Source organism: Oryctolagus cuniculus, chromosome X (genome assembly GCF_964237555.1).
Source record: "Oryctolagus cuniculus chromosome X, mOryCun1.1, whole genome shotgun sequence".
Classification (NCBI taxonomy): Eukaryota; Metazoa; Chordata; class Mammalia; order Lagomorpha; family Leporidae; genus Oryctolagus; species Oryctolagus cuniculus.
In genome coordinates this window covers 67,424,243-67,568,421 of record NC_091453.1, presented here as the reverse complement: position 1 = coordinate 67,568,421, position 144,179 = coordinate 67,424,243, and the positions used below count along the sequence as shown (strand labels likewise).

Below are 144,179 nucleotides of genomic sequence, written 5' to 3'. Positions count from 1 at the left end.
GATAAGAAAGCTAATTATGAGTAAATTTGGTTTCAATAAAGAAATGCATTCTAGAATTCAGATAATGGTTCAATAACCAAAGTTTTATAGAAAAACCTATTGGTACAATGGAGATAGTTTATATGAATTTAAAAAGCCTATTTCCTTAAGTTATACATTATCAACATTATTGTTATTCATATTTTATTTAATTATCAAATAATATAAATAGTTACTTAATAATTGACAAGTTTCTTTTCAATTATTACTAGGCAAATGTTCCACTAACCCCTCAAATGACACATTTTTCCAGGAAAATTTTGTTGCTATCCTACTTAGATGCCTTTTGCTTTTATTTTTGAACATGTACAAAAATAGGATAAGCAAGTAAGAACCACCGTACATTAAAAGTTTACTATGTGCACAGTGGGCCTTTGATGCAGCAGTAAAGTCATTATTTAAGACAACCATAGTCTATATCAGAGTCCCTGGGATGGAATCCTAACCCTTGTTTCCAATTCCAGTTTTCTGATAACGCACACCCTGAGAGACAAGGGCTTCAACTACATCTCATATCAGAGTCCCTGGGATGGAGTCCTGACTCTATTTCCCATTCCAGCTTCCTGATAATTCCTTAAGAGGCAGGAGGTTATGTCTAAAAGAGTTGGGTTCCTGCCACCTACATGGGAGACGTGGATTGAGTTACTGGCTCCTGCCTCCTGGCTCCTGGCCCCTGCCTCTTGGCTCCTGGCTTTGGCCTGCCTCAGCCTAGGCTATTGTGAACATTTGTGTAGTAAACCAGTGCATAAGATATTTCTCTCTCTCTCTCTCTCTCTCTCTCTCTCTCCCCCTCTCCCTCTCCCTCTCTCTCTCTTTCAAATAAATTAAAAGAATAATTACAATGCTCAAGGAATTTTATAAATTCTGTTACTTAATCTGGGTTTGAGGCTGTTTATTTTCAAAACTCCCTAGTTGTTTCAGCTGCATACTTATGACCTAGTACCAGTGACCTAAATTTCTTTAAGATGTACCTTCTCCATTAATTGTTCTTCAATTTTTCTGACTCATACAGCTCCATATCTCAGAATTCATATTTTTTGTTATAGACATTCCCCACAAAACAGTAAACTGCATGTTAGCTGTCAGAGATATAGTGATGTGTTCATCATAGCTAGAATATAAGTTGTCAATGAGAATACTTACTTGTTGTTTTTTCTTTCTATCATACCACTTTGCTCTCTACCTACTGCTTGGCAGTTTTTGTTACAGGTGTTTTTATTTACACTATCTAATTTCATTCAATTCATGAGAAATCTTGTGAGATAAAAATTACCTCCAATTTAGTATTGAAGATTCTGTGATTCACAGAGTTTAAATGTACTCACCCAAGGATTTAAAGATACAAGCCACAAAGAGTTCAACTAAAATTTGAACTAATATTTATCCAACATCCCTCCCTGATTTTTTTCATAATGCCAGTGACGTTCAACAATTTCTTCAGTGGTGGATCTTCCTCAAAAATGTATCTAACATAGAAGAGCAATGCATATGGCAGGTAAAACAGGTCTGCCCTAATTCAGTAGCTTAAGATTTCATCCACTTAACTCTATTTTCCCTTTCACTCAACACCTACTTCCAAGTTCATTCTGAAATGATACCTTGAAGTCTCTTTGACTCTGAGAAGCAGAATTCATATATTATGTCATGGTGCTCCATGTTACAGGCATACACAGAGGTATTTCAAAAGTCTATGCAAAAATGGAATTAAAAGTAAGCTTACTTGAGTGTAAACTAACCTGAAATTCATGCATAGTTTTTTTTTTTCAGAATGTTCATTTCCATTAACTTTTTGAAGACACCTCACATGCATGGATTTCCAAATTTTTGTACTAAGAGAAGCATGTCTTTTAATTTCATTTTCCTTGAACTTTTTGAAAAATCCTCGGAGTAGGAGTTCAAAAAAAATACTGACAATATTTAGAGCATCACTACCTTATGGAGTAGTTTCGATAAAATGCCCCAAGAAAAGCTAAAGCTTTTACTTAAAAAGGTTAAGTAAGATAAAGAGACAGTAAATGAAAAGAAGTAAAAGGTATCAGGTTAAAAAGTAGGAGACGGTGGAAAGGGAGGGAAGTAGAAAGAGGAAGAGAACTGAAGCCTTGCCAGCCTCATAGAGTCAGTAATAAATGAAAAATAAGTAGCTTAGCTCTTAGAGACCTCTGGGATTGAAATTAGTCCTTGGGAGGCTCCAAGCCATTCCAAGTACAAATTCTTGGCATAGTCAATTATGTCAACAAGGCTTAGTCATCACGTGTTCTAGAATAATGTAGGGAAGCTCACTCCAGGAGGTTCTTGGAATACAAAAGAAGGAGATGGTTAGAACTAGTAACCATAAGAACCATATGTTTCCTTTCTGACAACTGCTAGGAGGTCCTGTCTGGATAGATGTACATAGTTTTCCATTTGGCATTTTAAATAACCCTTTTTGCCTTCTGAAACAAATGCCAAGTCTATGTCGCCATTTGGCAATATGTGTAATGAATGAATTGTTCCAACATAAACTTTTACCTGTGCCAATGAACTTAGGGTGAGGAAAATCATGCAGAGCTCTAGGCAGGAGACAGCACATCAAACTAGTATTAATAGCAAAGAACATTTTAGAGGGGTCTTCTATGAAAATCTTTTGGTTTAACATGATTAGACTTAGGGATATCAAACTACTTATTGAATACTCAAAAATTATTGAGTAATTCTTAAATCCCATTTTAAATATTATATTTGACACTATACTCACTTAGAAAGAAAATTTCCAAAATATAGAAGTAGCCATATGGCATAATGGTTAAATCATTGCTTGGGGATGTCGAAATTTCATATCAGAGTACCTGATTTAAATCCCAGCTATTCCACTTCTGATCCCGTTTCTTTCAAACATATATCCAGGGAGGCAACAGGTATTTGAGTCTCTGCCTTTAGAATAAAAATGAAATAAATAAGTACATTTTCAAATGGAAACATAAGACATCAAATACATTTTGATAATCTAAAAGTTAAGTAGACTGAGAAAATTTTAGTTTAAGAGGTTATTTTTTAATTGGTCTTTGCCATAAAGGCTTAAGGATACACAAGGCTTCCCTGAAGTCATTGTCAGTATTATAGATTCTACACATTATCATAGCCATAGATCTACTTATAATTTAGAAATTAAATTATATACATTCTACCCTACATGATATAAGGAAATAGTTTCGTTTTCTTGCATCATTCAAAATCCAGTGGCTTATCTATAACCACTCACTGAACACTATGAGTGTCTATTTTGTGTTTAGTACTATTCTCATACTATGAGTACAACTTATAATGAGAGAGATAAGGTATCTTCTCACATGGAATTTTCATTTTAATAGGGCAAACAGATATTGCAGAAATACGTGCGTTTATATAAATTATAGATGATTACAAATAACAAGAAGAACGTTTTTAAAAGGTAACAGAATAGAATATTGAGAGATACTATAGATGGTTGGGGAGGCCACTCCAAGGAAGTGACATTTGAACAAAGAAAAGCCACTGAAGCAAGGATCTTGGTGAAGAGCAGTCCAGACAGAGGGAACAGAACGGTCACAGGCAAGAATGAGTTTTATGCATTAGTATAAAAAAGTCATGTGTGGCAGAAACATTGTGAGAGAAATGGTTGGGTGAGATGAGGATGGAGAGAACAGGTAGAAGGTCAAATTATGAAGGGCCGTAATATGCTGTTTACCTTTTATTATAAATGTAGTATGTATAAAGTACAGAGATTTAACCAGCAAAGTGAAAGATCAATTTCCAAAGATTGTACTGAATCTTTTGCGGAGAAGAGAATGTAGGGGGAAAGAATGAAAGTGAGAATACCAGTTAGAAGGCTATTACAGGCTGGTGCCATGGCTCACTTGGCTAATCCTCCACCTGGGGCGCCGGCACCCTGGGTTCTAGTCCTGGTTGGGGCGCCGGATTCTGTCCCGATTGCTCCTCTTCCAGACCAGCTCTCTGCTGTGGCCCGGGAAGGCAGTGGAGGATGGCCCAAGTGCTTGGGCCCTGCACCCTCATGGGAGACCAGGAGGAAGCACCTGGCTCCTGGCTTCAGATTGGCGCAGCGCACCAGCCGAGGCGGTCATTTGGGGGGTGAACCAAAGGAAGGAAGACCTTTCTCTCTGTCTCTCTCTCTCTCACTAACTCTGCCTGTCAAAAAAAAGGCTATTACAGTCATTGTGGTTTAGTGATAGATGGTTTTAGTCATAGAGATAATGAAAACGTTTGAAGTTAGAGCAGACTATCTTCATCTTAGTTTATGTATTAGGGATGCTTTAGAAAATACTTTAGACTGAGTCCCCTTGAAAAACAGAAATTTATCTCTCATGGTCTGGAGGCTGAGAAGTCATAGATCAAGGCACTGGCAGATCAGTTCTTTGGTGAGGGCCCTGTTTCTGGTTGAGAAATGATATTTTCTAGATGTGTACTCACAGAGATAAGGGGTCTCTATTGTGTTTCTTTTATTAAACTTAATTTTAATTGAAAAATATCAACTGTATAAGTTATGGGGTAAAATGTGACATTATGACTCATCTATACTTTGGAAAGATTAAATCAGATTGGTTAACATACTCGTCACCTCACATACTTTGCATTTATTTGTGGTGAAAACATTTTAAGTCTGCACTTTTAGCATTTTTGAAATAGACACACCCCATTAACTATAGACTTTGTGCTATACATTATATCACTGGAATTTACTCCTGCTGTGTAAGTTAAACTTTGTACACTTTCACTAGTATCTCTCCTCTATCCATCCATTATCCCCATAGCCTCTGTTCAACACCATTCTACTCTCTGTTTGTATTAAATAAACTCCTTCATATTCTACATATAAGTGAGAACATGAGATATTCATCTTTCTTTTCCTGGCTTACTTCACTTAACATAGCATCCTCTAGTTCATCCATGTTGCTGCAAATGACAAAATTTCTCTCCTTTTAAAGGTTGAGTAGTATTTCATTGTGTATATATACCATATTTTCTTATCCATTCATCCATTTATGAGCACTTAGGTCCTTTCTATATCTCAGATATTGTGAATAATTCTACAAAGAATATGGAATATACACACAATGCAAACAATGTAATACTATTCAGCACCTTTTGCAACAACATGGATAAACCCAGAAGACAAATTGTATCAAGTGGAATAAGACAAACCCATGGTTATCCAAGGCAGGTAGTACTATGCTCTTCTCAGCACTGTGCTTCATCTATTTTCAAGGATTACCTTACATTTCAGTCTGCCTGGGACAGTCCCAATTTTATTCCTGTAGTCCTATGTAACTAGTAATAGTTTCTCCTTTTGATATCAAAAGTTTTTAATCTTGAACAATAAATTTCCTCATCAGCTGATATTGACCTACAGCAATACAAAATAACATCATTCATCATTTGGGTTTTTCTCCAATTAATCAGAATGGTATTGTCAGCATATTCTGCCATAAATTTTCCTCCTGTATACTTTAACGAGTGTCTCTTAAGGATTTCAAAAGAAAGGCATTGAACACAGAAAGTATAAATAAGTAGAGTAAAAAAGCAGAGGTCAATGAAGATAGACCTTGTTGACATAATTTTGTGGCAGGCAAGAACCCTAGTTGGATCTCTTGTCATTTACTCACTTCATAATTTTCCATTTTTCTATATGTTTTGCCTGCATTTTCAAGTAACAGTAATGTTTTATCCTACTATAAACCCTATTAGAAATTCAAATATCAAATTGGCATTCTGCTCCTTGAGTCCTCATAAATCTTATCAGCTTCATATAGAATCTCATTGATTCACATCTAGATAGTAAACAAAGGGCATGTTTAAACAATATAACTCTAATGAAAACACTCATCACTTGTCAGTATACATTTTAATAAATGGCATTCATTAGGAGGCACTATAGTCCAAACAGTAGGAGGCAGGCTACTTTGGAATGTCCTAAATCTGAGATCTAGTCCTGGGTCTAGTCCAATTCTGTATTCCCTATGTAATACCCTTTCTATGAGTCTCAGTTTCCCTATCTGTAAAATGAGGGTATTGTACTTAAGTCTCTCATCTCTCTTCCAATTCAGATTTTCTTTGATTTTACTCAGAAAAAAAATCATGGATTGTTCATTCCCCAAGTGGAAAGTGTGACTTTAAGAGCTTTGCAAATGAACTTGAAAGAATTCTATCAGAAAGACAAGTTGGACTGTTTGCATGACGGAGGAATGTAGGACATTGTGAGTAAAATCATGCAAACATGATTACCAGGGGCATATTTATCCCCCTTAAAAGAACAAACTGTTTTCAAGCACTTTTGAAGCATCCATTTACATACAAATCCATTTACATACAAATTCCTGATGACAAATAATTCTCAATTCATTACACTAGCTCCCAGAGGCCCTCTACTTGGCAACACTTTGTTAGACTGGTTCGGGTTGCTGTAGATCCTTGACTGTAATAAAATTGCCTTTCAAATATTCTATCATTTTTTTAATTAAAAAATTTTAATTAAAAAAATTATTCAGGCCCCCAATTAGACTGAATTAGCAAGGTTTTGCATTACCACATTTTTGTTCATTAAGCTCTGCCAAGGCTCTTGCCACTGAATACCCATCTCCAGCTGCGCCCTGGCCTCTTCTCCAACTCAGTGAGTGTGAGAAGCACTGTTGCTCCCTGAGTATCTGTTGTGCCAGGGGCAGCCACATGGACATAATTGGAAAGGGCCTGTTCCTGCCCTCCTCAAATCTTTTCCTCCCTTGGTATCTATTAATCCTTCCTCTCTATTCGGGCTGACTTTATGGGAATCTTTCCCAGCCTTTTCTTCCCATGGGCGTGACAGTTGGTTTGGGAGGAGCTTGGATAGACATAGAAAAACAATCCAGAAAACCACCATATTCCCAAAAGGCAACCAGGGAGTTTCTAGGCCAGACTATCTCAAAATACAGTCCAAAAGTTACCTACATCAGTACTGCCTGGGATACTTGCTTAAAATTCAGATTCTTGGAAGCCTTCTTCCATAATCTTTGAATCAGAATGTTTGAGACAGTGTCAGGAAATATATGTGTGTGTGTGTGTGTGTGTGTGTTACTAGTTCCTTAGGTGATTCCGACAGATAATAAAGTATAAGAACCACTGTTGATCTATGACACCAGAAGCAGAATGCACTACAATGGAATGAGAAAGAAAGAACATTAGGAAACTTTTGGGATTGCTAATGCTAGTATTCCTCATGGTGAGACAATATGTTGAGAACCTAAAATGGCTACAACCATCATGTATATCAGTAGTTATTATTTATAACATGTAATAATTATGAGTACAGTGTATACCAGGCACTTTACTGTTTATTCAGTCATTTATAGATCTGAATTCATCTTTTACCAATTTTATCCCACTGAATTTCTTTCAATAGCCTTGTGAAGTAGGTGCTATTATTCTTCTTTTACAGATGAGAAAACTGAAGTTCAGCAAGGTTGAGTGATTTGCCCAATGTTGAGTACCTAGTAAAGTAGAAAAGTCTGGAAATAAACGGTTTGCCTCACCAGACTGTGAACTTCAGAAAGACAAAGCTTGCTCTACCTCTGAGCCCTAGTGATCAGACTGGAACACTTAAAAAACAGGTACCAAGTCAGGATTGAGTGAAAATGAGGCCAAGACTCATTGGAATGCAAAGGAGTGGGGGATGGGGGTTCTAAAGTAGCTGCTTCTGGAGGAATGGAAGACTCAGGTCTAGGCCCTAACCTGAGTAACCGCCATCTTTCATGGTCAAGCACTTTGGTTCTCAAAAGCTCTTTCCTACCTTCTTACACAGTGGTTTTGTGATGTGAAATCAATACTTCCCATATGGCCTTAATACTTCTTGTTAGGAACAGTCTGTCTCTATCTTGTACCCAGAAGCTCAGATGAGGAGTTTTATTCCCTTACCAGCATTCTCTGTCTCCTTCCTATAGCCTCTTTTCCCTATTGGGCATGTGGAACTAGTATGATAAACTAATCCAACAGAAGATATTGTAGTGAAGATGTAATCTACTAGCTTCCTTCTATGTATGCAGGAGCCTTCCAAATCCTTAATCAAAAGGGTAACTAATACTGGGAGTTTCAGACATTGTAACAGGCCTTAACACAGATAATTTTAGTACCAAATGGAAGAGGAGGACATCATGTAGAGGCATAAACTATCCTATAAACTATACTGTAAAACTCCTGAAATTTTATTCATTTATGACACTCGAAATAGCATAGAATGATTTTTCTGTGCTTCAGAATATTCATCATCTGCTTAGCTTTTTCAGAATTAGATGACATGAGGAAGCTGTATGAAATATGTTATTCCTCTTTTCACATTTATGGATGGGGTGCCCATGGTGTCAGTAACTCAGAAGCAATGCCTCTTACTTTCTAGACTTAAATCATCTGATGATAAACTCTCATGAGAAATCAACAGCATGCTACAGAGAGTGTAGTTTGTGGCAGAAAACAAAGTCTTGAGACTGAACATCAATGAAGTAGACATTAATTACACTCATGAGGGTAAGATAATCAGAGATCGGAGCAAAGGAAGCAGGATCAAGTAAGCATTTCTACCCTGTGGATGGTCTGACAGGGCCATGCATTCCTTGCCTCCTGTCCATAGCATCTGAGAGAGGTATAAGTACTAAAGGCACAAGCCAAAATGTGAACAGAAGGTAAGCGCTTATGGATCATCTATAGCTATGCTATGGCTTTTTCTCTAGTCTGAAGGTATCTTGTAGTGGACCCTAAATTTTGAGACGTTGAAATGAACTGCAAATTGTTTCATCCTTATGGCTTAGTTACCACTAAAACACAAATTCTTGGGACAGGCATTTAGCAGGGTGGTTAAAATGTCTGGGTACCGCATCTGTATACAAGGGTTTGATTCATGTCTCCATATCCTAATACCAGCTTCCTGCTAATGCAGACCCTGGCATACAATGGTGATTTCTCAAATAATTGGGATCCTGTAACGCACATGGATGTCCTGAACTAAGTGCCCAACTTCCAGCTTAGGTCCTGGCTCAACTCCAGCTGTTGTGGGCATTTGGGGAGTAAACAAGAGGATGGGAGTGTTCTCCCTCTCTCTTTCTCAAGTAAATAAACTTTTAAAAATGTTTTTAAACCCAAATCCTTATGTGATACAAAATTAAGTGAATTTTATTTTCTTTTTTGGCACTATATGCCATTGACCTGTTTCAATCTTTCTTTCTTTTAAGATTGTATTGTTTTTATTTTATTTGAACTTCTTAAATAGCTGGAGTCCAAATAACAATAAGACATTATTAACCAGAATGCTTGCTGCTTTTTGGTCAGAAAATTTTTAATAGAATCCAGAAGAAAATTGATCATAATATATACCAAGTTATGAAAGTTTTATTGTATTCCATTTTTGTAAAAATCTTTACTGGGGATTCTATGATGGTGGAATAAGTAGGGAGCTTACTGCTCTAGGCTAGGGGAAGACAGTTTAAAAAAAAAAAAGTGGAGAGAGTGCAATCTTAGGGAAGAGTTAGAGAGAAAACTTCAGTGGAGGGGCCGGCGCTGTGGTGCAGCGGGTAAAGCTGCTGCCTGCAGTGCCGGCATCCCATATGGGTGCTGGTTCGAGACTCAGCTGCTCCACTTCCGATCCAGCTCTCTGCTGTGGCCTGGGAAAGCAGTGGAAGATGGCCCAGATCCTTGGTCCCCTGCATCCTCATGGGAGACCCAAAAGAAGCTCCTGGCTCCTGGCTTCAGCTCAGCCCAGCTCGAGCCGTTGTGGCCAACTGGGGAGTGAACCAGTGGATGAAAGACCTCTCTGTCTCTGCCTCTCCTTCTCTCTGTGTGTAACTCTGACTCCAAAATAAATAAATAAATCTCTTTAAAAAAAAAAAAAGAAAGAAACTGCAGTGTAAATTCCATGGTAGGAGGAGGGATGCTCTGGATCCACGTGGAAGGTGTGGACATGCAGCACCTCAACACAGGACCCAGCACCCAAGAGCCTGAGCACTAGCTTTAGAGAGTAAGACGTCTTGGACTGCAGCAGCCCGTGCCACAGATGACATAGTTGAGGGCAGAACCTCGCATAAGTCTGGCCTGGAGCCCTGTGGGGGACAGCTTACCTGCGAACCTAGAGGGGAATAAGGGGGCACATTTCTTTCTCCCCCCATCCTTCAGACAACAATGCTTGGCGACCAGGTGAGAAAGGGTGGGCGCCATTTTGAACATACGTAACAGCTACCTCATCTCATGTCCACACACTGAATGACTAGCTGAGAGGAGATACCTGAGGCTGGCTGGGAGGATTGACACTGGGCTGGGCACCCACATAGGATTTATGGTGCCCCCAACCTCCTAAAATATCACAGACTCTGGGGCTCAAACTGCCTAGAAGGAGCACCCACAGGCAGCTGGCTCTGGGGACATCTCAGTCTCTCTATGAATGGGAAAGACTAACAGGACAGAGCAGACCCTCAGCACCCCGGGACTGTGGGAGTCTTGTGTGATGAAACTATGGGAACTCTGTGACTGCATGAAAGGGCGCAAGGTGTAGCTGGGTCTCTCAACAATCACTCTGACTTCCAAGTAAATAAATAAATAAATCTAAAAAACCCATAAAGAACTTATATACGTATATATGCATGTGTGTGTGTGTGTACAGTTTTATATATAAAGTCCCCTTGGGGAGAATATATGGTGCAGCAGTTAAGACAATGCTTGAGATGCCTGAAATCCACATTGGAGTGACTTGGTTTTAGGCCTAGCTCCACTTCAGATTCCAGTTTCCCGCTACTGTACCCTGTGAGGCAGCAGTTGATGGCTCCATTTCTTATGTACCTGCCACATGTGTGACACATGAATTGAGTTCCTAGCTCCCAACTTCACCCTGACCCAGCCCTGGTCTTTATAGGCATTTGGGAACTGAACTTGTGACTCTCTCAAGTTCTCTCTCTCTCTCTCTCTCTCTCCCTTTCAAATAAATGCAAATAAATAAATTTTAAAATAAAGATCTACTATATATTAAAATAATATTTATGCTTTTTTTTTGAAATGATCCTCTTATCATTATAAAACGCCTTCTATTATTCCTCTAGAGTTCCCATTATACCTATTAGTATTTTCATGGTGTTTGACCTACAGGTATCTGAAGTTTTGTTCATTTTTATCTATTGTTATTTCTTTCTGTGTCTCAAAAGGGATAATTTCAGTTGACATATATTCAAAATTGCTGACTTTTTTTTACCAACTCAAATCTACTGTTGAGTATATCTAGTGAGTTTTTCATTTCAGTGGTTGTAATTTTCAACTATAGAAATTTTCCTTTGTTCTTTGTTTTGAACTTGTGTTTTTATTTATTTTTATTTGATTTTGAGATAATTCTCTTATTTTCCTTTAGTTCAAACATAGTTTCCTTTTCCTTTTTACACATATTGTAATAGGTAATTTAAACTTCTTGCTTAATAAGTGCAAAGTCCAGCCTCCCCAAGGGACAGCTTTGACAATTTTGCTTTGCCCTGCATGGGCTATACTCTCCAGTTCATTTGCATGTCTCATATTTTTTCTTGAAAACTAAATATTTAAAATATTATATGTAGAGCTCTCTCTCTCTGTCTCTCTCTCTCTCTGTCTAACTCTGCCTGCCCCAAAAAAAATATTATATGTAGAGTGGGTGTTCAGCCTAGCAGTTAAGGGCACCCACATCTTATATTGGAAGGTCAAAGTTCAACTTCTAGCTCCAATTCACAATTCCAGCTTCCACCTAGTGCAGCAAAGATGCCTCAGATAATGTGGGGGATCTGGATTTTGTTACCAGCTCACAGCTTTGGCACCAGTCCAGCCTCAGCAATTGCAGGCACTTGGAGAGTAAACCAGTAAAGAGAAGTTTGCTCTCTTTTTTTTTCTCTCTCTCCCTCCTGAAAAAAAATTGCAAAGCTAAAATTTTATGTACAACATGATACAGCAGCTCTGACTTCACCCAAATTAATTGTTTCTGCTGCTTCATGCTTTTGTTATCATTATTGTTTGCTTGCTCGGTGTCTTCCTTAGACTAATTCCATAATGTCTGTTTTCTTCATTTTGTGTGTCCATCGAAGTCTTTACTTGGTTAATTTAGTGGTCATATAGTGATTGAAGAGACAGTTCAATAACTGTCACATTTTACTGAGATGGTCTCTGTGTGTGTTGGGGTATGCCTTCAAAATTCAGGTAATTTACAACTCTTCTACTGCCTGCACTTCCTTTCTGTACAGATTTTCAGTGTCAGACTTAAATGAAAGACTGGAGCCTTCTCAGTTCATCCGCAGGCACGAACACAGCTCTGGATAGGTGTGTATAGCGCATTCAGAGGAAAATCAGAATTATCAAATCTGTCCCCAAGGGAGCTAGACTTTGGATTTATTAGCAAGAACTTTGAATTACCTATTATATATTTCCAAAAAAGTAAAGGAAACCATGTTATGTGAACTAAAGGAAAATATGGGAATGCTCTCAAAATCAAATAGAAATCAATAAAAACACAAGTTCAAAACAAAGAACAAAGGAAAATTTCTGTTTCTCCTTCTCCAGGAGTATACCAGAAGGTTCAGAAGCCCTCTGTGGACATCTTGTTTCTCACACTTTTAAGTTTTTTGTCTAGGTGATTCTTAGTCTCAACATGTATGGTAGCCTTAAACAATTGTTGCTAATTTTGGCAAACATCTAGTAAAACAACCTTCCCCACAGAATGAGCTCTCAATTAAGTAAACATACCACACACACACACACACACACACACACTATCCTACAAATGGGGCTTGTTTTTGAGGAGCCGGAAGATAGCTTAAATACTGAACAGAGGCTAAGGATAGGACTGTTTCATGAGCTCCACACCCTGTCTGTTTTTTACAGTAACTACAAGACAGATGCTTTTCATAATAACTATAGTTTCAAACTTCTTGAATTTCAATGCTACCATGGAATTGAGAAGAGGAGGATACAAGTAGGCCAATTTAAACCACCAACAGACCAACATGAGACAGATTTTTCTTGAGAAAATTCTCCTCAGCATTTTGCAGACCTTTTATAATTTTCAAAAGTTCAGTAAAAATCTGTTCTGTTTTTGTCAGGATTTTTGGGTTACTTTTGTGGAGAATATTTATAAATATTTTCATTCTACTATTCTGAAAATCTTGTCTTTGTAATTTCTTAAAAATATTTATTTTATTTAATTGAAAGAGCAACAATGAAAGAGGGTGAGCCAAGAGAAAAAGATCTTCCACCTCTGATTTAATCCTTCAATGGCTGCAACCTGAAACCAGGAAGCCAGAACACCATCCAGGTCTCCCACTTCTGTGGCAGGAGCCCAGACACTTGGGTCATCTTTCACTGTTTTCCCCTGCACATTAGCAGGGAGTTGAATGAGAATTAGAGCAGCCATGACTCGAATCAATGCTCTGAAATAGGATGTCAGTGCTCCAATATGGGATGCCGATGTTACAGTGACAGGTTAATACATTGTTTCACAACATTAGCTTCTTTGATTTTTAACACATATGAACTGCTTCTTGTCAGGGGTAAGTGTGTGAAATACCATTTCTACATACTAAAATAAACCTATATTCCATTATTCATCACTGTATATGAGAGTACTTCAAAAAGTTCTTGGAAAATGCATAGTTTGAGATAACTATGCATGGATTTCAAAATTTCTTGCAACAAAATAAACTAATCTTTTAATTCATTTTTCCATGAACTATTTGAAGTACCCTCATATTGGGCAAATAAAAATACACATAATACTCTGAGCCTCCCAAGAAAATTCATTCTGAATTCCCACCTTCACAATCATGTAGTCCCCCAACATTTCTCTCTACAGAATTATGTTGTGGCATTCCATGACAATATTGACCAGATTACTACAATTAGTTTACCTAATTTTCAATAAATGAAGATTTGTTTTCTTTTAAAAACTGAGAATTGCATGTATACCAAGGGGCAATTTCTGCATATACACTTAGATAGTGTTAATTTCTTTAGCCTCATTGGCATTAACACTGAATGCTTTGTACCCTTGCTTCAAAACATGCCTAACAAAATATGCATGTAGTTATTTGACATTTTTATTCCCTTTTAAATGTTCAGTGGTAGATACTCATGTCTTTCTGGAAGAAAATACTGCCAAGTGCGGATTGAACAATTCACAAGAAGAAAATATGTTGGAAGATGGAGTCATGACACACATGCTGGGCTGTTCTTCTGAGTGTATGATGGGCTTTGTGCAGTCACTTAAGGAATCATCCATTAGTTGTTGTTCTGATATTACATAATTGTCAGTCATGTTGTGCTGATGTTATGTAATTGTCAGTCATGAAAGAAGCTGAAGTACTCTTTTAAAATGTGCAAAACTGTGATGATGTGCTATTTCATTGAAGATGAAAATGACACAATTATGATCTTGCAGGGTTTGTTTGAATGAAGAAGTAAACTTTTTTCTTTTTGCCACTGGGCACCTCAGCAAACTTTGTTGGAAAAAAACATGGCATTTATTTGACAAGTTAAGGAACTGTGGGAATTACACTATTATATGATACACCTACCTAAAGTTTGCAAGGCCTGGCATGGGATTCATTGTTCAGGTTTATTCTTACAACCAATATTTTACCTGTGAGTCCCTAGCATTCACATCTTCTAGAGTTTGTAGTTTCATGTCTGTGTTCATCATTATTCATGAGTCTTCTAAAAAATGATGTGCCATAATTTTCTTTATCATGAACAGAGAAAATAATGTAGAGTACAGAGTAGATACCCACTTAATCATCATTAAATGTAAACAATATAGTCATTCATGTACAAAAGCTATACCCCAGAATGATGAATAAGGGAAAAGGATGTGCTGAGTGCTTACTAAGTATCAAGCACTAGGCTAAGCGTTTTTCAATTAATTCAATTAATCCTTTTAGAAAACAAACAAATAAACTAGGGAAAAGATAATTTACATTTGAAAGCACTGAAACACAGAGAGGGCAAATGTCTTTCTGAAATCCCCACAATAAGCGATGGAAAAAGAAGTAAATTCCAGCAGTAACACTAGTACAGGAGTGGTTCACACACTTACAAAAGTAAATGTTCATGGTTAACTTCTTTATTGATTGTGTCCCAGGACAGTCATTCATCAATAACTCTCCCTGTGGCTTTGAGCAACCTTCCAAAGTTATGTTGTGTGGCTGCAGAGGAGTAGAATCTAATAATTACTTGCATGGTTCAGGTCATAGTATCCTAGAAAATTATTAATACTAAAGAGAAAACCTGTGATTTTGAGAAAATAAATTAAGTGGATCCACTCTGTTTGAATAAAAAAAAAAACTGCATCATTTAGGAGAGGACTCGTGAAATCCAGTTACAGGTTTTATTTTGCTGAGTAAATGGGTTACTTTATCAGTTCTTTTGTCTTAGATAAATGGAACTACTAAGTGAAATAAAAATCATATAACCATGATCACGTAGGTAAAAGAGGAGAGAGTGGTAATTACTACAATTGCTCCTGAATATTGTCTCTGTTACCACCTTGCTCCCAGGTAACCCGTTCTCTGTTTCTCCCTCTTACCTTCCTTATTCACTATGCTCCACCTGTGCTGACATCCTTGCTCTTTTTTGAACACACTATGTTCCTTCAACATCCATGAGGAAAGAAATTGTTCAACTCTTTGTACTGTAAATACCAGGACTACTTACAGGGAGACCATATGGGAATAGCTATTGGTCAGTTTAACTACACCATTGGATAAGAGTGAGTGCCACAAAATAAGAAGAAAGGGAAAGACTGAGTGATAAGACTGAATGATACTGATTCCAAAAATAGTTCCATACTACATGGGTCTCTATTCTGGTTCTACAATTTACCAGCTTTGTTGATTCTCAGAATTTTACTTAATCTCATTGTGCCTCCGTGGCCTCATTAGTAAAATGGAAAAAATAATGGTTGTCCTATCACCTTCTGACGATAACAAGATATAATCAATGAAAAGAGCTTAATTCATATCTAGTTCATAAAAAAAAAAAATCAGGAGGGGCCAGCGTCATTTCGTAATGGGTTAAGTTTCTGCCTGTGGCGCAAGCATCCCATACGAGTGCTGGTGCTCTGCATCCAGTCCAGCTCCCTGCTAACGCACCTGGGAAAGCAGCAGAGGATGGAACAAGTGCTTGGGCCCCTGCACCCATGTAGAAGACTCAGATGGATTTCCAGGCTCCTGGCTTTGACTTGGCTCACCACCAGACACTGCAGCCATTTGGGGGTGAACCAGCAGATGGAAGACCTTTTTCTCTGTCTCTCCTTCTCTCTTGTAACTCTGTCCTTCAAATAAAATACATAAATCTTATTTAAAAAAAAAACACAGTTTTCCTAGTTAAAAAAACAAGCACTGCTATTATGATTGCAAACATTAGGTTAATAGATTGGATGCAATAATATACTTTATCTGGAGCACATCGTAATTTTCTGGTACATACCATAATACTTGACACAAATTACATTATCTCATTGATTCATTAAAACAATTAGGGCTGGGTTTTTGGCTCAGCGGTTATGACACTGCAGCATCCCTGTATCAGAGTACCTGAATTTGAGTCCCAGCTCCATTCCTCCAGCCTCCTACTAATGTGCACTTTGGGAGGCAGCAGGGGATGATGGCTCAAGTGTTTTAGTCTCTACCACCATGTGGGTGGGCACAGTTTAAGTTCCTAGCTCCTGGTTTCAACTGAGTTCATTCCAGCTGTTGCATGCACTTTGGGAGTGAATCAGAGGATGGGCTCTCTGTCTCTCTCTCTTTCTCTCTCTCTCTCAAAATAGATAAATGTTTAAAAAATAGAAATAAAAAAGTTCATGAGTTATTATTTTCCCCAGTTTTAAGTGAGGAAGCAATTACAGAAATATTGATCAGCCTAGGAAGTTGTATCTGAAAACCAGGAAAATTGGATAAAGCAAACATTTATTAAAGCCACATTATAGGCCGGCGCCGCAGCTCACTAGGCTAATCCTCTGCCTAGCGGCGCCGGCACACCGGGTTCTAGTCCCGGTCGGGGCACCGGATTCTGTCCCGGTTGGCCCCCTTCCAGGCCAGCCCTCTGCTGTGGCCAGGGAGTGCAGTGGAGGATGGCCCAGGTGCTTGGGCCCTGCACCCCATGGGAGACCAGGAAAAGCACCTGGCTCCTGGCTCCTGCCACCGGATCTCCCAAGTAGATGCAGGGGCCCAATGTGTTTTCCCAAGGCACATTAGTAGGGAGCCGGATCTGAAGTGGAGCAGCTGGAACGCAAACGGGAGCCATTATGGGATGCTGGCACTGCAGGTGGCAGCTTTACCTGCTATGCCACAAGCGCTGGACCCTCCAGGGATAATTTCTAGGTTAGAATCTTAATGGGGTGACATGCACACAAAGCTGACACACTTGTAAAACACGTACTTTGAATATTTCTCCTCCAATAGTAGCAACAAATTTACAGGAAATCATGCTCACTGCTTCATCTATTCTTCAAAATAAGATCTTTTTAGTCAGATGACCAGCAAGGATCCAAAGGCTCTACATTGCCCTTCAGAAAATAGACATCCTGAATAAAAATTTCTAGATTATGGTAGCAAACGCTATTCTGTTTCTAAAGTCATTCCTTGAAATTCAGCTTATTAAATTTTAATCTTCATTGATGATGAGAGAATCTACAATATAATGAGAATTCCACATATGAAAAAATTAGCTGTACATTAGGATTTTAAGTACCATGGTTAACTGGAGATATTAAAACAGCTCACTTTTTTACCTTTTGTTCATTTCCTGCACTATTGATGAAATTGTTTATAAAAACTATCACAAATGAATGAATGTGTTTTTTCTCAAAAACAACTAACCAAGACTCTTAACTGTCTAGTTAAACTGCAACTCTCTACTGGATTCCTTTCTCAGTTATTTATTAAAAATGGTCTCAAGTAAGTAAAGTAAACCATGTGGTCACTCTTAACACTAAATAAGCAACAGATTTCTAATTTATTTTCTTTTCTTTTTGATACACATCATGTATGCATGGAATAATTTTCATTAAAATTCAAGTAACATGCAGCTGAAATTGCTCATTTACATTTTCCCATTATTTCTATTTTTTTTCCAGGATCTGTATAATTTCTGGGTTTGTTAGTATCTTGAGTTCTTTCAAATTTCAAGCCTTTCTATAAGATAGCCTCGGATAATGCCATATCCTGTAACTTTTACTGCCTATATAAAATTACAGAAAGGAGAGGAGAGATGGGAGGAATGTTAAGATTCTGACAATATTTAATAAGACTTATAGGTAAAAAATAAGTGCCTTTGGCAATTGGCAAGAAAGAAGAATGTAAACTCAGTCTCTAAGTAATGAAAAACTATTCTCTGCTTTAAGCAACAAAAGAAAAAAGCATTCTAAGTCCAATTAATTAGTTTGAAAATCAATGAGTTCACTTTAAAATATACTTTATTGAAATAAAGTGAAAGTAATTAAAATCAGGTAAAATGAGGTTGTATTAACTTCTATTAAACAGTTCTATGTATTTCAAATATGTATATTATTATTATTATTATTTTCTTTGGTAAGGATGAAACAAATTTTCTCTGCATTTGGCCAGGGCCTGTCTGCCAGTTTATAAATGGATTACTTTCATGCTTGTGGGCCCTGACACAGAGACAGCTCACATCTATAATATATCATTTTCATTGTGACCTCGCTATCTCTCCAACTATTATATTTACTATATCAGTGTAATGAAATATAGACCCTGAAAAATAACCATCTTAACTGACTGTGAGCTAAAATTCTCAAGTTCAAAGAGAATGAACCAATAAAGAAATTTAATTAACAAGAAAACAAATGTGAAATCATCCTTGGGAACAGTTTTCATTTCCTGAAATTAGTGGGTTTTCAAATTTCAAGAAAAGGAGAGGAGCTATGTGATGTGTGGATGAACACATGTGAAGAAAAGATAGACATTTAAAACATTTTTCTACAACTGAGATACTCTGAAAATATTTGAATTAATTAAATTGGCAAAAAGCAATGATAGATACATTTATTTATACCATACAATGTGATGTTTTGATTTATGTATACACTGTACAAAGGTTAGATAAACTAATTGGCTTATCTATTTTCTCACCAACTTATCTATTTTGTGGTTAAAATGATAAAAATCTATTCTTGGTGTGGGTGTTTAGCAAAACAATTAAGAATCTACTTGAAGATTAATTCCAGATATATAATGGTAATTTTACAGTAGTGATTTTGAAATAATAAAATTAATATAAAACAAAATAAAGGAAAATAATCTACTTGGGGCACCCTCAGTCCATAATGGAGTGCTTCGATTTTAGTCCCCGATCCATGTCAGATCATACTTCCTAAAAAAAGCACACTCTGGGATTCAGCAGGTGATGGCTCAAATATCTGGGTCCCTGCCATCCACATGGCAGACCCAGATTGAGTTCTGAGCTCCTGACTTCACCCTGACCCACTCCAAGCTGTTGGGGTTATTTTAGGAGTGAAGTAGCAGATGCAATATCTTTCTCTATCTTTCTGTCTCTGTTTTTCAAATAAAACAAAAATAAATACATAAAATTTTAAAACATCTATTCTTTCAGCAATTTTGAAGTATTTGATATAATATTTGTGCTAAGTGACAGATTCCCTGTTAATCAGCCACAGCTCATAATAGTCAGACCAGGGCAGCCTATCAGGCGCACAACATTTTGCCTAGCAATCATTACCAAAGAAAAGACAATGAGTTGGTAAAGGCCTCCGAGTCTAAGTATTAAGCTTGAGTTTGAACTTCCAGTTTAATTGCTTTGCATTCTCCAACAAGAACACAAAACAGAGGTTTGAGATATTTAAGCTTAGTTAGAAGATTTTGATGTTTGTTTTTTAGTTGCAGTTTAGTAGCTTTCAAAAAAAAATACATAGATTTGGCTCTAATTCAAACTGTGTGGAACACATTTTTAAGTTTATAACTCACGAAGCAGTAAGTCAATTAACACTGTTTATTTTGGTTACGAGATCATACACTAGTTTAGTTCAAGTTTTGCCCTTGACAGAAGAGAGTAACAGTTAAAGCCTTCCTTAAACAGATTTCAATAAATTCTCAGATGTTAAATACAAATTTCAGTCTTGTATCCTCTGTCCCTAGAGATAGGATCTGGAAAAACAAACTAAAGCATTGTTTGCTGTAAAACAATCAATATTCTTCAGAATCAGCAAAATTTTATTTGAGCTGTTATGAGACTAAAGAAAGTATTTGGGCTAAGAAAGTACAAAGGCAGGGGGATACAAAGTAGCAAGACACTGACCAGTAAATATGGTTGCATAGAAATTTTGTTACCGGGGCTGGAGCTGTTGTGTAGTAGATTAAGCCTCTGCAATACTGGCATCCTGCCTGGGTGCTCGTTCAAGTCCCGCTGCTCCACTTCCAATCCAGCTCTTTGCTATGGCCTAGAAAGCAGCAGAAAATGGCCCATGTTCTTGCATCCACTTGGAAGATCTGAAAGAAGCTCCTGGCTTTGGCCAGGTCCAGCCCTGGCTGTTGCAGCCATTTTGGGAGTGAACCAGTGGATGGAGGATTCTCTCTCTCTCTCTCTCTGGACTAGGGATTTTGGAACAAAGTAATAGTATAATTTGTATCTTTGGAGCAACACTTTGGATACTGTGTTATAAATCACTGGGTGAGGGGGAGGAAAAGATAAATCTATTAGTTTATTGCAATCATCCAAAGAAGAAATTATGAGGTTCAGACCAGGATTGCATCAGTATAAGAAGTAAAAGTGGTCAGATTTTTGGTGTGTTTTAAATATGTAATCAAAATACTTAGCTAGCATACTGGGATTTGAAGATTAGAATATGCATCGAGAATAACACTAAAGTGTTTGTGCAAAAACTTACATGTGCTTACAGATTTAGAATTTTAAAACAAAGCTGGAAATTCTCATATGGCAGCTCTATGCCACATAAGTCCCCAGATAGTAAAATTGAGTATGAAGAAAGCAAAGAGGATAATCACAGTGGGAGTTAAATTAATATCACAAAGTATTATACAACCCTGCCTGTTTTTATACTTCATTGCCTTCAGGAGATTTTATTCAAAGGCAAAGAACCTAGGGTAACAATGAAAAAATATACAACTCTGCTCTTGAGAGCTATGAAGTACCCATGAAATGTCTTGCACACCAATTTGTTGTGGTACCAAAATTAGAGGATAGCTAGGCAAGAAGCTTTGACTGGTTTTCATAAACAACTGCAGTATACTAAGTATGTAGTCTACTTAGGTACTGAATCAGCTCACATTTAAGTTGAGAGCAGTAAGAAAACTAAGGGTATCCTCTAAAATAACATAGAGACAAATGTCCTTATCAGGAATAGAATTTCGACCAAGATGATCCATGGGACTGACAATTGCCGTATCTACAAATCTATCATTAACAAAAGATCAGAACTTTTATTTATACCAAAGACATTTCTAAGTCAAATGAAATTCAAAACAATTTCTAATGGTGAATTTGTTTTTTAATCAACTACTTTAAGAATATTATTAATCTTAATGAAGTATACAGTGATCAATACAGTCATTTGATTTCTAAGCTTTAATATACAAGATTTGACTTTTATGAGAAGCTTTGGAAGGATCCAGAATATATAATCAAATAATTATTTCATTCTGAAGAATAGTAAAGCAAACAATGATTCATTCTTCTGTTATTCTTACCATCATCCTTTCTGGGGCTCATTTTCATCAACAATATTACATTTTATGAAAGATAATCCCCGAATGGGGGAAATTGAGATAGAGCTGCCTGGGGATGTTTATTGTCAGATTTGGGATGCTTTCATCTGACGATGGTTCCCAGAGAGGGCAATCAAGACAGACTTGTGGGTGAGTGTTTGCTGAGACCTTGCTGCCTTGAGTATTATTTGCTTTTTAGCTCATTCTGAGTACTGCTTACAGGCCTCTTGAAACTTGCTAGTAGAAAATAACTGCAAATTTATGGGTGATCAGTGTCAAGAGTTCAGTCAAGGTAATTGGCTTTAAATCATCCAACTCAGTTATTACCACTCTTTCAATATTACAGACATCAACAGATGGCAAGGGCAAACTAAGTAAACTTCAGTGATAGGTAGATTCTTATTTCTTTTTTTTATTCTATCAGTAGGAGCCAACCACTTCTAAAACAGACTTGCTATAATCACCAGCACTACCAAGTCCAAATCCATGTAATCATGGAGAAGGCAATAGAACTTTCCTCTCCTGACACCCCCATAGCACTTAAACGCTGAATCAGCTACTCACATAACATTGTTATGGGCAGGTGTTTGCATGCCACTGATTTCACTGTTTATCTCATCTCCACCAAGAATCCTGTAAATAATTCCAACTACACATATGTCTGCAATGCAACTTGTTTCCTACCCAGCCCCTCTTCAAGAAAAAGCCTTCATCCCTTCCTTCAGTCCTCATTTTTCTAGTTTTGTAACCTTAAAACTGTAACACATAAATAACTATGCATACACTTTTTTCTCCATTGTCAGTATTTTTTTAAACTTTCATCATCTCTCACATGGACTGCAGCAGTAGTATCCTCATTCGCCTTCCTGCTTCCATCTAGCATCCTTCCCTGTCAATTTTACACCCATTAACCAAACTATTTGTTCAAAATGCAGGTTTGATTACATCACCTCATACATTCCCACTTGAAACCCCCTAATGCCCTCCCTTTGTGCCTCTGGGAACTCACCCATATCTACCTTTCATACTTCATCTTCCATATCTTCCTCCCATTCTCTTCACTCTTGCCACACCAGATTTTCTGTTCCTCAATTGTGTTGTTTCATCCTGCTACACACAGAGCATTATGCAATTTACAACGATCTTTGGGCTGGCTTTGCAGTGTAGCAGGTTAAGCTGTGGTTTGTAATACCAACATCCCATATTTGAAAGCCTGGACCATCCGCAGCCATTGCAGCCACTTGGGGAGGGAAACAGCAGATACAAGATTACTTTCTCTCTCCCTTTCTTCATCTGTCTCTGTCACTTTGCCTTTCAGAAACATAAAAACGAGTAAATCTTAAGAAAATACTCTTAACCTTTCCTTTTCAACCCTCTAAAACTTAATCAAAACTTGGATGTCAGCCCCAGGGAAAGCATCCCTCAGTTCTCAAACTAGGTGAAACTCCCTTTAATATTTTTCCATGGCACTATGGACCTATCTGCCAGTTTTAATTTGACAGTTATTTATATGAGTGATTGATTAATATATGTTTCCTTGCCATCAACAATGTTTAAGCTCTATGAAGGAAAAATAGGAATTGTTTTAGTTAATATAGTGTGTTGCATATAGTGAATGCTCAATAAACGTTTGTTGAACAAATTAATAAACTGTTTTTATTTTCCTAGTCATCATTATTACCCATAACTATGCTGAAAATATAAAAGCGTTATCAATTCTTGTTTCATGACCTGATATTGGGACTTAAGTTGAACAAAAACATTGTCCAGAGTTTTCACATTCACTGTTCAACCCTCAGTTGACTAGCTTAAACTTTTCAAAAATGAAATATTCAGGAAAATACGGTATCCAGTTACTTAAAAATGTAGAAGAGTAGATGAAAACGTAGAAAAATGGGAACATCAAATAAAATGCAATAGGTGCCCCTTTATTCAAAGAAGTTAAAAAGTGGAACATTCCAGTCTAATATATTCTTGGTTTTTGTTAATGCTGGGTTTACACCTTTAGCGTGCATGAATTTCCAATTTTTAAAGAAAGATAATAAGACTAATAAAAAAGTAACACTGAAACTATTCTGAGCCTACTTTCATTTTATTTTGAGGACTTAGAATGCACTTTAAAATTTAACAGTGCCCCGAGAATCATCACTGTTAACACCAGTGATCACTGTCTTCCAAACTGTCTGCAGAGAGCTGTTCAACAAAATATCCTAGTTAGGAGTACATATCTGAATGTTCCCACAGCAATAAGTCTAGTTATTACTGTAAGGAGGGATCTGAGGGAGATTTCATTAACATACATGCATGTTCCCTCAGTAGCGGGTGTCAAAACAGAATACAACGGGGTGTGAATTTGTACAAATTCATATTTGCTTTTGGCAGAAAGATGGGCACCCTCCAAAAGTTCTGGTCTGCAGATGGGTATTCTATTGCAAGTTGCCAAATGTCAGTGGCCAGGCATTGTGAGAAACCTTTTCATGTCTATCTTGCTTTTACTTTCTAAGGCTGAGGAGGAGTCCACGTCTTCCCTTTGCTACTGTTAACAGATCGCATTGAGTATTGTTTCAATTAGTTTAGTCATCATTTCCAGATATGCGAATGGAGAATGTGAAATGTGTCAACCGAATCACAGGTATGAGAAAAATATAAAGGGAAGACCAATGTTTAATACTAATTAGAATGACAGAAGAAGACCCAGAATAGTATTTTTCATATGGTTCTCATTTAAAATACATTTTGTAGAAGCATTGACAAAGGAAAGGTATTTTGAGGAATAAAATGTATTTCAGCAAACACGTGTGAAACCTTATTATATAAATGGCTCTCAATAAATGGGACCAATGTTTTAGCAACTGAATTGTGACTGTTCGATGAAATACATAGATCTAAATAAATTACAGAATTTTGTTTCCTTATACAATGGGTGCATGAAGAGATAACTAGTTCACAAAAAAGGAGCAATAATTTATTTCCCTGGATTTTTTTGTCCCTTTCTTCTATGTGATACTAACTTTTGGCTAGTCCACATTCTAAACTAAATCCATATCGTGTGTTACGGTCACAACTTCCAGTATCCAAACACTGTTGTCCTATTTGTCCAACATCTCCCAACACATACACTCATCAGACCAATTAGAGGTGCTCCAAGGATCAAGTGATGAGGGCGAGAATTGATCTGGGGCTACCAGAGTGTTAGGAAGCATACAATCTATTGGGTCCACAGAGATGTCTAGTAAAAGAGAGCAGGGCGGAGGCTGGTGTGGTGACATAGTAGACTAATCCTTCACCTGCAGTGTTGGCATCCCATATGCACACCATTTCATGTCCCAGCTGCTCCATTTTAAATCCAGCTCTCTGCTATGGCCTAGGGAAGCAGTGTAGGATGGCCCAAGTACTTGGGCCCCTGTACCCATATAGGAGACCTCGAGGAAGCTACAGGCTCCTAGCTTAGGACTGGCTCAGCTTCGGTCATTACAGCCATTTGAGGAGTGAACCAGCGGAGGAAAGACCTATTTCTCTGACTCTCTTTCTCTTTCTAGCTGTAGCCTCTCAAATAAATAAATAAGATTTTTTTAAATATTTATTTTATTTATTTGAAACACAGAGTTACAGAGAGTGGTAGAAACAGAGAGGTCTTCCATCCGCTGGTTCACTCCCCAGATGGCCACAAACAGCCAGAGCTGTGATATCCAAAGCCAGGAGCCAGGAGCCAGCAGCTTCTTTCAGGTCTCCCATGTGGGTGCAGGGGACCAAGGACTTGGGCCATCTTCTACTTCTTTCCCAGGCCATAGCAGAGAGCTGAATTGGAAGAGGGGCAGCCGGGACTAGAACCGGAGCCCATATGGGATGCCAGAGCTTCAGGCCAGGGCTTTAACCCGCTGTGCCACAGCGCCAGCCCCAATAAATAAAATCTTTAGATTTTTTTAAATTTTTTTTAGAAAACTTTTATTTAATAAATGTGAATTTTGAAAATACAACTTTTGGATTATAGCAGTTTTCCCCCCATAATCTCCCTCCCACCTGCAAACCATCCCATCTCTTATTCTTCTCCCATCCCATTTTTCATTAAGATTCATTTTCAATTATCTTTATATAGAGAATTCCAGTTTCTTTTTAATGCATACATTGGGAGGCATGATTCAAGTACTTGGATCCCTGCTGTCCATGTGGGAGACACAGATTGAATTCAGGTTCATGGCTTTGACCTGGCCTTGCCCTGATGTTTACAGGCATTTAAGGAGTAAATCAAGGTATGGAAACTCTATCTCTCCTGACTTCAAATAAATAAAAATAAAATTAAAAATAAAGTGAATAGAGCTGTATTGTCATCTGTACTGGGTTATAAGAGTAGGTAAGAATCATAGTGTATTCAAAATATCCTTGGTGATTTTTAAAAATGAATATTTTTAAACAAGTGAGCCACCACGGCGCCGGCCCCAAGGCAACTATTCTCTTAACTACTATGCTACTCTGGCCTCAGAATCAGCCCTTAAGGCATTCAGATCTGGCTAAAAAGCCCAAGAGAGTTTCACAGGCTTGGAAAGCCAAGACATTGTGGGGAAAAAAAGTGACCTAAATGAAAGATCTCTGTGAGTGAGATCCCAGTGGGAAGAACGAGCCATCAAAGAAGGAGGTACCTTTCTCTGAAGGGAGTAGAGAACTTCCACTTTGAATATGGCCTTGTCCAAATAAGATTGGAGTTGACGAACTCAAGAGGCTTCCATAGCCTTGGCAGCTCATGACAAGAGCCTCGGGTGATTACTGATGTCATAAATAAGAGTGTCAATTGTTAAATCAACAATGGGAGTCACTGTGCACCTGCTCCCCATGTAGGCCCTCTGTCCTTAGTGTGTTGTACTATGAGAATTAACGGTAAAACTACTACTCAAACAGTGCTCTATACTTTGTGTATTTTTGTGGGTTCAGTCTGTTGAAATCTTTACTTATTATATACTAAGTTGATATTCTGTATATAAAAATAATTGAAAATACATCTTGATGAAGAATGGGATGGGAGAGGGAGTAGGAGATAGGAAGGTAGCAGGTAGGAGGGAGGTTATGGGGGGTAAAGCCGCTATAATTCAAAAGTTGTACTTTGGAAATTTATATTTATTAATAAAAGTTTAAAAACTGCTATGCTAAACACCCACTTCTCCATTCACTTTAAACACAATTTTAAACAAGATCATTACTCTACTGTCTAAAATTCCTTGAAATTTAGACAAATAGACTTCCTTAAAACTTCATGATTTGTTACATATGTGTATATCTCTTCTATTAATCCTAGTGTCTTGTATTTCACTTGTCTTATTGAAAAAGAGACTGTAAAGTAGAAAAGCATTTGTTCTCAAACAAAATCACACAAGGACTAGACTTCAAGTGGGACCACCTAAAACCCTTTGAAGGATGTCTGTTATGTATCTCTGATCCCATTTCCCTGAAAGTAAAGTAGCTTCCCTGATAACCAATTGTGGCAGTGATGAATTTTGCCATTTACACTCAAGGACCTGGGATTTTTTTCCCCTAAACTAGTCCCTGGCAAGAGCCCTGATATCTACTGATTGCTGTCCCTGATGCCAGATTCCCGCCTGCTTATTTGACTCTCCAAATGTCACTTCTCCCTGAATTCCACACTGCTATATTCAGAGGACCCAGCAACGTAAACTGTAATTCCATGTTGGATTCTCTGGTTAGCAACTTGTGATAGTACTCTTCTTTAAGAAAGCTGGTGCCAAGAGACTGGACTTTGAAGAATTGCTCCTTCTAAATAGGAATTTCGGGTTTGAGAAGCTAATAATAATAATAATGATAATAAGAAAAACTTTTATTTATTTCCCTACTATGAATTTACATTGATTAGCCTATTTAACTCATAAACAACACTACCATGTACATATTTTAATCTAATATTATAGATGAGAGAATAAGACAGAGTTTAGTTCTTATAAGATAAGAGAACAAGGGAATGGCCTGATTTTAGCTTCTATTTCCTGTAGTCAGTCCTACTCCATTGTGGTAATTAAGGCACCCTTATCCTTATCACAAGGTAAGATAGATAACCGTTAAATCTAAAGCATAAAATTGAATATCAACTGGCGTCTCTAACCTTAAACACACACACACACACTACTAGCTGAGTTTATCAGTTAAATGGACCAATGCAGAACAACGAAGCAACCTTTGGTCAAGTATGGAAATAAGGACCTTGTTGTTTTCTAGCTGCACATTTTGTCTGGTGAATTTAACCAAACGTCTAATCCATTCCTACAAAACAGTTTTTAAAAAATCAGGCCAAAAATCACAACTGTCTCAAGAATTAATGCCCATCACCCTATTAGGGATTCAACCATATAGTTGCCATGAATTACAAAACACCCAAAAGTATGTAACTCATCTGCAGACTATAAATACATCTTCAAATTAAAAGTAGGTATATTTACCAACAATACATAAATGGATGTAACAATACAATGAATTTATGTGGGGTTAAAATAGAGAAGGATTTAAGTTGGTATATACTCCTATATGGGGAAGGAGGGCTCTAGAATTCCTTAAAAAAACGAAATTGAAAAGCCTCACTGAAATTGAAAAAGCTACACTTTAGAGTGGCTCTTCATATTTTGCATTCTTCTATGATTGTGCTTCTGGGTCACAGCTACATCCCACCACTACAATTTTGTTTGACCCAATTTTTTGTTTGACTTTTCCTTATAAAGCTAAAATACATTAATTAATGTCATTTTCAGCAATATCTATGAATAAACCAAGAAGTTGACAGTTATGTGATATCTGTAGACCAAGATTGTCCACGATGTCACTGTTGACATATGACATTGGATAATTCTTTGTTGTGGGGAGAAGGACTCTGTGTTGTGCATTTTTAGCAACATCCCTGCCTCTACCTATTTAGATGCCAACTAGCACCCTACCCTTTGACTTGTGACAACCAAAAATGTTTCCACATATTGCCAAATTATGGCCCAGAGGGAAAACTCACCTTCGTTTATAAAACACTGCTCTGGACAAAAAAATGAGTTACCTACATTTCTTAAATTATCCCCTCAACAATTTAACTCTCCAATAAAATAATTGCTTATCTGGGGCCTCATACTGTTTGCTGTTTGGAAATTTTGGAGTACAATTGAAATTGGAAGCATTGTCACTCTGTAGAACAGATCTGAACTATTAATTTAACTTTGGTTTTAAATGAAGTTATAGATATTGAGTGTTTATCTTATGTTCACATATGTGAAAAAACACACATATACATACATGCACAAAAATGTACATATGTATACATATATATAGCTTATATCTTCTATCAGCAAGATCACATATCCATTCATAACTAAGTATATGAGACACAAAACAATTGTTTAATATACTAATGTACACAGAATATTTTTCTTTGAATCATTTTACCCCTTATCCTTTCCTCTGACAAAACTTCCATAAGGTTCAACTGTGCAGGGATGGAGAAGGGAGTCCTTCATGGAGAACTCATTCAGCTGCTTAGCCCAACAGCATAAATTTGATCTTGTAATTAGTATTCAACTCAGCATCTTGGACAGAAACCAGCGTTACAGCCAAGAGGTGGTTTAAATCACATAAATCATAGATCAATGACAGAACTCGAAGCACTGGATAGATTACAAAAGTAAAGCTTTAGTTAAAAATAGATTAACTGTTTCCCTGCAGGAATTCTTTAATCCCACGAAATATATAAAACAAATAAAATTAGATCTGATCATTTTTGTAGCATATGCACATAATGTTGAAATGTAGGTTTGCCCCATAGTCACAGTGAGGTTTTGGAAATGTAAAAATGTATGTTCACTCTGTAGTCATGTAAATATTCCACATTTCTAAGACTTTATTTTTGGATGATGTTATAAGAACCACAAAATACATTTGTTATAAGGAGCAACTGTGTATTAGTGACATGAAAGCTGTTTTAAATTACTTTACGAGCATCAGATTTTTAACTCAAAACACAAACTGAAAAATATGCTTCATTTCTCAGGCAACAATGACTATCTTTCAGTTCAAATCTTGCAACTACCAAAGTACATATGAATTTTGAGGTTATAGTAAAATGAAACTACTAAATGGGAGCGCATATGAATTTAACACAAGAAATCACCCATCAAATAATCATTTCATTAGCCTTTTCATTATTCCATTAGATTCCAGAATTATTTAAAAATATGCAAACATGACTTGTAATCATTTAAATGTATACATTTTTAAGTGTGGCATATTAAAATGTTCTCAATAAAATTGACAATTCAACTTTAAGTCTCATTAAACATTTCTTCTATGGAAATCCCAAGACCTACTTTAAAACAGAGTAGTTTTTACTGCAACACTGAAGAACATAAGCACAGTAAAAAATAAAGTTTTTCTAATACAATTCTAAACAGCTGAAAAATACAAATCAATAAAATGCAGAGTTTAGACATGTAATCTTGTCACTTTAAATGCTCTTCTTTGGAGTATTTAAATGCATTTTCAGGTTAAATTTTCTGGAAAAATGATCAAATATTATTTAAGAAACAAAAACTATATCATGAGGTTTTACAAAAGGAAATTGTTTTATTTTCTGGTATGTACTATCTGAAGAATTAGTACCAATATATCAAAAATGAAGACAACATGTAAGTAAAATTGTTTATCGTTTTATATTTATTATTCTTGTGGCTCCTTTTCATGAAAAAATATTTATAGGTCATGATTATTTTTCTAAAGAAAAGGTAAGAAACACTTTCATAAGCAATATAGCTTTTGTATGAATTTTAATTGTAAAGTGTTGTTGCTAGCAGATACACAAAAATAAAATGTTTAAAAGCCAATATTAGTTAAAGTCATATAGAACTATCTATTACTTTTCTATGTATTGTTGGCTATATATTTAAGTTACATTTTGCTAGGTTTTATTTTATAAGTTTCTGAAAGAATCTTAAGAGATTTGGAATGGATCTCCGATATTGAGATTGAATTATATAAAGCTATAATTAATAAATAATAACCTAATAATTATTTAAAAGATGAAACTGTATGTTTAATTTTTGGATACAATGTCTCTGAGCTTTCCTGTCTGTAATTAAAATGCCTTAAAATATATCAACTTCCACTCTGTCTATTGTACCTAAAACTTTAACATATATCTAAAAATATATAATAAACTCATTAGAAAGCATCAGCCATATTGCTAGAGATCCACTTAAGGAATATTAAATATCCACAGGGTGATGGACCATGTTCCCCCAATTGGTTACAATTCATAAAACCTCCTTTAGATTTTATATGGTGATTTCTTAATGTCTTTACTGTTTAAATATACTTAATGGGCAATGTAAACAACTGACACAATCAAATTCAAAAGAGAATATAATTTTTCAAAACCGCAGCTAACATCTAAGGTTTAAAAAATCCACATTGGATAGAATAGAAACTGCTATTTCAGAATGTGATAGACATTCAAAACCGGCATTTGAAATACTTCTTTACAACTATTAGGAATGAATATTCTGGAATGAGACGAGTATATAGCAGTTAAGTATTCTGTGCATTTTATAAGAAGCGAAAGGATACCACACTGCCTTCAGTATTCACCTGATGAAACATGTGAGACATTAAATGAATGAAGCAGTAAATGCAGCCATAAAAGTTCATCATTTTATCCAGTGATGCCATTATGTCAGTCTCTAAGTTTAATTTTTCATCCAAAATGAATATAGCTAGTATGTCACTGAGAAAGTTTTTCAAAGGGATTGAGACTCACAAATATGTATGCATTTTAATGAGTCCTGATATCAAATGTTTTATAAGGAAAAAAAATAAGAGTGTAGAGTTTGGGAAACTCTACCAGATCTGTTGCAAACTAATGGAATTTTTAAATACCACCTAATGCAAAGCGCACACTATAGCTAGTCATAAGATTAAAAGCTTTTCAAGTTGCTATCTTGGGAAATTTCTTTCAAGGAAATTACTACAAAGCCTTGTTTTAGTACGTTCCCCTACTGTGCTTTCCACTGTGTTTTTTTAATAAGGAAAGCTATCCATCCATAGAGGTGTATCCTGTTCTCTACGCTGCAGTGTCTAGCAGCAGGCAGATACAGTAGACACTCGGGTGTTTGACTCTTTAATTTTCACTCCATAATGTTGATGCCTGCTTTTGCTGACTGATGCATGTAGCTTCATGGTTGTTTAATTATAAGTGGGCACAGATTTTCCCCACCCCATAACCTCCTCCATTTCTAGTCACCCTCAGCCAAAATAACACACAATCTGAGATGTCTTTATGTAAATAAGGTAATACATGTTTGGTGTAATCATAACAAAAAGTCGAACTATCTGTTTCACATTATTGAAAAATGGGCAAATTTAATTACATAGGATCAAACTATTTTATTACTAATATATCCAAAGTAAACATCAGAAGCTATTTTTGAAATTCTGGGATTTTTATTTTCATTTTGCCTTTCAAATTACAAGGGGAAAGCATCAAATAAAAGATCATTGAAAAATATTACAGAGGCCTTATAGAGTGGCTTATCAAAATTTGCTCTCACACTATAAAAATTCAGACTGTGAGATTTAAATTATGCAGAAGAAAAAATATTGTTTTAGCACATAGGGATCTCTTTATTTGTTATTTTAAAGTTGAAATACCAAATGTCTTTTTTTTGTGAAAAAAAGAGCTTCCAATGCAACAATATAACAAAGTGGTTTTTTATTCACAAGAAAAATAAATGTGTGGTCACAAGTAAGAAGAGGACCTTTTGGACATTGCACTTTCAAGGCAGTCAGCTATGGTTTTGGCAAATAGCAGGTCCATTTCCCTGATCATACACACACACACACACACACACATATAGTGTTATTGAATAATAAAAACTAAGCTTTTTGAAAATCCTAAAATTCTTCCCTTATATGGAGTTACATATTGCTTTTCAGGGCCTAGATATCACCATAAGGTCTAGGACAAACATTCTTGTGACCATTTATTTCAGCTGCCAAGATTAGTTACTTCAAGGGAATCTGTACTTGTTCTAATGAAATACATTCTTTAGAACTGATTGTACAACTTTTATAGAACAAATTTTAGGAAAATTAAGATTCTCTGCAAATTGAAAAAACTGCATCTTATTTCTATGAACTGCTATCTCTCCCCACACAACATACCCACAAAAGCGTATAAACAAATTTAATTGAATCAATCAAAATGTTCCATTTTAAGAATCGATGTATTCATGATTTTTGTTCCTGATTTTCATAACTAATAATCAAAGCAATATTTTTCTTAAAAAGAACATTTAAAAAAAACTTCTTACATGCAAAAGTAGCCAGTGTGTTCCAAAATTTAAGTGCTTCAAATATCAAATAAATAGCATGGATTTTAGTATAGTGATTAGATTTCACATATAATGAAATTAAAATTGGTAGATAAAAATGAGATTGTACAAAGCCTAGTGGAAAAGTGTCACCAGTATTGGGTTGTGCTGCATCCATGACAACAGAATGGAAGGTTGCCTTTAATACTATTATCTTACATACTCACAGCTGAATGCTAATGCAGCTATACTGAGAAAAATCAAGTTTCAGATCTGAAGCCACTGAACGTACTTGCACGATGCATACAGTTGCAAATGCAGAACATAAAAAGATTAACAGTAAAGTATGAGAATCTCTCAAGAAGTCGTTGCTTTAAAATGTACAGTGATGGACTAATTATTAAACATTTAAGAATCATATAGATGCAAAAAATCAGTAAAAAGGAACACTTTGCTGCCAGGTTCTTATATTCTGTTATAGAGCATAACAGTAAGCTAAAGATTACTCGATTTCCCTCCAATGAAACTCAAAATTGATCATCTATTTCAAATAAGTGTTGACTGTCTTATAAAGTATTGTCTAACTTTGAAAAGAACAAAAAAGGATGCAAAACACAACTATACAACTCTTACTGAGTTGATGAAATAAAGCCTAGATTCATTTTAATAAAACAAAAGGAATGCAATACACAAATTTCAGATTCCTCTTTCCTTTGTTTTAAAAATGAAAATCTATTCCTAAATATAGATGATTAGATAGATGATAGGTAGAAAGAAAGATCAATAGATAAAAACATACATATATAGATACATTCACAAATCCCAAAGTATCCAGGTGACAATAGTATATTAAAATCCATTATTAATTTTACTGCCTAATGATGGAGACTCTTAATTACATTATTGCTAGTTCTGATATCGTCTCAGAGACTATATGAATGCTTCTAGAGATCTGTCTCCAATATGGTGAATCCTTTTCTTGAAAATGGAATTATCCATGTGTCTATACACAGATAGTGTGAAATGGAGATTAGGACTAATTCTAACCATTATAAATATGGGAAACTTGAAAATTAGCCAACTCACCAGAATAGTTCCTCTTGTCAAATTATAAAACCAATATTGGTAGACAGAAACACACACATAAGTATGAGGTAAAGATTGAATCATGTAATATAGGGTAGTTATTCCAAATAACAATCTCAAACAGTCTAGAAAAATCAGTTGTTTGGCTCTTAGATTCCTATCTCTTCTGCCTTAACAGTGGTTGTATCAATGCTCTCTTATTCACTTTTCCATTCTCTTCTCCCTATCTTCTCACATTTTTTAGTAATAAAATCAGATTGTGTTTGTACGTGGAATAATAGGAAATGTGAAAATATTGGTCTTGAGTTTCATATAAAATTAATCTGAAATTAATATTTCTTCCTTTCACTTTTTTAGAAAGATTTATTTATGTATTTGAAAGTCAGAAGTACACAGAGGGAAAAGGAGGAGCGGGGGCGGGGGGGGCAGAGAGAGAAAGGCCTTCCAACCACTGGTTCACTCCCCAATTGGCTGCAACGACCAGAGCTGCACTGATCTGAAGCCAGAAGCCAGGAGCTTCCTCGGGGTCTTCCCACATGGGTACAAGGGCCAAAGCACTTGGGCCATCTTCTACTGCTTTCCCAGACCATAGCAGAGAGCTGGATTGGAAGTGGAGAAGCCAGGACTCGAACCGGCTCCCATATGGGATGCCAGAACTTTCTTTAGGAAATACTCAGTGCATGTTTTAGACAATTATAAAAACACCTCAGAAGAAAGATATTACTGGGTCAAAAGTGAGTTGTTTGACTTGCACTGGACATTGCCACTGATTAAGTGTAATGAATAATTACCCAATTTTCTTTCTCATAAAAATATTAACAGTTGGGTTGTCCTATATAATTAGCCCATATTCATATTAATTCATCCATTCACTCTCATCCATTCAATAAATGTTTATCAGCAATTTATTATGTGTGTAAGATAAAGGTTATCACTGATTAGCATTCCTAACAGGAAGTAGCACAATATAGTAAAATGAAATCTAGATTTTTGAACAACTGAGGTGAAAATCCAACTACTACCATTTTATAGTTGTATGTCCTTGGATAAATTACTGATCCTCTATGCGCTTCTGTTTTCTCATCTGTAAAATGAAGGTGTTAACAATATTAACTATCTATAAGGTGTGGTATAGATTGAGATGACTGATATAAAGTACTTGACCCAAGAACTGTTGAATATTGAATCCTAATAAGTATTTATCACAGTTTTTCTTCATCCAGATGAATCACCAATAAACCATGAAAGACTCAAACTACAGACGACGGATGCCAAATACAATGTTAGGTAAAATTTTGATACAGGACAGAAATTGGGTAAAAAAAAAAAAAAAAAAAAAAAAAAAAAAAAAAAAAAACTTTGAGAGGGCGACATGAGGCAACTATAGAAAACTGGATAGCAACAGTGGAATCAGTTGACCAATCATTTCAAACTTTAAATGCAAGTCATGTAAATATAAATAGCAGAAAAAGGCTACCTGAAAAAAAAAGCAACATCAAAAAACTAAAATTAGAACAATAGATTGACAATATGCAAATTACTATGTGAAACGCTTTGTTTATTAAATCTGATTTCAGTCTCCACATACCAGTCATGCTTTCCGTTTGTGTGTGTCTTCCCCTATACTCCTACTCATCCACTTAATGTGTTTTCATTTCTTTAAATCACTGTTCAAGACCTATTTCCTGGAGAGTCTCTTCTCATAAATACAACCTACTTTCTAAAAATAATCTCAACATATTGTATAATCTTTGTTTTGAATTGCATAAGTATTTTTCTGGTTATAATGATATTAGTAGTTAATATTCATGGAGTATTTACCACGTAACAAGATCATTGCTCGGGCCGGCACCGTGGCTCACTAGGCTAATCCTCCACCTAGCGGCGCTGGCACACCGGGTTCTTGTCCCGGTCAGGGTGCCGAATTCTGTCCCGGTTGCCCCTCTTCCAGCCAGCTCTCTGCTGTGGCCCGGGAAGGCAGTGGAGGATGGCCCAAGTCCTTGGGCCCTGCACCCCATGGGAGACCAGGAGAAGCACCTGGCTCCTGCCTTCGGATCAGAGCAGTGCGTCGGCCGCAGCGCACCAGCCATGGCAGCCATTGGAGGGTGAACCAACGGCAAAAGGAAGACCTTTCTCTCTGTCTCTCACTCTCACTATCCACTCTGCCTGTCCAAAAAAAAAAAAAAAAATCATTGCTTGGCACTTGGCACTTAACAATTATGTTATTTAGTTTTGATGACATTCTGTGAGATAGGTGGTTTTTTGGTCATCCTCATTTTATAGAAAAGGACACTGATAAGATGGTTCATGACTATCACTTGAATTTAGTCAGTAACTAATTATTTTTTAAAAATTAATTATTTGGGAGGGGCTGGCATTGTAACAGTAGATTAGCCACTAGCTACATGCCATGCTGGCGTCCCCTATGGGGGAGGCACTGGTTCATATTGCAGCTGCTCCACTTCTGATCCAGCTCTCTGCTATGGCCTAGGAAAAACAGTGGAAGATGGCCCAAGTTCTTGGGCCCCTGCCACCTACATGGGAGGCCTGGAAGAAGCTCCTGGCTCCTGGCTTTGACCTGGCCCAGCGCTGGCCATTTTGGCCATCTGGGGAGTGAACTAATGGTTGGAAGACCTCTCTCTTTCTCTTCCTCTTTCTCTCTGTAAATCTGACTTTCAAATAACTAAGTACATCTGATTTTGAAGTAAGTAAGTAACTAACTAAATAAAATTATTTAACATATTATATGTCCCAACATATTCATATTGCTCTGCCCTTTAGGAGCATTAGGAAACGAAGAGTGACTGTGTGCTGACAATTGTCTTTTTCAATAGTGATTTTATATATATATATATATAGAGAGAGAGAGAGAGAGAGAGTTGCTTATAATGAACCAAATGTTGCCAAAATTCATTTTTCTAAGCTTTTGATTTGCTCCTGAGTTCTCCTAGCATGTGTTAAGCAGAGGGGCATGAATAGAAAGAGAAACACATCAGATTGTAATGACATCTAGGATTCATCTATAGGACATCAAAACATCTGGCTCATTTAAGTAATTCAATCAATCCTCAAAGTCTTTTAGTTATAAAGTCAGCAGATACAATTCCCCACCCTTGAATTAGGTCACATGTGCCTTTAGATATAATTGTGGGGACAATGGGGCAAAATATTTGAAATTAGAACTCACTTGGAAAATCCGGGGCATATGGTCACTATATCTACGTAACAAAAATAAGTAGGAATGAATTGAGCAGATGTTTTAGCACCATGCAGACACAGGCTTAATTTGTAAAGATTTTATGCATGTTTGAGGAAAACACTGTGTAGCTGTGTTTTTAAATTGTTCTGTTCTGTCTGTTCAAAAGTGTTTAAAATATTCAGAACAACAAAAGGGCAGAGCCCCCTGTGAGAAGCAGTAGAGTTCTGAGAGAAAGCCAGATTGGAAAATGTAGAGTTTTGTTAAAGTGATCCCTTATGATGTAAATGACCCATGAAGAGAAGGAAATGCTCCCTGAGGTTACTGGAAAGGAAAAGCCTAAAAGTAGCTTGTTCTCCCCAGCTTAAGGAGAAAATATATTTCTGGACATAGCATACAATAATCATGTCTTAAATTCTAAGGCATTTTAAGCCTGTCAAATTGATTTACCTTAGCTTAAATTATCAAATATCCAACAAGTTCTTCTCTTAACAGAAAAATGCATCAAAGGATTTGTGCTAACTCAGGTTGAAGTGATAACCAAAATTTAGAATGGATTCACTAATAGGCAATCCTCAAATCAAGAAAATCTCCCTTTTTGAAGGATCCTTAGAGTAATAGTCATTCCATTTGTCTTCCTAAACTATAACCTTCCCTTGACCCATCAAAACATATTTTCTATACTTCTTTTTAAACCTTGTTTACTCCACATGATAGTTAATTATATTGTAGTCTTATTTTCTTTACCAAATTGTGGAGTCTTTAAGGCCAATAGGTATGGTTGCAACCCATAATTGACTAGTAGATGCTCAATAAATGGTTGCTAAACTAATGGAAGTCTATTGTGGCCACACTATAGCTTTATTTTGACAAGTACTTGACAATGTTCCATAACATCTTTGTGAATGAGAAAGAAAACACAAGCCATATGATAGCTCTATTAGGGAAGTTGCACTGGGTTGAGTAATCATACACTAAGACTGTAAGTTAATGAAACCACATCAAACTGGCAAGATTTCCTTGTCCTGTTCAAAACATAGATAATTTAAACAAACATGTTGATGGCTTGTTTAGCAACTCAGTAAATGAGACAAATCTAAGAAATAACGCATAATTCAAAATCTAGACTGTAGAATAAATCTAACTAGATTAAAAAGGACTAGAACAAATGTAACTTCTTTATTAATAATTGATTAAAACCAATGGTACAAATACATACTAAATTTCAATTTTATCTTGTAAAGTAGAAGTTTTCAAGATTATGCACAATATTAAAATAAACCAACCATAAGAAGGAGGACATAAGTGACTCAGGTGATATGAAAGAGAGCATTAAGTCAATATTGATACTGACATTTTTGGAGTTAAGCAAGTTTGGATTCAAACCTGCCATTTACTGGCTATGAATCCTTGAAATCCTTACTCACTATCTCTGATTCTCAGTGTAATCATCATTGAAATGGGAATAATAAAAGCACCTACTTCACAGGAGTATGATGAAGATTAAATTACATGATTCTGATAGAGTAGCAGTTTTTGATGCATAACAAGCACTCGAACTAATGATAGCCCATAGCAGAAAAGATGGCACCTCAGCATACAAATTATTTTTCTGCATTATACACTGCTCAGAATAAATTTGTGGTAGCATTCCCATTTGTGATCTAATCTTAAGGAGAATGTTGACTCACTGGAGACCATGCAGCAAGAGCCTCATGGGATTTTAAAGAATCTGGAAAAGGTCTCACATAAAGAATTTGGAGAGACTGGAAGGCAGGAAGGGCATGATTAAGTTTTCTTAAGTGTTGAAATGCTATCATGTGAAAAAGAATTTGAATTTTTTTCTGTGTGTTACAATGTGAGAGAAGAAAAAAAATAAGTATTGATGCAAATCACAAAGAGGCGAATATCAGCTTGATATTCAAAAACATTTTCTGACAACATGAAATAACTCATGAAATAAACTCTAGGTTTATAAAATGAGAGCCTCATCTGAAGTTGTCCGAATTGAAATTAAATGATTTCTGTACATGTACATTGAAAAATAACTTCCTCTACTGATAGGGCTTGGCCTTTTCAAATTCTAACATATTCTGAGTCTATAAACAGAGTCGTTATTCACATGAGGCAAATAAATTATAATTCCATCTTAGTTATAAACAAAACAAGCAAGCAAACTGACCAATATGAAGTCAGAGTGGTGAATGGCAGATATAAGACAAAAGTCAACATATATACATCTGAATAATGTAGTGGAAGTAACCACAAGTCTGGGAAAAAACACATTATTGACCTGTGTGTCTTTAATGAGATGTCCACTTTTGTTGAATCGCAATTTCCTTTCCATCAAGTCAACATCTGGACTAGATGGTCTGTAAGGACTCTTTCATTTCTTACAGCATCCTGCTGTTCACTTTTTGGAGCACCATTTAGTCTTACATCCTTGACAGCCAACCAAATCTATTAAAAATCATCAAAATTGTTCACTTTCCTTCCACAACCCTACGATAATACAAAATTACCTGTTTATTAAGCATTTTCACTAGGCTATATTTTTTTTACTAGGGCTGATCCCATTCATTTCAAACTAACATTATATCAACATTTATTTTCATAGTGAGTAGTGTTTCCAAAATCTCCCTGTCAGACATATTTTCCAAAATTTGGTTTGCATTATTGAGATAACATGCACCATTAGTGCAAGGGGATTAGCTTCTTCCAGACCACAGCACATCTCTTCAAGAGTTTGGAAAGCAAAAATGAAATACATAAATGCTTTCAGTGTTTGCAGTATCAAAGAACAACATCATAGTAAACATAATAAATTCCATCATTTAAATTAGCAAATAAAATCACAAAGACACAGTCCATTGAAAATTCTATACATGTTTGTTCTAGCTCTCAAATTCCTTCAAACTTATATTTAATTTCAATCTGTTCTGCATTCGAGGTGCTCCCACTGTTCCTTTTTTCCTTGGGGGGGGGGCAGCAGCCTTTCTTGTCCCTCATCTACCTCTAGTGGCAAACTCCCAGCTACTGGGAGTCAGGGGTGGGGGAGTTTCGTTTTCCATTTTAAAGGCCTTCATCCCATGGAATTAACAATTTGGACTGTTGCCAAGGGGAAACCAATATCCAAGAAAATAAAAGAAAGCCTAGAGGTTGGAGAGAAGGCTTTAGTTTTTGCTAAATGGGCCAAGGTGGCACAACATCTGACCTTCTGATGACCTCATTGAGGACAGACGGGTTGCAAGTGAAGGCATCCTCTATCTACACACTCTTGCTACACTCATATTTCTAAATGAGCACCGTGAAGAAATGCCATTATTGTTAATGTTCTTTTTCCAGATCTACATTTCAGATAATACCCATCCTTCCGCTTGATCAGTTCTACAAAGAGAAATTTTAAGCAGGAAGCTGGTGAGCTCATTTTCCAGTTCAGAAATTCTTAAAAGAAATTAGCCCCTAGTTAGGTAGGTATTTTACTGTAAATTAATTTTAGATACTGTAAGAAATGACCTCAGATACTGTCCCATCTGTTTCTCTTGACAACAATGTTTCTGTTTGAAGTTGTTCTTCAAATTTCACCAGCTCAAAGAGCAAGAGTTTTTTCATAGCGAGTTCCCAAAAGAATCCCCACACCAACAAATAATGTCATTAGCGCTCCAAGAGGTATACAAATTCATCAGGGATTCTTCCTTCCAGCTTGGTAAAATTTGGAAGGTGCACAGATAGTAAAACACACTGCCAAATTTCTCCAACTGTACATTTTTGTTAAGTTTCAGGTGCTTTTACAAACACCTTTCTGCATGATAAAGGTTCACCATCACTCTTCTAGGGATCTGAAAATTTATTAGACACATGAACGTATTCCTGTTTGCTAATGTATTTAAAATGTAAATGTGAGAAAGCAGAGAGTGTGGGAAAATCATGTAATGGGAAGTTAGTAGTTTGGTCTTTTAGTTCCTGGCTAGTTATGTCTGTTGGCTAAATCATGGCATTAATGAGAATAAGGCAACAAGTCTTATCTTCACTGAGCCAATTAACATGACTTCTTTTCAATAACACAAATTGCAACCATCACCCCAGTGAGGCAAATGGCAAACACATAACTGTGCCACAAGACAAAGCAGGTGACTGGTTGGCTCCGTGTAAATGGAAGTCTATGATCAGAAAATCCCTTTCAAAGGACAAGCTCTTCCCATAATGATTATATTCAAAAGTCATCATAAATAGGAGAAAAAAACAATTAACATTTGTATAGCATCCTCTTGTCTGTAAAGCATACTCACAATTATTGTAATACTTGATCCTCTCTAGGAAAGGGAGGGGTATTGCTTTCACTTCATAGAGAAGGAAATATTTGCCATATTTTTTTCAGGCTGTGATAAGCCTCATTAAATCCTACAAGGAATAACAGATTGAGGTACAAAAAGGAATAGAGAATCGTTTTGCGGATTTTGAAATTTTTTATATGGGAGGAAAGTTTATTTTGGGTAGGATGTATCTAAAAAATGAAGGTAAATGCAAAGCTGACTCAAGTCACAAAAAGCATTTCCTTTAAAAATCATCAAATAACTAAGACTGAATACAGTTTCCTAACCAGATTCTCCAGATAATTGTTTCAATTTGACACTTTGTTTTTATATATACATATATAATACAATGTAATATTATATACTATGATACACTAACATATATACATGAGGCTCCCAAACAGACAGGACTTAAAAATTATTAGTACCCATTTTAATACTCACAGTAGCCTTATGAAGTACATATTATTTATTTTTAGAAGTAAGGAAATAAACCCAAAGTTTGTGTGGTTTGCCCATTTTCTTTAGATACATATGTATTTATGAGTTATACAATTAAACATTCATAAATTACGAAAAAACTCCTCAGGTCACATTAAATCATTGATCATCAAATAATACCTGCCTGTCTGAAGTTTAGTTCCACTTTAAGAGTTTATCCACGGTTCCATAGTAGCAAGCCTAAATTCTAAGTATTTTTCATAAGATAAGCAGAACATACTTAGATTATTTCTTTAAACCCATTTTGACTAGCCACCCCTTCCACAAAAGCTACGGTTCTAACTATCCAGATATTCTAAGTAATGCTTTTTTTCTTTGTCTAAAAGTAAGCAAGTATTTCCTTTCTCACCACCAAAGGAAAAAAAAAAAATAGTTACAGAATCCTGTTGGAAGCAGTGCTAACAGCTAGACAGTTTTTTCCTAGGTTTCTGGATTGAATTTTTTCTGCCAAGTTGATAGAATGCTTAACTGAGTTAACAAACATTTCTTTTGTTGGTTTAAAATTTAAAACAAAAAAACAAATTCTTTCATAACACTTCATTTTATGCAGCATCTTCTAGGTGGCATACCAAAGACCTTTAGGTGATAAAAATGTAGATTCTAGAAATGCTAAACTAGCCATTTCCATTTTGTGTATCTCACCAGATTCACTTTGTTCCACAAGCAAGAAAAATTAAAGGAGAAAAACATTTGTGCAGAGAAAGAAACTCAGCAAATTTGTAGCCACAATCCAACTTTTTTTTTCTTTCCATAATCATGTCAATCTAACAAAGTACAAATTTCATAGGTTTTGTTTCAAATGAAATGCTCTCTGTTGGGTGCAAATTCTTTATAATCCACTCTGATTGAGTTTGGGAAGGGCCACCAGCATTCCAGATAAATTGCATTGCATTTATCCATGCTAATGTAAAACTAACATTCATTTTCTTTAAAAAATGAATAATAGCTGCTAGTGATCTATTACATTTAGAGAATGGAAAAATATGTTCATATTTTTCCATGTTGTTAATTATCAGTGAAATAAAGCCCTTACTCTCTTTTTCCTCTTTTTTGGGGGGGTGGCTAATGTGTTTGTGGAAATAGAAAAAGAAACAAATCCTTTCACCAGAAACACAAAATCTCTGTTGTACATAGCCAAATGAAAAGGAAAAAAAAATAATGTTTTCTAGTTTTGAGGCTGTTGTCTCAAGCATTAATAAGGTTATCAAATGTGGACTCCATCATACTAAGTCAAAGTACCAATGGAATTGTTATAAAAATTAAACATACTTAGAATTTTGTTTTTAAAGAGGAGATCACCAATCTTAAACAGCTTTTAGTTTATTTACTTATTTATTTTTATTGTTATCAAGAAAAGTACATTAAAAACAGCATAAAGTGTGAGTGAATTAATATTAACAGGGGATTTTTAACTACTACAATATGAGAGAATGCATAACAACCTACTTGAAGTATTTCTTCTTAAGAAATTGTCCTTTATTGAAAATAAATATTTTATTAATAGTATACTACATAATACAGGAAATTTCACCTTGTATTTTCACTTTTAATCTATGTGAGTATATAGAGTCACCATATCCAGAATGCTTTTCCGGAATGAAATATTTCATTATAAAAATTCTATATATTTTATTTTGCTAATATTTCCTTAAAATTCAAAATAAATGGAATCTCCTTTTCAATGTTCTACTAAACTCCTGTTCTAAGACAACATAATAGTTTGAATATCTCTATATCCCACAGTTAATTTAATCGTTCCTATTTTTAAAATTCCAAAGCATTGGTTTGATGCTAAAATAGAGACAGAAAGGCAAATCATAAGAATAAAATGAGTCATTTAATTTATTAAATTGTGTCTACAAAGCCTAAGTTTTAAAACCATGATGTTGTGCATGTGCCTGTTGTGTGTGTAATGATTAAAAATTTACCAAAAACCATGAATGCCATTTCACTGTCATTTCCTTTGATTAACCTTCACCTGACCCCACTCCCTAAGGCAATTTCAGATTCTTTTGTTTCTACATTCACATCTTCAGTCAAGCAGGTGAGTTTATTAAAAATCAGTCATTAAAAAGAATCCCATAGAAGCATTTTTTTGTGATTTTTTTACAGATACTTGCTATAAAAATTAAATTATTTCTCATTAAATGTAACAACCACTTATAACTATTCAATTGGTGGGGCAACTCAATTCAGTGAAGACAGACCTGAACTAGACAATCCTGCAGTTTTAGCAATTATTCCTAAGCCAGTGAAAACAGCACAAATAATACATAAATACTCAATATAGCAGGAGGAAGGACATTATAATCATGTGAATTGCTCTGCTGGACCTGGTTTGGAGAAAAATATGTGCGTATTCAAAGAACTCAACAGGACACCATGCCGTGAAAACGGTAAACTTGAAAACAAAGTGAGTACCTAAAAGGTAATCTATAGAAGTGAAATTGACACTTTGAGATGCGAAGATTTTGAACAGCCCTTGTCTGGAATGCTAAAGAAGAGTTGTTTTTTTTTTTTTTTTCTCATACATTTGTTGAGCTCTTTACTTAGTGTAGAGTTAATCTTATGTGTATTGCGTTAACTGAAAATAGACCCTAGTAAAAAATAAAAATCAGAACAGGAAAGGGAGGAGGAAGAAAAGTAGGAGTGTGGGAAGGAGGGATGGGAGAGTGGGAAGATTCAATGTGTTCCTAAATTTGTATATATGAAACGTATGAAGTTTGCATACCTTAAATAAAAGGTTTCTAGGTTAACAAAAAGAAAGTTTCTGAAATAATTTCCATCTTATCACATTGTCTTAAAAACCATTGCTTTCTATTAAAATGCTTACTGGAAAAATTAATGTTAATATTTCCTATTAGTTATTATCATCATTAAATCAAGTATTTGGATTTTCTTTTGAGTGCATTTCTAAAAATAACATATCACAAGTTACTTGCTGGTATTTCATAGAGAAAGTAGAAAGCACAGTATTAAATAGCAAAAATGAAAAAAAAAATCTTTGTAAAGTGTTGAAAAGGTAATATACCATATTTTGGTATTCATTTCCTATACTTTCTATCCTTGCCCTTTTATTCTTCAAAAATTGCATGCCCAAAAGTATCCATCTCATCTGGTTGCGAAGAGAAATTAAAACTTAGCAATTGAGGGGCCAGATTGTTGCCACTCTAACCAACAATCACATACCATCACTACTAGTGGACAGACAGTATGTGCCTTTTTATAAAATGCAGCCTTGAAGTATGGAGCAGCACCTATGTAATACACTTGCCAAAAAATCTTATCCAGCTTTTCGACTTAACTTTCAGTTTAGAGGAAATAGAGAGACAAGGATGTGAGGAATGAATTAAATACCACAAGAAAGGAAGTAATTAAATCCAGATCAAACATTCTGTAGAATCACAGTCCCCATCTCTTTAACAGTTCAAGTTTGAAAAAAAAAAAAGTTGAGGGTCTGTTAGATTATTTTAAAAAATGTGCATGATATTTGATCAGATCCTGATTTGAATAAACTACAAAAGATTTTGGGAACAACAGGGTAATCTGAATATGGACTAGAAATGAAATTACATCAAGGAATTATTGTTGATTATTAGGTGTAATTATGACAGTGTGGATATATAGAAAAAAAGGCTCGATTTTTAGAGATGCCTGTGGGGAAAATAGCAGATAAAGGTCATAATACCTAACATTATCTTTAAAATAATTCAGAAAGTAGTAGATGGGACAAATATGACAAAATAGTCAGGGTCATTTAATGAAAATATTGACTACATGCAATTATTTCAGCTTATACACACCCAGAAACCTTAAGGAAATCAGAGACCACTTCAGTCAACATTGAAATTCCAAACCAGCAGTTTCCTGTTTCTCCCATGTCTACTTGTACCTCAGGTGGCATTAAACCCTTCTCCTGCCCAAATTAAGCATCCTTATCTCAAGGTTCCCTACCTGTCTCCCTGCTCCTGCAACGGCTTTCTACTTTCTTACACGAAAGAAAAAAGAATTCTCCGGCTAGATCCCTGCTACAAAAAGCTAATTCCTTCCAGAAAGCTGGAGGGTAAGTCTTGGGCAAGAGCTGTATTGAGATTGTTTAGGCCTTAGGTACTCTTAGATGTAGAAGCCCTTACCACGTATCCTATCAAAAATGCCAAAATAATCTGATTTCACTAAACACATCTGATTTTATGTTAAATACAATTTTAGTATGAAAGTGACAAATTTTATACCTGTGAATTTTGTTAAGAAAATATGCTGCACCTTACACTTTGTTATATTTACATAGAATTATTTAAGAATTGAGTTTCAGTTTAGTAGTTCGTGTGTTGGATTACTTAGAAATTTAAACATGTAAATTCTGATATTGCCAATTTTCGGTTCCTATTTGAATTCTGTGTTTTTTCGGGATTTGAGCATGTTTATAGGTCTTTGAAAAGGAGTCCTTGACCTGAACATAAGAATGTTAAACCACCAAAAGAATAACTAAGCCTGGGGGATGGCCCAGCTCACCCCACATTTTACATATTTTGACCAAGCAGTCATCTTCATTAGTATGCAGTGTGCATAAAGAAATGTTATTTAATTCAATTAGAAAAACATAGACTCGAATTATGTTAGAACTGAGAGTATTTACTTCAGGACTCCCAAACTGGAGCGTGTATGTCAGCTTTAGTGGGGTCACAAATCTCAAATTTTTATGAAAATAGTGTAAATATGTGTGAAGAGGGGAGTTGCTCTATTTTCTATTTCCCACAGTACTGAGTTTTCATCAGAGTTTTATGGTTTTGCATTTTTTCTGAAAGTCTCTGCCCCACTTCCGCAAGGAGAGTCACTAATTCTAGTCTAACTTCTTCCCCTTAAAGATAGGAAAACTGAGGCCAGCAAAGGGGAGAGAATTGCCCAAAGCCTCATGGCAGATTAGGGGCTAGAATTTAAGTCTCCTAACTCCCAGTTCTCTATCTTATCACTGGTTCTGAACTTTGTCTTAGAGTGTTGTCCAATCACCATATTATTTTAGGCCTAGGCATGTAGAGAGAGAGCTACCGAACTCCACATGCTTAAGAATACTTTTAATGTCTTACAACAAAGCTGCAGTTTTGTTGCCTTCACTATGCTGGAACATATTCTAGTGGTCTTTGGCATCAAAGAGGTTTCTCTTTATTGTGCAAAAATTCTTAACCAAGGTGAGGTGAACTTTATTTTAGAATTCTTTTGAAAGGGCCATAATCACCAAGGGGAAGGAAGTCGAGTATGGTGGTTGAACACAGGAGTCTGAAGGTCTGGATTTTCTCTTCATTCAGCTACTAAAATATAGGACAGACTCAACGGGCTGGGTAATTATCTTAAGACAGTTTTTAACCTCTTTGTGACTCAGTTTCTTTTTCGGGAAAACAGTAATATCGATTCTGGAGTCACCTACATATGACCCTGTAGCCCATGAAAATGACTACCTTTCTAGAGATTTTTCAAGATTTTCAGACAAAAGGTAGCATATCAATGACAAAGCAAGAGGAAGGCAATACAATCTAACTTGATGTTTCCTACTGAGAAAGCAGCGCCTCTGCTACTTATTCTATCCTTTGACCTCACAATTCGAAATTATTCTTGGGAATTTTCTTCTCTGGATCCACTTTCAACATCCTCTCCCAATCGTGTCAAATAAAATTGCAGATTTTCTATTAAAATTAAAGTAAGTTCTATAAACAAATCTACAAACTAAGCAGTCCCTCTTTCTTTTCTTTTTCCTATGCTGAAAAGGGTCTCCTATTAAGAATGATACAATAATAAAATATGGCAGTAGATCTTAAAATGTGCCCTTCTTCAGGCTGCAGTTATGTAAAAGGTTATCTAGTACAACAGTTATTAATCCTTCTTCACTTTGACAATTGATTTGAATACAGCGTCTGTTGTAGACTCTTTATAATACAAGATCACAAAAGTTCAAAACTAATTTATTGCTCTTTGTTCCACCCGGCAAAAAGTGCACCTTATCAAAACTGTTACTGTCAGATCGATATTGTGCTGAAACAAAAATGCAGATTAGCTGTTAAAGGCTTCTCTTTTTAGCTGCATTCATGAATTACTTTGCAAATTCCAAGCACTGTGGTGGAGGAGAAAAAAAAAAAAACTTCAGAAAAGAATTTTAAAATGGAGTGAAGAGGTAAGTGGGGAAAAAAGGGACTCATAAAGACTTCATTTCTAAAATCCACTGGCGTAAATTTAAGAAATTTACATATTCAAATAAAACATCGATTGTAGTTGGTATGTGCAGATATTGAACTTGAAACTGGAAACTACTAGTGGAGAAGACATTCGTTCCCATTTGGGCTGGTTTCACATTTCCAGTTCAATAATACCTGCACGTAGGGAACACACATCCCAGCAAAGTTCTGCTCAGATGCCAAAAGCAAAAGTATTTGGGCAGACTAGAATTGTTTGGTTCACATTAGTGATGCAAACCTATTGAATTTAGAGGCTAATAAATTCCCAGTTAAAATACAAAGCGCTCATTGATTTAAAAAAGAAAAATCTCTAACTCAACTCTGTTCAACCGGTGTTCACAACAAAGGGCAAAAGGTAGCTGGCTTTGTTTTTCAATTAAGCCTATTTGGAAAATTTATCAATCTTTGTCTCCCCCACTCCTCGCCTAGGCCTTCTCCATTATCACCTCACCTCTGGGGGTCAAAAGGGTGAACAGCTCCACCCGGGGTTAGATGAAAGAGAAGGGAAGGAGGAAGCATTTGGCTGCAGATCTATTTGGATGAAGCTGCACAAATCCTGAAAAGAGATGCTGAAGTAGACCATGCGTTTATGTATTGCCCTCAGACATGGATGCCTTCAAGTTGTATGCATATTTACATTTGTGCATCTTGCTAATAGAACCCTGCAAATTACCTGGCACTTTTGCCATTTCAATAACGCCATGTGATTATTTCTCAAAATACATATATATATATATATATATATATATATATGTATATAACAAAAGCAGTATGTTGTACATAATGCCTTTATCCTTTCCCCTAATCTATTTGGTAAGTAGAACTAGAGAGTATATTCCAGTTCTTCCAAATATGAATCTCTTTCTTTTTCTTCCCACAGTATTCCCATTGGAGTTTATAATTTCCAGTGACTTAATATTAGTTAAAAACTGCCCGATTCTCGGTATATGCTCAAGTGGGAGGCTTATATGTATGGGTTGTATTTTTGACTCGGGCTTGTGCTTTTCACTTTTACTTTACCACTATAGAAATGCTTACTTTAAATACTACATAAGAGTCAGCAGTGCCGAATTTAACATTAACGTTTACACAAATTGGAAGAATGAAAAAATAGACTGTTAGAAAAATAATCTGACAGTTATTTTCAGTGGCGTTTACCTCATTTATTACTTTGGAGCTTTCGAGTCACCTTAAAAACTGAAAGCTTTCAAATATAAAGTATATTTAATAGCTGCCTTCTGTTAATTCCAAGTACATAATTTAAACCCACTGGTGTAAAAATGCAATTTCAATTACTAGTAAAAATTCCTCATTTCCTGGAATCTTGTTTCCTGTTTTTGTAAAAATGTTTCTAATTTTTTTCCGCTGAGAGCTCCTCTCCTTGTGCTTTTATTATACAAACTGCATCCTACTGCCGTCTTTGCATTTCCAGTGTAGAGCACACTATGATCTGCATATCATGTCGCTGACTTCCTTTTGATATTTAATTCACAATGTACACCAATTCGCTGGGAGATTCAAATAATAAGGGGGGATTCCAATTTCCAATAGTCTTTGGACAAAAGTATTTAATCCTTATTGTTAAATCTTTTTCTAATACATATTGATGTACACATGGATAAAAGAATATTTTAGGGAGCATATACTTCACAGTTCATCAGGAAAAAAGGGAGCAGTATGAAAATGGCGAAATATTGATAATTATTTCATCTGGGTGTTAAATACATAGGATTCTATTGCTACTGTTTTTCCTTCCTTTCCATATATTTAAAAATTTTAGTAGTAAAAAAGCAGTCCAAAAATGTAAGAACTTGAAAATTTTTGCCCTAGTAGAGTTTGGTAAATTTAGTTGAATCTTCTTTTACCTTAGTGAAGGAACAACCAGATAATCACATGGCAGACACTTTACATACAGTGTCTCATGTGATGTTTGTAACAATCAGTGTAGATAGATATTACTTCTATTTGAAAGAGAAGGAATTGGAGACAAGAGATGGAAAGTTGAGAAATAGCAGCAGATAGGTCTGTTTGACTACAAAACCCACTATGCAGAACCCACTTTATTAAATATCTGCTTCTCACAGAACACTAGTAAATATGGGAAAGCAGGTTAGATGTATGCTAAATTTGAGAACATATTTGGTTTTATTTATTTTGTGCATTACTAATTTCCTAATAAGTGTTTTAGCCTTTTTTGTTTTCTTTGCTTTTTGTGTGTGTGTGTGTGGTTTTTTTTTTTTTTTTTTTTTTTTTTTTTTTTTTTTTTTGGCAGTAGAGTTATAGACAGTGAGAGAGAGTCAGAGAGAAAGGTCTTCCTTCCATTGGTTCACCCCCCAAATGGCCGCCATGGTCAGAACTACGCTGATCTGAAACCAGGAGCCAGGTGCTTCTCCTGGTCTCCCATGGGGTGCAGAGCCCAAGCACTTGGACCATCCTCCACTGCCCTCCCAGGCCACAGCAGAGAGCCGGACTGGAAGAGGAGCAACCGGGACTAGAACCGGCGCCCATATGGGATGCCGGCACTGCAGGCGGAGGATTAACCAAGTGAGCCACGGCACTGGCCCCTTTTTTGTTATTTTTTTTAAGTCTTCATCAGTCAATCTCTGAAAGGCAGAGAATAATGTTAAATTTCCAGCTATAGATTGCAAATTAAAATACAGGACAATATTTGAGGCCTCCTTATAATAAAACTTAGCTAATTTAACTGGAAATCTTATATTTTTATTTGCCAAATCTGACAGCCTTAGATTAGTGAGGCATTCTAGTTAGTTTGGTCATAGTGAATTGAAGTTTTAGTAGACACTGACATGGATATGTAAACACTCTATTACAATGTGGAAACACTTTAACATCTACAGTGTTACAAAAAAACTAGACTTTGCAATAGTAAGTTTAAAATACCAAGTACATTATGTTTCAAAATTTCTGTAATGAATATGTACCACATTTGTAGTAAGAAAAAAGTCATTTTTAATGTTAAAATACATTGATTTTGTACTTTAAAATAATTACCTGAGCAGCTCTGGATAAATGCAATGATATTATTGCTTTGTTTTGGGGAGTAATATTTATTTCCCTCATCACAGACTTTTTCAGGGACTGAACTAAACTAAATACATTACTCTGATTCAGAAAAGTATTAATTCAGTTCACTTAAATTTGTTTCTGGAACTCATTCAATGATGTTTTATTAAAATAGACTACATCCGAAAAAAAAAAAAAAACAACTGAAGATACATATTACAACCACACACACATCGACAGGGACACTCACAAAGATCTTTTTTTTCTTTTTAATAAAAGTGGAAATCCCTCCAACATGCACACCTACTGAAAGTTTGCACCAAATCATTGAGGAAAACTCAAAATATTAATTAAAACCTTAAATTCTTTGGGGCTATTTTTATGCTGTAAAATATGTAGGTGGGTTTATTATGGAATGGGATGGGAACCAGTGAACCAAAATGAGTAACTGAGTCATTTCCATCAACCAGTCAATTTAGTTGGAGTAAGGATAAGAAATGAGTCTGATTTGACTTATTTATACAACTAACTAGTAAGATAAAGCAACTGTATTTTATCCTCAGTTTGCTTGCAAATACCGTGTGCTTCAAGCACTTTACAGGCAAAACAAAGCCAATTAAGAAAAACGCATGCAAGCTTCGTCATTCCAGGCAGAAAAATTATCAAAGCTCTTGGTTGCATCCAAACATGATGAATATATTCTAATGCTTTCTAGCATCTTGTTTTGTCCTGAATAAATATTCATTATGGAAAAAAAGCAGGTATGATTATCCTCATAGCATTCCATTTGTGAGCCATGCTGGCAAAAAGCACTGATCCTTTCATTGGACTATAAAAAGTATGAAAGCCATCAACTCGTAATCCCATCCCAAACGATGAATAAGTAGAAGTCAGTAATTGTCTTAGAAAATGTTCTTTACAAAGATAACTTTCAGAAGATTGAATAATGATTTAATTAAATTACATAAAGAGTAAACCCAACAATTAAAACTGCTTAAAGGGGCTGGCACTGTGATGTATTGGGTAAGGCCACCGTCTACAGTGCTGGCATCCCATATGGGAGCTGGTTTGAGTCCTGGCTGCTCCACTTTCAATCCAGCCCTCTGCTGTGGCCTGGGAAAGCAGTAGAAGATGGCCCAAGTCCTTGGGCCCCTGCATCCGTGTGGGAGACCCAGAAGAAGCTCCTGGCTCCTGGCTTTGGATCAGCCCAGCTCTGGCCATTGCAGCCACCAGGGAGTGAACCAGCGGATGGAAGACCTCTCTCTGTCTCTCTCTGCCTCTCCTCTCTCTGTGTAACTCTGACTTTCAAATAAATAGATAAATCTTTAAAAAACCTACTAAAGTGATGCTTGTGAAGATGTACCATTGGTTTTCTACCTATCTGTAACTATGCTTCCCATTTAGCAGAATCACATTTGCATATGCACTTAATTTATAATAAGATCTTTGAAAATGCTAATTAATAGTTTTGATAGGTAAACAGCTCCCAGGGGTGTGGCCCAGGCTCATTAGGACTACCTGGGATGCTATCCTGGCTTTGTGACCGCCAAGCTGATTGGGGAAGCATAGTGGTGCCAGTATCGGTTCTACCCTATAGAATTAGTGTACCCTATAGAATTAGCCCTGAATTAGTTACGCCCCTTCTGCCTGTCTTTTGAAAAGTGTGCATGGTCATTAATAAAGCAGACATGTCCATCCAAAAAAATAGTTTTGATAAATAATAAAGGGCCTACTTTTCACTGATTTTATTTTCCCCAATGGCTAATATTGCTCTTCACATTTAAAGGTTCTGATCTGTTCATTTTCATATCACTCATGGTCAGTGTTCCTGACCCATACTCATCCCATCCTATCTCCATCTTTCTTAATGTCCGCGATTACGTGCCAGATCCCTTGTTGTTTCTCCTCTGCGCCACACTGTTTTGACTGACACAGATGACACCTCTACAAATACCTTCCCTCCCAAATACCACCTAACCAACTTTGAAACTTTATGACTCCAGCTCAAATCACAATTGCTCTATGAAATTCTTCCCAAACTATAACCTCCTTACACATCCCCCCCTTTTTTTGCATTTTAAGCTTTTATTCAGTGAGAAAGATGCATAGGAGAGTGAGAGCCCTATCTAAAAGGAGAGAGGTAAATCTGGATTCATACAGCCATGTGAATGAGCATCTAGGCCAGGTAGCCTGGGGTGGGTGGCCCAAAGGCCACTTGCCCTGGAGGTGCAGGGCCACAGCAAGCCCCACACTGGCAAAAGGCCAAAGAAAGGAAAAGGGCGGACACACCATGTCCCAGGCTTTTAATCCACTTCCAGAGGGGAGTGGTTAATTAACCTGACTGGCTGGTGGAAGCACAGGTGTGGCCAGCTAGGGCATGTGGTCACACAGGGGCATGGTGAAGGCGTGGTCTTCCAGCTCACAAACTTAATCAATTTTATTCTATATGCCTGCCTACAACATTCCCCCTTTGGAGACCCCATTCCTTTACTCCTAAGGGATGTTGAGAGGTGTAGAGTCATGGTCTCTTCTGTAGCTGCTTCCTGTTTATGAGGGCGTAGCACAGGCCCTGCCTGTCCAGGGTCTGGAAGTCTCTATCTTAACTAAGAAATTCACTTTGTGAGCTGGAGCAATCTCAATCACTGCCAATGTCTGTGTCCCCTGCATAGTCAGTTACTCCCAGAAGGCAGGGGTGGAATGACCAAGCCATTGAGAGAGGAGCGACACTGCCCCAGGCTCAATGCCTGACCAGGACTCTGCAGGTGCATCCCTGGGCCAGGACCGGGGACCATGGCTGCTGAGGTGGAGACCGAAGCCTTGTCCTGCCCACTCCCAGTTTTGGATCTGCCAGAGGGCAGCCCACAGGGAGACACACTGGCTTCCCGCCAGCTCACAGACCCAGTCAGGGTGGGGGTGCGTTGCCCCTCCCCCCCCTTTTCTAAGCTCTCAAATATGGTTCTCCAATTCCTGAGGCTTCCATACAGTCTGTGACATCAAAATTATTTCCATTAAAAAATAAGGTATTATCTGCCTTTTTCATTGTGTGGGCATTGTGTGAAAGCAATGGGGGTTAAAATACTATGAACTTAGTGAAAATGAAGGCATTGACACCAAATTGCTAGTAATCATTGTGTATATTAGTCACTGACAAAAAATTAAAGGTAGATACTAGCCACTTATCCGTAACATTCTTGTTGAAGAATAAAGGTGATTAATTCTAATAAATCTAAATGTTTGAACATACAGCTTTTAAACATTTTTATGATAAAATAAAAAGTACACATAAAACATTTTTCTATATACTGAAGTGTGATTGTTATCTCCAGAAAAAGCAATTGTGTGATTGTTTGAGGTAGAAGCTGCTAGTCACTTTTAAAGAAATAAACAGTTTTTTTTTTCACTTGAAACAATGACTGAGAGACGAGTATGGTTATTTAGACAGATAGTTGGCAGTTATTTCCTCAAAACTAAAAGGAGCAAGATTGTTACTTGGCAAAAAAAAGTGACAGTATTTGTTGCCAATTATAGAATTTTATCTTTTGTGAAAATATTAATATTGTTGAAAACTTGCATCTGCTGCCATGCATCTGGTAGCCCCTTAGTACTTAAAAATGGTTCTTATGACATGAGTGATATTAAGGATTGTGATTTTTCTCATTTTATATAATGAAACGCATCACTAGAAATGTGCTTAACTCAGTGAACAAATATTTTCATATTTCAAATTCATTAACATTATTTCATATTCCACATTGAAAGTACATTATTTATTGAAGCATTTACTATGTTCTGGGATAATGTCAAATGAAAATATTCCCAGTTATATGAAAAAGGGATTATCTAAAAAGTGTTGAAAGAGTCATTTTTTTGCTTTTGTACAAAAAGTAAGCCATGTTCATTTGGAGTCACACCAAGGAAACTGTTTCTCTTCCACTTCATTCTGAGTCCTTGAGCTGAGAACTAGAGTAAGTAGAGTGCTGCTTGGGGCCTGTCACTGGTTGACCAGTTTACCGTTGAAGGAAACCTGTGACTGTGTGAGACTGTTTAAGTAGGTCAGCGTCAGCAAACCGTTGATATTGCTGTTGACCATGGCATCCTGGACTTACGGAGGAACTATTTTTGGGCACTTGGTTAACCAGACTCAACAAGAAATGGTCCACAGTATTGTCAGCTGACACCTTTCCAGGCTGCATGTCCTCTGCACTGCAGCTCTGTGCTTTGGATATACTGGATAAGAGCTGGCGCCCCTCTTACTCGCTGCACGTCACTTAAGAATCCCATCATTCAGCTGGGCAAAAATAGGTCATCGTGATCAGATCAGCCTTTACATTTCAGTGTCCTAATATTAAAGATGTGAACATTACTCCAATGATCCTTCCTGGGGCAGCCATTGAAGTACTGACATAGGTCTTGGTTCTGGAGACTCTTAACCACAAGGAGTTTTAAGGGGATAGGGAGCCTCTCAGCTACAGTACTCATGGATTAGTACAGATGCTCTATGATGTCATGACCTGTAGCTTATCAGCCCGGGATGAACTCATTTTGAGAGCTTTTTAAAAAAGATTTATTTATGCATTCACTTATTTAATATTTGAAGGCAGAATAACAGACAAATTGGGAAAGAGATAGGGAGAGAAAGAGCAAGCAACCATCCACTGATTCGTTTCCCAAAAGCCTGAAACATTCACTGCTGAGCCACGTCAAAGCCAGGATCCTGGAACTCCATCCAGCTCTCCCACGTGGGTGGCAGGAACCCAAGTACTTAGGAACTTAGCACATCATCTGCTGCCACCCAGGTGCGTTAGCAGGAAACTGGATCAGATGCCAAAGTAGCTGAGACTTGAACCAGGCACTCTGACATAGGTTTGCAGCTGTCCCAAATAACCACTTAACTGCTGCACCACAACATAGCCTCTGGATAGACTTTTTTGTGTAACTCATACATGCTCTTAGCAAATTCCATGTCAACAGCCCCCTTCATATTCTGACTCTGTGCTGCACTGAAAAGCAATTGGTGAGAAGTTGTCAAAAAAAATACCAGCAGAGTCCAGATAACTCATGCAGAGCCCTCATTTTGTCACTCGTAGCTGCCCACGATGGAGGCTCAAATAACTGGGTGCAGCCTGGTCACATAACTGTCAGGAAAGAGCCCTGAGGGAGCAGGACTCGGAAGTAAGGGTTCCGAGGTCTCTTCTGGGGCTGTGCTAAGGCCAGTGTCTGGTGAGGAGCTGTGATAATAGCCACTGCGACCCCAAGTTCTGTGCATGAGACCAGAATGGCTACTGCAGCTAGAGATGCAGCCAGCACTGTGATGGTGTTAGCACAGTAGCCTGGGTGGCAGCTGGGGTCTGGGTTGGAGTGGCAGGAAGAGCACTCAGCATACTGTCAGTATGGCCATCTTGTTGAGAAAAAAATACTCCTTTTGCCAACCATGTACGTATGTAAGACTGAATTTCCATTACATTTATCAACATGTGGAAAATACAAAACAAGTGTAAGAATCAGCTGTGTTGTGGTCACACCAAAGATGTCAAATGGACCTTCCAGCTAAATTAGGTTTTAATGTTGAACATTTGATCCATTCATGGACCAAAGTGTTTGCAGAGATCTATTTCTTTTATAATGACGTTTTATCGGGAGAGCCTCCACAAATATGTCCAAAAATGACTTGACAAGCTCCACCCCCATTCTAATGTGATGTGCTGCTCCTACTTCGCTGCCCCCACCCCCGCAAAGTTTTAAAAGGACTTGTTCCTGAACACGTGGCTCTCTCACTCTCTCTCTCTCCCCCACCCCCGTCTCCTGATCTCTTTCTGTCTCTGTCTCTCTCTCTCTCTTCCTCTCCGTCTCCTGCCTTCTGTCTCTGTCTCTGTCTCTCTTATGCTCTTCTTCTCCCTCTTTTCCCTTTTTGTCCCTTCCCTCCAATCTGTCGGGTTTCTCCCAATAAATTCTTTCCCTTAAAAAAAATGACTTGAGAGAGCAGGTAAGGCTAAATGGACTTGATTTTTATTTTGGTTAGGGGTTTAAGGCTGTACCAGAGTTTAAATGCTTTGAACTTCCCAACGGAACCTAAAGAGTAAGTGGGCATGTATTCTTATTAGATTTCCTAAATGGGGGGCAGAAGGGGAAGAGGTAGGGATGCAGCTTGAGAGCTGTCAACTGTGAAACATTGAAAATCGAATCTGACTTTATTGCCATCTATTTTCTAGTATATCAGATATTCATAAGATTTACAAAAAATGTCAAACTAACTTTCACTAACTTTGTTTAGAAAAACATAGTTTAAAATATTAGTTATTAACATTAACATATAATAGATTGTTAAAGGATTTAAATTTATTTAAAATTTTTAAAGATTTATTTATTTGATAGGCAGAGTGAACAGAGGGAGAGAGAGGTAGAGAGAAAGAGAGGGAGAGAGGGATTTTCTATCAGCAGGTCCACTCCCCATATGGCCACAATAGCCAGGGCTGGTCCAGGCCAAATCCAGGAGTCTGGAACTCCATCAGAATCTCCCTTCTGAGTGGCAGGGGTCCAGGTGCTTGAGCCATCTTCCACTCTCTTCCTGTTCACATTATCGAGAAGCTGGATTGGAAGTAGAGCAGCCAGGAGTCCAGTCTGTGCTGTGATATGGAATGCCAGCATCACAAGCAGCAGCTTAAGCTATTTGCCACAGTGCTGGCTCCCAAATTTAAAAATTTTAAATAAATATTATCCTGACACTATGCTAGGTTAAGACACTGCAAAAAAGAAAACTAAAAGTCCATATCCCTAATGAACATAGATGCAAAAATCCTCAAAAATACTATCAGATCAAGTCCATCAGCACATTAAAAAGATCATTCATCATAATCAAGTGATATTTATTCAAGGGATGCAAAGAATGCTCCACATATGTAAATCAATAGATGTTACACACAGAATGAAGAAAACCATATAATCATTTTGATAGATGCATTTGACAAAATTCAATGTTCCCAATATGATGAAAATTCTCAACATATTAGGTACAGAAACAAAGTACTTCAAGGCATGTAAGAGAAATCCAGAACTATCATGATTCTCTGTGGAGAAAATTTGGAGCCTTTCTTTTAATATCAGGAACAAGGCAAGATGTTACGTCTCACTACTTCTACTGAACATAGTCCTGAAAATTCTAGCTAGTGTAATTAGGCACCCAATGAGGAAGAAGTTAATTCATTTTTGTTTGTAGATAAAATAGTCATATAGTATATATAAAGTATGCATAGATAGATTCTTTATATATAGATTAGTATATATAGATTCTTTAGAATCTACATTTAGAATAAACAAATGCAATGAAGCTGCAGAATAGAAAATCAATGTGCAAAATTCAGTAGTATTTCTATCATTAACAGTGAACTACCTTAAAAAGAAATCAAGAGAATCTAATTGACAACAGCTACAAAAACATAAAATACGTAGGAATAAATTTAAGTAAGTGAGATATCTCTACATTGACAACTATAGAACATTGATAAAGGAAATTGAACTGTCCATCAGTGGATGAATGGATAAAGAAAGTGTGGAATATATAGACAATGAAATGATATTCAGCCATAAAAAGGATGAAATATTGTAATTTGCAATGACAGGGTGAGCTTAGATAATATTATGTTAAGTGGAATAACCAGGCACAGAAACATAAATACTACATGATCTTATTCGTGTGTGGACTCTAAAGATACTGATGTCATAGTAGCTAAGAATAGAATTGCAGTTATCAAAGGCTGGGGAGATTAGAGACAAAGAGTGAATGGGAAGAGGGTGGTCAATGAATACAATGTTACAGTCATATAACAGGAAAAAGTTCTGGTATTCTGCTGCACAGTATAGAAACAATAATTAAAAATAATGCAACATATATTTGAAAATAGATGAGAGAATTTTGATATTCTGTCTGAGGATAAATGTTTAAGGTGACAGGCTAATCATTCTGATTTTATCATTTTACTATATATATATGTCTCTGTGTGTGTATTTGTGTGTATGTGTTAAAACCTCACATTACACTCTATAAATAGGTAAAATTAGTCACTTAATAACAAAAATTTTTAAAAAGTTAAAGAAAACACATTGAAAATATAGTGTGAAAAAATTGGAAATACTGTTATTGTTAAAATGATAATTCTTAAAACAATCTATAGATCCATTGAAATGTCTCTCAAAACATCAATGACGTTTTCACAGAAATAGAAAAAAACAATCCTAAAACTCTTATGGAACCACCAGAAAATAACCAGTGCAAGTTTAAGCAAAAAGAACAAAGTTGGAGACATCACATCACATAACTTCAAAATACACTCCAAACATAATAACCAAAATATCGTGGTATAGGGTAAAAACAGACTCATACATCAGGAACAAATAATCACTTATAGCCAACTAACATTTGACAAAAGTGCCAAGAATACACAGTGGTAAAGGAACAGTTTTTTTGGTAAACAGTGTTGGGGAAACTGAATATCCATATGCAAAAGGATCAAAATTGATCCTTATTTCACACCATATACAAAAGTCAACTCAAAATCAATAAAAGGCTTCACAGCAAAATTTGAAAGTATGAAACTGCCAGAAGAAAAAAGTGGAAAATCCCCATGACCTGATTCTGGGCAGTGAATTTTTGAATGTGACCTCAAAGGAAAAGGCAACAAGAGGTCAAGAGATAAATGGGATTACATCCAACTAAGAAGCTTCTGCACAGCAAGGGAAATAATCAAGAATGAAAACGCAGGGGCCAGCGCTCTGGTGCAGCTTGTTAACACCCTGGCCTGAAGCGTAGGCATATCATATGGGTGCTGGTTCGAGTCCTGGCTGCTCCACTTCTGATCCAGCTCTCTGCTATGGCTTGGGAAAGCAGTGAAAAATGGCCCAAATCCTTGGGTCCCTGTACCCTCTTGGGAGACCCAGAGGAAGTTCCTACCTCCTGGCTTTGAATCGGTGCAGCTCCAGCTTTTGTGGCCAATTGGGGAGTGAACCATCAGGTGGAAGACCTCTTTCTTTTTCTCTCTCTCTCTGCCTCTCCTCTCTCTGTGTAACTCGGACTTTCAAATGAAATAAAAATAAAATATAAAAAAAGAACAAAAATACAACATAAAAATGGGAAAAGTATTTGCAAACAATATATCTGAAGAGTTGTCAATACTCAAAATATACAAAGAACACAAACAACTCAGTAACAAGTAAACACATACTTTATTTTAAAAATGGGCAATGGACCCAAGTAGACATTTCTCAAGTGAAGACATACAAATGGTCACTAAGCATATGAAAAAGAACTGAATATCACTAATCATCAGAGAATCACAAAATAAAATCACCATGTTATATCACCTGTAGTAATGCCTATTATCAAAAGACAAAATAAGAAGTGTTGGTGGGCATGTGGTGAAAAAGAAACTCTTCCACACTTCTGGTGGAAATGTAAGATACTACAATCATTATTCAAAAGAATGTGTATATTCCTCAAAACTTTAAATATAAAACTATCATATGACCCATGAATACCGTTACTGAGTATATACCAAAGAAAATATGGCAATATTTCAAATAGATAACTAAACTTCTTTATTTACTGCAGCATTATTTATAATAGATAGTGTATATAATCAATTTAAGTCCCCATCAACAGATGAATGTATAAAGAGAATGTGGTATATATACATAGCGAAATGCTACTGGGCTATAAAAAGAATGAAATCCTGTCTTTTGAGACAACATGGATAAACTTGGAGGACATTTATATTAAATGAGATAATCCAAGAACAGAATGACAAATACCACATGATTTCATTCATATATGAAAGCCAAAAGTGTTGATCTCATAGAAGTAGAGAGTGTTATGGTGGTTACCAGGAGGTGAGTCAGTGGGAGGAATAAGATAATTGAAGAGATGTTAATCAAAGTTCATTAAAATTCAAATAGGAGGAATTAGTTCAATCTGTTGTGCAAAGTGATAACTATAGTTAATAACTATATATTCTATTCCTGAAAATGTAGATTTTAAGTGTTCTCACCACAAAATTAACAACGGTGTGAGTTAACACATATGTAAATTAAGTTGACAGCCATTCCACAACGTTTATATATATATATGTCAAGACCTCATGTTGCACACTACAAATATACACAATTTTATTAATTTAAAAGTGAAAATATTTAAAAATTTTGAATTTAAATTTTAGTATAATAAATATTAAAAATAAAATTCACATAAACAAAAGTTCTTTATGAAGCTAATATTTTAAGCATGTGAAGAGTTCTTGAAACCAAAAAGTTTGAAAGCCATAATTCTAGAACTTACATGTATGTTATACTTCCTACAGAATTATATATTTTTCTTATCAGTGATAAAAGACTGTCCGTCAAATAAAGTCTCATGAAGACCCCAGTATATACAATAGATTTTTTCTGAATTGCTATGATTGAAACTAGGGGTGCAGCTTGTCTTCTCCATAGCATTTGGGTAATCTTAGGGTTTTATTAAACCAATTTATTTAGGATTTCAGAAAATAAAATTATTATATTGGTTTCATTGCTTTCTATCAACCTTCCTTCCCATCAGCCTTCTTCTGTACTAATAATCTCAATATATTATGCTTACTTTCATCACTAACTCTTCCCCCATATTGGAAGTGGGGAATAGGAAAGTCTATGTCTTAATGTAGTCTTACCCTTCTTCCAAAAATGACCTTATTTCTCTCTTCAACTCTATCAGCCTCCACTAGTGAAGAACCATTGGATCATCAGATTTGGCAAAAATCTCCTAAAATATTTAATCTACTTACACCTAAGACCCAGATATTCCACTATTATACATTTATTCTATAAATATATTTTAGTCTTTTATGAAAATAGATGAATGTACAAGAAAATTAATTGCTACAATACTTTCATTAGCAAAATCCACCCCCCCAATCTCAATATATCATCAACACAGGACTGGCTAAATGAAGTATGACATATCCAAATAGCAGGAAGCTATATAGAAGCTAATATCTGGAGCCAGGCATTTGGTTCAGAAGAAAATACATGCTTGCAATGCCCACATTCCATATCAGAGTGTCTGGATTTGAGTACTGGCTATGCTCCTGACTTCAGTTTCCTGCTAATGCACATCCTCTCAGGCAGCAAGTGATGGCACATTTAATTGGGTCCCTACTACTCACACTGGAGACCTAGATTGAGGTTCCACTTCCTAGCTTCAACATGGTCCAGTCCTGGCTGTTGTGGGCATTTGGGGAATGAACCAGAAAATGGAGGATCTCTCTGTGTCTACCTGTGTATCTTACAAATAAATAAGTGCGTCTTTAAGAATCTTTTAATAAGTTGAGCTGATTTTAAAAAGCTAATAAATATAGTAGATATAAATATATATCACAAATTGATAAACATAATATTAAGTGCATAAATCATATTGTAGAGTAGACATACAATATGATTTCATATCTTTGTAAATTAAAATTATGTAGGAAAATCATATCATAGTCAAAGCTAAAAGATTAACAAAAAACTAATTTAAAATATATGTACTACATACAATGAAGGGCTAATATCCGTAACATAAAAAGAGTATGTTTACAAAAGGAAACAAAATCCTAACAGGAAAAATTACTTAGATCATGAACAAGAAAGTGAGTATAAACATAAAAGTTCGTGTAAGTGTTTTGGCCTAGCAGTTAAGATGCTGATTAGGACATCCACATCCCCCAGCAGACTACCTGGGTTTCATACCCAGATCTGGGTCCTTGTGGGGAGCAATTCGGACTATACTGTTACTGGAATTAAGATTTATTCTATGCATCTGCTCTCCCACAATATGGCGCTGGGAGAGAAGTAAACAGCTTCTACCCAGCTGCCTCTCACCAACTTGACAAGCTGCAGGAGCTGCTCCTGATTGGAGGAGAGCGGCGTGCTCGGCGTGTGGGCAGCCGAGTTGGGATTGGTGGAGAGGACTATATAGGAGGAGAGAGACGGCATGGTGGTGTGGGTTGGTTGGAGAGTGCGTTGGAGAGTTCGCGGGGAAGTTCGTTACTTCGTTCTTTCTCATTTCTCTCTACTCATTCTTGCTTTGGGAGTTTGCTGTTTACTTATTCTTACTTTACTATAGAAAGGACTTGTAAAAAAGGGGAACAACAAGCGCCCGGTCCGGTGCGGCTCCTCCGCGTGCGGAGGAGCAGCAAGTGGTGCCGTGACTCGGATAGGGAACCTAGGACGGAGAGCAAACTTAGGAGGGAAGAAACGTGACTCGGATAGGAAACCTAGGAGGGAAAGACCGGGAAGAAGTGGGAAATTACTGGAGAGAGAGACTAGCAAAGAGCCTAGGGGAAGGCCGGACGGAAAGAGTGCCGGTGAAAAGCTAGTCAGAACCTAGGAAAAAAGCCGCGGGGGAAGAAAATTAGAAGCTAGGAAGGAGGTATTAACTGGGAACGTCTGGGAGACTCAGTCTTCCATTACGCTCACTGCTCCAACATGTCACAGACGGTACAGACAATGGAGTTCTTTGGCTACTCTTTGCCCACTGGCTACCTCTTCCTCCTCCTGGGCACCATCCTCTGTTTCTCCCTAAAGATCATCTATGGGCTAAATATGGTTTCTCTCTCTCTCTCTTCCTACTCCCCACCTCGTCGCAGCTTTTCCTCTAAGCAAGGGAAACGAGGGGGGAGGAAAATTCATGCATTCGTAAGAGCAATCGTAGAGACGTCCCCCTGGTTTCCACAGCAGTGGAGGCAGGTGGGACGGAAAATGCGCGAGGCTGGGGAACCGATAGAAGTGCTGAAGCTGTGGCAACTCGTTGATCAGGTGCTTCAGAACCCCACGGAAGGGATCGAGTTGTTGCTTAATGAGGGGAGTGAAATGCAGGAAGAATTATGGCAGGGCAGCCAGGCGAGCAACTATTGTAACGAACAAGTGAGAAGAAAATCAAAGAAGGATTTAGAGAGCCAGGAAGCTTATGGGGGGGAGAAGGAAGCTGAGGAGGGAACCTCGCCCCCGAGAGAGATGCCTGGCCATACAAGGCTGGCAAATTCAACCATAAAGGATGAATCACCACCCCGGTATCGCCCATTGGTACTACCAAAGTTTCCTCCTGTAAAGAAAAGCCCCTTTTTTCCCCATGAGATTGAAGAGTGGGAGGAAGAAGGAGTGATGGAGGGAGTAGGCATGCAGGAGGAGCTAGAAAGGCCAAGAACCGAAAACAAGCAAAGGGGAGCTGTTTATAGAAAACCTGCTTGGGAGCAGTACCAGGAACCAGGCCAGGTGTTTCCTGTAATTCAGGATCCACAGGGAAACAGGGGATGGACGCCTCTTGACCATAAATTACTTAAAGAGTTGCAGCAATCAGTACAATTGTATGGGCCCCATGCAAGTTACACTCAGGCAATCCTTGATAACATCGGGCAGCAAGGCCTAATACCTGAGGATTGGAGAAACTTAGTAAAGGCGGTGTTAGGCGGGGGTGACTTCCTCTTGTGGCTAGCTGCCTATAAAGAATTTGCGCGAGAATATTCAAAGCAGAACTATCAAACAGGGAATCAAGCATGGGATGAGGAAATGTTGAATGGAGAAGGGCGATTTGCCTGTCCCGATGAGCAGGCCCGATTACCAACAGCTGTCCTCTTACAGGTGAGAGAGATAGCAAGAAGAGCCTGGAAGGTGATACCCAGAAAAGGAGAAGTAAGACACAGCCTAACTAAGATAGTACAGGGCCCTACCGAACCTTACGCTGATTTCGTGAACCGATTAATGGAAGCAGCAGGAAACATTTTCGAAACCGTGGAAGAAGCAATGCCCTTAGTCAAAAGATTGGCGTATGAACAGGCCAATAAAACATGTCGGGAAGCTCTTAGACCATGGCAGCATAAGGACATCCCTACCTTTTTGAAAATCTGTAGGGATGTCATGGATGATGTAGTTTCTGGATCACATGCTGCAGTAGCAGTAACCCGACAATTCAGACAGAACATGAGGGGACGTATATGCTTTAGATGTGGTCGAGAAGGGCATCTAATGAGGGAATGTAGGGCCAGATTTCCAGCCCGAGATCGGCAGGGCATAGAGAACTCGAGAAGACCAGGCCTTTGCCCACGCTGTAGAAGAGGAAATCATTGGGTCAGTGAATGTTACTTTAAAATAAACAGCGCAGGCAATCCCCAGAGGATGCCAAATGAGCCGGGCCCCATAAGAAGATCAGGTGTATATGGTCAACAGCAAAAAAACGGAATGTGGGCCCCTGCACCCCGGGGCCAAAACAATCGGTGGGTGCCACGGTCCCAAAACCAAATATTTACCGCGCAGAGTTACGAGCCACCGAATATTCGGTACTGACACCTCAAATGGGGCCACAAGCCATAGAGGTGAGGGCAGAAGCAATTTCAGCGGAGCATAACGGACTTGGAATAATCGTAGGAAAAGAAACAAATGCTTTGAGAGGCCTAATGGTCATCACCGGAGTCATTCAGTTACCTTTTGATAAGCTAAAAGTGCTAATACAATCTACAAAGGGTATTATTCAAATCAAACCAGAAGAACCTGTGGCTCAAATACTAATCATGATTGGAGCGCAGGATGTTAATGGACCCCAAGGGGAGAAATTTGCAGCCTTGTCCCTATCTCTAGCAGATCGACCTCTGTGGACCTTAACCATTAGAGGAAAGTCGATTCAGGGCCTGCTAGACACAGGTGCGGATGTAAGTATAATTTCGGAAAATGATTGGCCGAAGTCATGGCCCCTTCAGCCAGGAGATAATACTTTAGTAGGCCTAGGTGCGGCCATGACACCATCAAGGAGTGCTCAGGTGCTTCATTGGCAGGATCAAGAAGGGAACAAGGGAAATGTGCAACCTTATGTTAGTGCACTCCCCATCACATTATGGGGAAGAGACATTTTAGAACAATTGGGACTGACGTTAACAAATGAGGATCAATTGGAGAGTTCTACAGGACGGCGTATTATGTATAAAAAGGGATATCAGGAGAGAGGATTAGGCTCCAGAGAAGGCAGAAGGGACCTAGCCCAGCCCATAGGCGATTTTAAAAGACAGGACACGGGTTTTTCGTGGGGGCCACTGAGATGCAGCCGCTGCCATTGTCATGGCTGGACAACAAGCCAAAGTGGATACCACAGTGGCCCCTTACCCAGGAAAAGTTGGCTGCGGTAAATGATATAGTATCACAACAATTAGAGGCAGGCCATTTGCAACCATCAACCTCCCCATGGAATACGCCAATATTCGTGATAAAGAAAAAATCAGGGAAATACCGGTTGTTGCATGATTTACGGGCTGTTAATCAGCAGATGCAACCCATGGGGGCATTGCAACCCGGACTCCCGGTTCCTACTATGATCCCAAAGCATTGGCCACTAATAGTACTCGATCTGAAGGACTGCTTTTTTAGCATACCTCTACATGAACAAGACACTCAGAGGTTTGCTTTCACCGTTCCTTCCATTAATCATCAAGGTCCCGACAAAAGATATGAATGGAAGGTGCTTCCCCAAGGAATGACCAACAGTCCTGCCATATGCCAGCTATATGTTGACCAGGCAGTAGAGCCGGTTCGACAACAGTGCCCAAAGGTACAAATTTTACACTACATGGATGACTTGTTAATAACGACTGAAAGTGAAAGTCACCTAATGGAAGCATATAAGCTGCTGTTATTATATTTGGAAAAAGTTGGGTTACAAGTAGCGCCAGAGAAAATACAAAAAGGGGAAGTAGTACAGTACTTAGGACTTAAAGTAACTTCTGAAAAGGTAACCCCATTAGAATTTGAAATTGCAATAGATGGGTTACAGACCCTTAATGACTTCCAAAAATTATGTGGCAATTTAAATTGGTTGAGGCCCTATTGTAAATTAACTACCGAAGATATGATGCCATTATTCAATATTTTAGAAGGAGATGCCCAGCTTGATTCCCCTCGTAGATTGACAATAGAAGCCCGCTTGGCGTTACAGAAAATTGAAAAACAAATTAAAGCAATGCAGATGGAAAGATGTGATCCACAACAAGCCCTAGAAATATTAATTTTTATGGAACAGCTGTATCCCTTCGCAGTCATTTGGCAAGGAGGACCCTTGTTGTTTGTATACCCACATTCACATGCACCGCGTGTACTATACACCCAAGGCATTGCGGTGGCTGATTTAATATTAACAGCAATAAAAAAGGCGACAGAAATGGCGGGGAAGACTCCAAAGCGATGTGTAGTTCCCTTTGCTCAAGAGGCAGTAGAAGCCTTTACAAGGGAATGCTGGCAATGGGCATACATAGTTCTCATTCTACAAATAGAGATTGACAATCACTACCCTCGCCATCCATTTGTTAACTTCTGCACACAGGTTTCAATAAAACGGGTGCAGAAGGTGCGAAGGGATCCAATTCAAGGGGCAGTTACCGTATTTACGGATGGAGCTAAAGGCGGAACAGGAGCAGCTATATTTAACAATCAACGATATTTTGTTTTAACAGCATCCCCTTCTCCACAACATGCAGAATTGGCTATTATCGCAACAGTATTACGCAGAGAGAGCGCACCTATGAATATTTTGTCTGATAGTGCATATGTGGTGAATGCAGTTCAGATGCTCGCTACACAGTGCCTTATTCTTAAATCCTCCTCAGTCTATTCTTATCTAAGTGAAATTCAGGGGTTATTAAATCAAAGAGAGCATGCTATTTACATAGGCCACATAAGAGCTCATTCTAATTTACCTGGCCCACTCACTCGAGGAAACATGATGGCAGATCACTATTCAAGATTCTTGCTTGCATGCACCGCTTTGGAACAAGCTAAAGAATATCACTCTAAATGGCATGTTAACACCCACACTTTAAGTTTTAAATTTAATATTCCCCGCAAGCAAGCAGAAGATATCATTAGATCCTGTGAAAAGTGCGTTGTTACCATAGTTCCAAAGATTCCTGCGGGAGCCAATCCCCGTGGCCTTAAACCAGGACATATCTGGCAGATGGACGTTACACATATCCCCTCTTTTGGGCGACAAAGCTGTGTTCACGTCACTGTAGATACATACTCAGGTGTAATTATGGCCACAGCCATGAATAAAGAAGGAGTACAACAAGTAATCCAACACTGCTTGCAGGCTTTTGCAGCCTGGGGAGTTCCTCATGTGATCAAAACGGATAACGGCCCAGCATATACATCAAAGCGTTTTGCTGCATTTTTGAAAGAATTCGGAATCTCCCATATTACCGGTATTCCATACAATCCACAAGGGCAAGCTGTGGTAGAACGCGCTCACTTATATTTAAAAAATTTAATAATTAAACAAAAAGGGGGAATAGGGGAAATGGCCACATCCAACAAGGATGTCTTGGCCCTAGCTCTTTATACAATTAACTTTTTGAACAAGAAAAAGAACGGTAAAACACCTGCAGAAATGCATACTCAATCAGTTGATAAGGAATCAATACAGTGGGTAATGTGGAAGGATTTACAGGACAACCAATGGAAAGGCCCGTTCCCCTTACTCAGAAGAGTACGAGGCGCCGTTTGTTTTTTTCCACAGGGTGCGGCACAACCAATATGGACCCCTGAGAGAAGAATTCGGTTGATAAACCTGCCAGCAGAAGATCTAGAAGAAGAAAACTCCATTTGAGGAAGAAAACAATGAATAACCAATCCCTGGGATCTTTGGAATACGGGACATTTTTCAACAAACTCTGAAGTAGCACGACAAACAAGAGTCAATAGCATGAAGATCACACTGAACTTTACACAGGCGCGTATCAACGCCAAAAAATAAAAAGAAAGGGGGATCTGTGGGGAGCAATTCGGACTATACTGTTACTGGAATTAAGATTTATTCTATGCATCTGCTCTCCCACAATATGGCGCTGGGAGAGAAGTAAACAGCTTCTACCCAGCTGCCTCTCACCAACTTGACAAGCTGCAGGAGCTGCTCCTGATTGGAGGAGAGCGGCGTGCTCGGCGTGTGGGCAGCCGAGTTGGGATTGGTGGAGAGGACTATATAGGAGGAGAGAGACGGCATGGTGGTGTGGGTTGGTTGGAGAGTGCGTTGGAGAGTTCGCGGGGAAGTTCGTTACTTCGTTCTTTCTCATTTCTCTCTACTCATTCTTGCTTTGGGAGTTTGCTGTTTACTTATTCTTACTTTACTATAGAAAGGACTTGTAAAAAAGGGGAACAACAAGCGCCCGGTCCGGTGCGGCTCCTCCGCGTGCGGAGGAGCAGCAGGTCCTGATTCTACTTTCCTGTTAATGCGGATCCTGTGACATAGCAGTGATGGCTGAAGTAGTTGGGTTTCTGCCACCCATGTGGGAGACCTGGATTAAAAACCCAGCTCACTGTTTATACCCTCCTACCACCCAATTTATTGTGGGCATGTGGGGAGTAAATTGACAGATGGAATTCCGTCTTTGTCTCTGTAACGCTCTCTCTCTCAGCTTCTGTAATTAATTAATATGATAAAAATAATTTGAAAATATACTCCTGAAAATTTTCTCAATATCATTCATAATTAAGGAAATATGAGGTAAAGAGTTTACAAATTTTCCCTATCAGACTGGCAAATATCAAAAAGTATAATAATGCTCAGTGTGCAAAACAGAATGGTTAAATAGGCTCTTTATAAAATGTTTATGAGAATGCAATAAATGCATTTATATCTAGAACAAATTAACAGTAGCTGCCAAATTTAAAACACTTTGATTCAGTAATTCCAAATGCAGAAATTTATCATAAAGATTTATATCCCTGTGGATTCTAAGCTGCATGAAAGATGTTCAGTACAACATTATTGTGAGAAAAATAAACGTGTGAGGTTTGATTAAATATAGCATGGTAAATCCAAATAACTGAATATTGAAAAACTTTGTTTTATTTTTCTTTAAAGCTACTCTAATTTGAAAAATTGTATATTTTACATTTTTTATTTATATAAAGCGAACAAATTTCATATATGCAGTTTTCAGAGCATTATGATACTTCCCAGCTTACCCTCCCTCCCTCCCTCCCTCGTGCCCAGTCTGCCTCCTCCTTCCATTCTATACTAACCTCTTTTCTGAATCTCAGAAAGAGATGGGAGACAAAAAGAACCAAGATTGCTGCTTTTTAATTTTAATATAATTGAGGTATAAACGATTTCAGTACTACAGTATAATTATCACTATAGCACTGTAATAAGTCCTGAAGTCAGATAGTGTTCGTCTTCCAACTTTGTACTTCATTATCCAAGTTATTTTGCCATTCTACTTCCTTTCCATTTCCATGTGAATTTTCAAATTAGCATGGGAATTTCAACAACAAAAACCTAATGAAATTTTGACAGGGATTACATTGAACTTATAGATGAATGTGAGGAGAATTAATATCTTAATATTGCCTATTGGGGCCAGTGTTTGCTGCAGTGAGGTAAGCTGCTGCCTGCAATGCCGTCATCCTGTATCAGAGCACCCCTTTGAGTCCCAGCTGCTCCACTTCTGATCCAGCTCCCTGCTAATGAGCCTGGGTGGGCAGAAGTGGATTGCCCAAACCCTTGTATCCCTGCCACCAATGTGGGAGATCCGGATGGAGCTCTGGGCTCCTGGCTTTAGCCTGGACTAGCCTAGGCTTTTTGAGGTCATTTGGGGAATAAACCAGTGCAGGGAAAATCTCTCTCTCTCTCTCTCACGCACACTCACACACATACTCTCTCCTTCAAATAAATAAATAAGTAAATAAATAAATCTCTTTAAAAATTGACTTTTGGATCTATAAACATAATATATTCATCAATTTATTTGGATTTTTAATTTATTCTGGTTTTAAGTATATCACTCATTCACATCTTTTTTCAACTATATGACTCATTCAATATTTTTGCTATTGTAAATGCTATTTATCTATTTATTGATTAAATGTAATTTATTTTTTAAACAGATTTATTTTACTTATTTGAAAGGCAGAATGACACAGAGAGAGGGAGAGACAGAGACAGACACAAAGAGATCTTCCATCTCCTTCTTAGTACACTTTCCAAATGCTCACAATAGCCATAACTGTGCCAGGCTGAAGTCAAAAGCCAAGAACTCCATCTAGTACTGCCAAATGGGTAGCAGAGGCCAAGGAAATGGGGCCACCTTCCACCACTTTCCCAAGCACATTAACAGGGAGCTGAATCAGGAGCAGAGCATCTGAGACTCCAATCAGCACTCCAACACGGGATTCTGGTATCAGTTGCAGGCCATGGCTTAACATGCTGCACTTACTTCTTCCTTTATGATTGTGCTTGAACCAGGTACTCAAACATGAAATGCTGACATCCCAAGCAGTATTGTGCCACAGCACCAACCCTGAATTCAATGAGTCTGTATTGTTATTCAAATCCTTCGCTTCTTTATTTATTTGTTTGGTTGTTCTATCCCTTACTGAAAGAAGGGTAGTGAAGTTTCCCACTAGTATTCTCCCTGTTTTTAAGATTTTATATTTGGGACTCGCATAGTGGTGCTGCTGATTAAGTTGCCACCTGCAACACTGTCATCCCATGTGAATTCCAGTTGGAGTTATGGCTGCTCAGCTTCTGATACAGCTCCCTGCTAGTGTGTCTGGGAAAGCAAAGGAGATGGCCCAAGCACCTGAGCCTCTGCCACCCATGTAGCAGACCCACATGAAGTTCCTGGCTCCTGGCTTCAACCTGGCCTACCCTGGCCATTACAGCTATTTGGAGAGTGAACCAGTGGAAGAAAGATTTTCTTTCTCTCTCTCTCCCCCATATTTCTGTAACTCTGCCCTCCAAATAAATAAATAAATCTTTAAAATTTTTATTTTATGCTTTGATAAATTTGATTATTATATATTGTTGTGCAGTTTCCCCCATGTCCTTAAGGTATACTGAACTTCTTAAATCTGTAAGCTTATAACTTTCATGTAATTTCAAAGATAGTCAGGAATTATTTCTTCAAATAGTTTTATATTTCTACTACTTTCTACTATCTTTTTTGACTTACAATTCTATGTGATGAGCTGCTCAGTCATCCCAAAGCACAATCATTTGTATTTTTTTCATTTTGTATGAATTCTATTGCTATAATTGCATTTTCACTAATATTTTCTTCTGCAATATCAAATTTTCTGTGAATCTCATCCAGAACAATTTTTACCTCAGAAATTGTATTTTGATTGCCAATGTTAAACTTGTATCTTTCACATTTTCTTATATCTACTTAACATGCTCAAATTCTTTTCTATCTTCCTGGTCATATGGAATACAAATATAATATTTTATTTTCTTATTTTGATTGTATCATATATATTATCTCTGTGTAATTTGGATTGACTGAATTGCCTTCTCATTATAGGTCTTATTTTCATGTTTCCTTTCAAGTTTGATAATTTTTTGTTGTTGTTTGCCATACATTGTTAATTTTACCTTGTTGAATACTGGATTTTGTTTCATATTCCCAATTTATTTCAACCCAACTGGTTCTTTTATAGGATATTATTATGTACAAATTGCTTTTTTTTTAATTTTTATTTGACAGGCAAAGTTAGACAGTGAGAGAGACAGAGACAGAGAGAAAGGTCTTCCTTCCATTGGTTCACTGTGCTAATGGCCACTACAGCAGGCACTGCGCCGATCTGAAGCCAGGAGCCGGGTGCTTCCTCCCGGTCTCCCATGTGGGTGCAGGGACTCATGCACTTGGGCCATCCTCCGCTGCCCTCCCAGGCCACAGCAGAGAGCTGGACTGGAAGAGGAGCAACTGGGACTAGTACCCGGCACCCCAACCAGGACTAGAACCTGGGGTGCTGGCGCCACAGGCAGAGGATTAGCCAAGTGAGCCATTGTACCAGCCCAAATTGCTCTTTTTGGGCAGTGACATCAAGATAGCTTACATATGAAGCTCTAAGTACTCATATACTGTTGTCTTTAGTCTTGCTGGTGGTACTCATTGCCTCAAGAGAGTACTATAACTCTTTTGATTGCCTTTCAGTTAACAAAAATAATAAAAATTTCCAATTTTACTAGCAATAGTCTCATGAGCTCTGAGAGGATGGTGACAATGTTTGAAGTATTTTGTATCCCATTGCCTAGTATACAGCTAATGTTCCCCCAAAATGTTTTGAAATGAATGAGACAAAAACCCTGCACAGATTCCCCAACTCTAGACCAGAACCTTCTTCCACTATGCCACACATACTTGAGTATTGAATCTGCTATTAATATCTTCTAAGTTATCTTATCTGTCCTGTCCTTTGTCACAAGGGCAGTCTAAAGAGATATTCTAAAAAGACATTCTCAGCCTAAAGCGATATTGGGTAGCTAGAAAAGGATGACTGTTTTTCAAGATCTTTCTATTATTTCTCTGACATCTTCCATGACCATATTGTGCAGTAATGTTGAAATGGTTTTATAAAGGCTGACTTTCCTCTTACCTTAGCCTCCCAGAAATTGTAAAGAGCATTCCCATCACATGCTTAAACTAACAAACACAGAAAAGGCCAGGAGGCATTTTCAGCATCAGAACTGCTATTGAACTGTCCCCCTGAAAAACAAGCAAAAACCCCTAATAATTAGTTGCTAAGAACTGGGTCCAAAGCTCCTTATACCTCCTCAAGCAGAGTTCTAGCTCCCAGCTACCTCTCTTGGTTGTGTGTAAAGGCAACATTTAGAAAGCCACTTATGGGCAGCAGTGTGAAGAAGTCCTAGGCATGATATTGACAATCCACCAAGCTGATTCTTCATCTTGAGTGCTACGTGAAGAACTTCCACAAAAAGCATCCTTTCAGCTAAAATTCATAAATACCCTTTGTTATACAACAGATGGTTGAGATTGTCAATTTTACATTTAGCAAACTCCTAAAGCAAATATCCCATTGATCAAATATTAATGTCTGGCATTAAGTTTATTAAGTCCTGGGGTCAGCATTATTGGATGAGATTCATGGTGCCAAACACAGACTCCTCAAAGGATCTACAAGGTGAGCTCAGTGAAGGTTGGACCATATCCAATATCTTTACCAGCCACAGCATTTTAGTACCGGTCTGGGAAGGTCAAAAGTACTTCATAAAGATTTACTAAACTAAAAGGCATTAATTTTATTCCAAGAATAATATCAAACATAAGCTAGGGTACACATTTAGTGACAATAACTCAAAAATTGACTCTGAGGTGAACTGGAAACAGCAAGTAAAGCTATTTTTCCACAAGCCTAGTTACAAAAAGATGGAATTGTGAGTGTGAGGGATGCAACCTCAAGAGAAGTGTTTTAGTTTTCACTTGAGAAAAGACTTGAGTGCAATTTTAAATTGAGAAAAAACAAAAATACAATCTCCTTTATATTATCCTGACAGAATACTTGATATTTTTGTATTCTTACAAAGAATCACTTTAATGGGATACTAGTATTTAAAAGAAGCAGGCATCCAATGAATAAAACTTAGTAAGATTGGAAAAATGTATATAACTCATGAAATCATCAATACAATCAATGCCACAAAAATGTTCATAGCCTCCATCATTTTTCACCCAAATTTTGCATATACTTAAATATTGCTAACTATAGGCATTATGCTGTGCCTTATTATTCTTGCATAGCTAAAGTGTACCAATACTTCATGCTTTCCTCCTACCTCCACCATTGCCAACCACTAATATACCTATACCCTCTATTGCTATGACTTTGACAATATCCAGTTCTCATGTAACTGGGATCACAGAGTATTTTTTCACTGTGACTGGCTTGTTTCAATTAGGATGATGTCCTCAGGGTTCATTCATGTGGCCACAAATGTTAAAATTTCCTTCTTCTGTTTAAGGTTGAGTTATATTCCACAGTATAGGCCTCATTTTCTTTATCCATTCATCCACTAATGAACATTTAGGTTGTTTGCAACTGTTGGCTATTGTGAATAATGGTGCCAGTTCTACTCTTGGCTGCTCCATTTCTTATCAAGCTCTCTTCTAATGCACCTGAGAAAGCAGCAGAAGATGGCCCAGGTGCTTATAACCCTGGGACCCAAAAGGGAGAACGGGATGAAGCTCCTGGCTCCTGGTTTTGGACCAGTCCACCTCCAGCTGTTGCTGCCTTTTGGGGAGTGAACCAGCGGATGGAAACTCTCTCTCTCTCTCTCTCTCTCTCTCTCTCCTTCTTCCTCTCTCTCTCGCTCCCTCCCTTTGAAATAAATAAATAAAAATATTTTCAACCCTACCTTACACCTTACACAAAAATTCACTCAACATGGATTAAAGACCTAAACCTATGACCCGACACCATCAAATTATTAGAGAACATTGGAGAAACCCTGCAAGATATCGGCACAGGCAAAGACTTCTTGGAAAAGACCCCGGAGGCACAGGCAGTCAAAGCCAAAATTAACTATTGGGATTGCATCAAGTTTCTGTACTGCAAAAGAAACAGTCAGGAAAGTAAAGAGGCAACCAACAGAATGGGAAAAATATTTGCAAACTATGCAACAGATAAAGGATTAATAACCAGAATCTACAAAGAAATCAAGAAACTCCACAACAACAAAACAAACAACCCACTTAAGACATGGGCCAAGGACCTCAGTAGACATTTTTCAAAAGAGGAAATCCAAATGGCCAACAGACATATGAAAAAATGTTCAAGATCACTAGCAATCAGGGAAATGCAAATCAAAACCACAATGAGGTTCCACCTCACCCCGGTTAGAATGGCTCACATTCAGAAATCTACCAACAACAGAGGCTGGAGAGGATGTGGGGAAAAAGGGACACTAACCCACTGTTGGTGGCAATGCAAAATGGTTAAGCTACTATGGAAGTCAGTCTGGAGATTCCCCAGAAACCCGCATATAACCCTACCATTCAACCCAGCCATCCCACTCCTTGGAATTTACCCAAAGGAAACTTGACAGGGGATATCTGCATTTTGTTTGATTCATCCACAAAACAAAACAAAATAAATGAATGTGAATGTTTAAATTGTGGTAAAATGGTTGTAAATTAAAATTGGAAATATGTAAAATGATTTGAGATGTGAACATTTTGTGATTCCTAATTCCTTTGTATCAGTATTCTATTTAAAAGTCTTCATGAGATTTTTTTTTAACTTTTATTTAATGAATATAAATTTCCAAAGTACAGCTTATGGATTACAATGCCCCCCCACCATAACGTCCCTCACACCCGCAACCCTCCCCTTTCCCACTCCCTCTCCCCTTCCATTCACATCAAGATTCATTTTCGATTCTCTTTATATACAGGAGATCAGTTTAGCATACATTAAGTAAAGATTTCAACAGTTTGCTCCCACACAGAAACATAAAGTGAAAAATACTGTTTGAGTACTAGTTATAGCATTAAATCTCAATGTACAGCACACTAAGGACAGAGATCCTACATGAGGAGTAAGTGCACAGTGACTCCTGTTGTTGACTTAACAAATTGACACTCTTGTTTATGGCATCAGTAGTCATCCTAGGCTCTTGTCATGAGCTGCCAAGGCTATGGAAGCCCCCTGAGTTCACCGACTCTGATCATATTTAGACAAGGCCATGGTCAAAGTGGAAGTTCTCTCCTCCCTTCAGAGAAAGGTACCTCTTTCTTTGATGACCTGTTCTTTCCACTGGGATCTCATTCGCGGAGATCTTTCATTTAGGTTTTTTTTTTTCCCCCCAGAGTGTCTTGGCTTTCCATGCCTGAAATACTCTCATGGGCTTAAACTCAGGCTCCATGTGGAGTCTTTATAATAACATCACCATCACCTTCCCCAGCCTCATCTTCTTATATTCCCAAGAAGAGCTCAGTTAGCACAAGTATCTTAGTGATGTGTTCATTCTTACCTCTGTGGATCTGTTCCTACAGTTCTCACAATGAATCTTTCCACTTCTTAAAATCTTTCTACTCCTTCAGTTCCAATTCAAGCTTCTATAGATTCTCTAAATTTTTGCCTTCTTTTAAGAGCCACAGTGCAATTCAAAAACTCATAATGGACGCAGATGAGTAAGACATAGTCCCTATTGGCAAAAGAACTCAATCTAGTAGGCCAAATCATCACCCTCTACATTTCATGAGTATATGTTACCTCTTTAGCTCTGAGTCAAGGAAAAACAACAGACACAGAAACACAAACAAAAACACATACATATACACATACGATGTATATTTTAAGTCAGCTTCAGATACATCAGTCTCAATGTCAATTCTCACTTTTTATTAGTATAGTAGGTTATGAAAATATGTGCAAAATATTTAGGAGACTGAACTAAACATGAAATAAGCAAGAAATCATCCTTAAGTTTGTACTATTTAATGTTTGTATTATTTAAAGTTTATTTAGTGTCTAGAATTATGTATTTTATTCCCTCAGGCATGGTGAAAAGGAGTTCTGGTCAGTTTAATTTTTTTATATTGGAACTGCAGAGAAACAGAGACAAAGAGAAAGACAAGCATACACACTGAGATCTTCCATTTTCTGATTTACTCCCCAAATGCCTGCAAAAGCCAGGGCCGGAACAGGCCAATGAAGCCAGGAATGGGGAACTCAATCCTGGTCTCTCACATGTTTGTACTTGAGGCTTCTCAAGCAGTATGTTAACCACTGCATTGAATCAATCTCTCTCTCTCTCTCTCTCTCTCTCTATATATATATATATATATAAAACTTTAAAATATAGTTTTAATTTAAAATATAATTTTAAAATTATATATAGATCTAATATACATATCTGTATATAATGTCTATATATATACATGCATTATTTTATTTATTTCCATTTAAATTTGTAAAATGACAACATACAGAAAAATTGCTCACATCTCTATCAACACTGACTGTAAAGTCTATGATGACAGAGTTACATGAAAACCAAATGAGAGACTATATATTCAAGCATTCTGAAAATTGTAAAATAATACAATAAAATTTGAATAAAATTTAAGTGATCACTAACCTCATCATTCCTTTCTCTTACACAGTCAATGCTTATATAATGTGAAGAATCAGTAAGAATGTGTTGATATATATATATGTATATATATACCAAATAAAGATTTTTCTGTATCAAATAAAGTAGTATTTTTCCCTCAAGATGAGGTGGCATTTGAGGACATACAGTCATTTTTGTCTACATTTTCTTTCAGTCTGAAAAACTGATATATTGAATTAATGATGAACAAGTCCATTGCTTTAATCATTAATTTAATCATTAATTACATTAATCCTTTTGATTAATCTGAGAGAGAAAAAGTAAAAAAATAGTCTTTTATTTCATTGAATTATTTTTAATTCATAAATATTTTCCAAACAATACAGTTAACAGTCATACTGGCAACACAGAACAAATATAAAGTAAGAGTACTGTGGGTTAAAAGAGAATTAAAAATCCGTGCTCTCACCTTCTGAACCATTGTTAGGTTAACAATTGTTGTCCCAACCAAAAATACATTTCAATATCAATAATTCTTTTCATTAACCCTCTCTATGGAGACATGAAAAATATATGACTTTTTATTAACTAGAATATTTGTGAACAGAGTGGACGCCGTGGCTCACTAGGCTAATCCTCCGTCTTGCGGCGCCGGCACACCGGGTTCTAGTCCCGGTCGGGGCGCCGGATTCTGTCCCGGTTGCCCCTCTTCCAGGCCAGCTCTCTGCTGTGGCCCGGGAGTGCAGTGGAGGATGGCCCAAGTGCTTGGGCCCTGCACCCCATGGGAGACCAGGAGAAAAGCACCTGGCTCCTGCCATTGGATCAGCGCAGCGTGCCAGCTGTGGCGGCCATTGGAGGGTGAACCAACGGCAAAGGAAGACCTTTCTCTCTGTCTCTCTCTCTCTCACTGTCCACTCTGCCTGTCAAAAATAAATAAATAAATAAATAAATAAAATATTTGTGAACAAAAGTTGATTCAATTGAGTTATGTCTCATTTAAAAAATACTGGATATTTACTGGATTGTTGCAAACTATAACTCAAGGACACCAACCTCATGCAGGCCACACCAGTCCTAAGAGTTTCCAGAAATTTAAAATGCCTCTGCTGTATTATCTGAACTAAGAAGCCTGTAGCAACATAAAACCAGAATGGTGACAGAGGTCTCAGATACAGTAAAAGTGAAGAGGTTAGATGACACCAGAAAATGACAAATTGTTTACTTTGTAGAAGCTTAATCTGCTAAAGAGACATGAGAAATCTAATTTCAAAATAAAAATAGGGATGTGCAAATATATCAATACTCAAATGTTTTAAGCACAAATTGGTCTGCATGCCAAAGCAGTGGTCATGCGCGTTTTCATCAAGTATTATTGATAACGCCTTCAACAACTTGTTCAAATCCCCAAGCAATATATCATATCTCAGAGTGGCACCACCAATTAGCATCAAGCAAGTTCCAGAAAAAGTAAGTAAGAAAACCCTGCCATTTATTTATAATCTTCTTATTTTTGAGTTTATGTTTTTATTATTGCTGCTGGTTGCTTTTGTTTGTATGTACACTGTCACATGTCTCCAGAATTAGGGAGGCAGGAGGAATGCTATAGACAATGATGGTAAGGGTATACCAACCAAAGATTCATGACTAGAACTGAAAGCAGGCTTATGGGTGGGGGATGAGACAGTTCTTTGGAAGCACCCACAAGAGAGATTTCATCTTGAGTGTATTTATAAGTTTCTTATGTATGGCTGTGAAATATGCTGAGGTCACTCCCAAAAAACAAAGATGAGAAGGTGGGCATAGCAATCATTAACACGGAATTATCATACTATGCCCCATAAATATGTATACATATATGTATAAATGTGTCAATTAAATAAATAAATAGACAAGAGTGAAGGCTAGGCAGTAAATCAGAGTCATGATGGGTTTGGTAAATGTATAAAGAATCAAAAGAGCTAGAGAGAAAGGATCTGAAACTAATAATCAAGAAATAGCCCATGACCAGAACAGGAGGTCAGACAAACAGGCTGAATAGTAATGACTAGATCTTGAGAAACTTCCCATAGGCATTCAATCAACAGTGCCACCGCAGCAAGTGTCTATGGGTGACACCTTAATAAGGTAAAGGAAATCCATCCACAGTTAAGAACGGACAGAGAGTGCTGGACCTATGGCGTAGCAGGTTGGGCCCCTGCCTGCAGCACCAGCATACCATGTGGGTGCTGGCTTGAGTCCTGGCTGTTCAACTTCCAATGCAGCTCCCTGCTGATGTGCCTGGGAAAGCAAGTGGAGGATGGCCCAAGTTTGGGCCTCTGAACCCATATGGGAGATCAGGAAGACGCTCCTGGCTCCTGGCTCCTGGCTCCTGGCTCCTGGCTTCGGCCTGACCCAGTTCCTGTAGTTGCAGCTGTTTGGGGAATGAAGTAGCCGATAGAAGATCTCTCTCCTCTGCCTCTCCTTCTCTCTGTGTGTGTGGCTCCAATTCTCAAATAAATAAAATAAATCTTTGAAAAAAAAAGACAGTTTGTTAGGCATCTTCTGTGTGCCAGACATTGCTGAGAGGTTTATATTCATTATTACATTTGATCCTTACAAATATCTTGCAAGATAAATGTCATGAAAGACAGGTTCTACCTAATTCCAAAACCATTGGTTTACTTTCTTCCATGTTACTTCTCTATTTCTCCCAAATAGAAAAAGACATGACTTAGAATAGAAAGGAATAACTTAGGGGTAGATAACATCTCAGAACAGTTTATTTAAAATCATTAAGGATTTGATTACACAAAAGTCATAAATCCAGATTTTATGGGCTGGATTTTGTCTTAAATTCATATGGTGAAATCCTAACCCTAGAACCTTAGAATTGTATCTGGGGATAGAATCTCTAAGGGGGAAATTAAATTAATGAAGTAATTAAGGTGAGCCATAATACAATATGGTATCCTTGGGAAAAAGAAAATTAGAACACAAACACATAGAGGAAAGACTGCATAAACCCACAGGGAGAAGGTGACCATCTGCAAGCCAAGGAAAGAGACCTCAGAAATAAGCAGGCCTGCAAAACAACAAAGGCATGCCTGTGTTTCAACAAACTTATTGAGGAAAAATTCCAGTGAACAAGTGATAGGAACAGCAAAAGCACAGGTATGCCAAAACCCTGCAGACAGAGAGAAATAAAGCATGCTGCAACTGCTTGCAGCTTCAATGCTTGCTCCCTGGCCAAGGAAAGACCATCTTTCCAGGAAAAAGTAAGCAGAAAACACCCTGCCTACCTCCAGCCGCCACCACCACCACCACAGACTGGGAACCCTAATGGCAAGATACTTCAGTAGTACTCCCTGACTTTAAATCCAGCGTTAAGAGCTGACTGGGATCGGGTCAATTACTTTGCTCCAAAAAAGGAACTCACATTGCCTCTCTCTGACCCCAAAATGCAAAACTCCAAGCTGCTGTGGTAGAGCTGCTTCTTTTTTATTTAAGATTTATTTTTATTTACTTGAAAATCAGAGTTACACAGAGAGAGAAGGAGAGGCAGAGAGAGAGAGAGAGAGAGAGAGGTCTTCCATCCACTGGTGCATACTCTAATTGGCCACAACAGCCTGAGCTGTGCCGATCTGAAGCCAAGAACCAGGAGCTTCCTCCGGGTCTTCCTATGTGGGTGCAGGGGCCCAAGCACTTGGGCCATCTTCTACTGCTTTCCCAGACCATAGCAGAGAGCTGGATCGGAAGTGGAGCAGCTGGGACTTGAACCGGCGCCCATATGGGATGCTGGCACCGCAGGCGGCAGCCTTACCCGCTACGCCACAGCGCCAGCCCCAGAGCTGCTTCTAAACTCTGCTGAATTAAAGGACAGGAAGAAATCCCATTGCTCCTAGAAGCCACCAGAGCCTAAGACATGACACTTTATAGGGCAGAGAGCAGACCCCAAGCACTATGCAGCTGGGGGAATTCTGGACACAAGCCCCAGAGACTCACTTGTTCACTGCATGATCCAGGGAATTTCACCCCAGCTACTTAGGGTTTAACACAATCAGCAGGCCATAAAAACTCCCAGAAGACTAGGCCTGGGAAAGTTCTCTCTGCATCTCTTAGCACAGTGTTCTGAGTATCCAGGGCACAAGCACCAGTGTCATCTTGCATGCCCTGTGGGAACTGGTAGGCAGCTTCCTCGGCGCCCTGCAGATCTGAAACTGTTACTGTAGGTGTTAAAATCCCTGGAGTAACTTGCATTCATCTGTGGTTTCTGGAAATCCCTACCTGTATGCCTCTGCTTCAGTATGGTTGCTGCCGGTCTACAATACCCATCACAACTGATTTTCACACTGTGAGACTGGGTGATAACCCTACTACATTCTGCCACTCCAGGACTGTGACTGCTAGTAATAGATTACTCAGAGTCACTGAAATCTACACTGTGGAGCCCAACAAAGAGCCTACTTGAATTCCACCAATCCAGATCCTGACATGACAGAGCGAAAACCCCAATATATCTTGTAATCACCCTGTAGGACTGGGGCAGGGTTCCCGTCACATCCCCTGTGCTGAGAATAAGGTTTTTGGAGCTATAAATTCCAGTACCAGTTACACTTTCCCAGGAGGACATAGGGATGGTCCTATCCACATCACACAGTCCCAGTGCCACAACTATTCTTTTTTTGTTGCCATAACTCTCAGCATCTCTCAGGCTTGCCTGGTGGAAGAAGCCCACTCTGAGTCTCTCAGCACCAAGAACAAAGGTTCAGCTATCATAAACCCTAATGTGATTGACACCCAACTCACTGGGATCTGAAGGTACACACCCTAGGATACCTACATCCACTTCAGAAACAAAAACTAGACAAACTACAAACTAAACTGTGGCACTCATATATACTACTGACATTGATTCAAACTAAAGAAATCACTCAGAGTTTACACTTGTGGGCTCTGCTAGAATCAAAACCAAAGCAACATCCCAAGTTATAGCCCACATACCATCTAAACAAAACATTGTTTTCCTTTAAACCTAATCCATAAAGAATAAAGAATAAACTAGATGCATAGATGTCAACGTAGGCCCACAAGAAATGTGAAGAAACAAGGAAGCATGGTAGAATAAATGAATTAGAAATTCACTAAAGTGATTTAAATCATTAGGAAGAACCAAAGAGAAATTTTGGAGCTGAAAATGTCAATAAATGAAACTTAAAAATTCAATTGAGAGTTCCAGCCACAAAACTGACCAATAAGAGGAAAGAATTTTGGATCTGGAGGACAAAACTTTTGCAATAGTGCAGTCAGATAAAAACAAACAAAAAAAAGAATGAAGAAAGCCTATCTAACATATGGGATATCATTAACTGAAAAAAACATTTGTATTATAGGGATACCTAAAGGAGAAGAGAAGGAAATAGGCATGTATTGATTGAATAACATTTGAAAACTTCCAAAGTTTTGAAAGAGATATGAGTGTCTAGAAATAGGAAACTCAAAAGATCCCAAACAGACTCAACCAAAACAGACCTTTGAGGCATATGATATTCAAGCTGTCAGATGTTAAGGACAAGGAGAGAATCCTAAGACAGTGAGAGACAAACATCAAGTTACATATAAAGGAAAATTTATTAGACTAACAGCAGACATCTCAGCAGAAACCTTACAGATTAGAACACAGAAACAGGGCCGGCGCCGCGGCTCACTAGGCTAATCCTCGGCCTTGCGGCGCCAGCACACCGGGTTCTAGTCCCGGTCAGGGCGCCAGATTCTGTCCCGGTTGCCCCTCTTCCAGGCCAGCTCTCTACTGTGTCCAGGGAGTGCAGTGGAGGATGGCCCAAGTGCTTGGGCCGTGCACCCCATGGGAGACCAGGAAAAGCACCTGGCTCCTGGCTCCTGCCATCGGATCAGAGCGGTGCGCTGGCCACAGCGCGCCAGCCACGGCGGCCATTGGAGGGTGAACCAACGACAAAGGAAGACCTTTCTCTCTGTCTCTCTCACTGTCCACTCTGCCTGTCAAAATAAAGTAAAAAAAAAAACACAGAAACAAAAAACTACAGATCAATATCCTTGATGAATGTAGTTGCAAAAATTCTTAACAAAATCTTTCTCAACAAAATCTTAGCCAACTGAATCTAACTCTACATCAAAAAGATCAAACACCATAACCTAGTAAGATTTATTCCTAAGATGCAAGAGTGGTTCAACATTTGCAAATTAATACATGTTATAAAGTACATCAACAGAATGAAAAACAAGACTCATGCAAACATTTCAATAGATGTAGAGAAAATATTTGATAAGATTCAACATCTCTTCAAGATAAAAAAAATCACCATATCACAAAATTATAAAAGCTAAATATGACAAACAATGAAAATCATTCTTCATAGGAAAAAGCCCAAAGCATTTTTCTCAGATCTGGAATAAGAAAAAGATGTTCACTTTTGCCACTCTTATTCAAAATAAAATTGGAATTATTAGCAAGAGCAATTATGGAAGAGAAAGAAATTAAGGTAGTCAAAGTGGAAAAGAATAAATCAAAATACCAACATTGCAGATGACTTGATTTTGTACACAGAAATACCTAAACATCCCAACTAAAAAGCTATTAGAACTGATAAGCCAATTCAGTAAATTATTAGGATACAGAATCAACAATAAAAAACATTTTTATATGTCAGTAATGATCTTGCTGAAAGAGATAAGAAATAGAGCCCATTTACAATAGCTAAAAAATGTAAATATTTAAGGCTAAATTCACTGAAGACATGAAAGATCTCCACAATGAAAATTATAAAACACTGATGAAAGAAAACATCAGAGACACAAAAATTAGAAAGATATTTCTTGCTCATAGACTGAAAGAATTAATATAATTAAAATGTCCATACCCAGAGCACTCCCTATCAAAATACCAAAGACAGACATTCTTTACAGAATTAAAAACTAAAATGAATATGGAAACAACAAAGACCCAGAAAAGTGAAAACAATTATGAGCAAAATATTCAAGCTGGAGGCATCACAATATCTCATTTCAAAGCATACTGCATGAAGCTATAGTAATTAAAACAGCATGGTACTGGCATAAAGTCCAGCATGTACATAAGTGGAATGGAATTGGGAGTGCAAAAATTATTTAATGCAAATACAACCAACCTATTTTTATCAAAGATTCCAACAACATACATTATAGAAATGTGAGTCTTTTCAGTAATGGTAGTGGAAAACTGTATACTCATATGTAGAAAAATGAAATTAGATCCCTGCTTCTCATTATACACAAAAAGCAACTCAAGACCTAGAAAGACTTCAACTATGAAACTGATATCAGAGAAAACAAAAGGGAAATATCGGTGAAGGCTATGATTTCTTTGAATAAGACCTCAAAAGCACAATCAACAAAGGTGAAACTAGACAAAAGGGATTGTGTCTACTCAGAAGCAAAGGAAGACAGCAAAGGAAATGATCAATAGAGTGAACAGACTTCCAACAGAATGGGAAAAAAATATTTGCAAGCTACTAATATCCAGAATATATCAGGTACTCAAAAAATTCAACAACAAAAATCAACCATCTAATTAAGAAAAACTGAAAAAAACGGTTTTCAAAAGAATGAATACAAATAGTCAACAGCCATGAAAAAATGTTCAGGGCCAGCTGCTGTCAGGGCCAGTGCTACTACGGTGCAGCAGGTTACAGCCCCAGGCTGCACACCAGCATCTTATATGGGTGCCGGTTCAAGTCCTGGCTGCTCCACTCCCCATCCAGATCCCTGTGAATGCACCTGGGAAGGCAGTGGAGGATGGCCCAGGTCCTTGGGCTCCTGCACCCAAGTGGGAGACCCAGTAGAAGTTCCTGGCTCCTGGTTTTGGGTCCACTCAGATCTGGCTGTTATAGCCATTTGGGGAGTGAACCAGAAGATGGAAGACCTCCCTCCCTCCCTCTCTCTCTCTCTCTCTCTTTTTCTCTCTCTTTCTCCCTCTTTCTGTAACTCCATTTTTCAAATAAATAAAATGAATCTTTAGAAAAAGTTCATTATTACAATCAGGGATATGTAAATTAAGACCACAATGAGATATCACCTCACCCCTGTTAGAATGGCTTTTATGGAAAAACAAAAGTAGCAAAATGCAGGAAGAATGTAGAGAAAGTGGTACTCTTACATGCGGTTAGTAAGAAAGTAAATTAGTACAGCCACTATGGAAAACACCTAGATCTTGGACTGCCAGCCTCCAATCACATGATCCAATTCCTCAGAACAAATGTCTGTTTTTAGGCTATCCCTTCTATGTTACTTCTCTACAGCTACCTAGCAAACTAACGATACACAGGAGGCATTTACAGTCATGGCTATTCTTCAAATGAAAGTGTTGATAAAACATATTTTTGAATTTCCTACAGAACATCACTTCCTAATTCTACTTAAAACACATTATCATATTTGTATAATCCATTTTTCTATATTTCACTGTTAATTCCCTAAGCACCTCAAATACTCTAGAAAGATGAAAAGGAAGAAAAAATTTTACTAACACAATACAAACAAGCCATAATTTTTTAAAAATATTATAAAAGAAGTTATATTTGTCAATACATATCCCCAACTAGATAATCTTATGAAGAATGCAAATTTTCCAAACAACATATTCTAAAATAAGCTACATAAAAGAGATTTGGTCTATCAATTTTTCAGAATAGACATAGCACACATCAAGATTCTCTGGATTTTCTTTTTCCTCACATATCCTAAATTTGGTGCTAAAGTATTTAATAATCCCAAAACACTGACAGGGGCACAGTCACAAATAGTACCGACATAAACTAATTCTCTCTAGTTAAAAGGCCAGTAGAGCTGGCCAAATCAAAGAAAAAAAAAGCAATGCCAGTGCTACTTCAGACAACACCACAGAAAATAATGCTGTGAACATCTCTTGCAACCAGCAAAGACAGAAGGGAAATACTCAATCTCCATTCCCATCTCCCATTTAAGAAAGCATCCTTATCCCCTTCCAATGCCAGTGGAGACAAACTGAGAACCTGGACCTCCAACCCCACTTAATAGTAACCAGACACTCCTCCCCCTTCTCTATTGTGTCAGCAGAAGCCAACTGGGGAATGTGAACTTCTGCTCCCAGTTGGTGTTAAGGAAGCATTCCTTCTACTTCCTGTCAGTGGAAGACAAATGGGGAGTCTAGACTCCATCCCTGCCTAGCAATCATGGATTTCCTTTCAAATATTGACCAAACTATCAGTGGAAACCTGCACTTCTAACTACACCTGGCAATAAGGAGGCAGTGTCCACCATGCCCTACTGTAAATGTAACAGGAAGTCTTTAAAAATATATCCAGAATATAATTGAAAATCTCTCCTAATACTTCTGTTTCAAAAATGCTTATAATTTCTTTTTGAACCATTTTAAGGACTTATTTATTTACTTGAAAGGCAGAGTTACAAAGAGAAGGAGCAACAGAGAGAGATATCTCAACTTGAATTGGAAAAATTAAGCAACATATGCTAACACCAAGATGACAGAAATGTCAGAATTCCTTGACAAGCATTTTAAAGCAGCCATCATAACAATGGCTCAATAAGGGCCAGCATTGTGGCACAGTGGGTTAAAGTGCCTGTGATGCTGGCATCACATATGAGCATCAATTTCAGTCCTAGCTGCTCCACTTCTGATTCAAAACCCTGATAATGTACCTGAGAAAGCAGTAGAAGATGGCCCAAGTGGCTGGACCCTTGTTAACCATGTGGGAGACATGGGTTGAGTTCCAAGCTTCTGGCTTTGGCCTGGTCCAAACCTGGCCATTGCAACCATTTGAGAAGTGAACCAGAGGATATAAGATCACTGTTGCTGTCTGTCTCTTCTTCTTTCTGTAACTCTACCTTTCAAGTAAGTAAATGACCTTTTTAAAATGGTTCAAAAAGAAATTATGATCATTATTGAAACAGAAGTATTCCATTTTATCTGTGTGTGAGTATGTATATATATATGCACATAGGAGTATGTATGTATATCCACTCATCAATCAATGGACAGTGGGTTAATTCCAGGTTTTAACTTAATAATCCTGTAATGACCATGGGAGTGCATATATCTCTTTAACATACTGTATGATTTCAGAAATACATCCAAAAGTGGGATTGCGGATCATATGGTAGTTCTATGTTTAATTTGGTGAAGAACATTCATCATCTTTTCCATGACGACTCTATCAATTTACATTCTCAGCAATGGTGTGCAAGTGTTCTCTCTACTCTGTATCCTTGTAAACACTTACGTTCTTTTGTCTTTTTAACAATAGCCATTCCTGCAAGTGTGAGGTGATATATCATTGAAATTTTGGTTTGCATGTATTTCTCTGATGACTAGTGATACTGAATCTTTTCATATACCTGTTGAACATTTATATGTATTCTTTTGAATATTATTTATTCAAGTCTTTTCTTGTAATTTAGTTATTTGTGATCTCTCTATATTTTTGATATTAGCCCCTTATCAGATGCATAATTTGTAATTATTTCAAAAATCCTGCAGGTTATCTCTTCATTATGTCATTTTTTTTCTTTACTGTGTAGAAATTCTTCCTTTGATGCAATCCCATCTATTTATTTTCACTTTTGTTGCCTGTGCTTTTGGGGGTTAATAAAAATTATTACCAGGATGAGTGTCAAGCATCAATATCGGCTCATCAGTTATGATAACTGTACTACACTAAAGCAAGATGTTAATAGGGGAAACCGAGGAGGGCCATGGGGTACACAGAAGCTCTCAGTACTTTCTGCTCAATTTTCTTATAAACCTAAAACATCTCTAAAAAAGAAATTCGTAAACAAAACAAAAATGAGGAAATTCTCTGTACTTTGATATGAAAAGGTCAGCAGGTATTTGTTAATTTAAAAAGGGAAAATTAAAAACATATGTATGGTAATGTTCCATGTCTGTAAAAAGGAAATAAAGAATAAATATTTTATGAACTTCAATATGAATCTTAACATCTCAGGAAGGATGTACTATATAAGAAATTAGTAATAGCAATCTATTATATTCATGATAAATATGGAAGAATAGAAGGGCTATTTTTAAAGGTAAAATGATTTAATATGTTTGTTTAATATTTAACCATGTAAATATATTCTCCTAAAATATTAAATGAATATTTTAAAATAATAAGTCTCAATGCTCAATATTTAGCCCATTAACACCCGAACTCTAATCAATCATATGTGAATGTCACATTTTTTCCTACATTTGGATAAATTACTTTACCTCAGGTATAGTTTTCAAAATTACTGTTTATTTTAGTAATGTCTTGGGCAATTATTTCAATTAAGAGTTTAGTAAATTAGTTTTACTTTTCTAAACATTAAAGGCATAAATAATATTTTTTAAATTTTCTTTGCCCTACAAAATGTATCTTGCAAAACAGTCACCTTTGACAAACGCATGACACTTTAGAAAACACTGTTAAGAGAATGTTATTTTGCCTGCTTGGAAGGTAATGCTCAGAGGATGAAGTGATTAGCATAATAAATACCCCAAGGGTCTGAGACTACACAAAAAGATTGATTCTGGAGACAGGGAAAGGAGGTTTCCTGCCTGTGGTAGGATTTATTTGTAGAGATGGGAAAGAGGTATTGAAAGCATTCCAACACAGTATTTTTCTAAGTCTTCCTAATTTCCTACATCAAGTAAATTGAAAATCAAAAACAGCAAGTGTCTCTATGTTGTACTTCATCTAGGACAATTACTGGGATCTTGTCACACATTGTTGCAGGTTAATAAGACTAAATCCCCAACTGTGTAGAAGCACAAGGCTCAAATCTGGTCTTCTTAGCATCATCTTCCTCCCTTGAGAGATGTTTAAAGAGAGGTATTGAACCTTGCTGAGTGTAGTTGGACAGTTTTCCTGCTGACGGCTGGAGGGGAGGCGAGGAAATTCCACTGTATCTGAAATAACTAGGCTGCAAAGATTGGCAGAAATATTTATGACACCACAAGCAACAGGCAGAAGGTCCAATAAAAGCAAAACTCCTCAGAAAAGAAAGGATTATAACAATAAACACAAAAGCACTTCAAGATTTCATGGAAAGTAGAATTAAAGATAAGTTTATTTGGGTTTAAAAAGTTTTGAAATCCATGTAATGTGTGCACAGCCCAGAAATGGCAGTGAATAACTACTTGTGCCAGAGACCATTAATCTAGAGTACACTGTTATGAAGGTGACATAGCAAAAGGTAAAGAAAAGTCCATGTACTCATCATTTGCCTAAAAGATAAATCCTTAGTGGGAGAGACATAAAACAGTATCATGGTTAATAGGCTGGGGTATGGGGAGAAGGAGAATTCTGTTCAAGTCACACATGCTTGTTTATGACCTAACTTAGTACAAATTTGTTAACCCCCAAGTCCCAGATTTTTCTTCTTTAATATTTAAATCACAGTGGTATGTACTTTATAGAATTAATTTTCTCACATAATACACATACAACATATATGACAGTAGTTGAAACAAAGCAACTACTCAATAAATGTATAGATATAAATAAATACTTTTATTTGGAAAACTGTAATTTTTTTATTTGACAGATAGAGTTAAACAGTGAGAGAGAGAGACAGAGAGAAAGGTGTTCCTTCCATTGGTTTACCCCCCAAAATGGCTGCTACAGCCAGAGCTACACCGATCCAAAGCCAGGAGCCAGGTGCTTCCTCCTGGTTTCCCATGCAGGTGCAGGGGCCCAAGCACTTGGGCCATCCTCCACTGCCTTCCTGGGGCCACAGCAAAGAGCTGGGAGCAACTGTAATTTTTGAATGTTAAACAGGACTTTATAGCACATGATAGAGAAATAGGACAAAGTGGAAGAGAAAGTGACATTGATCATTTAGGATAATCTAAAATATCAAAGTTTCAATAATTGGTTAAAAATAGTCCAGGTCATTAAACCAGAAACAACCCTCCCACCGTTAAGCTTAAATTCTATTTCAAAGAACATGGGGGTGGAGGGAGTAACTCAGCAATTCCCCTGAAAGTTTGCTTCTGTACATCTATTATTTGAGTTACTTGTAGGAAAATGATGATTATCTGTTTCTTGAAGAACAATGTTTGAGGATTGGCAACTTCTGATTGCGTAGACATATTGTACAGCAATCACTTCAAAGTTAAAATTATTTGGAGTGAAAATCAACTAACCTTTTTGATAACATATGCTCCACAGGGCTATTTTAATATAACCAATTGAATTTTAAAATATGTCAAATCAGTGCTTTACTCTTTGCCCAAAGATAAAAAGAGTTCAACAACATTTTGATATCCTTTCTCAATATTTTTGTCTACAGCAATGCTTGCTAGTGCTGTATTGAGAGGAACTCAAATAGTTCATGGGAAAATGAACCTAAACGATAAGTTAAACATATTGCAAAATTTTTTGAAATTCATGCAACATGGGGCTGGTACTGTAGAATAGCTGGGTCATCTTTCACTGCTTCCCCAGGGCATAGCAGAGAGCTGAATTGGAAATGGAACAGCTGGGACTTGAACTGGCCACCACATGGGATGCCGGCACTACAGACAGCAGCTTTACCTGCTACACCACAGCCCTGGCCCCAGTTTCTTTTTTAAATCAAAGATTTACTTATTTATTTTGAAAGAGTTACAGAGAGAGAGGGATATGTGTGTGTGTGTGTGTGTGTGTGTGTGTGTCTCCATATATGAGAGAGAGATCTTTCATCCACTGGTTCACTCCTGAAAGGGCCGCAATGGCTGGAGCTGGGCTCGTCCAAAGCCAGGAGACAGAAGCTCATTCTGGGTCTCCCACGTGGGTGACAGGGGCCCAGATGCTTAAATCATCCTCTGCTTTTTGCAGTCGATTAGCAGTGAGATGGATCAGAAGTGGAGCAGCCAGGAGGCAGGCACTGCAGGCGGCAGCTTTATCCACTATGCCTCAGCATTAGCGCCCCGTGCATAGTCTCTTGTGAAACTAGACACGTGACCACGTGACTAGAATTCAACCTAGGGATTGCATGCCTACAAATTTACCCCCAGGGAACTGAGAATTTGTCTTCATGCAAAAAGCCTATACATTGATTTTCATTATTGCTTTATACATAACAGCTCAAAACTTGATACCATCTAAATCTTCTTCAACAGGTCAATGGTTAAACTGTAGTGTATTTCTGCAAAGATATACTTCTCAGCAATAAAAAGGAATGAAGCATTGATTTAGAACTTGGATCTCAAGGGGAAAATGTGAGTGGGGGAAAAAAAGCCAGTCTCAAAAGGTCACACACTGTATGTTTCCATTTGTATAGAAGGTGGAGAAAAGATTACTGATGGCCTTGAGATTAGGGATGGAGAGAGGAGAGGCAGGTGGGTAAACTATAGAAGTGTAGGACCAGGGAGGATTTTGTCATGATGTTCTGTATCTTGATTGGCTGTTACATTAATCCATTCATGTGATAAAATGACAAAGAGCTCCCATACACAATGACAATTTCCTGAGTTTGATATTATAATTATATAAGATATAATCATTGGAGGAAACTGGATGAAGAATGAATGGAATATTTCTGCATTGTTTTGCAACTTCGTATTACAAAATAAAAAGTGGAAAAAATAAAACTTTCCATCAAATCTTTTCTTTCCCACTCTGACAGCCAAATGGAGAAAATGTAGACCCACTTGTTGAAAATGACTGAGATTCAAAATGTAAGGAGCCTATGTCCCTGAACCACCATGTTCTCACTTTACCTCTCCAGATTTGACAATTTTGTGAGTGACAAATAAATTTCTGTTTCATTTTTTCAGAGTTTATCCATTTCGAAAGTTGGTGACACCTTGACTTACACAGTATACCACAAAATAAATATCTTAAAATGTGTAACAGTTAGATATGTTTTCTTAAGTATTGTTATGTTAGGTTGCTAGTCAAAAATATAAGACAGCAGATGAGATGGCTAATTTAAATGACTTGTTTGAAGGTTAGACACTGATACAGTTTGGTGAAGCACTTCAGATAGTGTGAAAACCATATTTGGGGTACAAGAAGTCTTTCTGGAGAATGTTGAAATTATCATTCTTAAGATCATAGTTATAAAACCTGGGTGCACATTACAATCTTTTGTAAAATGCTTTTAAATTTTAAAAGACTTTTAAAAATTACTTAGGAGGCCAGTGCTGTGGTGTAGCAGTTAAAGCCGCCACCTGAAGTGCCAGCATCCCATACGGAGGCTGGTTTGAGTCCCAGCTGCTCCACTTACTTTCCAGATCTCTGCTATAGCCTGGGAAATCAATAGAAGATGCCCCAAGTCCTTGGGCCCCTGCACCCACGTGGGGGACCCGGAAGAAGCTCCTGGTTCCTGGCTTCGGATCAGCGCAGCTCTGATCATCGAGGCCAGTTGGGGAGTGAATCAGCGAATGGAAGGCCTCTCTCTCTCTCTCTCTCTGCCTCTCCTTCTCTTTCTGTGTAACTCTGACTGTTAAATAAATAAATAAATCTTTTAAAAAATTACTTGTGTCTGAAATCCATACCAAAACACTCAAATGTTTAAAAACCTATGCCAGTAATTATAATGTGCAGCCAATATATAGAAATTTTGGTAAGGAATTTCTCTAAGGTAAGATGAACTCTGTAAACAAGTGTGGACTGTATAATGGGAATAAGACTACTACTCTGCAGAAATTATTGGCATTACAAAGCTACTTTAAATAAATAATAGAAAGTCAGAGAAAAGGAATCAAAAGTAATAGAATCTATATAAAGAGAAATATGAAATTTTATTGAGAGTGAGACAAGTTTTTGGTACAGTGATTAAGACACCACTTAGGGTGCCCACATCTCATGTTTAAGTGCCTAGATTTGAGTTCCGACTCCACATCTGGTTCCAGATCCCTGGCAATGCATACCCTGAGAGGTAGCAATGATGGCTCAAGTAGTTGGGTCCCTGATAACCATGTGGGAGACCTGATTGAGTTTCTAGCTCCTGGCTTTGGCAAGGCTCAGCGCCAGCTGCTGCAAGCATCTGGGAAATGTACTGTGGATGGAAGATCTCTCTGTCTCTCCCATTTTCTCTCCCTGTCCTTCTCTATATTTCAAATAAAAATTAAAAAGAAAAAAATTTACAACATCACTGAGAGATATAAAATGAAATGATTAAATGAAGAGTATCATATCAGTGAATAAGAAAATATTATGAAGATATTGGCCGGCGCTGTGGCTCAACAGGCTAATCCTCCGCCTTGAGGCGCCGGCACACCGGGTTCTAGTCCCGGTCGGGGCGCCGGATTCTGCCCCGGTTGCCCCTCTTCCAGGCCAGCTCTCTGCTGTAGCCCGGGAGTGCAGTGGAGGATGGCCCAGGTGCTTGGGCCCTGCACCCGCATGGGAGACCAGGAAAAAGCACCTGGCTCCTGCCTTCGGATCAGCACGGTGCTCCTGCCGCAGCGCGCCAGCCGCGGCGGCCATTGGAGGGTGAACCAACGGCAAAAGGAAGACCTTTCTCTCTGTCTCTCTCTCTCACTGTCCACTCTGCCTGTCAAAAAAAAAAAATTATAAAGATATAAAATCTTCCAAACTACATTGAGAAATTAATTCCATCCCAAACAAAATCCAAATGGAACTTTTTGGAACTTAATCTAAAAATAAACAAACAATATAAAAAATTAATGAACTTGGGGCCGGCACTGTGTCGTAGTAGGCTAAGCCTCTGCCAGTGGTGCTGGCATCCCATATGGGTATCAATTCATCTCCTGGCTGCTCCTCTTCCAAATCCAGCTGTCTACTTATGGTCTAGAAAAGCAGAAAACGGCCCAAGTGCTTGGACCCCTGCACCCGCATGGCAAACCCAGAAGTTCCTGATTCTTGGCTTCATATGGGCCTAGTCTCAGCCATTGCAGCCATTTGGTGAGTGAACTAGAGGATGGAAGACCCCCCCCCCTTCCTCTCTCTGTAAGCCTAGCTCTCAAATAAATACTGTTTTTTAAAAAAGAAAATTAATGAAGCTAATTGTATTAAATAATGAGTAAATTGGATTAATTGGAAAATTAATGAAGTTAAATGGATTATTTTGGCCAGTGCCGAGGCTCACTTGGCTAATCCTCTGCCTCAGGTGCCGGCACCTCTGGTTCTAGTCCTGGTTGGGGCGCCAGATTCTGTCCCCGTTGCGCTTCTTCCAGTCCAGCTCTCTGCTGGCCTGGGAAGGCAGTGGAGGAGGGCCCAAGTGCTTGGGCCCTGCACCTGCATGGGAGACCAAGAGGAAGCACCTGGTTCCTGGCTTTGGATCGGCGCAGCGCACAGGCTGTAGCAGCCATTTGGGGAGTGAACTAAAGAAAAAGGAAGACCTTTCTCGCTGTCTAACTCTGCCAGTCAAAAAAATGGATTATTTTAAATGGTTAATACAATTCATAAATCCACAAAAGGAAAGAAAGGATCAATTAGATGCAAAATTTTGAAATGTCTGCTAGTCATAGTTTCTTAAAACAGCACAGGTTGGAAGAAGTAATTTATTTTTTTAAGATCTATTTTATTTATTTTTTGAAGATTTATTTTATTTATTTGAAAGAGTTACAGAGAGAGGTCTTCCATCTGCTGGTTCACTCCCCAGATGGCTGCAACAGCCGGAGCTGAGCTGATCTGAAGCCAGGAGCCAGGAGCTTCCTCCCAGTCTCCCACGTGGGTGTGGGGGCCCAAGGACTTGGGCCATCTTCTACTGCTTTCCCAGGCCATAGCAGAGAGCTGGATTGGAAAAGGAGCTGCTGGGACTAGAACTGGCACCCATACGGGATGCCAGCGCTTCAGGCCAGGGTGTTAACCCTCTGTGCCACAGTGCTGGCCCATGAAGAAGTAATTTAAATATATATTTTTAGGAGTGGTCATTTGGTGCAGTGTTTCAGACACCACTTCTGATGCTCACATTTCCTATCAGAATGTCTGGGTTCAAGTCCCAGCTCCACTCTCTCTTCCAGCTTGCAGCACCCTGGAAAGCAGCAGATGATACCTCAAGGACTAGGGTAACTGCCACCCATGGTGGAGACCTGGATGGAGTTCTGGATTGCTGATTTGGAAACTGAATCATTGGACAAAGGATCCCTCTATGTGTCTCCGCCTCTTCCTTTGTTTCTCTGACTTTCAAATAAATGAAAGGTAAATAAACAAAATTCAGATACATACATTTTGCAAATTAATTTTATGATAAATATATAAAAATTTCTATATATCAATGATAAACAGAAAATGATACAATAAAAATCAGCAAAAAATAGATACTTCACCAAAGAAGAGATAGAGATAGCCAATAAGTACCTGCGAGTACTCAACATAATTATGGCTAACAAAATATACAGTTATACCATAATACTACTACATACATGTGTGAATGGCTAAAATTCAAAAGTCATCACCAAGTGTTGGTGAGGATATGCGGTATTAGGATTCTCATATATTGCTGGAGGGAATGTAAAATGATTCGATCACTTTGGACAATTGTCAGTTTCCAGTAAGATTAATCATACACTTATTCTGTGATTCAGAAGTTCCACATATGTGTTTTTACCCAAGAGGAATAAAAATAAATTGTCAAGAAAATATGCAAGAATGTTTATGGCAGCTTTATTCACAGTAGCCCCAAACTGAAAACAACCCAAATGTCTAAACTACGGATTGCCATTCAGCAATAAAAGCAGATGAACTAGTGATTGCCACTACAGTATAAGCAAATCTCAAAAACATTAGTTTAAATGAAAAATTATAGACACAAAAGTATATATTGTATGATTCCACTTATACAAAGCCCCAAAATTGGTGAATTGATCTATAATGATGGAAATCAGAAAAGTGTTGCTTATTTGTAGACAGATGGACCAGAACTATTCTTGTGGGAATTTTTTGTCTATATTTTGATTGGAGTGTTGCTTACTCAAGTGTATACATTTGTTAAAACTCTTTGAACTATGTACTTAAGATCTGTACATTGTACTATATTGAACTAAATTGAATTAAAATATTCCATTTGAATGATCAAGAAAACTTTAGAAAGTTGAGTAATAAAAAGGAACTTACCATGCAGATCATTTTTTTAAGATTTATTTTATTTTTATTTGAAAGACAGAGTTACAGAGAGAGGTAGAGACAGAAAGTGAGGTCTTCCATCCGCTGGTTCACTGCCCAGATGGTCTCAACGGCTGGCGCTGCGCTGATCTGAAGCCAGGACCCAGGAGCTTCTTCTGGGTCTCTCACGTGGGTGATCCATGGACTTGGACCATCTTCCACTGCTTTTCCAGACCACAGCAGAGAGCTGGACTGGAAGAGGAGCAGCTGGGACTAGAACTGGCGCCCCCATATGGATTGCCAATGCTTCAGGCCAAGGCTTTAACCCACTGTGCCACAGTGCCAGCCCCACTATGCAGATCATAATCGAACTACTAGTTCAGTGGGACAAAGTAAATACATCAAAGGAATAAAATAAAGTATGATTATATTAAAAAGATTAAAAAGTACCCATTACAGTGAGGAATTAATGACAGAAGCACTTGCATAAACAGTTTTTGTGAACTGATAATGCTTTTTGGAGAATGTTTGTTGATTTGGATCAAATATAAAATTTTCACATCTTTATTTGGATCAAATATGAAATTGTCACATCTTTAACCCAAAGTTTCTGCTTTCTTCCTAAGCAAATAATAGGACATATAAGAAAAGACATATACAAGAATATTCACTACATTCATTACATAATCTGTAAAATACAAAACTGAAAATAATCTAAATATGTATCAATATAAGACCTATGAATAAGTATGAAAATATATTAATTTGTAATGACATTTTAACACACATTTTATATCTATTAATAACATATAACATAAAAGAATGATTAAATTATATTGCCATATTAGAACCATACTATAAAAATCTGTACAGTATGATACTTTTTTGTGAAAAATGTATGCATGTGGATAGAACAAGAATAAAAGCTTGCACATTAAAATAATAGTAGTAGATTTGAAGACAAATAGTAGTATCTTTGAACATGTATAATTTTATACTTCATATTTTCTGATTTTGTAGCTTCTAGAGAAGTTATGAAAATAAAAATTTTTTTAATATAAAAAACAAAAGACCCATTAAGTAAACATATTTGTCTCTTGATGACTCCTTTGTGTGTTTGCATTAGTAAACTGAAGAGTAATGTTGTTTCATGTTTACAAAAAAAAAATACCTTGTACTGTGCTCATTTGGCTTTCTCAAGATGGAAATCAACAATAAACTGTTTCTACTATTAGTTTGACCTGATCTTCCGTGAGACTCTTTTGCAGTACAAATATGTATCCAAATCCATAGAACCAAATATGATCCCTGCAGAATAAACATTTGTGTTCTTTCCCATCCTTCTGCAATATTAACATCTAGAATCTTTAATAGTTAGTACATTAGTTAACCATTGTAAAGAAAGGTTCGGAAGATAAAGTACTTCATAAAGAAAATGGGTCCTAAAATAGTGGGGCAGGCATTGTGGCACAGCCAGTTAAGCTACTTGAGAAGGCCACATCTCATACTGAAGTGGCTGGTTAGAGTCTGGCTACTCTGCTTCAGATCCAGGCTCCTGCTGATGTACCTGGGAGGCAACTAATGATGACCCAAGTACTTGGGTCCCTGCCACCAACATGGGGGACCTGGATGGTGTTCTGGACTCCTGGGTTTAGCCATGCCTAACGTTGGCTATAGCAGGTATTTGTGGGAGTGAACCAGTGGATAGAATATCTCTCTCTTTTCTGTTTTTCCCTTTACTCTTGTCACTATGCCTTTCAAATAAAGTAATTAATTTTAAAAGCTTTTAAATTGAAACAATTCCAGAAAAATATTACCAACATTGTCTAAGAAGAAGAGCACATAAAACTACTTTTTTTCTTTCTCTCTGAGACTTCTTAGAGAATTTTCTAATATGAAATTGGAAACTACATTCAATGATATACAAACAAGAAAGAGAGATTTTACTGAAAGGAGGATACACAATTTGTGTTAGAAAGGAACGAATCTCCACAGTAATTTCTTTGTGAAGTATATGCTAAAGTTTAATTCAGAAGATAGTTCTCTTACTATATACCAGTATTTTATAGATACCCATAAAGATTTAGTCCACATAGTAACTCATCATTTACTAATGTGTGCTCCCTCTGCTGGATTGCTGACCATACAACAAGAGAGAATGTTGGGCGTGAGTATAGAATAGTACTATTCTTGATCACTTCTCATTGGGTAGAATATAAAAATATAAAAGTTTTAAAATATTAATAAACACATAAATAGATGCCACAAGCTTGTGGTAATCATTTTCTGGCCTAGCCTCTATGCTTTTAGTTCCAAGACGGTGAAGTGCATATTTAGTAATCAAGACTGCCTTTTTAATTGAACATTTATAGCTACGGTATTTTTATTACAGATCCATGCATCTTCATCTTTCCTTGATGCTGATATGCTACATTCATTTTAACTTATAATGCAAATATTGGTTTTGAGATGAACTTCATACTTACATGTTGATTTTTATATTCTTTTATCTCTAGGCAACTATGGCCCTGGTTTTCCCAGAAGAATCACAAATTAAGCTTATTGTCCTTGTAAAGGTATTACTAGCAATAATAATAATAATAATAATAATAATATTTTTCTCCAAAAAAGCATTTTGTCTGGATGGGAAATGATTGTTCTAGATGTCTTACTCATACTCTTTTTGTTTCTACCAGGCTACAGGCTTCACATGTGTGCTTCTTAGATAAAATATAAAATGGTAAATTTCACCTATCTTACTCCCATTCTCTTCTCTTCTTTAGAGGAAAATTTATCTGTAAACAAAATGGGTGGACAAGCTAAAATATCAGATGATTATGACAGAAAAATAAGCCACTTGCCACAGCTGACAATTGCTTCTTTAATGGGACAACTGATATTGGAAAAATGATGCATACTTTTCTAGCTTGTGAATTCTCAGATCTCACTTGCAGTGACAACCTTTACTTAAGCAAGAACTATTCTTAGGACCGTGTTCTTTGATGCTGTTCTTTGTCCCTTGTGAACAGTTGAAAGGACTGCTTTATTTTTGATTATTTTTTTCTTGATTATGATGACTATAGAAACAAAAGGTGCTAATGAATAAATAAAAAGCATATCCATGAATAAAATAAAAATGACTGCATTAAAAACAAAGTGCACTACTCACTTCTGAATTCTATCTTTCTGATGGAATAAATGAATTAATAAAAACATTTAATGAAAATGGACAAACCAGATCTATGTTAAAATTATTTGAATTCCACTTGTAATTGAGAAAGTATGCATTCAGTTTGCTCTGGCCTGCTCAAGTTGCATCGCCAGAAGTATTAGTTATTTAATTAATTCAGATAATAATAGTAATGCTATATATTAGTAAACAGAAAATGTAAAGTCCAAAAAGACTGCAACAAGGTTACTGAAGAACGATATAAGACTTCATCTAAAATGAGACAAAATTTCAAGATCTATTTTAGAGAAAATTAAATGCATAAAAGTGATGAGAAACTGAAAATAAGTGCTGAGATCTAATTTGCAAGTAGAAAGTGAAGACAGATTACATGGTTTCTATTAACAATTTAAGACCAAGAAAAATTTAAGAAATACTTTATGGATGTCTACATAGAAAAATCATTAATGGTTAATCATTCAATAATCTATGACTGAAATATATTCTCTTTGTATATGAATGCTTAACTGCCAAAGCATTTGCAATTAGGTGGTAAAATGTTTGCTCAACCAGCTTCCTCCAAAGACTTAGTCACAACCCAGACTTGACAACAAAGATCATTAATACGTCAGTCAACCTTGAGAAAAACAATAGATACAGCAAGGAAGCCATGAAGCTCTGTGAAGATGGAACTCACTGACGAGATAAGCAGATTTATGAATAACAGTGGAAATACGAGTACTTAAAGCAACAGTATGTCTATATCTTTTTGCTGACAAAGTGAAGATATAACTTAGTTCTGGAAAGAAAATACAGAACTTAGTGTTCTAATGCATTGTAAGCCAAATGAGAAGGGCTAAATGGGCAAGTTCATTATAAAGAAGGAAGTCAATTAATCTCAAACACCAGTTGTCCCTAAACCCAGTCCTGTAAACATCAAATAACAAAATTAGTAATAAGATAATTAAGCAATAGGGAGCTAGATGAAGTAGGAGGGATGTCTTTTGAAGGAAAGGTGGAAGAAGGAGAGGGGATGATGGGAAGGAGGAACGTGGGGTGGGAGTTAAAGAGAGAGTGAAAGTGAGAGGAAGAGAGAAGGGAGGGAGAAAGAGATTCTAAATGATCTGGCATAGGGATTTAAAATTGCATAAAGAAGCAAAACACAAACATTTTAAAAATTATTGTATGAAATTTTAAATTAATATGAAACACCATATATTTTATGAGGTATAGTTCAATATTTCACATGAATTTGCAAAATAAGCAAATCATAGCAATTAGCCCTTCCATTGTCTTTCATCACAGATTACAGTTAGCCTACTGTTCTCAAATAACAACTTTTAAAAATTTACTTAATCATTTGACATGCAGATTGACAGAGAGAGGAAGAGACCAAGAGAGAAATCTTCCATTGGCTGCTACACTCCCCAAATGCCTACAACGCCCAGTGATGGGTCAGGGGCCCAGAACTCAATCCAGGTCTCCCACGTGGGTAACTGGAATCCAAGTACTCTGCCTCCCAGAGTGCACATCAGCAGGGAGTTGAAATCGGAAATGGAGCTAGGATTTGAACCCAGCAATTCTGACACGGGATGTGAGTGTCCCAAGTGCCATATGTACCATGGATACCCCTGGGATAAGTGGTATTTATAACATGATTTGCCGAAATGCTGACCTTTGTTCTCTAGTTTATTGCAGGGATCCATGCTTTATACAAACAACCCCAGGAAGATAGTAGCATTTAAACAGCCCCCACTTTCATGACAAATAATTATAAATTAATTTAGAAAACAAAGTTTAAAATAGAAAAGAAGAATCTCTAACCACATCAGATATTGTGTCTTGAAAACCAACCAATCATTCATCATTTAAGTAAGTACCTAACTTGACACTATGCTGTTGATTCAATCAGAGACAAAACAGACATGGCCCCTGCTTTCTTAGAGCTCAAATATAGGAAGCGAATTTCTCCCTTCAGCAGCTCTAAAGAGCAGATAATTCGGTTTCAAGATAAAATTCTAAAGAACAATAGTTGCAGGCAGGAAGGCAAGAATTGATAAAAATTCTGTTAAAATAATCTGCTCTTGCTTTCTCAGGTTTGATAATGGCAGTTTCCAAAAAATTCCAAATGGAGTAAATTGAAAAAAAAAAAAAAAACAAAAAGAAAAATTATCCTTTACTTTACTTATGCTTCCTATGGTTGATTCTTTTTTATTACTATTCTGAGAATTCTAAAGAAGAGTCATTGAATGAAGATGACATTAAAAATACAGTAACTATCTCAATCTGTCTCTCATCCTAACATCAGACTATGAGCTTATTAGGGGAAGGAGCCATTCCCATTAATTTTTATTTCTCTAGTACATAGAACAGTGCCTGGTACAAAGTGTATGCCCCCAAATTATTGAAAGATTGACAGAATATTGAATTTCCCACAATACAATAGCTGTAGTTTCTACTCGTGCATCTAATCATAGGCAGGAGCTGAAGGCATAATTGTATAAGAAGGACATCTCATGAGGTTTTAACTCTATTAATTAAAAAAAGAATTACATGCTTAGGAAAGCAGCAGTGTCACTGGGTAGATTTCATTTGGTTCTTAATTCTCAGTTGCTCAGCTTTTCTACTAATTTGTAAAGTTCTGCTGGAATATTATTTTGATTTTTAAAATAGAAAACTTGAATTTATCACCTTCTGAAAGATGAGATTCTTGGAATATTTTTGATAAGTGAAATTTCCAACACTGTTGTTTGGAGTTTTAAAACACTTTTAGAATGCAATAAAATTGCTTGCATTTATTACTATTATAATACTTTAAATATTATTATAAATTTCCTTATTCTCAAATGATGAATAAATATGCCAGAAGATAGTATTAGATTTTTAAAAATCATGCATGGTGGGGGGAATAACAATAAACTGAAAACAGACATAATTTAGAAATTTAAATATAAATAATATTTAGCTATATAGTACCCAAGAAAATATTCTTCTGCTTTTTACTTTTAACAAAATATTTTTAGGGGCCGGCACTGTGGCATAGCTGGAAAAGAAGCCACCTACAGCACCAGCATCCCATATGGGTGCTGGTTCAAGTCAAAGCTGCTCCACTCCCGATCCAGCTCTCTGCTATGGCCTGGGAAAACAGTGGAAGAAGACCCAAGTCTTTGGGCCCCTGCACCCATGTGGGAGACCTGGAAGAAGCTCCTGGCTCCTGGCTTCGGGTAGCCCAGCTCAGACTGTGTGTCCATTTAGTGACGCACATTTAGGGAGGATTTCTCTCTCTCTCTCTCTCTCTCTCTCTGTCTGCTTCTCAGTAACTCTGCCTTTCAAATAAATAAATAAATCTTCATTTATTAAATATATCATGAATATTTAAAAAATAAATATTTTAAAACTTAGTTGAATTCACTTTTATGAAAGAAATCTCTAAAATTTTGCACATTGCATTATGTTAGGAGTAGTTGGTAGATATTTTTGGTGCTTATAAAAAGTTTATAACAAGAAAAATAGTCAGTTGTTAGGATTACATCATTTTTCTGTTAGTAATTTTGCAAGCAATAAAGGCTGTTTATACAATATCCATTTAGCCTTAGGTCTGGTGTACCATTTATTTTAAATATACATGTATTAGATTCAACAATTTTTTTATATTTCCATATCCTCTTCTTATGTAAATAGTATATACCTATAAATACATACTATTTTTCATTTTTAAGATTTATTTATTTATTTAAAAGGCAGAGTGACAGGGACAAAGACGGAGATGAAGAAAGAGAGATCCTCCATCTGTTGTTTCATTCCCCAAATGGCTACAATAGCCAGGGCTGGGTCAGGCAAAGCCAGGAGCCAGGGGTTCCATCCTAGTCCCACATGAATGGCAGGGACCCAAGTACTTGTGATATCTTCCACTGCTTTATCAGATGTATTAGCAAGAATCTGAATCAAACATGAAGGAGCCAGGACTGGAACTGGCACTCCAATAGTCCAATGGTAATTTGACCTGCTGCACCACAATACCAGCCACCATATTATTTTTCTTGAAAGCAGAAATATTGATATATAACATGGGCTTCCTGACAAGGATAATAACATCAAGGATGAAGTACGTATTATTATGTCCATGGGAAGCTCAACAAGTCGGACTTTTAGTGATGTTGTCATATTCTCAGCTGTTCAAATAGCTGTATTAAATAGAATGCATTGAATTAGAATAAATTTCTTTGTTAAGATTATTTATTTATTTATTTTATTTGTTTAAAGCTACTTTTGCTAGCTTTTTGGTTTCCATTTGTATTTTTGTGTGTGTGGGGTTATGCTTACCTTCACTTTTTTAATTAATTAATTAATTAATTAATGTGTTTGAAAGGCAGAGTTACAGAGAGGCAGAGAGAGAGGTCTTCCATCCTCTGGTTCACTCCCCAAATGGCCGCAATGTCTGGAGCTGCACCGATCTGAAGTCAGGAACCTGGAGCTTCTTCTGGATCTCTGATGCGTGTGTACAGGCCCCAGCACTTGGGCCATCTTCTACTGCTTTCCCAGGGCATAGCAGAGAGCTGCACTGGAAGTGAAGCAGCTGGGACTCTAACCAGCACCCATATGGGATGGGATGCACTGCAGACAGAGGTTTAACCTACTACGTCACAGCACTAGCCCCTAAAATGAATTTTCTTAACGTCTACTATTTTCAAAGCAATATTTAGGAAAGATAATTTTGAAATTCAGTTTTTTGAGTGAAAAGAATTTTTCATATTTGAAGCATTTAATATGTATGATGTCATTGTTCCTCATAAACTATATTTGGAATAATATTTTCAATAAACACTGGTGTTGACTTAAGAAATAAACTGGACTATAAATGAAGATTTCTATCATAAATATATCATTTTAGGTTCTAAATCGTATGAATTTTGATTATGAAGATTAGATTTTTTTTGGCCAGCATTGTAGTGTAGCCAGTAAACTTGTGTCACTGGCAACCAATATGAGCAGCAGTTCATGTCACAGCTGCTCCACTACAAACCCAAAACCCTGCTGATGTACTAGGAAGAGTATCAGGATCCCTGCCACCCACGTGGGAGTCCCAGATGAAACTCTTAACTTCCGCCTGTCCCAGTGCTGGCCGTTGCAGCCACCTGGGGCATGAACTAGCAGATGGAAGACCTCTCTCTCTCTCTCTCTCTCTCACTCTCTGTAACTATGACTTTCAAAATAAATAAAGTAAATTTTGCTTAAATGATTAATACAAATTATTAAAGACTTAAGCAATATAGACAGTAAAAACTTCACTTCTGGATCTTGCATAAATGTCTACAGATAAGCAGAGTAACCTTTTTGAGTTATCTAAAGTCCTTGTTGCTCTAAGTGAAAACCAACCATTTAACAGAAGTGAAGTGTTTTTGTCTAGGTACAAAGTTCTCAACCATTATTACATACAGACTATGGATAGGATGCTTATCTAGAAAATTGCTATAATCAGATTAGCACCAAAGTGTTAATCAACATAATACAATGCCAAACAAAAATATAAAATTTCCAGTACAAGTGAGTAAAATAACGCTTGTGAAACTTTGATACTGCAAATAATAATTCTTTAAAATGACTCCTTTAAGTTAAGCATGGATTCACTCACAAACAGCATAGACCAGTTGTCTAATGACACCTTCGAATTGAATAACCACTTGAAAAAAATTGATACTAGAGAAGAAAAGAAACTTCCCAGAAAGTTTCAAAAAGACTATCAGAATAGTAAAGAACACAGAATAAAACTAGTAACTGTAAAATTTTGAGGCAGGATGTATGTATCTTGGCTATCCCCTACATCCTTTGACTCTGTAGTAGGACCCCCCCCCACTTCCCCTGCCAGAGGAATAGAACCTTTATGTTGATCAGGCCTATACTTAAAAAAAAGAGAAAATAATCAGATACATTCATTTACATCAAGTTATTAATGACTGTGGGGGGACATCCTCCCTTTACCCTTCTCCCTTGGAAAAATTTTAAGCACAGACACTCAACATAGGGAGGAATCTTGAGGGTCATCTAGTACCACTGATCAGTAAAATTACACTTCAATTTATAAATGTTTGTAAGGAGACTAACATTGAGGTACTAACTAGCTTGGCTGAATAAAAATCTATTTTATGTTTCCATGTAACACCATAATTTCAAAAAGAAATATATTTTATAAAAAATTATATGACTAAACTATCTACAAGAAAATTGACTATATTTTATGTGCTTTCTAAGTATGCCAATACCTGATTCTTCTCTCCAATACCCCTAAATGCAGTTATGCAGATGTTTAAAAATTTCAAATAAAAGAGTCTGCTACCTCCACAGACAGCATGTTTCACTTTTGGTCATCTGTGACTGTTAGAAAATTTGAGTTTGAATTTAGACAGATTGCCACAATTTAATTTCCACTGACTGGTTTAATTCTGCCTCTTGGAATCATAAAGAATGACTTGAATCCTTCTTCTACATGATAGACCCTTGAATGTTTGAAGATTTTAATCTGCTTCAACCCCACAATTCCCAGGCTCACTCCCCGAATAGAGTCACCTTTTGCCAAGCTATACCTTCCATTTTTTTATCATGTGATGTGAATTTACTTCATCTTAATCTTCGAACTATCACGTCAAGTCTTTTTTTATATTCATTTTTTAAAATTTATTTTAAAGCCACAGTTACAGAGGAGGAAAGAGAGAGAGAGAGAGAGAGAGAGAGAGAGAGATGTTCCATCCCCTGGTTTACTCTCCAAATGGCCACAACAGCCAGGGCTGGGCCAGGCTGAAACCAGGAGCCTGAAGCTTCTTCCAGGTCTCCCAGGTGAGTGCTGAGGCCCAAGGACTTGAGATATCTTCCATTGCTTTCCCAGGCACATTAACAAGGAGCTGGATTGGAAGTGCAACAGCTGGGTCTTGAACATGTGCCCATATAATATGCTGGAGGTACAGGCAGAGGCTTAACCTGCTACTCTACAATGCTGGCCCATAAAGTCTTTTTTTTTTTAAATAATCAACTTCAGTGATTGAATATACTTATACACCCATGAATATGCTTCACTGTATCAGTGATTCTCTAAGATTGGAATTTAGATCTGGATTAAGACCTTCAAAGGCCCTATATATATATACACATATACTTTTTTTTTTGACAGGCAGAGTGGGCAGTGAGAGAGAGAGAGACAGAGAGAAAGGTCTTCCTTTTTTGCAGTTGGTTCACACCTCCAATGGCCGCCGTGGCCAGTGCGCTGCGGCCGGCGCATGGCACTGATCTGATGCCAGGAGCCAGGTGCTTTTCTCCTGGTCTCCCATGGGGTGCAGGGCCCAAGCACTTGGGCCATCCTCCACTGCATTCCCGGGCCACAGCAGAGAGCTGGCCTGGAAGAGGGGCAACCAGAACAGAATCCACCGCCCCGACCGGGACTAGAACCTGGTGTGCTGGCGCTGCAGGCAGAGGATTAGCCTATTAAGCTGCGGTGCCGGCCTACACATATAGTTATATATACATACTTTCCTCTGTACCTTCATGTGTAATGAAAAATAAAATAGAATTAAACATCAGGTAAAATCAATTTTTTCTGGGACCAGCGCAGTGCTGTAGTGGGTAAAGTCACTGTCTACAGCTCTGGCATCCCATATGGGCACCAGTTCTAGTCCTGGCTACTCAACTTCCATTCCAGCTCCATGCTAATGTACTTGGGAAAGCAGGAAAGGATGGTCCAAGTCCTTGGGCCCCTGTGCTCATGTAGGAAACCTAGAGGATGCTCCTGACCATTGTGACCATTTGAAGAGTGAAACAGTAGATGAAAGACCTCTCTTTCTCTGCCTCTCTCTCTGTAACTCTGCCTTTCAAATAAATAAATAAATTATTAAAAATAATAAAATGAAATATATTTTTTCTAAATGACACAAAGTTGCATGAATGTTGAAATTTATCTAGTACTAAATACATAATAGAGGCACCGGGAACTGAGCCTAGTACTTAAGTTGTAGTCTAATGTACGTGGCGCAGAACAGACCTCTTATTACTTCCCTTAGACACAATGCCTTGAGTACTTGAGGCAGTCATAAATTGTTGCCTTAACTAGCTAATCTAATCAACAAAGTAGTCAACTATCTCAAATAGCTTAGTTAGGTCATTTTTTTTTTCTTGACAAGTACAGTTTTTTGACTGAATCCATAGACTCTGCCAGTTATGACGTAATGGAAGACACAGTAGCAGCCATCTTAAAGATTATATTCCCTACACATGCTGAAGAGCTCATCTCCAACCACTTGATAAAGTTAGCTATGAAAAATAATAACGTATTCTTTTTCTTTGACTTTAACTTTTATTCAATGTAGTATTTATTTACCTTACTTGTGGGCCTGCATGCGATTTTTTTATATCAAGGTGAACACTTTTGTGTGAGAGGAAGTGTTGTTTCACTGAGCAGGTTTCTTTTTTGGCTTTTCAGCAGAGTTTGCAGTGAATAACAAAAAGAAAAAAGGCTGGCCATTTTTGCTTATTCCACCCTCTGTCTTCTGCCACTCTAATTTCTGAGAAAACATATCCTAACTCTTTGAGTTTATGTTTCTGTCTTGTTTTCTGTTTTTAAAAAGATACAAAAATCATACTGCTCCTTTGTTTTATTTCACTGCATGGAAGAGAGTATGTTTGGATAGTATATGTTATAGCTACACAAAGGCAAAAGACATGAAGAAAAAAATTTAATCCGTTTATGCAAGTTTAATTATTTTCTTATTCTGAACTTAATTTCTCTCTTAGAACTTGATATGAGCATTTAACAGCTCAAACTATGCAATCATTTAATATTATTCATTGCTAGTAATTTATTTTTAAACATTTACTTATTTATTTGAAAGGCAGAGTGACAGAATGGGTGGGCAGAGAAAAAGAAAAGTGAGAGAGAGGGAGAGAGGTCTTCCATCTTCTGGTCCTCTTCCACAAATTACTGCAACAGCCAGGAAGGGATCAGGTCAAAGCCAGGAACCAGGAACTCCATCCAGCTCTCCCATGTTGATGCCAGGGACACAAGTACTTGAATCATCATTCATTGCCTTCCTAGGCACCTTAGCAGTAAGCTAGATTAAAAACAGAGCATGCAGGACTTGAACCGGCATTCTGATATGGGACAACAGAGTTGTAAGCAGCAGTTTAACCTGCTGCACCATACCAGCCCCCCATTATTAATAGTTTAATAACATAAAAGAATATAGCTTATTTACTGCATAAGATTTTATGTAGAAGAATGATTTAAGGAATACAAAATATACAAATTCTGACAGTGTATAAATCTTTCAGGAGCAATTTTAGAGGAAATTGATCACATTATTTAGTTACTGAATCATTGCTGTTGGGAAAGGAGTTTGGCATAGTAAAGTTTTTGAAGACCTAGATTTGAATCTCAAACTTGCCACTTTCTTGGATCTCGGTTAAACAGTCAAAATAAGGAAAATAATAATATTTGTTCTTGTTACTGCAGAGCTTTTATGGTTATCGGATAAGATGGGAAAGCCTTTCTTGATGACGCTCCATGCAACATTATTAGTCTCAATTATAGACTTCTTTTATTTTTAACTTTTATTTAATGAATATAAATTTCCAAAGTACAGCGTATGGATTACAATGGCTTCCCCCCCCATAACGTCCCTCCCACCCGCAACCCTCCCCTTTCCCACTCCCTCTTCCCTTCCATTCACATAAAGATTCATTTTCAATTCTCTTTATATACAGAAGATCAGTTTAGCATATATTAAGTAAAGATTTCAACAGTTTGCACCCAAATAGAAACACAAGTGAACAATACTGTTTGAGTACTAGTTATAGCATTAAATCACAATGTACAGCACATTAAGGACAGAGATCCTACATGAGGAGTAAGTGCACAGTGACTCCTGTTGTTGACTTAACAAATTGACACTCTTGTTTATGACATCAGTAATCACCCTAGGCTCTTGCCATGAGTTTCCAAGGCTATGGAAGCCTTTTGAGTTCGCCAACTCTGATCATATTTAGACAAGGTCGTAGTCAAAGTGGAAGTTCTCTCCTCCCTTCAGAGATAGGTACCTCCTTCTTTGATGACCTGTTCTTTTCACTGGGAGATCTTTCATTTAGTTTTTGTTTGTTTGTTTGTTTGTTTTGTTTTGTTTTGTTTTGCCAGAGTGTCTTGGCTTTCCATGCCTGTAATACTCTCATGGGCTTTTCAGCCAGATCCGTGTGCCTTAAGGGCTGATCCTGAGGCCAGAGTGCTGTTTAGGACATCTGCCATTCTATGAGTCTGCTGTGTATCTCGCTTCCCATGTTGGATCGTTGATCAATTATAGACTTCTAAAAAGGATTCTGTATTTATCTTTTGTGGTATTTATCCCCATTTAAGTTAATAATTTATATTACAGCTTTAATGATGTTTGTTATTCCTCTTTTTTTATTACGTAAGAAGAACAAATTTCAAATAATTCTTGGATATAATTCTAATTCCTCTTAAGACAGAAAGCTCCTTGAGGGTAGAGGCGGTTCTTGTCTTGTACACCAAGGAGCACAGCAAGTGAATCAGAGGAATCAATCTATAAATAATTGAATGGAGGAAAATACTTTACTAACTTTATGACACTTTGCTGATTTTTTTATTGCCATGATCTCCTACAAGAGTTAACAAAGGCCTAATCACACTCGGGGCCAGTGTTGTGGCGCAGAGGTTTAAGCCACCATCTGAAAGGTCAGCTTTCCATGTATAAGTGCCAGTTAGAGTTCTGGCTGTTCTGCTTCCAGTCCAGCTCTCTGCTAATGCACCTGGGAAGGCAGCAGCAGAAGATGGCCCAAGTCCTTGGCTCCCAGCCACCCATGTGGAAACATTAGATGGAGTTCCTGATTCCTGGCTTCTGCCTGGCCCAGCCCCAACCTTCACAGTTACTTGGGTGTTAAGCACTGGATGGTAAAACTCTTTTTCTCTGTCTCTCCCTCTCTCTGTAATTCTGCCTTTCACCCAAGTAATAAATAAATCTTTTTTGAGATATAATCATCCTAAAAATGAGCAATTTAAATAAAACTATATTTTATCATTTTAATGTTAAAATATCAAAACACTTAAATCAGTTAATTCAAATAGATTGAATAAACATTCTTGTAAATACCGTGTTTTTTCTACCAACAATTATTTTATTAAATGAGAATATTATTTAAATCTTAGTACTTAAAGACCATGCTATAATCTGAAATTTATGTGAATTCAAAGGGTGGTATCATTCCAAGCAGAGAACCACTGAAATATGGTTGGTATTTTTTTTCCTGCATCCTTACTTCCTTCCCTGTCTGTGACCTCAGATACTGAATGTTCATTATGGAAGCAATCTAAAGGGCCAAGTAACTAAACCTGAAAGATGAATTCTCCTACTTCTCAGAGTGTTTTATAAAAGTGATGTTTATCAGTCACCATCCCCTCAACATACATACACAGATATAACTGCACTCTATTCCCATAAGAATTAGAAGAGGCTAAACAACCAAAATGGTTATTTAAAAAAAAAACCACTACCTTTGCTTTCAATTTGTTGAGTTTCACTATTGTAGCATATATTTTCATAATGTGCTCCATTAAAATTGTGCAATAATGTAAAACATCTCTCATCTATTATTGAGAATTACTGTCTCTGAAAGCTGTTAGAAGATGGTCCTTTTAATTTGTACAGCCTAAAAAGGCTTCTGAAGTTTAATCCACATAGAGGGTCATGAAGACCTCTGATAACTAGTTTGATGACTTGAACAAAAATGTTTTACCATTTTTATTCTTTATAGGGAAATGCATAAAGTCATAAATCATATTCAACTAGAAAATATGTGAGGGATTTCTATATGATATAAAGAGAGGAAATGTAACTTCCTGATTTAAAATTAAATCAGATGAAATTAGTAGCCATGTTATTAGAGACAGGATAAATGTCAAGAATTCATTATTTTTTTCAAACCTAGTTTATCATAAATCTGCCCTATGACACATAATAACATGTACTGTTTTGCAGGTTATTTGATAGCAAGTTCAACAGTGTAGGTGAGTGACAATGTGAGTCGCATGATAATGACTCCCCAGGGAAATCAAGCTTTAGGACACAGGGTTAGGATGCATGGGCTTTTATTCAAATAGGAAAACATATTCAAAAGTTTATTATTGGTCTCATAAGATCATCAGCTAATATACAGAAAGTCAATCCAACAGCTAAGTAAGCTTGGAAAAATAATGTAACTGAAATAAATCTGTTGACCCTTCTTGTCTAAATTAAAAACATTTAGCATATTATCTACTGAAAGACATGGATTGACTGTATATAATAGAATTTATATGTTTTAGGCATTGTAGAACATACTAAAATGAATGTTAAAAGAAACAGCAGTCCAATTTGATTTAGTGTGGAAAATATATAAGAATTAATTAAAAAGAACAGAAATTGACCGTTTTAATTTGCCCCAAATAAAAAGCACATCAAAGTATAAGAGCAGCATTAGTTCAAAGGTGTGTAGAAGGCAAACCAGTTAAGATATATTCACTTTTTCATACAATTTATTGATGAATATTAATAAATCATATTGTCTTTCTTCAAGAAGTTTCATTAAACTTGAAATGTGAAATTTAGTGAATAATTTTATATAAACTTACGGAAATGTTTATATTGCAAATGTGTGGGCAGCAATTTCTGTTTAAACACAAGTACCATTTTTAAATGCCAGAGACAGCTTCTTAGAACTCTTGGATATGGAGATGCTGGAAAACTGCCACTCACCTTTTCTTTATGACATAGCAGTTCCCACAGCATAACCCTTCCGCCTGAGTTGTAACTGCATTGGAACACTGACTTGATTATTTAGTTTCTTTTTTCCCTAGGATCTGTAGATTTACAACTTTAATATTTCTGCTTATCACAAGCATATGCATGCTTTACTTGAGAGGTTTGTGTGAGGAAGATAATACATTTTTGAGGGATTTGAAATGAATGTGTAAAAGAACAGAGCCAAAATTCATTCTAAATAAAAACTTAAGATGGTAGAGATAATCATATATGACTTGTACAATTAGGTACTTCGTTATGCTTGTCAAACATCTACCCTGCTTCTAATAATACATTCACATAACCCTTTGTGTGCACTTAAAGGTTGACTCATAACATATCCTTGTTTATTAAAATAAAAATCAGGCTTTATTTTCAAATTTATTTTCTTCAGGAAGAAGAAGCATAAAGTTCTTGGTAACTTTAACACATAAATGAAGAGAATTATGAGAATGAAAAGGACCTCAGTTGTCACTGGTAAACAAAGAATGGTGCTTTCATAAATGTACTGGCCAGTTACACATTTTCAGTTTCCAATTATCAACTTGACTATGCTTTTTTTTCCCTTCACACGGAAGATTAGTCATTGAATGAACAGAAACAAAATTTAGTGCAAGCAACAGCTAATACAAGTACTATAAATACAACCCAAACATGAACCCAACAAAAAACAAAGTTAATTTAACAACTTAGCATGAAACAACCCATGTTATTCTTAAACTGCTTTTATCCTTGCCCAGTATTCAATAAATTATAATATAAAAGTGACATTTAAATTGAATTCACAATTCTAATGGAAAACTGTGTAATGAACACATGAAATAATATTCACTGCCTAATACTAAACTACCACTGAGTTTTGTGAATCAATATGTGTATAACTCAGGCTTTACTTTAAAACTTTCTAGTCAGTATAAAGAGATTTTTATGAATTTGGAATCACAACAGAATATTGAAAATTTTCACAAATATTCAAATATTAAACATAAATTAATATTATTAGCCAATAATCATAGTGGGCTCTTATTACTAATGAGTTATTATATATGCTTAACATGGTTTGAAATGTGAATTTGCAGTATCTGCTGGATGATGTAAAAGAAAATCATCCACACATCAGTATGTATAAATCTTAGAAAGCATAAAGCTTCTGAAAGCCAGTTTAATGGAAGTATTTGCAAATATACACACTGTAAGTCTATTCCTGGTTCTTCCTCTGTGTGGTCTTTTAGAACTGCTGTTATCAGTTTTCTGTTTATTATTGTGCTTGGTTTAAAGGGAATTTGCCTAGTGATCCCTGGACTCCAATCTTCAAGCCTGTTGTCAAGATAAATTAATTTTTGTGGCAACCCACTGTGCCTCAGATACTATCTAAGAAATGCAGGATTAGTGGAATCCCTGTACAAGAATCCTCCTGTAGCTTCTTGGGGGTATAAGAACAGAAAGGAGTACCTTGAAGAGGTAAGACATTTATAATATATAAAATTCAAATGTTTCTGGATTTCATGTATTAATATTCAAAGTAATAAAATATCATATACAATAAATTAGTATGGAGCATATGTCAATATTTTTATCTACTCAGTAACATGGCCCCACGTATGAATACAACAGTTTAATTATCCATTCACTATTTTTTGTCGGTGGACTAAAATATACATTTTTTCAAAATAATGAGTTGTTTATCTTGATCTGAAATATTAATTTAATTTATTCATTTTTAACAAAAATGATGGCTTTCCCTAATTTTGAGTGTTTATTGCTAATAGATGAGTATATTTTCCACTTAGAAATTTTAGAGGTTGAAATATACTTTTATAAAATAAAATATATTTAAGGAGGGACTGAGATTATGCAGAAGTTCCCATACACTCTCAGCTTAACGTCCTATATTTTCCAATGTTTTCATGAATTTTGTGAATTGGGGTGAAGGAGATGTTCAAGGACGCTGAAATTGCCAGATACATGATTTGAGTGGTTTGAATTTATAAGATCGTTGTCATTCCCCATCTCCCTTCACTGATTTTGACAAGAAAAATAAAATGATCTAAAATTATTACCTGACCAGTCTGTCACTAACACAGTGTTTAAACTTGATTAAATAAATAATATCATATATGCCTTTATTAACACATCATTAATAAAGGCATAACATTGCTCACCCATTTGTCTCAGGAAAATTTGTGAGAAAGAGTTTGGGTAAAAACAGCTAAAGAGGAAAAACACTTTGAAAAGATAAAAGGTTTTTCTTAGATCCAAGAAATTGGGATATTGCCGTAGTTTCTCCTGTTTTGAGATATGGAAGAGTGGTACATTAAGATGCAGTATGCAAGAAAATACTCTTCTCAGAACTTTTTTTGGTTTATTTTTACGTATATACAAATTTCCTGGTAGTTTACTAATATGCAGATACTGAGCAGTGGCCTAAGATTCACCTGAAATGCCATACTTCTAATGAGGACGAAAGTCACGATACGTGTTCTAGATTGAGTTCCCAGCTCCCAGTCTCAGCCATGTCTAGCCACAGCCGTTGCAGGCATCTGAAGACTGAATAAGTGGATGGGGATTCCCTCTCTCAGTTTGTCTGCCACAGAGTCTCAAACAAAGAAATAAATAAATAATAGATTTTTAAAGTATTTTTAAAGATTTTTAAAAGATTTTTTTAAAAAGATTTTAAAGATTTTTTAAAGTATTTTTAAAGTATTTCTTCTAAAAAAAATTATGACAGGCTGCCTGTTCATGAAAACACATTTTGACTAGTAAAAATTTTATGGATCTTAGTTTCCTTACTAGTCAAATAGAGCTGTGTCCTTCAGTTTCTTGAGATCAAAATAGATATACAGGAGTAAGTAAAGGCTTCTTTACAGGAAAGAATTTGGTAATTCGTTGGCATTACCTGAGTGCATATAATGTTTTGTGCTGGATTCTGTAAGATCAAACATTTAAAAAAAAATCTTGCCTTCAGAATTTAAAGTCTAGTTATAATCAAAGTTGCTCCAAAAAATGCAATATTTGTACTGTAGTTACATTTTTCCCCAGTACATCCAGTATACAGTGATCATTTTGTGCTATGTCATGCTGCCAAATGTTTACCCATCAGCCCTCTGAAAATCCATGTTTTTTGTGTGTGTAAATGTTAATAAAATGAAGGATGTCTAGCATACAATCTATAAAAGGTATTTTTAAACCACATTCATCAGCAAAGCACAGAAAGTTTCACACAAGAAGTCTTCTTCCTGCATCAAGCCTCCTTGAATAAAAACCTATAAACTCCAGAAGTAATCGTCAGTATATGGTTTACCCAGGTATAGAGTAGGCAATATAGAACATGGATAGACTAATAGCTGTAGAGGAATTGGAGTTGTGTCACAGTGGGCTAAGCCATCACTTAGGATGTCATCCCATATCAGAATGCTAGTTCAAGGTCCAGCTACTCTACTTCTGATCCAGTTCCTGCTAAGCATCCTGAAGGTCTTAGCTCCTAGCTTTGGCCTGGTCCAGCCCTAGCTGTTGTCAGCATTTAGGGAGTGAAGTAGTATATGGACGATCTCTCTCTTCTCTCTCTCTCCCTTTCTCTCAGTCTGCCTTTCAAATAAATAAATATATAAATAATAAAATAAAATAGCAGTAATTAAAATGGATTTAAAAACAGTATGCTATATATTACAAATAAATATATGAATTATTTTATCCATGTAAAATGTGAATTAAATAATGCAGTTTTCAAAGACCTTTTTTATTTATTTGAAAGGCAGAGCAACAGAGAGAGAAGAAGAAACAGAGAAAGATATTTTCCATCCGCTTGTTCATTTTCCAAATGGCTGCAATAGCTGGGGCTGGGCCAGGCCAGAGCCAGGAATCCAGAACTCCATTTGGGCCTCGCACATGGGTGGCAATGGTCCAAGTATTTAGGCCATCTTCTATTGCTTTCGCGGGAACATTAGCGAAGAGCTGGATCCGAAGTGTAGTAGTTGGAAATTGAACTTGTGCTCAAGTATGGGATGCTGGCAATACAAGCAACAGCTTAACTCACTGTGCCACAATGCGGCCCTGAATTAAATAATATATTTAAGTGCATTGTCTCACTGTCTTTCAGATATATCCCCTACCTTATAGGAAATAAACAAGTCTAAAGAGTTCTATGGTACAATATCAAATATATTGAACATATATACATATATATATAGGTATAGATATATAAAACTTTCAGTTATGCTGAAGAACACTCCTGAAAAATACAAAAAGGATATGGGTCATGCACCCTTGTATGGTCTGGCTGAATTGTTTTAAGAAAGCTATTCCAAAGCAAAGGAAAAGATCACAGAGTACGTAAGAGCCTTGTAAAGTTTATTAATAATATTCGCAAAGGCAACCAGCAGCATACTGCCAAATTATCAGAGAAAATATCAAACCAGGATTTATTTTTGCCTTCTGAGAAATCCTATCAGGTGATCTATTTCTTCTGATAATTAAAACTTTCATATCAGAATACCAAATAATCAGATAACACTGAATCTTTTCCATTAGCCCCCCTCAATTCAAAGAGAGGACCTACCTTGTCATAAGGGACAAAATTTCAGACTCACTTTATGCTTTTCTGGGAAAGCTGTCACCTGAATGATTTACCTTCCTCTGTCATTTCTAATCCATCATTCCATTCTACATACTGCTTTCAGAAACATCTTTCTAAAAAGCTAATTTTCTTGTGGTATGCCCCTGCCAAAAATTTTTCAATGACTCCCCCTTTGCTCATCCTTTTCCTTTACCCATCCTTTCTACAATGTACTACTCGCTTTTGTGTTAGATGAAAGTGAAAGTGTTTCTCCTTCATTCAAGACTCAACTGGAATCTTGCCTCCTTTATGCGTCTTCTTTTGACTTCTCCCAAATGAATTAGTCACTGGATTCCCATAAAACTTTACCCATGCAATGTGTGGGGTGGAAAAAGGAAGAGAGAAAAGGAGAACACAAGTAGAGCAGTGGATTTCACCAGAGAGGTACCGAAGGACTGCCAGATATAATTCCTACTTGACCAAAGGATACTAAATATTATAGCTTATATCACTCTACATAAGATTTCATTTCAAAAAACATTCTGCCTCAGAAAAGAAGCATTATAAAACACAATAATAGTGGGGAAAAAAAGCATGGTCTTTGGAGCCACAGACCTAGATTTTCATTCTTCCAATTACTAGACGTGTGACATTGAGCAATCAGTTCTCTTATATACTTCTCCAACGCCATTATCTATTTCTTACTTCCTTTCAAACTGCTGTAGTTGGGCAGAGTAATTAAAAGTTTCCTAAACACTTCACTCTATTTTGTACCATATTAAATGGGCAGTACCTTTTCCCAAATGCCCTTAATCCACAATCTTCTTATCTTTCACTTATACCTCAAGACCCAGTTGAAGTGCTACTTCTTCTGTGAAGTTATTTTCATTTATTTATTTATTTGTTTGAAAGGCAGTGTTACACACGGGAGAGGGAGGGGGAGGGAGGGGGGAGGGGGAGATCTTCTATCCACTGATTCACCTTCCAAATGGCCAAAGCCAAGAGTCAGGAGCTTCCTCCAAGGGTCTCCCACAAGGGTAGCAGGGAACCAAGCACTTGGGCCCTCCTCCACTGCTTTCTCAGGCACATTAGCAGGGAGCTGGATGCAAGTGGAGCAGACAGGACACTAACTGGGCCCTTTATGGGATGCCAGTGTTGCAGCTTTAGCTGCTGGGCCACAACATCTGCCTCATCTGTAAAGTTTAACCACAGATAGAGCTTAGCAATTTCATCTCTTTGACTTGATTTTATGACATTCATTTATTTATGTTTTTTTTTCATTCTTGTTCACTGGGCTAATTAAGCCTCAATAGGCCCCTGCTAGTTGTTATGATATTGAAATGACCCTACACAGGTTGGTAAACAGCCAGTGTCTCCTCCCCCTTTTTCTCCTCTATTACTCTCCCATGCCAAAACCTCCAATGGCAAAGAAACTAAAGGCTTAACAGCTAGAACAGTGGTGGTCCTCCAAAACTACGCTCTAGCTAAGGCTTGCGTTCATTTTGATCCATTAGCGCCTGTGCCATCCTGGTTCTTATCTTCTTAATATAGTTCCTGGTCATCTTCCTCATAGAAGGTAAACTACCTAGCAGCAGGGAATGGATTGCTATTCATCTCTGTATTCTTGAAGCTAGGCCTTCTGCTATTCCAACTGTTAATTATTTAGTTACTACTTCCTTTCAGTACTCACTGCTCTCACATGTGAATTACTCAATATCTTCAGCAGGTCCTCAGTTACCTCATGGTGTACTTTTAAGTTGTTACAGAATCCTTATCGAAAACTGTCCAATTTGGACTCATGACTGGGTCTTATTTTTTCTCTGTTCCTACATGAAAAAAACTAATCCATTTCCTCAGAGGCCCACAAAGACAAGCATAACAATCATTGTATTTTGAAAAAAAATGCAATTGAGTTTATATTGCTAGCTATAAATTATACTACAGTCTAAAAGTGTAAATGCATCTCACAGAACACAGATGCTCATTGAATAGGTTATCTTCAGTTATTCATATGTAGATGATGTTGTATTATTCTGTCCTTTTGAATAACTAATTTCAGAAACGTTATAATATTAAGCAACCATAATTTGATCCTTTCCACCCTCACCTTTACCTCTAATATATTGTCTGAAACATTATCACTAACTATTGTATATAGAACCTGCAATACATTCTGGAAAAAAAATAACTCCATACCATATATAAAACAAAGTTGTATACAAGTTCTGGAACACTGCAACTAGGAAAATCCTCTTTGGAAAGACCACACATGAATGAGAAATAATAATCACTTTATTGTAAATTAATGCCCAAGTGTAGACAATATGGTAAAGAATGTGTTTTTCAAAAGACAAATTCTATCATCAAACTGGAAACTTGAAATACAACCTATGTTCAAAAATTATTATTACAGTCAAGAAGTTTCTAGTGTATTCTACCCTTAAGTACACAAATTCCTATCTTCTACATCACTTTTAGGGACAGCTATATAGAGTTATATCAAAATAATCACAAAGCGTGATAGCTTTAATAATATTGGGATGCTCGTTATTTGGAAGTTGCGTGCTATTTTGTTTTTACTCATTAATTGATTCATTAATTAAACAAACATACATTGAATGCTAGTTCTGTGCCAGAAGCTAAAAATACAAAGATAAAATATGATGCCTAAAACTATAGTGAGCAAACCAAAATATTTTTAAGCACTCAACTGAAAGTCAATTAACTTAGGTTTGACCTTTCCAGAGCATAGTTAAGAAGTACAAAAAGAGCTAAAAATAAAAAGATACTCTGAAGACTTTTGTTACTTATAATGGTAGACAAGTTAATTTAGTCTAATTTTCCTCTGACTGTTGATAGTCACAATTGAAAAGGCTAGAAAGTAGTTTCCAATATTTTTAAAAATATAAAATAAAAGAAGGGGAGATAATAAAAAATTTCTAAATAGAGATATTGCAGAGAACAAAACAACAAGCCATTTTTCCCTGGAACTACTTTCAGAAGCAGAATAGGAATTTCAGAATTGAGTGAGGGCTGGCACTGTGGTGTAGTGGGTAACGCTGCCTCCTGCAGTGCCGGCATCCCACGTGGGCATTGGCTGGAGTCTGGCTGCTCCACTTCTGATCCAGCTCTCTGCTATGGCCTGGGAAAGCAGTAGAAGATGGCATAGGTCCTTGGGCCCCTGCACCCGCATGGGAAGCTCCTGGCTCCTGGTTTTGGATCAGTGCGGCTCCAGCTGTTGCGGCCATCTAGGGAGTGAACCAGCCAATGGAAGACCTCTCTCTCTCTCTCTCTCTTTCTCTCTCTCCCTCCCGCCCTCCCTCCCTCTGCCTCTGCCTCTCTGTAATTCTGCCTTTCAAATAAATAAGTAAATCTTTTAAAAAAGAGATAATTGAGTGGAGATTCAGTTGCCCCATGAACTTAGGCAGAAAAAATTCAAAGTCCAGGGTCTGCAAAACTTCAGTGCCTGATTTGAATTGATGTAAGAACAAGCCAGAAGCAAATTAAGCCTCACAAAAATTCCAGGCATACAAAACAAACCTTGAATTTGTTCATCTGCTAACGTCCTTAAGGACATAACGAAAGCAAACTAAAATCACCTTTGGAGAAATATATAATTATCTTAATCTTCAAATACATTCTCTAAAATGTATTCAATACTCAGAGTCCATTGACAAATGACCAGACATGCAAGGAAGCAGGACCTCATAAGCTAGAAATTTAAGAAAAAACAGAAATAGCCTCTTTCCTCCTTCCCCTTCTCCCTGGATTCTTGCCTGGAGGGGGCTGGCTGTAGCCCTGTGCCTCCAGGACATGTGGCCTTCTGGCCACCCGCCCTAGGCTCTTGGTCCTAGATGCTCTTGCATGTGGCTGGTTCCTGGTACTCGGTCCTACGGAGAGACTGTAAAGCTGTATAGCTCTGCATGTACTCCTATGGACTTACTTCTAAGGGTACAGTTTAAAACTTGCTATGGGATCGCAAATCCCCTTGGGCTAGATGATAATGGTAACGTCTTAAATTTTAAAGTGATCCTATAGGTGAGATTAAATGTTAAAGTGATCATGTCAATAGAATTAAGTGTTTACTACTACTAATAATAGAGTTAAAGAGGAGTAAATGCTCCAACATGGGAAGGAGTCTGTACAGCAGACTCATAGAGTGGTGATTTCCTTAAGGAGCACTCAGTGACCTCAGAATCGGCCCTAAAGATGTTCTGTTCTGGATAAAAAGTCCCACAAGAGCATTTCAGGCATGGAAAGCCAGGACACTTGTGGAAAAAGTGTCCCTGCATGGAAAACTTCCCTGGGTGAGACCCCAGTGGAAAGGAGTGGTCATCAAAGAAGGATGTACTTCTCTCCGGAGGGAGGAGAGAACTTCCACTTTGTGTATGGCCTTGTCTGAATGCTGATGGAGTTTGTGGAACTCAAAAGGCTTCCATAGCTCAGGCAGCTCTTGTCAAGAGCCTCTGGTGATCACTGACGTCACATATAAGAGTGTTAATTGTTAAATTAACAACAGGAGTCACTGTGTACTAACTTCCCATGTACGACCTCTGTTCTCCAAAGAGCTACAGTATTAACATTAATAATAAAACTTGATCCCAAAGATTTACATTGCTCTATTGTGTGATATTATGCATCATAAGTTCTAGTTATGTTTAAATGTCAAGCTCCGTTGCCTGTATTCTTAGGCGTTTATTTAAAGTTTATTAAGTGCCTCAAACATAAAATCTTGGATATATGTCTCTCTGTGAAATTCCTATCTTGTATGTTTTAACATAGGGTCAGATTTTTAAAGGTAGCCGAGGAGATTTCTGGGAAAGACAAAATTCTGTGGAATTTGGATTCCAAGCTTTTGTATATAGCTTTAAAAATGCCCTGATGAAGACTCCATACTGAAAATGGTAGCTGCAAAAGTTGTTCCAGAAAACTAAGTACGTTCTAACAAAAATCTCCAGTATTGGGAATTGCTGATGTCAGGATTCTATGGAACTTGGACTCCAAGATTTGGATTCCAAGCTTTTATATATAGCTTTAAAGAGGCCCTGATGCAGACTCTGTACTAAAAAGTGTAGCTACAAAAGTTGTTATGGATTCCAGGATTTGGATTCTAAGCCTTGTATTTGCTTAAAAAGCCCCTGACACAGACACACTGTGCTGGACAGGGGAGCCACAGAATGTGTTCCAAGGAATCAAGGAGTTTTTGACAAAAAACTCCAACATTAGAAATTCCTGAGCAAGCCATTCAAAAGATCCTCTTCATATCAGTGTAAATTAAAGGGACCTTACCAGGTGCTATTGAGCACGACTACCTCCGTGAAATTAGGATTAAACGTCTACCTCTTAAGTCTTCACAGGTGAATGCTAAAGACATGCCTGACTATTCCTATAAGCCAATCAGAAACCTTTTGTACCTCTTCAAAGCAAAAAGGATAAGTAAAACTTTTGCCTTTGTCTCTTTAAGGCAAACATACTGTACCTGCCTTTCTTGATTATCTCTGGGAACTGTTATTGATAATAAAGCTACCTAGGGGGGGGAAGCCATTGTAACCCATGAGTCGTACTTTGGAAATTTATATTCATTAAATAAAAGATTAAAAAAAAAAAAAAACAAAAAAAAAAAATAAAGCTACCTAGTGGGTTCTTCTATTGTGCTCAAGTAAATGGGTTTATAATCTACATAAGGGTAGCCTATCACTACCCACTATCTGGAAATCTGTAAGATACTTTGTTTTCATCTAAAAGGGCACCCCACTTATAATTGGTTTTGTTCCAGTTTTATGTTTCAGAACTCGACTTCTGGGAGTAACTGACCATGCAGGGGTCACAGATGTTGGCAATGAGACTGCCCCAGCTCACAAAGCAAATTTGCTAGATAGGATAGGCAGAGACCTCCAGACCCTGGACAGGCAGGGCCTGCACTACGCCCCTCATAAGCAGGAAGCAGTTACAGAAGAGATGATTCGACGTCCATCAACTCCCCTTAGGATTAAGGGATGGAGTTTCGAGGGGGGAATGAAGTAGGCAGGCATACAGGTTAAGACTGATTAGGTTTGTGAGCTGGAAGACCACACCTCTGCCATGCCTTCACCATGCTCCTCTGTGACCTCATGCCCCTACCTAGCCACACCTGAGAGCCCACCAGCCAATCAGGTTAATTAACCACTCCCCTTTCAGAGTGAATTAAAAGCCTGGAACAAGGTGTGTCCAGACCTTTCTTCCATTTCCCTCACCCTGGCTTCTAGCCAGGAGGGGGCTGGCTGCAGCCTTGTACCTCCAGGGAGCATGGCCTTCGGGCCAACCTGCCCAAGGCTTCCTGGTCTAGATGCTCCTCCACGTGGCTGGTTCCTGGTACTTGGTATGAACCCAGATTTACCTCTCTCTTAGATAAAGCTCTCACTCTCCTATGCATCTTTTGCACTAAATAAAACTTAAAATGTAAAAAAAAAGAGAAAAAACAGAAATGAAAATAGATACATGGAGACTACAGATATTGATATTACAAAAGATAGACTATAAAAGTGTTATACTGATTTTGTTCAAGAAGGTAACTGCCAAGATTGCAAGAATTTACAAGAAAATGAAAAAAAAAAAACAGGATAGATACATAAAGAACTAAATTAAAACTTGGATTTGAAAAACAATATAACAAATTAAAAACTGGGTGAATGGGCTTCACAATAAGCTATAAACAGCTGAATATAATCTTAGTGAGCTGTAGAAAAAAAATCAGAAGTTATCCAAAATTAATTCCAAAGGGACATTGTGATAGAAAATAAAAAGAAGAGTCTGGCACTGTGGTGCAGTGAGCGAGGCCTTTGCCTCTGCTGCCAGCATCCCATATGGGCAATGGTTCCTTTCCCAGCTGCTCCTCTTCCAACCCAGCTCTCTGCTATGGCCTGGGAAAGCAGTAGAAGATGGCCCAAGTGCTTGGGCCCCTGCATCTACGAGGGAGACCCAGAAGAAGCTCCTAGTTCCTAGCTTCGGATCAGCCCAACTCCAGCCATTTTGGCAGTTTAGAGAGTGAACCAACAGATGGAAGACTCTCTCTCTCTCTCTCTCTCTCTCTCCTCCTCCTCCTCTCTGTAACTCTGTCTCCCAAATAAATAAATAAAATATTTTTAAAAAGAAAGAAAATAAAGAAGAGAAGATAAAATATAAAAGGTACAGTATTATACATATATGACATTCTGGAGGAGAAAAGAGAAATTATACATGATCAATACTAAAATAAACTATAGCCGAGAATTTATTGTCCAAAACATCACTTCAAAATTGAACAAACCTAATTAATCCCAAGAAGAAAAATTGAAGCAAATTCACAGCTGGGCTCATCATAGAGAAACAATAGAAACCAAAAATAAATATATTTAAATATATTTTTTAATTTTCCAGAATAAAAAGTTATTTACCTTCAGAGAAATGGCAGTTAAGAAGACTCCTGATTTCTCAATAGATTTAATGGAATCCCAAAGGCAAGGGAATGTTGTCTTCAATATTCTTTTAGGAAATAACTGCCAACCTAAAATTATATGGAGATTAAAAAAAACTTTTAAGAATAAAGACAGAGAAAAACTGAAAAAGTTTGCTGCAAGAAAACTGTACTAAAAGAATTCCAAAATATTTAAGAATAAGAGTTAAAATAATTCCAAATGAATAAATGTCATAATGTCATAAATGTGGGAAGAAATGAAATTAAGAACTACATAATGGGTGACTATGTAGGGAAATGTATATTAATAATTGTTATATAAAACAAATGATATCTTGTGTGGAGATATGTATGTATGAAGAGAAGAGAAAAGGAAAGAGGAATAATAAACAGGGAAGGATTAAAATATAGTGCATAATTAGCAGATTAGTCAGTAACAGAGAGAAAAATAAAGTGTTATAAACTCCCTCCATTGCCCTGGAAAAAGAAAAAAATTCAATTATTACTTTATTTTAATAATTTAAATATACATGTAATAACTTTTAGAACAGCTGAATAAAATGTGAGAAACTAAAGGGAGAAGGATGGTAATTATTAAAATTCCTTAAGAAATGAAAAACAGAGCTGGCATTGTGGCATAGCAGGTTAAGCATTTACCTGTGAGGCCAGCATTCCATATTGGAGTGCAGGTTGGAGTCCCGATAGCTTCACTCCCATCCAGCTCCCCAGTAATGTGCCTGGGAAAGCAGCAGAAGATGGTACAAGCACTTGGGCCCCTGTCACCAATGTAGGAGACCCAGATGAAGCGCCAGACTCCAAGTTTGGCATGGCCTAGCCCTAGCCATTGTGGCCATTTGGGGAGTGAATCAGAGGGTGAAAGAGCTCTTTTCTCTGTTTTCCCTTTCTGCAACTCTGCCTTTCAAACAAATAAAATAAATCTTTTTTTTTATAAAAGAAACTGACCAATTGTACCCAAAACACTATAAACAAACAACAAAAATGAAAAACAAGACATGAAAGGAAAGAAATGGAATAATAAAAGACATGAGACATTAAATTCACAATATAATATGATAGATTTAAAACACAAATTTTAATTACATTAAATGTAAGTGGACTAAGTGGTAACCATTTAAGAAAAAAGGATTGCTAGACTAAAAAAAAAAAAACAAGCTCAATTGAAGGATTGAAAATACAGATAAAAAATGTAAGGATACAGAAAGTTTAAAATAAAAGAGTGGAAAAAAAGAAGATGTCGCTATAGAAATATCATCAAATATAAACTGTAGGGCAAAAAGATTATTAGAAATGCAAATAGCAGTATATAATGATAAAACATTTATTTCATCAGGATAAAATGCAAGTTCTACCTGAGTATGTACCTTGAATTAAACATAAAGTAAAACTTGATAAGCCTAAAGGATCATCAGGCAAGTCCATAATTATGGTAGAAGATTTTTAACACATTGCTTTGTCTAATTGAAGATTAGGCAGGGGCCAGCGCCATGGCGCAGTAGGTTAATCCTCCACCTGCGGCGCCCGCATCCCATGTGGGCGCCGGTTCTAGTCCCGGCTGCTCCTCTTCCAGTCCAGCTCTCTGCTATGGCCTGAGAAAAGAGTAAAAGATGGTCCATGGGCACCTGCACCCGCATGGGAGACCAGGAGGAAGCACCTGGCTCCTGGCTTCGAATCAGCACAGCTCCAGCTGTTGCAGCCATCTGGGGAGTGAACCAGTGGATGGAAGACCTCTCTCTCTGTCTCTTCCTCTCACTGTCTGTAACTCTGCCTCTCAAATAAATAAATAAAATCTTAAAAAAAAAGATTAGGCAGACAAAAATTCATTAAAGATATAAATTTGAGTATCATAACTAACAAATGTTACTAAATCCAGATATATTTATAACTGTGCACTCAAAACTGTATAAAACACATTATTTTCAATAATATATGGAATATTTGAAAACAAAGACCATATATGTGGGCCCAAGGCTAATATCAATACAACTCAACTAATCAAAATAATAATGAATAAATTCATATTTCACAATTAAGTATTCTTGAAACCAATAACAAAAAATGAAAAAAAATCTTCCTATGTTTTGAAATTTAGAATATACCTCTAAATAACTTTTTAGATAAAATCAACATAATATAAACAAGAAAAAGTTTTAAATAAATAATAATGAATGCAATAAATACAAGAATTTTGGGAAAGGAGCTAATTCAGAACATGAAAGAAAATGAGTGACCTTTAAATTTTATATTACAAAGCAAGAAAACATGAGAATTAATTAATAATAGCTTTTAAGAAATTAAGATATTTATATCAAAGTAAACCTGACTAGCATAGAATGAAATATAAGATAAAAGCAGAATCTAATACAGAAAGCAAACCTACAATAGAGAAGACCAGTCAAGCTAAAAGTTAGGTTGTTGAAAGGTGAATAATGACACCTCTATGACAAATGAGCAACAAAACAGAAAATAAGCACAATAAACAGCATCAGGAACAAATGGGAGATAAAACCACAAATTCTGATGTCATTATAAAGATATTAAGACACTGTTAACTTAAATGTATGACATACCAATCTGAAAATTTACTTTCAATTAACATAATCCTAGAAATACACAAGTTACCAATACTGCCTAAATAAGTATAAAGAACGATTGTTCTATACCTAATAGGAAATTAAATTCACAAGCAAAATCTCTCCACTAAGAAAATTCACATCCAAATGACTCAACGGATAAGTTTCAGTGAACATGCAAAAGGATAGAATCTTCAATCTTAGGAAAACTTTCCCAATAAATAGAGAAAGTAGAAATGTTTTCAATCTATTTTATGAGACTAGTATATTCTTAATGTCAAAATTCCACAAAAAGGATTGTGATATCACAAAAATGGTAGAGTAAAAAGTCCCAGTCCTTGGATAAAGAAATTATGGGATATGTACTCTATAGAATACCATACAGCAGTAAAAAAACAATGAAATCCGGTCATTTGCAACAAAATGGAGGAATCTGGAAAACATTATGCTGAGTGAAATAAGCAGTCCCAAAGGGACAAATATCTTATGTTCTCCCTGATCGTTGACAACTAACCGAGCACCAAGTAGGAAACCTGTTAAAGTGAAATGGACATTATAAAAAACAGTGACTTGATTAGCCCTTGTCCTGACTGTTGATGAACATCTTAATACGTTATCCCTCTTAGTATTTTTTTCCTGTTCTACTTAATACTATTGGTTTAATTCTGTGATTAATATACAGTTATTCTTAAGTGTTGAAACTTAACTGAAAAGTGATCCCTGTTAAATATAAGAGTGGGAATAAGAGAGGAAAGAGATGTACAATTTGGGACATGCTCAAGCTGACTTGCCCCAAACGGTAGAGTTAGAAACATACCAGGGGATTCCAATTCAATCCCATCAAGGTAGCGTGTACCAATGCCATCCACTAGTCCATTTGATCAATTTCTGTTCACAATTGATCATAATGATAAGATTAAGAGTCAAAGAGATCAGACAAACAAGACTAGTGTCTGCAAATACTAACCGATAGAACAAAAAAAGGGGAGAGAATGATCCAACATGGGAAGCGGGGTACACAGCAGACTCATAGAATGGCGGATGTCCTAAACAGCACTCTGGCCCCAGAATCAGCCCTTAAGGCATGAGGATCCGGCTGAAAAGCCCATGAGAGTATTACAGGCATGGAAAGCCAAGACACTCTGGGGGGAAAAAAAATGACCTAAATGAAAGATCTCCGCAAGTGAGATCCCAGTGGAAAGAACAGGTCATCAAAGAAGGAGGTACCTTTCTCTGAAGGGAGGAGAGAATTTCCACTCTGACTATGACCTTGTCTAAATATGATCAGAGTCGGTGAACTCAAAAGGCTTCCATAGCCTTGGCAACTCATGACAAGAGCCTAGGGTGATAACTGAGGCCATAAACAAGAGTGTCAATTTGTTAAGTCAACAACAGGAATCACTGTGCACTTACTCCTCATGTAGGATCTCTGTCCTTAATGTGCTGTACATTGTGATTTAATGTTATAACTAGTACTCACACAGTATTTTTCCCTTTGTGTTTCTATGTGGGTGCAAACTTTTGAAATCTTTACTTAATATATACTAAACTGATCTTCTGTATATAAAGAGAATTAAAAATGAATCTTGATGTGAATGGAAGGGGAGAGGGAGCGGGAAAGGGGAGGGTTGCGGGTGGGAGGGAAGTTATGGGGGAGGGAAGCCATTGTAATCCATAAGCTGTACTTTGGAAATTTATATTCATTAAATAAAAGTTTAAAAAAATCCCAGTCCTCATTTGTCCCACAGAAACACCCACTTTAATGATCATTTATCAATTAAAATATCTTTATGAGATTTAATAAAGCCCAGTTAAGATGCTGCTGTATTCCAGGTAAGCACAAAGCCAAGAACAGTCACACTGAAAGAAATAAAAAGAGCAATAAAATTTGCCCACGTAGCTCATCCCTCAAGTCAGCACAGCTCAATGTTGTCAAAGAATGTTCCAGAGCATGACTTCTTTTGAGGGATGGGGAGGCAGTAAAACATCTGTCCAAGGTTCTGGCTTTTTGGAGTTCTGCTCAAAGCAATGGTTCTATTTCACGTAACTCCAAGTTCTGAGAGACCTGGCATAGTTTGGATACCTGGGGTCACTGAAAATAAGAGCAGGAGGGGCAACTTACTTTAGCTACCATGACTTGGTAAAATCAAGAGAAGGTATGCAACTTGAGGCCTTTCTCATAGGAGAGAGGGAGAAAAGTATAATGTACATTCAATGTCCTAGATTTTTGAAGAGCTGCCTGAGAGACTAACTCCTGTCTTTCCTGACATGAGACACAGATGAGGAATTGAATGCCTGGTAGCTGCTGAGAACAACAGAGAATGGCATGCAATACTGTTGAAGAGCAAGAAAACTTGGAGTGACACAAACAGGCACCAGAGGGAGCAAGATATTAGAAGCTGCTGAAAAAGAAATTGGCAATCCCAATCAATTAAGAAATTACATGCACAAACCTAGAGAAGTTACATCCCCCCAAAAATAGGTTTTACTCTTGCCACAACCTCCAGCTGGGCTTATTGGTGAGGATTATTCTGGATATGAAGCTAGTCCATAAATAAATGGAGGAGGTGGCTAATTTTTCAAATGCATAAATCCCAAAACAAAGTTATGAGACACCAAGAAATAGGGAGACATAGCGTAAGAATAAAATCCAAAATGAATCTCCAGAAATTGATCCAACAGAAATGAAGACACATGAGTTATTGGACAAAGAATACACAATAACCAATATAAAGATGCTCTATGCTCTCAAGAAAAGTATTCATCAAAAATATGGGAATACCAAAAATGATAAAGAAAGTTTTTAAACTTTTGAAGGTAAAGAATACTGAACATTTTCACAGGATGAATTCAATAACAAATTTGATCAAACAGAAGAAAAGAACTAACATAAAAAACAGACCGCTTGAATTATGCAGTTAAAGGAACAAAAATGAAATAGAATGAAACATACATGGAAGACATTTTAAAGGACTTATGGAACACCATCAAAGAGACCAAATCAAGCATTATGGAAATTCCAGATGTAAAGGAGAAAAAAGGGGGAAAAGATTATTAAAGATACAATGATCTCAAAATTCCCAAATCTAGGATATGAAATGGACATGCAAATTCAAGATGGCCAACAAACTCTAACAAGGGAGAACCTAAAGAAATCCACATCAAGACACATAATCAAAGTGTCAACAGTCAAATAACTTTTAAAGCAGAAAGAGAACTATGATAAAATCATAGTTTTTAGTAGAAACATTGAAGGCCAGAAGAAAATAGAATGATATTTTTTAAAAGTGCTGAAATAAAAAAATGCCTATCAATAATAATGAATCCTTCAAAAGCTAAGGAAAAAGAGACATACTCAGATAAATAAAGTTGAAGTTCATCAACAATAGATCTGCCTTACAAGAAATGGGAAGAGAGTAATTTGTCATTGCAGTTAAAATGAAAGGACTTTAAAGACCACAAAAATATAAATGTTTACATTTCACTAGTAAAAGCAAATATATAAAAAAACAGAAATTACTGGGATAATATAATTGTGATGCATAAGAGTAGATTATGTAAATTTTGTTGTTTAAGAAATGAAAGTATAAAACTATTCTTGTAAAAATATGTTAATGGAGCCGGCGCCGCGGCTCACTAGGCTAATCCTCCGCCTAGCGGCGCCGGCACACCGGGTTCTAGTCCCGGTCGGGGCGCCGGATTCTGTCCCGGTTGCCCCTCTTCCAGGCCAGCCCTCTGCTGTGGCCAGGGAGTGCAGTGGAGGATGGCCCAGGTGCTTGGGCCCTGCACCCCATGGGAGACCAGGAAAAGCACCTGGCTCCTGGCTCCTGCCATCGGATCAGCGCGGTGCGCCGGCCGCAGCGCGCCGGCCGCGGCGGCCATTGGAGGGTGAACCAACGGCAAAGGAAGACCTTTCTCTCTGTCTCTCTCTCTCTGTCCACTCTGCCTGTCAAAAATAAAAAAAAAAATAAAAATAAAAAAAAATAAAAAAAAATATGTTAATGGAAACACAGTTTAAAAATACAATTTGTGTCATAGGTAGCATAAAGTGTGAGAGGGAGAAGTAAAAGCATAGAGTATTTGAACACAGTTAAGTTGCTATCAGCTCAAAACAGGTTGTTTTAACTGAAAGATATTTTGTATAGGCACCACAGTAACTACAAATAAAGTACCTATAGAAGACATCTAGAAGACAATGGGAAAAGAACCAAAGCTCGTCTCTACAAAAAAATCAACACAACAAAAAGACAGAAAAAATAATTGCAGCACAAACAGAAAACAATGAAGGAAAAGAAGATATAGAAAACCCTTTTTATCAATAATTAATTTAAGTGGATTAAACTCTACAAGCAAAAACATAAAATAGCTGAATAGGTTATTTTATGCTTTAACTATATATTGTTTGCAAAAGGTTCCCTTTAGATTTAAAAACACATGTAAACCGAAAATGAAAGGATAGAATAAAAATGCCATGCAGTTGGTAACAGAAAGACAGCAGGAATGGCAAAATGTACTATAAGTTAAAACTTGCCAAAAGAAACAAAGGGCGGGTGGGCATCTAGAGCAGTGGTTAAGTTGCTGCTTGAAACACCTGCCTCCTATATCAGAGAGCCTGGGTTTGAATCCCAGCTCTTCTTCCAACACAATTTCCTGCTAATGTACATCCTAGGAGGATCAAGTAGTTGTGTCCCTGCTACCCAGGTGGAAGTTCTAGATTGAGTTTCATGCTCCTGGCTTCAGTCTGGTCCAGTTCCAGCAGATCTGGGCATTTAAGAAGTGAGCCAGCAGATGGGAATGCTCTCTTTCTCTGTCTCTCAAAATAATAATCATAATATTGTCTTCAGTGAATTATAACTGGTACATAATAATATAAACTTTTCCTCACTTTTTGATTGTTAAAAATGAATCCCATATTGTGATATTAATATTCTTGTTTTCAAGAAAAATATTATGTATGTGTATGTATAATATTTTATATGAAGTGAATATGGAAAATGTTTTTAAAAATTCTTAAATTTAGGGGCCAACTCTGTGGCGTAGCAGGTTAAGCTGCAGCCTACAGCACTGGCATCCCATTTGGGTGCCAGTTTGAGTCCCGGGAGCTCCTCTTCCAATCCAGCTTCTTGCTAATGTGCCTGGGAAGAGTGGAAGGCAGCCCAAGTCCTTGGGCCCCTGCACCTATGTGGGAGAACCAGAAAAAGCTCCAGGCTCCTAGCTTTGGGTCAGCCCAGCTCTGGTCATTGCAGCCATTAGGGGAGTGAACCAGCAGATGGAAGACATCTCTCTATATTTCTCTCTCTTTATCTCTCTCTAACTCTGCCTTACAAATAAATAATAAATCTTTTTTTTTAAATCTTAAATCTATAAAATATAATTTTACAAGAATTAAAGAAATTGAAGTACATATAGTCCTATAGAATAGAATAAAATGCATAGTCCAGAAATTTACTCACTCGTACATGTGCAAAATATCTTCAACAATGTTGTCAAAACTATACAAAGGGGGCCGGCGCCGTGGCTCAATAGGCTAATCCTCCGCCTGCGGCACTGGCACACCGGGTTCTAGTCCCAGTCAGGGCGCCAGATTCTGTCCCGGTTGCCCCTCTTCCAGGCCAGGTCTCTGCTATGGCCCAGAAGTGCAGTGGAGGATGGCCCAGGTGCTTGGGCCCTGCACCCCATGGGAGACCAGGAGAAGCACCTGGCTCCTGCCATCGGATCAGAGCGGTGCGCCGCCTGCAGCGCGCCTGCTGCAGCGGCCATTGAGGGGTAAACCAACGGCAAAAGAAGACCTTTCTCTCTGTCTCTCTCTCTCACTGTCCACTCTGCCTATCCCCCCCCCCCCAAAAAAAAAACTATACAAAGGGGAAAGAACAGTCTCTTCAACAAATAGTGTTGGAAAAGATGGATATCCAAATGCAAAAAAATGAAATTGGATTCTGCTCTTCTACCATACACTAAAATAAGCCAAAAACAGAATAAAAACTTAGACATAAAATCTGAAACTATAAAACTCATAAAAGAAAGTATAGGGGAAACTTCTTGACATTGGTCTTAGCAACAATTTCTTGGCCAAAATCATAGGCAACAAAAGCAGAAATAGACAAGTGAAGATACATCAAACTACAAAGCTTCAATACAGATAAGAAAGCAATCCTCAGAGTGAAAAAGCAACCCATGAAATGGGAGAAAATATTTATAAATGTGCAAAATATTTGAAAAGACATTTCATAAAAGGAACACAAATGGCCAGTAGGTAATCAAAGAGATGCTGATCAGTAACCATTAGAAAAAAAATGCATTTTGAAACCACAATGACATATCACCTCACAACTATTAGCATGACAATTATTAAAAAAAAAGCAGAAGATAAGAAGTGTTGGAAAAATGCCAAGAAATGTGAACACTTTTGCACCATTGGTGTGTATACACAATGATGCAGCCATTGTGGAAAACCATATGAAGATTCCTCCAACACAAATAATCAAAGTACCACATAATACATCCAATTGCACTTCTAAGATTTTTGTTGTTTCTTTATTTTTTATTCATATAAGTGGGTACTTCTGGGTTTTATCCAGAAGAGTTAAAATCAAAATTAAAGATATGTTTGCACTCTGATGTTTTTGCAGCAGTATTCACAATAGCTAAGAGGTGGAACAACCTACCTGTCTGTCCATTAATGAATAAATGAATAAAGAAGGTATCTGGATATGCACATGAAATGGAATATTATCCAACCTTAAAAAACAAAAAGATATGCTCTCATATGTGGCAACATGAATTAATCTTGGGGTCAAAATCAAATAAGCCAACCACAAAAGGACTAATGTCAAACTCATTAAAATAAAAAGTAGAATGGTGTTGCCAGGTTTTGGGAGAAGGAAAAAATGGGGATTATTCTTCAATGAGTCCAGAGTTCCAGTCATGCAAGATGAAAACCTTCTGGATATCTCCTGAAGAACATCGGCTTTATAGTTAATAATATTGTGGTGTACACTTAAACACTTGTTAAGAAGGTAGGTTTAATGTATTGTTTTTCACCGCAATAAAAAAACAAACAAAGTCAATAAAGAAAATCACTAGCCAGTCTCATCTATGAAAGTATATGTAAGTATTCTAACCACAGTATTTCCAAACTAATTTCCACAATATTATGTGAAATGAATCAGCACCACGTTAGTTTTATCCAAAGGATGCAATATTGATTCAACACTCAGAAATCCACAAAGTCAGAATACAGAAGAAAAATTACGTGATTATTTGAGTATATGTAGAAAAGTTTTTGGTCAAAATCAATTTTCCTTCATGATACAGTATTTTAGTAAACCAAAAATTAAAATAAAACTCCGTGATGTTTTTAAAAAGAAAGTAACAAAATCTATGCAAAATCATGTTTAATGATACCATGTTGAACATTTCCAGTTTGAGATATGGAACAAGAAAAGGAAGCATTGTACTAGAGGTACTAGTCAAATCACTAAGTCAACAAAATGGCTAATTTTGTAAAAATAATTTAACAATACGAATTAGATAAACACCTATTAGAAGGAAAATTGTAAAGGCAAATTGTAAACACTAAGGAAAATAACTGCAGAAACAAAATGACCTCTAGAGGTGGAGTGACAGAAGCAAGAAGTTAAATGCTTAGAGGTAAAATTTTGAAAAGCTGGTACCCAAATCGCTCTGAGGGGAGTGATACCTGATTAGTAAAATTACCCAGGTCTTGGAACTTAGATATCTGAAGATGAGCTATTGCTAATACCTCTGATTGGGATAAAAATCTACAAGGAAGCACAACAAGGCTGGTTTGGGAAGTAGGGGGTAATGAAGGCACTGGAAGCAACTGTTACAGAAGCCAAATGTCAATGAATGAGTAAAGAGTCATTGCTTGAGTGATGCTGGCAAAAACAGGAAGCAATGAAGAAATCAAGTTAGTTTTTGTCTTCTGAGCCCCACCCTTGAGGAAATGTAATGCTGAACCAGATTGCAAAGGACAAATATACTACATAGAGCTTCAGTCCCAGAACCATAAAGAAGAACATAAAAGGGTAAATTTAGATCAGAGAAACAATAACTTAATAACTAACACAAAAATAAAAGGTAAAAAAAAGTGTATTTTATTTCAGCTCTACCATGTTAACATCTCCCACATTTCAACAACATTTATTTCTTGCTCACATTACATGAGTGATGTGGATTGGTTATACTTCTGTTCAGTTCTGCTTGGATTCCCATGTCTTCTTATTCTTAGTCCAAGTTTGAGCACCAGCCCAACTTGGATTATACTCCTATTTACATGGAATACATATGGGTTCAAAGACTCTAAGCAAATCTACAAGACGACAGTGAAAGCTTCTGTTCAAACATGAAAACATATTCATTCTCATCCTACTGGCCAAGGTATGTCGCATGTCCAATTCTCACATCATTGTTGTGAGAGGTATTGCCTTCCTATAGCTGTTAGCAGATAGAAAAGGATACACAAGCAAGTTACCTGAAAATGATCCGAGTTGTATAATTTCATTTCACAGAATAAGTTAAAGATTGGGAAAAATAATGCAAAATTTCACATATTTGAAGTGAAAAATAATGTTTCTATTCATAAGTTATATAATTGTGTTCCCAGATAATCTAACAAAAATTATATGTTGAATACTAAAATTAATAAAATATTTCATCAAGATTGTTGGAAACCAAACAACAATGAATTGCAAAAAAACAGTTTTACTTCTATAAATTTATTTTTATAAAATGCTATTCATAAAAATGTGCCTAAACAAAAATTTTAACAGATAATAAGTAAGATTTCTATAGAAAAACATAAAAATTTAACAAAAGTTTTGAAAAATTTCAATATATAGAGAGATACTATATGGAAGACCCCATATGATCAAAATATGTATAATTTAAATGAAATCCTAATCAATATCTCAATGAACCCTTTGTGATAATTGACAAGAATATTCTGAAATATTCAAAAAATATTAAGAATAAGAAGAGCCAAGATATATTTGGCAAAGAAGAATAAATCGAAACAGGTTTGGTTTATACAATCATATTATTTGGAATATATTTGCACAAATATATAACATTCCAAATGTGGATTTGAACATTGAAACAGACAAATACATACAGGATCTTTGATTTATACAATTTTAAACATGTAAATCAATCTTTTTAATAAATAATGTTACAACCAGAGTATCAATATAGAAAAAAATTAAATTAGAGTCCTACCTCACACAGTCACAAAAATTAATCACAGATATATTAAAGATTTACATATAAAACGCAACACAATAAAGGTTTCAGCTCATAAGAGGATATCATTATACTCTCCAAATAAGAAAATATTTCTTTTTTTTTTAACAGGCAGAGTGGACAGTGAGAGAGAGACAGAGAGAAAGGTCTTCCTTTGCCGTTGGTTCAACCCCCAATGGCCGCTGCAGCTGGCGCACTGCGGCTGGCACACCGTGCTGATCCGAAGCCAGGAGTCAGGTGCTTCTCCTGGTCTCCCATGCAGGTGCAGGGCCCAAGCACTTGGGCCATCCTCCACTGCACTCCTGGGCCACAGCAGAGAGCTGGACTGGAAGAGGAGCAACTGGGACAGAAATTGGTACCTCGCGCTGCAGGCGGAGGATTAGCCTATTGAGCTGCGGTGCCGGCCAATAAAATATTTCTTAACATATAAAAGTCATTAAGCATAAGGGAAAAGATTAATAAATTTGAATTTTAAAATTGAGAATTTATATTCATTAAAAGATAAATTAAGAAAATAAAAAGATAAGGCACAGAATAGGAAAAGATAGTTAAAAAACTATAAATGAAAAATGGATCCTTTTTAGAACACAGAAAGAATTACAATAAAACCACAAGAAAATGTAAGGCAACCAGAAAATAATTTAACAGGAACTTCACAAAAGAGGAGATCCACTTAGCCAAAGTCCCTTAACATTATTAGTAATTATGTAACAGCAAAATTAAAACCATTAGATACCTCTATACACCAGCCAAGTTGGCTAAAATATAAAAATCTTAAAATATTAAATATAGGTGATAACATGAAACAATGAGAAATCTTATACCCTGAATGAGTGTGGAGTGAGAGGTTGCTAACTGGTACAAATATTCTGAAAAATAATTGAGATTAATCTAGTAATAATTATCTAGTAATAATAATAATCTAGTAGTAATCATATCTGGATTAAGTTGGAGATACCTTGAAACCAATTAATTTTAGTCCTAATACATATGCTTTACAGAAATATCAGTTTATGTGCACCAGAATCCATATGCAAGAATACTCATAGTAGAATTCCTTATAACCGGCCGGCGCCGTGGCTCACTAGGCTAATCCTCCGCCTAGCGGCGCCAGCACACCGGGTTCTAGTCCCGGTCGGGGCGCCGGATTCTATCCCGGTTGCCCCTCTTCCAGGCCAGCCCTCTGCTGTGGCCAGGGAGTGCAGTGGAGGATGGCCCAGGTGCTTGGGCCCTGCACCCCATGGGAGACCAGGAAAAGCACCTGGCTCCTGGCTCCTGCCATCGGATCAGCGCGGTGCGCCGGCCGCGGCGGCCATTGGAGGGTGAACCAACGGCAAAGGAAGACCTTTCTCTCTGTCTCTCTCTCTCTCACTGTCCACTCTGCCTGTCAAAAAAAAAAAAAAAAAGAATTCCTTATAACCAAAACTAGATACAATGTCCATCAATAATACAGAGATAAATGAATTATATTATATTCACACAATGCAATACTATACAGCAACATTAATGAATATTCTACAACTATACAACAAAGTGAATGAAATTTAACCTTAATATGTTAAGCAAACACAACCAGATGCAAACTAGCACAAACTATATGATCCCATTGATATAACACTCAAAAGCAGGCAAAATTAAACTATGTCGTTTAGGAAGTATACTTGAGCAATGAAACAAAAAAAGTAAATGAAAGAAATCAGAGGAGCAATTACTCTTATTGGAGGAGTGGGCTAACTTCAAGAAAGTGTACATTGAGAAATTCTGCAGTGTTGACAGTGTTTTATTTCTTGATGTGGAGGATTACATTGGCATTACTTTAGAATAAATTTTAAATTATACCTTTATATTGTCATGTGGTATATGAGTCATAATTCACAATAAAATGTAAGGCTAAATTCTCTGATTAAATACATTTTACAGTCTTTAGCTGAACAATTAGGCTTGAATCTGAGCAATAAAACGTTGGGCACAACTTTTAACTTTTATGAGCCTCCACCATTTTCCCTTCTTTAATCTGAGCATAATTATATGTATTCATTCAAAAAGTGTCAAATGAATTCTTAGATATGAATGCACACTGTAGACTGTATAATACAGACCAGCTGTTGATATTCTGTTTTCTGAGCTTACAATACATTAGAGAAAAGGGGGAAAGAAAATGAGGTTGAGGCTATTACAGGCATGTACATTCACAGCCTCTTTTAACCATGAATGCTTAAAAAAAAACTAGAAAAGTCAGGTAAAGATCTGAAAAAACAAAGCTTGGAATATTTTAAGGGATGGGGCAAATACAGTTCTTAATACCTCAGCAGTCCAATGAGAACAGAGCACAAAGAAGAGAATTTCTTGTGATCACCCAGAATAATTAGGAAACATATGGGTTATGTTTATTATAGTTCATTGAAATAAACAAGGAATATAATACAAATATTTTGATCAATATGGATAATTTTTTCGATTTGCCATTCAGATAGAAATACACACTTATATGGAAAAAGTTTCATTAATGAAAAATTACAGAACGCTCTACCTTGTGTTAGGTGCACAGAGCTAGGATTTATCTAGATATTACTTTATTTTATTTAGTTTTTAAGATAATCTCACATACTATGTTCTTTTACTATCTCCATTTTATAAATGAGGAAACAGATTTAAAGAATGATGATTTTCTGATATATCTTGGGAGGGACAGATATGGAATTTGACCCAAACATGATGAATTTCAAAATCAGGTTGCCTATCCTATCATAAACTCATTTTCATTTCTTTTTTAAAAAATTAATTTATTTATTTGAAAGTCGGAGTTAGAGGGGGAGAGACAGAGATATCTTCCATCCACTGGCTCACTTCCCAAATGGCCACAAAGGCTGGGGTTGTACTAGGACAAAGCCAAGAACCAGGAGCTTCATATGTGTCTCCCATATGTGTTCAGGGGCCCAAGCACTTGGAACATTCTCCGCTGCTTTTTCCTGGCTATTTGTAGGGAGCTGGATGGGGAAGTGGAGCAACCAGGACTCGAACTGGCAGCCATATGGGATGCTGGGGTGGTAGATGGTGGCCTCATCTACTATGCCACAATGTTGGCACCCCACTTTCATTTCTTGAAGATAGTAGAAAACATGATTAAGCAGATCCTTATGTGTCCAGTCACACGGTCAGGTTCTCTTATATTTTAATTAATCTAACTATTTACAGCAACGTGACCTCATGTTTTTTATTAATCATCTTAATGTTTTCAATTCTAAAGCACTGGTTATTTTGTTACTTATAGATATGCCATCATTTTAGGTGAGACACACAAGGTTTTTTTCTCTGAGTAATTTAGAATCCCAGTTCATCATCTCCATCTGTATGTCAGTCAGCACCTATATATACTTTCATATTTGCAGTTTTTGATGAAGCAGTTTAGAATTCTAGGGCAAAGTTTTAGACTGGTTTCATAAACACATTTGAAATGATTGAACAACATAACTATCTCATAATTTTAATTTTATATTCTAAATACTACTACTCTAAAACAATGGATATGTCAAAATAATTTTTATGAAATCTGAACTTATCTGTTAAAATAGCCCTAAAAGCAAGTTCTCAAAATTTATTTCAACAATCTATAATTGGCTAATTAGAATGTCTTCATCTAAGAATAATTTTAATAAACAGTTTTTAGAGAACTTAAGCACTAAATGTCTTTAAAGTCATCTGGCTGATGGGGCCGGCGCTGTGGCGTAGTGGGTGAAGCCGCCACCTGCAGTGCCAGCATCCCATATGAGCGCTGGTACAAGACCCAGCTGCTCTACTTCTGATCCAGCTCTCTGCTGGGAAAGCAGTAGGAGATAGCCCAAGTCCTTGGGCCCCTGCACTTGTGTGGGAGACCCAGAAGAAGCTCCTGGCTCCTAGCTTCGGATCAGCACAGCTCTGGCCGTTGTGGCCAACTGGGGAGTGAACCAGTGGATGGAAGACCCTTCTGTCTCTGTCTCTGTCTCTCTCTCTCTCTCTCCCTCTTCCTCTTCTCTCTCTAACTCTGACTTTCAATTAAATAAATAAATCTTAAAAAAAAGCTGCCAAAAGTCATCCAGCTTAATTCTGGCCCACTAAACTCTATTTCTATTCATGCTTCATACAACTTTTTCTTTAGTGCCTTAACTGGATAAAGAAATGACTCTTGTAGATTTATTTCTTAATGCTAGCTATGTAATATTTTTACTTCACAACAGCATTGCTTCTTAGCAATATAAAACTACAATTCTATAATTTCAGCATATTGTTGTTTTAAGTAAGAGCTAGCGAATAGGAGGGAAACAAATAACTGAATCTCAGCAAGAGAAAAATGATAGATTCTAGAAATTATAAACCAAGGTTAACATTAATGCCTAGCAGAACTCCCAAATAGATTATTAAAATCTTTTGAATTTTTTTTTAAAAATCCAGGGTGCTCAGTAGGAGCCGTTACAGATTCACTAAAAACAATTCATATTGAATCAACCTCATTTTTCCCTGCTAGGATTGCTATACAGAACTGTTGATAGCTGTGGTAGCCTTTTGACAAATCATTCAAAATTTCATAATAGGGGCCTGGGTTGTGTGATCATCTAAAGTCATTTTGGCTTTAAAATCCCATATATTTTACCTGATGGACATAAACATAAATTGTTGCTCTATGACAGGGGATTCATAATTTCATATACAAATTTTCCCAAAGAGAGTTTATTGGTGAATCTTTGTAAACCTGAATAGAAATCTCAAGAGGTAAAACTCTGACTTTGTGTTTTACATTATTCTTGTCTATATTTTTTTCAATGTGTAACAAGATGGAAAAGGATTTTTAATTCGCACATGACACAATTCTAAAAAGGATAGCTAATGTACGAGAGTAAAACCAAAATTTGTGTGTATGTGTGTTTATGTGTGTGTGTGTGTCTAGAGTGTAAAACCAAGAGGGAAAATCATAAAATGTTTTAAAATTAATTTTGCCTTTAAATAAAAATTATACTTCATTTATGGTATTGAACAAGTCAACAAAAAGGAAGTTTTGTGTAAATTATAGTATATGCTTAAGATGAAATAGTATGCAACCTTTAAAAATATTCATGAAGAGTATGTAATAACACAGAAAAATCATTTAATATAATGTTAAGTTAAAAAGTAGCACATAAAATTACTTATAAAATATAACTACAGTTATATTTGTAGATAATTTAAAACAGAGGAAATTCAGAGTAAGTCACCAAAGTGTTAAAATGTGAGTGGTAGGATTGTTATTTTTCACTTAAGTATTGGGACCATACTCTCATTCTTCCTCACACAGGCAACGAGACCTAAGCCCTATTCCCACTCTTGCCACATTTCCTCTGGAAGGAATTCCTGGATGATTTCCAGGGATAGAAGCAGTTTCCAAAGGACTATGATTCCAGGGGAGACTCCACAGGGCAAGGGTAAAGTTGAAACATTTGAGAAAGCCCCACAGGGTCTGTTGTATTAGAGATTCAACAGTGATGACCAGGATCTAAAAGAACTGCCAGAATAGATGGCAAGAAATTAAGATTTGGGGTTGACGAAGAAGGCAATTCCAGTGGCAAATGAATGGTGGTGGGGGCACTAGTGAGAGCAACTAAGAGTGGTACAGCAGAGGTCATGCCCATACAGGAATATTAAAAAACTCCAAATTGGGAAGAACATGCAGCATGGGCGTGACATTTAAACAAATCCAAATTAAGACAAACTATAGAAACTTCGCAATAAAATAATGTATCAAATATTTATGATAATAATTAACACTTATTGATCATTGCAATATGTCAGGCACTAGAATGAATAATTATATGTGTTATGTCATTTAATTATCCTAACAATCACATGAGGTTGGGTCTGATGCTACCATCATTTTACTAAAGGGAAGTCAGAAACTCAAAGATGATACAGAATTTAAGTCCACTTAGTGACAGTGCTAAGATACGAAATCAACTCTGCCTTAGTTCACTTTTTAACCTATGTGCTATTCTGTAAAGGTTTTTACATTATAGCTCAAAGTTTTGTCGCAAACCACATAATAATTTTATGCACACATGAAAATATTTCCTGGAGATAGAGGAACTTCTTTAAATTTCTTTTTGAAATAAACCAAAAGTGAGAAGACTTATCTTTTTAAACAATTGTCTTTGTGGTTATGGTTTTGTTGAACATCCCTGTTTTCAGATGCAACCTACTACCACATTCATGTATCACACAAAAATGAATTCTAGTTCATTCTACATACTCTAGAGTTACTTTCTGTAAGAACTAAAGAATATTTGGCTTTGTCCCATGCCCATATCTCCCAATTTGAGTAAACTATAGCCAGTCAATTTGTTGAACATTAAAAAGTATCTTTCAACACTCGGTGCTGTCTATAAATCATTTCACTCTTTCCATGCCCCTCAACTTTTGACAAAGCATTTTACTGTAAACAAATTTGGGGGCCACTCTGTGGTTATTCCCGCTTGGAAAATATACTATTTCCTCCTCATGAAACTAGAACAGAAGGTCTAAGAAAAAGAAAATTATTAAGCATTCTACTGAGTTTTTCCCCCCAACAAAAACTAAGATAGAGGTCAATGAATAAGTATGTGCAGACTGGAACTTGAATCCTCTAGGGTGACTGTAGGCTAATTAATAATTAATGCCAGAGCCATGGTGTTTGAAATGCAGATGTGATAACTGGAGGCCTGGCAGAGCTGTTCAGAGGAAGCAGATTTAGATGCTATAGGGAATAGGCACTCCCTTGCCGGCTGGCTCAGAGAGCCAGCCTGGGTGCAAAGCAGGGCCTATGGTTTAGATTATATTCCCCTCAGCTGTTAATTACCTGAACCTACTTTGAAGTTCTTCTCTTTTTATCCTCTGCATGAAAAGAGATTGGTTCAGCCAAGGGACTTGGAGAAATGATCAAATACATGGGGTGGAGGGAAGGGGGGGGTGGGAATAGAAC

General features: G+C 37.1%; 1 pseudogene; it reads right to left on the bottom strand.

The window, feature by feature from the left end:
- Window positions 1-55,453: 55,453 nt before the first annotated feature.
- LOC127484817 (eukaryotic translation initiation factor 3 subunit F pseudogene) lies at window positions 55,454-121,511 on the bottom strand (annotated as a pseudogene).
- Between the last annotated feature and the right edge of the window lie 22,668 nt (window positions 121,512-144,179).